General features: G+C 43.5%; 1 long non-coding RNA gene across 1 annotated transcript; it reads right to left on the bottom strand.

The window, feature by feature from the left end:
• Window positions 1-8,927: 8,927 nt before the first annotated feature.
• On the bottom strand, window positions 8,928-94,812 carry LOC139590657 (uncharacterized). The gene is made up of 3 exons (XR_011679386.1): window positions 94,701-94,812; window positions 89,323-89,482; window positions 8,928-9,587 (listed from the first exon to the last, which is right to left on the bottom strand). It is a non-coding gene; the product is annotated as an uncharacterized lncRNA (long non-coding RNA).
• Between the last annotated feature and the right edge of the window lie 24,244 nt (window positions 94,813-119,056).

The raw sequence follows: 119,056 nt of genomic DNA, 5'->3' as shown, positions 1-119,056 counted from the left end.
AACACTTATTTACCATCCTGTTTTCTCTGGAGCCTGGCGGATGTTCCCAGAGGGTCAGTTATTCCCACACTTCACACCAAAATTTACAGGGTATGCCGGCCCTGAACTGAAACCCGCCCCTCTCCTCCAAAGCCTTGATGCGATCTAAGTGCTCGCAGGTCATCCCATCCTGGACACCATCGGGTTTTGCAGGATGAGCACCTTGCTGTGAAAAGCACAGTCCCTTCTGCCTGCCTGCTTGTGTGCTGCTTTCCTGCTAAATGGAGGTTGTATGAGTGGTGTGGAAATGCAGGTACAAACACAGATGCGTGGATAACCTGCAATTCATCACTCCATGCATCTCCAGCTTTCCTTTTCAGGGTCAGCTTCCAGTACTGGCCATGCACCCAGCCCGTGGCAGAAGAATAAAAGCAGCTCCGTTAGACTCCCCTGGCTGTTTTCAAGTTATAAAATAGCTATCCCCTCTCCTTTTATTCATTATTTTTAAGCAAAACACTATTAGATTTGGCAATTTCCTGTTTTTTGTAGACTTTTGATCACAGTTATGCAGCATTAGGTTACATTACTCTGGGTGCTTTAATACTCCTAATAATTGTTTTCTAGGTTCGTGAGCGACAGAGCTCACAATTTGTGGTGGTGGTTATCTCTCTGATTTGTGATCACTTTCCATGCAGATGTGCCTGTATACAGCAATTTAGGGGCCATATAAATCAAAATATTTTGTCAATGTATTGGCTGCACTGAGAAAAATCTGAAATTTCTTGTATCTTTTTTCTTTTTTTGTCTTCCTCTGTACTTCCACTGCATCACTAAGAAAGTTTATTGTCTTGTCTTGTGGTAGTAAGAATTTCAGCAGTCTATCTAAAAGGAACAGATCCAGCAATTACAAAACTCACTAAGTAAATGAGGCAGCACTTACATTGCAGAATGCTTACCATCAGTTCTGATAACGCAAGTGGCAAAAAAAAAAAAAACGCTTGATGGGGCTGAAAAGTGTGGTTTTAAAAGTATGTTTGCAAAGCTATCATAAAAAATAGGCAAGGAAATGTATTTTATTAGCTGACTTCAAAAATATTTGTGTAACTCTGTTTGCATCACTGTATATGTCTACATATTTCTGGTTTTTTCAGAATGATCTCAAGGTCATTCAGAGCTCCTGGGAACTTAAGCTATATTTTTCTAGTAAGTTATTTCAGTCTTCCAAGTCCAATTTAAGTATAAACACAGTTTCCATGCACAGCAGGTTTACAGTATCTCTGTTTGCTTATGTTAAAAGTTACCGGCTACCCAGGTCGGTTCAGCCAGTGAGATTGCCCTCTTCAATAAACATTCTGACACCACTCTCAGGTTTTGAGTGTGTGTGTGTTTTGGGGAACGTGTCACCCTGTGTGATGGATTGCTTATTCCATTCCTAGGCTGAGGTGGGAAGCTTTTGGGGTTGTGATGTGTCACAGACCTGATCTCGTTAATGTACCTGGAGCAGTTGAGCACAGTGTCACAGGAAAATGCATTTTGGGATGCTCTGGTGTTGCAGTTGCAATGGAAAGCTGTGAATTCCTTTGCTGGAAAATCTTCTTTGTGAGTATGCCAGCTGAATTGAGGATTTAACAGGCTGAGATTAAGGAGTTGCCTTAATGTTCCTGTTTTACAGGTGAAATCTGAGCAAGAAAATAAATAGGAAAAATATGTTCTGACAGAGGGACTAATCATTCAGCACCTGGACCTGAATTTCATTACAGTTCTTTATTAAGACTTAGATACCCTCTGCAGCAAGTGGTTTTGCATTTGCTAGTCCAGGAACAATCCCAAGAAGGAAATTTCTCTCAGCTACCATTTATTCAAAGGGATAATAACAAAGGGGAACAACTTACTTTTATATGGGTGAGACACACTCCTGCTTTCCTGTTCCCTTTCACTGCTTTTCTGGCTGACAGGCACAGTGACACCAGCCTGGCTAAAGGTGCACTGGGTTCACTGCAAGGATTAGGAGATGATACAATGCAGAGAGGCTGCTCAGCCCCTCAGCTCAGGGGCCAGGAGAGCTCCTTTCCCACCTGGCTTCCAAAGGATGTGGCGAGTTTGCTCAGTAGACTGCCCCAACTACTTTGTTGTGTGTTCCTTGACATCCCTGTGTGTTTGATCCTTTTTAAAGCAGAAATACTAGCAGTGGTATGTGTCCAGAAACTTGGGAAAACAGACATCCATAATTCCAAAGGGTTTAAGGACTGTGTTCATGCCTATTACCCTCAAGGAGATATTTTCAATACTTAGTTTAACTGCTTGCAGAGTCTTTTGGGTTTGATTAGTATTATTCTAGTATCATTTACATTTCTACAGTCCTGTCCCTAGTTCATCACTTCCCAAACTTCTTACACCCTGGATTACTTTTGGCTGTCACAGTTTCTTAGCAGGGCACTGTCCAGATTAATCATTGCACTTGTAATCAAAACAGCTTCCTCTGATGTCCTTCCACAAACCAAGTGCCTTATGCCATCACATCTTCCTTGCCAAGTATGACTAGTAACTTGACTTCCAGAAAACCAAGAATGTGTCAGAATGACAGGTTGCCTTTCACTACATTAAAAACATTCCTTTTTCTCCCTTTTCTGGATTGTTTTCTTTTTATTAAAAAAAAAAAAAAAAAAAAAAAACACAATAAACCAGAAAACCCAGATACAAAGTTGTGAATACTGTCATGGGTAGTTTGCTTACGGGTTCTTCAGCCTCCTGGAGCTGCTGGTCTCCTGCTGTAAAATACTAAAATGTAGATGTTTGTCCCTAGGCTGTAACAGCTGAGAATGGTTTGTGTAAAAGTGTGATAAGCAGCCCAATGAAGAAAAGCAGAAAGTGTGAATAAAAATGTGTGTCTTTCCTGGAAAGGAGAGTATATCAGCTGGCCGAGAGGAAAAGAAGAGAAGTGTCCTGTCTGGTGTAAAGAGTCTTAAGGGAAGATTCACTGGCATTTCTTACAAAAAATGAAATGCCAACATTAGTGTTAAAAAGGAATTCTTTCTGCAGAGTAAACTTCTTTGTTTAACAGACTTCTCTTTCCTTCAAAGCAGTGTTTGCTCTGGGTTACTTCGTGAGTAACTTTTATTACCAGCAAAGTACCAAAACTTTTTTTTTTTTTGGCTGCTCTTTTAAAAAATCCCCTTGAGCTTGGAGTTTCTGCCGGCACAGTCCTTCCCTTCCCCTTGCAGCCCCGCGGTCCTTGGGCAGGCACTCTGCAGAGGGTCAGGTTGCATCCTCATTAGCAGTTTGTTTTATTGCTGTTTGCTTTGGGACACAAGCGGGAACGTTTCCGTCTGCTCGCCGTGGCCCCCGGAGCCAAGCACACCTCTCACCTCAGCCCAGGCTTACAGAGAGTGGACAGCCAGGAATATCCCTTGCAGTACTTCCCTCTTCCCACTGGAGCCTAGCAAGGTGCCTGAGCTGTTGGGTTCACTCATGCAGAGTTAGGCAGCACATTTTCCATAGTGACTTTTGTGTGTGTACGTGTCTGCGTGCACTTTTAATCTCTGTCAATCCCTGTCAGGCTCACTTTGTTCTTTGACATGCTATGGCTCATGAGCAAAAAATCATCAGGTCCTGAGCCTTTCATCTGCAGGGGACTCCTTAATATATTGCAGAGTATCATTACTTTTGATATTTGTGAGTACAGCTGTTACTAAGTTACTACAAGTATGAAAGCCTCAACAACTAGAGGTGTGCTGACTTTCAGTTCTCAAATTCCATTTTTAAAAAATATTTCTAACCCTCATGGTTGCAGGGAAAAATGGGAAATGTAAGTGATGGAAATGTAAATGATGGAAATGTAAATGATGGAAATGTAAGTGATGGAAATGTAAGTGATGGAAATGTAAATGATGGCAAACTTAATGCAGAGTAAACTTCTTTGTTTAACAGACTTCTCTTCAAAGCAGTGTTTGCTCGGGGTTACTTCATGAGTAACTTTTATTACCAGCAAAGTACCAAAACATTTTTTTTTTTTAATGAGCCATTAAGTGGAGGTGATGCCACATGTTTGCTAGAAGGGCTTTGCTGTTGGGGTGACAAATAACCCGGATCCCCAGCTCTGGGCAGAAGAATGCCAGCAGGGGCTGCTGAAGCCAAGAGGCACTGGATCCAGCTGTGTGCCCACATCAGCCCCATCCAGCTGTGATGCCATCAAAGCCATTTTCTTCTGCCTAGAAACTGTTCCCAGAACTTCTTCCTCTGCCTCAGCTCCCTGGGCCACATGCAGTTTTTGCTAAGGTCACATAGGGGTACTAGGAGAGTTGAACACCTTTGCTGTACTGGCTTAGTGAGAAGGATGGATGAAAGTGTCCCAAATGAAGTCTGTTTTGTAAATTCATGTTGGGAATCCTTATGGTTGACAGCATGAAATTGTATCCTCTTCATGTGGGCCGTCCTTGCATGGCCACAGAGATGTTAGTTTTGAGTGCCTTTCTGGGGATCAGATGCATGTTCTTTCTGTAATGAAGTGGCTGCTGTGAAGTTTGCCTTCTAAAGCTTACCCCTTAGGCTCCTGGGGAAAAGCAAGCCTGAAGCTGCCAATATCTAACTTTTAATTATTATTCAGTTCTGGGGCATAACCACCTGGTTACATTCATGAAAGTCAGGAATTGTGCTTATGCAATTCTTTTGGCATTGTAAATAGAGCCCTAGAGAAATTTGTTTTGATTTTAGTCGTAACTTTCCTGAGAGACAACTTTTTGTTTTAATAAATTATTTACATTTCAATTACAAAATACAAAATTAGAGGTGCATGCTGCAGTACAAAATATTATGTTCCAACAATTTTGTTCACCATCAATTGGTTCAGTGCTGCTTTAATGCATGAATAGCCTCAGTCTGAAGAACTTGGAGCAATTATTCCTGAATTTGGTTTGTAAGGACTAACAGCATGATCAAGACAGGCATGGTGTGTGGTATTGCTGATGCGCACCACAGCGAGTTAGAGGAGTATGTCAGTTTGTTTCCCTTAGATGTTTTGATTAGCTCCACCTTGTTTTCAGAAAAAGTGTATCTCTTTTAATAAGAACAACCATGTTGGTCTTTACTTTGCAAAGTCAAGAACTGTCTCCTGGCTGTAGTAGGAAACTCACCTGGGTCTAGTTAGAATAGTGTCATTTTCCAGAAGAAGCTAAAATTTATCCATCTGCCTTGTGAAATGAAGGTCTGATAAGTTGCTTTTTTTGTTTTCTGCCTTTCATCAGTAAAAGCCGTGAACTAAATATGGCAAAAAAAAAAAAAATTAAACATATTCAGTATAAATATAGATATGGATATCATGACATGTAAAATTGGTCTCTAAAAATAGTGAAGGAAAAAAGCTCTGCAACATAAATGTGTAACTAATATGTCAAATAGGTCTTAAGTTATTCACAATATAATATGACAAGTTGCAATATGGTATAAAGTAGAGGAGGGGAGGTGAGAACATGGGAAGCAAATTCTCATTCTTAGCTTTTCAGCTGGGGAAAGAACAAACATGCAGTCTGTGAAAAAAAAGAAACAATATGCATGCAAAATTTAGATACTTTTATATTATTAATTACTATCCAACAAATGTTGCCTACAGCTAACAGAGTGAAAATGATTAGAGAGACTGCTTTGATTTTTCAATAAACTTCTCTCTAAGGAGGGAATAAAGAAAATGATAACACCGTGTTGTTTGTGTTATATAACTATGTACAACCAATATCTGGATCTCATTATGCTGGGAACTGTTCAAATGCAGGTAGAAAAATGGTGTCTTTCACAAAAAAAGCAGCAAAATAATTTGCACAAAAGAACAAACAAAATGAATGTATGGTAATAAGGAACAGCTGAAGGAGAGCAAAAGATCATGAAGGATCTTCTTTTGTTTGCCACATATGTATGCAATAGAGCTGGAAGGAGAAAAGTATTTTGATTTGAACATCAGGGAACCTTGATGTTCCAACAGTTTGAAATTGCCTGTAAAGAAGGACTGGAGCTGGAGCTGTTGGATACTGGAGTGCTGGCCATGGCTGTAGCCATGAGCTGATATCTCTGGGCTCCCCAGTCACCACAGCACTGTGCTGTCCCTGGTGCTCTGCCCTGGGCTGGGGGCATTACAAGCCCAAGGGTCCTTAATCTTCAGGCAATTTGTCTAGCAAGATTTCTTGAAACTGTGGGAGCTGGAAGCCCTGGTCCTCAGGAGACTACCAGCTGGGCTGCTCACAAGCTGGGGCTGGCATGGCTCCAGTGGAAGCTTGCATGTTTTTCAAAGGAATTTAATTGAATACTTGTCTGGATGAAATGTTTCTGTTTGGTAAATTGAGACATTCCAAAATAAAAATATAGTCAGAGAGGCTTTTTTCGCCAGATGTAGGGAGCAGGTACATGTTTTCTAAATCAACATATTTAAATATAAATATATGTATATGTGTTTTCTGTGATAGAAAGGGAGAGAGACACAGCTGACCATTTTTCTGCCTCCTCTTCATTAGACATATTATATAATTTTCCTGTTTATTTCTATTGCACCAGTGATTAGGAACCCAGAGCTTTATTGTGATCATTGGTATCGAATCACAGAACAAAAAAGCCTAAATGTTCTTGTGAGATTCTTGTGGTTGGAAGTGAGTTGGAGAAGAGCTGAGAGGAAGGACAGGGTAAGCACTCCACAACTTAGTTCAAGGAGTTGTAACTTTTCTTCAAAAAACATGTGGTTGAAGGACAGCACAGACCATGGTTCTGGGAGTGCAGTGGCAGTGTGGGATGTGGGCTGGAGATACAGAGCAGCAGGATTTCATTATCAGAGGCTTGATGTCAGGAAGCAATACAAGGGTTGGACTGAGTCAGTTGAAATGATTTAGCAAGTAATCTGCAGGTAGTTGAGCTGATTTTTTGTTGAGGGCTCGCTGGAATTTTAGAATATGAGTCTTTAAAAGATTGGATCTGGAAGAGATTGGATCTCCATAAAAGTTAAAGTTCTGAAAAACAAAATCCTAGGCATTTTATACTGGACTCTCAAAACTGTTGGCACTGACCTTTCCTAACTTGGGAAAGTGCCTGACTTTGAAACCTTGACTTCTTTTTTTTTTTTTTTAAATAAATGTTTTGCATATTTTTCAATTCTTTAGTTGTAGTCCAGAAAAAAAAAAATAACCACAAAAACCAACCCATCCTCCTCTTTCCTATTTGTGATCTATCTTGCTGGAATTATTATTTTGCTCTGTGTTCTTGGAGGCTGCAGAGAAGTTTTCCAGAGCATTTCAATTGGAGATGTGGGCATTAGTATGCCCACAGTAAAACTGAGCCCGAGGATATCCAGCCCTAATCTCTGTCGATCTCCTGGAGCAGCCTGTTTTCATTTTACTTTTGCAGTGCTCCCTCTCTTAATGCCTCTTCCTTGCCTGCAGCCACTTCATTAGAAAGGCTGTGGAGCAGGAGAGGCGGATGTGTTTAGTGCTGACAGGTGTCAAGACCAAAGGAAAGGCAAAGGAAAACTCTTTGTTTGGCTCCCTGCTCCTGTGTGAGGAGTTTGCAGCTCAGCTGAACACGCTGAGCAAGGCATGGGGTGTTGGGGTATGAAGTTGGCTTATGCTGGGCAGGGGATATCAGTGCTTTTAAGCTGGTGGGGATCTATTCACTGCATTGCCTTTTTGCTGAGATTAGATTTGAGATTCTAACCTGTAGGAAGAAATTGCCCTCCTCCACCGAGATCAGGAATTAGATATTGTTTTAACCACAGTGCTCTCCAAAAACTACTACAGTTTTCTGCTTGTATTTTAAAGATATACAGTCCATGTATGCTAATATATCTGCATGAGAAATTGTGAGGACTTAGAGGCAATCTTTGGCAGAGACAATAGAACAGGCTCACAAACAGGTGGTTTTCATCACTGGGTGCATAATGCTGTGAGTATGCTTTAGCCCCTTGCCTGATGCTGCAGAGGAGGCAGTTCTCTCTGGGTGTAAATTGGGATGCATTTGCTGCAGAGGGTATCAAAGTGCTTCCTTCACTGAGGCATCCTGCCTGCTACCTGTACAAAGACCTCTAGGCAAGCAGGTAAACAAACAGCACATAATCTGTCATGGCTAAGGACAGCATTGCTGCTCTGTGTACACAAGGAAGGAAAATATGTTTAGAATGAATGTGGATATTCTGTTCTTCATTCATGTGTGACTGAATTCTAATCTCTTTTAGTGTGCTGTAAATCCAAAATAACATACTGAAGTCAGTGCAGTTCCTGGGGATTTTTGCTACTGTAAATGAGAACAGAATAAAGAATTTTTTTCTCCTTCTCTCTTGTAATGGTGAGAAGAAAAGCTGAATTGTCAGCCTGGCTATGCTTCTTTGCTTTGCTGACTTTGTCATAAAATGGACATCATTTAAACATTCTTTATTTTTTTATATTTAGAATATAGCAGAAGAAGAACCTTGATGGTTTTTTATTTTACAGAAATATAAACATTAAAGTCATTTTTCTTTTACACGTGACTTAGAAAGCATAATTTACATGAAAGGACCCTATTATATACTCTGTCCTGTGTTTGTTTATCTAATTGAATAGAAGAGCATTTACTGCAGTTTCAAAGTTAAGCCAATAAACATTTGTCTTTGTATTGCAGCAGTGATGTTTGACAGTTGGGTTGGGTAACACCCATTTTAACTTGGGTTTATTTTATAGTATTGACGAAGCAAAACTCCAAGTACATTTTCACCCCCTTGCTTGCACTGTTGCCATAAGGTAGATATTTGGCAAAAGATCCTGAAAGCTTTTCTTACAAGCTGCCTGTGTTATTTACATCATCCTTATTCCCTTCACCATATAGATAATCTCACAACTTTACATTTTATTTCACATATCCCTGGATGTCCTTGATGCCTGGTGTGTGAAACAAGATGTAGAGATATGAGCAGAGGGATTTTAAATGGACCTACCTTTATATATTTACAATTAAAATCAAGAGGAAAGCATCAAAAACAAAACTGAACCTATTTCTCTTATGTGCCATGCTCACACCAAAACATCTGTCCATCCACTCTACCTGCTTCAAATCCAGGAACACCATGGTTATAGGGGTGTTAAATGCTTATTTTCACTGTCAGTTAGAAGATGCCGTTGGGGTACTTAGACATAAAAATACCTAAAGACTGCTGTATTGTTTTATTTTTGCTCCATAAATGGCATTCTGGATTGTGCTGCCTGTATCAAATAGCCCCTAGAACATCCCTCCTAATCAGTTCCTTTTGGGAGCAGGATGGTCGGGCTCGTTCTGAAGCCGTGCCAGTGCCAGCAGTGCATGGGGACTACAGATGAGAGCTTTGTTACAGAAGCATGAGATCAATTCACCATTCCAGGCCATGTAGTAAATGCATTCCTGACTGGATGTTACATCGTTTTTATGTTCCTGGGACAGCATTGTACTGTGTCTCCTCACTGAAAGAGCCATGTTCATTAGATACAGGAAGCCCTGCTAATCATCCATAACGCAACATTAACAGCTGCTGGTAGATCTTTGTGTGCCCACTGATCAGGGGAGAGCTCGCAGGAGATTTGGTGCTTCTTTGCTGTGATTGTTTTCCTCAGCATGCTTCAGAATCTGAAGTTCTGTGGAGAGGAAAAAAAATTTAAAAAAAAAAAGGGCAGTTAATCCTTAAGGTTGTAAGGAAAACTTTTAAAACATGCACCAGATGGAAATCAATGCAGTAGTGTCTGCAGGCAGACACATGCACTGAGAAGCAATCTGAAGACTGGCACTATTTGGATTAAAGGCAAAAGAGCTGCAAAGCAATCACACAACTTAGATATCATCAATACAGTACAGGGGCTCTGCAATTCTGCACTGGGCCCTGTCTTGTTTCACATGGTTGATAGCTTTGTTTTTGCCAGTGGCTCAAGATAAACCCAATTTTCTCTCCCGTTGATTTGTGCTCCCTGTCTTTTGTATAGACAACTTCCATTACTTCCTTTAGCAGTGTACACAGATAGCTGACTCAGAAATGGAGCTGACCGGAAAAAAATGTATTTCCAGTCTATGGACAATAAATTTTTATTTCTCCACTTGTTTTCTGCCATTTTCTCACAACAAGAAAAAAAATAAAAAGAGAGAAAAGAGCATAACTGATAAATGGTGAGATGTTTGTTTTGAACTGTTTTGATCTATATGAAACCTTTATGCTGGAGCTGATTAGCCTAGTGGCTGTTTTGTGTATAGTGAAGTCTTCAGGAATCTCTGCAGGGTGCCAACAGTTATTCCTTAGCCCCAGCTTGTGATCTCTGACACCTCTTTGTGGGTGAGATATAGCAGGATTTCTACAGATTATTCTCCAGAACAATCCATTGTTCATGCAGGAGTCCTGCGTGTCTGGCTCCCATCCAGTTTATGGGACAGGCTCTTTGCTGACAGTGTTGCTGATATTGATAGAAAAAATATTAATCCAACATCCTCCTGGTAATACTAAAATAAATTATAAAATAAATTCCAAAGTGGTTTACAGTGTCTGGAAGGAAAATTACATAGCAAATCCCATCTTGTACCCTGGAAGCCAAGTGGTTCCTCAATGTCAGCAGCAACCAGGGGATGTGGCTTCAGAGAGCTGGGTATTCCATGTGACACAGAGGGGATATGGGCCAAAAGCACATGGAAGCCCCTTCATTCCTGATCCTTCCAACACAGGAAAATGCCCATAAACCATAAGAACCTGCTCAGGAGTGAAAGCTCTGCCAAATGAATAGTTCAGAGCTGGTAGCAGCTGCTGGCTGAGACAGGAAGACAGCTGGTGTCTGTGGATAGTGCCCATGGGGAGAACTGCCCTAGGAGGTGGCAAAGGTAAAGCAGAGCAATAATCAAAGAAATGCCCATCCTCTGGGTGGAGGTGTTTGCATGCAGCACCTTGCTGCACACCTAAGTGCCTGGCAGCTCGAGCTTGTTGATACTCTGCAAGACCATACATGGTACCATTTGCTTTAATAGTAGCAATTAGTGGGCCAGTAGAATAAACAATGATTTTATGAAAATGAGGACTGATCCATTCATGGATGGATCTGGGACAAAGATTGAATCCCATGCTTGTCATCAGTCAGTGCTTCCCTCAAGGTGTTCATTGTTCAGCCGGATTTCACTGCAAGATCCATAGAACAGACCATGCATTTTTGTAGTTTTTGCTGCATTGCACAGAACCCTGGGGCTCCAAAGCAGCTCTTTGGTGTCAGTAATGCCTGCTGTATGCCCTAGTGCAGGCAGGCAGAAGAGCAGGGCCCAGAATCTGTTCACAAAATTAAAAAAACCAAAAAACCAATATCATGGAGTGCCTCGGTTTTGCCCAATTCACCCTTGCAGGGACATGCTCTATGGCATTGCAATAGCCAGAATTTGCAATAAGAAGCTGCAGTAAGGCAAGTTTAAGTGAAAATTAAGAAGTGTGTTTCCAACAGTGGGCATCACTCACCAAGGGAGCACAAGCTCCAAGAGAAATCACCTCATGGCTGATAATTACTATGGTATTTTTTGGTAATTTATAGACAAGATGATAGATTGCACCAAGTTTCATCCGTTACAGACTGTGAGCAAAGCAAGTAGGGATTTATCTGGGGAGAAGTGCCTGGCAGAAAACACATTGGTTCCAGTCCTCCACCACCTCCTGCATCCTCTTTCTTGGTGTCCCACCTGTGTCCCCAGCAGGGAGCCTCAGGGGATCAAACTGCAGCGTGGCACCTTTTGTACCTGCAGCTCAGTGACAACAGAGCTGCTCCCTTGGTATTCAAGGTGATGTAGGTGAAAGAGGACTTAGGTTTCATGTTTCTGCATCTTCACCCTTCCTTTTGTCCCTCCTTCCCTTGAATTTAGGAGTTCAGCACTGCTGGGAGAAAAGGCTGGGAGATCTGGCTTTGAAGGAGATAAATTCTAGAACAGAACAGGAGTCTTCAGGCTGCAGTTATTTCTAGCTGGTCACAGAAAATAAGTTTCTTCTGTTACTGGATGATACATGCAGGCAGGACAAGATGCTTGAAGCCCTCAAATGTTATCTGCTGTCAGCCAACACCATAAAAAATGTAGCACTTGAGTTCCAAATCCTGGGAATTGGCCATGAGGATTCACAATAAATAAGCATTTCAATTTCCCTGCACTAGGAGTCTTTAATGATTTTGTGTTTTTCTCCACAAATGTGGAGGCTTGAAATGAATTATTTAGGTGAAAGATGGCTCTTTCTTATGATTATGATTTCTTGTCTTTGTCTACTTAGACAGCCAGTACTGTAGGTTAAAGAAACACATCAGATTTGCTTTGATATCCTTAAACCTGGAAACAATGGATTCATACCAGAGGATGAGACTGTTGTGAAACTGAAGTCTTGGCTTTAGCTGCAGAAGTAATTTTAACAGGCATCCACATGTGTTTAATAAAGTCAGATTTCCACCTTTCCAACTGGAGCTTTAGTCACAGCAGCCTATTTTGCAGTTCCCACTCAAGCCAAGCAGTATGTGATAGTAAGGACACTGTTGTTGGAGCAGGGAAAGTGGAATCAAACAGCATGGAATCCATCTCACACTTCCCAGCCAACAAACTGAGCAGGAAAGTGTTAAATCTCCTCCAGCAATGCTGTATGGGAGCCTGCCAGTCATCTTTGCCTTTATTTGCAACTCAAGCAAAGACGTAGATCCTCCAAATTAGGTCATCTGTTTGCTTCACTCTGAAAGTTTTTTATTAAAATTAAAAGTGTTTTCTGTTTCTTCTCCCAGAGAGAAAAGAAACATTGGCATCTAAAGTGGTGGAAGACAAACACTTGGTGCTGGGCAACTTGATTAAAGTGTATTCCTTGTAATGAGCGGTGCCTCCCTTATCCTGCCATTGTGTTCAGACAAGAAAAAAAAAGGAGGGCCTGCCCTTTCCCATTGTACAGTCACATTTTCCAAGTGCAGTGAAAATGGGTTTTATAAAAAGCTCTAAAAAGTAAAAAAAAAAAAAAAAAAAAGAAAAAAAAAAAAAGAAAGAAAGATGAACTCTGTCTTTTAGTAAACCAGTGAAGCAACTCTTCAATGAAGGCAACCTTGTGCACCTTGTGTGTAGGAAAACTGTTGGAGTTGGTGCTCTATCTAACCTACCAGAGAAGGAAGATAACAGTGATAAAAATGGTCTAGGATAAATGTTATCTGAGCTTTGCCTAAAAGTTTGCTACTAGAATCAAAGCTGATTTTCACTTGGGAAAGGTAATAAAGGAAAGAGTGATTTGCAGCAGAAGACTGTGTTTATACTGTTATATTTTTATCACTGCCATCACCAATACCAACATCAGCATTTATCTACCAGTGTACATTAACCAGCAGTCCACCAATACATTAACAGGCATTATTAGCTGTAATAGCCCAGTTCAGTCAGATGTAGTGAGAGAATCACAGAGTCTCTGCACCATGTTTGCCTTTATCCAAAGAGAATTGCTTGTGGGCATTCACCTGTGTGCAAACTGGGCAGAAAAAATGAAAACTGTGCATTGTATGCTTACATTTTGGAAACATTAAAAAGAAGCTGCAGTCAGGAGAAATACACACCTATCCTCAAAAATAAAAACCCCAACAAAGAAAATTTGAGACTCAGGCTAAGCCATGTCCTCAACTCTGTATTGTGGCACTTCTATTTGTTTTAAAGATTCAGCATGGATTTTCCTTGGTATCTTTGTGTGCTGAGTTTTACTGTACTGGTTCCACCACCAGCAGACTCAGTAAACAAGGATGTGCCCAGGGAAAAACAGACATGGTTAAAAAGATCTGTGTTGCCAGCCAAAATCTGATGAGGTTAGTTTGGGCTTCTAGCAGCCAAAATAAAACAGTTGTGCAGGGCCAAGAATTTTGAGATAGTGAGGGCTAGAGGAATTCTAAATATGCTACAGAAGTGGAAGCAACAGGACTTGGCAAAATCCTTGGTTGAGATAGAGAAACAACATTTCTCTCTAGCCAAACAACAGGGTGGTGTTGAAAGAGAGAGTGAGATGGCAAAGCTCTTGGGCAGAGAGAGGATATCCAGGAAGGAGTGTTTGAAACTTGTGCCCAGATGGAGATTAAAGGTTAGCTCTAATGAAACACCCATTTACTCAGATATTTGGTTCACTGTAAATATAAATTCTTGACCTAAAATTCTTCTTTAGTATGATCAAGGGATCTGAGCTGACCAAATGGTTCTGAGATCCAACAAAAACACAGCACTCTTGAAGTATATATAGATAAATATAATATATATACCTCCATCCATACTTACAAATATGTGTGTTAAATGGACATGGTTTTGACATAATAGTTGAAATAATAGAGAGAAATATTTCATACTAGAATAGTATTAAACAATTACAGTAAAGAATCTAATTTTCTTGTGCTTTAGTTCTGTATCGACACATTTGCTTTTAGGTTTTCTTCTTTTCCTTCCTAATTTTAGGGATAATTACATTCCCTGTAGCTGCTTCACTAATAGAAAGAAATTTACCTATGGAGCCTGCATCAGAGAAACTTAAGATATAAATACTGTACCTGTTTGGCAAGAGAATTAACAAAGTGATGCTAATTGACACTGAACACCTTGAGGGGGGATATTTTTATAGTCACCAATTACACACTAATGTGTATTGATTGAGAGGCAAGGAGTGCATACATCAATTCCTCAGCACAAAAAAAAAATGCAGTCAGCCAGCAGAGCATTTTTGCTGTGTGATTTTCTTTGTTTTTAGCACCAAGTCCAATATAAAAGGCAGGTACTTGCAGTTAATTAAAATTACATATTTTATCCAGGAACACATCAATAGATAGGCGTGTAAAAGGTAGAGATGTTATCTCACTCAAAGGGAACATGGGTTTGGTTCACTCTTACTCTTTGAATTTGTGTTTGTGGCTTATTACCATTGTAATCAACAAAATATAAATCTCCTTCCAAGCGCCTGCTTGAGCCTGACAGCTCCAAGGGAGCATTTTACAGCAGGACCCTTCCATCCAGACCCCTGGACTGCTCAGGGTCTCTTTTAATTCTTGTTCTGGAGCTGTCAGAGCTCACAGATGCAGTGTTGTGGTTAGTCAGCAAAAACCAGCCCCGTGCTGCTGTGCTGGGCTGCAGGAGCAGGAGGGATGCACGTGCCCCACAGGGCCTGGAGCCCACCGAGGGCGGAGACACAGCTCCTGCCAAAATATGCAAGGAATTGAAATGAAGGCTCTCCTAACCCTGTACAACATGCATTTTCAAAAAAATGCCTAGATCTCTCATCAAAGTAAAATGTAATTAGGGATATTATTGCATGCCTTCTTAATTGGAACAGCTTGTGACAGAGAAGTGTTTGGGAGAATAACAAAGTGCAGACGTTGTGTGCGCACGGCTCTGGTGGAAACTCAGCCCAGCACATCCATGTGCAGAGCAGAGGAATGGTGAGGGTCACTGGGACTGCCAAAGTGGTTCATGTGCTGAAAGGCTGGCTCAGAGTTTATGCTGTAATCACAGTAAGACTCTGTTAAGGTTCCTCTGGGCTAAGCAGGAATATGTCACTCCCCTGTGAGCAGTAGGGAGTACTTTAACAAGTCATGTGCAACTGTAAGTGCCACCTTTTCTCCAGAGTATGAAGGAATTATCAACCTTCCTTCTGCCCTGTCTGGAAGTTAATGTCCCAAATACAAAACTGGCCATGTCAACGAAAGGACAAACAACTGTGCAGCCAGTTCAGAAAACTATTCCTGTGAGACCCAGCCATGAGAGTGAGACAGCAGCAAATGGATGGGAAGAATTCCCACAGACAGGGTAGTGGAGAGAGACCAGAGATGGGATTTGGGCACAGTTAGGGAGGGGTTGACACTGGGAGGTGAAAGATGCCTTCATTCTTCTCATGTGGTTGGCTCTGCACTGCCATAGCCAGAGGAATAATACCCCAGGGGACTGCTCTCCCAGACAGTCTGGCCACGGGCCAGGTATTAATTTCTCTGGGTTCCTGTGTGGAAGCAGGGAAAGTGAAGAAAGGTGTTAGAAATGAAAATAAGATGAGAATATTAATGATGTTTGCCATGAGCTTCTTCTTAGGCAGTGTGCTGCTTGCACACCCCCAGAGTAAATGTAGAAACAAGTTTGTTATTTTCACATGACTAATAACATAATTTTTTTGTTTAATACATTTCTTGGTGGAAGGGAAGTGTAGCTGGAAAGATTTATTTTAATGTGGTGCATTGAGAAGAGCTGTTGCCTGATATTCAATAGTTAAGTTGAAGTATCGGACACTGGAGTAATAAAAACCTACTTGCTTTGATCTTGTAGTTAAAAAATGATTAAAGTATAGAATTGCATGTGCTGACATTAGACCTCCACCCACAGAGAGATTTAAAACTGTCAGGGGAAAAAGGAAAGTTGAAAGACAGCTTAAATATAATAATTCAGAAATTGAGCTGCTTTGTTATTTCAAAGATGGTCAGAGTAAAGGGGATTTTTCATACCCTATTTGTTACACTAGATTTAAGAACCTTATCCCAGGACATTTCCTCTTGCATACAACCAAAAAAGATGAAAATTGCTAAGAAGAGGTAGCATAGGAGAGACCTGCATTTCCATACTTTGTGCTGAACTGAACTCAGTGAATTTACAGCCTTGGGGATTCCCTCTTCCTCTCCTGGTACCTCCACCCTGTGCAGGGTGACCTCTGCGCTCCCTTCTGCATGCTGCAAATAGAAAAGATTGCAGAATTCAGTAATACAGTTTGCAGGGATGAAAAGCTTTCTTCTTTTAATTGTATGCATATTGTCATCTCCCAGGCACATGAAATTACCTTGTGGAATTGCAATTATGAACTTATTACTGGTTTATCTAATTGTTAAAGAATACAGAGTTGCATTTCTGGCCTCTGACATCTAAACTGCTCCAACAAAGGCACACCCTACACCCACACACAACCCTGATTTAAGTCAGTAGGAAGCCTCTGGTTTTGCATAAGCATTTTGCAGCCAGTATAGAGACTTACAAAAATGTATTGGCTGCTGCTTGCATGATTACATCTGCCCAGCCAGGTTTTTTAATTCTTTTGTAGCAACAGCTTTGCTTATGCAAAGTCAATATTTGATCTTGAAGTGTCCTTGATTATACAGATAATTTTGATTCTCTGGCAAATTACAGACCCTTAGCGTTTTGTCAAACATTCTTCAATAAAAGGACTCCTGTGATTAAAAAAAACCACGGTAGCACTCATTGCAAATGACCCTGGAGATCAGACAGAACATTAGATCACTGAGTTGGGTTTCACTAAGACTGCTTCATACCTATTAACATGATGATCCTGATCAGAAATTGCAGAGTGTCTGAGGTTAATGCTGCTGTTCTCTGAGAATAAAGACCCAGAAATCTCACCATGTCATCTCTGAGACATGAGATATGCTAGGACAAGGAGATTCCAGGACAGCTTTCTGGAATCAGCCTCATTTACACAGGGATGCAACATTTTTGCTTTTGAATTGCCTGCCATATTGGCAATGCCCTGCTGTTCTTCTGCTGTATTCTTTACCAGATGTTCATTGCTGAAGCACACACTTCAGGAAAGTTGTTGGTTTTTGGGATCAGTAGGATTCTTGCAACTCACTGGTTTGATATCAGAATTTAAATACTGTGTGTCCAGCTGCTGGGGTGGACAAGTTCATTTTGTTCTTCCAACCAGCAGGGATCCAATTGCCACTTGAAGAGGTCCAGGACTCCTGCAGGACAGATTCCTGAGGCACAAGAGTTCTCTTTTCAGAAAGCCATTCTCATCCTGCATGTGGACAAGGGAACCTTCCAAGCATGTAGAATTTCCTCTATGTTGTTTGCTGAAAGGATCATTCCTTTCCTGATCATCTGCAAAGCACACTGAAATCCACAATGAGAGCTGTCTTCAGGTGAGAAAAATAGTGTTGAACTCTCAGATTCTTCTGTCTGAAGTCTGTTTCCTGTTTTGATTTTAAATTTTCATTGCTTCATGAGATGGAAGGACAACAACCTGGCATGATGAGGCAGGGTTTGCCTCTTGGAAGTGCAGGTGTGTTCTCCAGCATCTCAGTTCCTTGAGGGCATTGAGAAACTGGTTTAGGATCTTACTTATCCTTCAGTTAGTCTTAACAACCATTGGAAGTCGAATTTTAAGATCATGATGTAATAGGGGATGTAGTAGCAGTACATAGCACATGGATTAGGTATAAATGGGGAAAAATAAGAAAGTTCCACAGAAAATCATAGCAAAGTACATCTCCATGTTTGGCCAACTTCATCTGCACTGACTCTGGCTATAAGGGAATATCCACTGGAAAATGGGCTCTCTGAGGCAGAGCTGTCAAAGAGAGGTACCCAGTCAGACTTGCAGAGAACTGAACATCATGTGCCTTTGAGCTCCTCTGAAAATTGAGAGAATGAGGTGTTTACAGATCATTTCAGACAACAAAGGTTTGTCTTGGGGTTCTACTACAGCAAGGCAGAAATGGACATATTTTAAATGTTCATATCCTCTATGCAAAAAAAATAACGCTTTCAAGTTAAAATAGCAAAGAACATCTTGAAGCTTATATCTGTGGAAATAAACCTTCCAAACTAATAGTAAATGACTATTTATAATTGCCTGTTGGGATGCCTGACATCAGATGGTTGTACTACTAACATGAGAACGGTATCTGACAGGTTGGGAAAAACACATGGCAGAAGATGGGAATATTGATTCGTAGGCAAAATTTGGAGGGAGGGGGAGGGAGACAACAGCCAAGAATGTGCTTTACTTTTTAAGAAAGTGACATTCATACCACCAAAACAAAAACCTGAGAAAGAAAGCACATTCCAAAATGATATCATCACATTCCTTCTATACGGACAAACACGCGGCACTGTAGCTGCTGTTTCCTGCGTTTGTGATTTCCCTCAAAGAGTGTTTCAGTGAGAGAGGTTTTCAAATAGGAAAAGAAATTCAGTTTCAATGTCCTTAAGAGCCTCTTAGCAAAGTCAGACTGTCTCTCTGAGGCCGAGACTGGCTTAAACAACAACATCTGGGTTGGCTAATACATCAACTTGTAAATTGGTATTGGAGGTAGGAAGCAGGTTTTCCAGTCTTCAGTGACACTTTTTAGAGAGTATCCAAATATTCTGGTAGATGTTTTAGGCTGAATAATAGACCCAACATGAGATTTTAATTTGTATTGTACGGAAACAGAATCTGCAAATTGTCTTGATTTCCAGGTTTGCAAGTAGATAGGAGGCCTGTGAGGCTTGAGAGGATTTGTGTTAAATTGACTCACTGAGTGTAGCAAACCACAACAACACCTGACCAGGGATGTGGTGATTCTCCATCATCAGGAGACTGGACCAAGCCATATTTTTTTAAACCACCAGCAACCACAAATTGAGACCACAGGGTTGAGCAGAAGCTTCTGCATGAATTTCTTCACCTTGTGTTGCTCCAGAGGTCAGACTGAATGATCATGAGATCATGAGCTGTGAGTGCATGGGCTGCCACAGCCTGAGATCAGCATGGGGCTTTGCCTGTGCTGTCCCATTCAAGGTGGGGAGAAAGGGATGAGGAGATTCAGGCTCCCATAATTTACAGGCTGTCAAATGTCTTGGAGCAGCAAAGGAGGCAGAGTCTCACTGCAATTGCCTGGCAGGGGACTTGCTGTTGGGCTGCTGTCTCCTGAGTTCCACTCTGGTGTAACTCAATGGCTTCCCACAAAGTAAACCCAGATGAAGGGAGAACAAATTCATGATCAATGGAGAAGATGAAGGTCTGAGATTCCTCTGCTTTTTGGACTACAGGCTGCAAAACCATGGCTCTATGTATGTTATTGTTCAGTGTGGAATTCTGAATTCTGTTACTGTGAGCAACACAGAGTGTTATTCAGAAACCCGTGAACAACCATGAACACCTGGGGGATTTCTGTAACTGTTTTCCCATAGTCCTACCTTCTATCATTAGCATCCTAAAATCAGCATTCAGGCACAGACACTGTCCTCTTGTGTGATTTATGACAACCTAGTCCTTCCCTTTCCATTTCTGTTATCTTTGCTATACAACATGTCTCTCACTGATTTCAAATGCAGGTTTTGAAGGGCAGAGTCTGCCTTTGTAAGTGTGAAGGGGTCTTGTTCTCACTCAAGGTTGCAGTACAAACCTGCAAAATTATTATAAATATTATTATAAGAAATAATATTTCTTTTTGAAAGGAAAAACATTTACCCAATCCTTGACTGAGGTCAGTAGCTCAATCCTTATACCAAATAGGTGCATTTTGCAGAAGTGGTGCCAAATTACCATGTCTCCACAAACACCAGGGTCATTGTAAAATCTCTCTTGGTTTCAAGATTACTTTTTGGGTGATGAACATCACAGCAGAAGCCTGATGGTCCAGCAAAGAGAATTGCCATGACAAAATTGTGCCCCTCACAGCCTTTTCCAAACCATTCCCCTGCTGATTGCAGTTTCTCTCCAAATGCTATTCTGCTTTTATAGAGTGTGTGAACCTCCTCCATCCTGCTGCCCCCAGACTGGCAGCTGCTCCTTCTGTCCTTGAAGCACTGAGGGAAGCTGTGACTGGCATGTAGCTCTTCCTCCCCTCCAAGAAAATGACAAGGTTGTATGGCAGATCCATGTTTCCTTTGTTATCTTCTTGTTTGAAGAAACAGGGGTTTAGCCTGAGCAGGTCTGCAGAGGCATTCAATTAAACAAAGACTTTTATTTTAGCCTCTGTTTAATGAAGAGGAAACCAATAGACAATCTTCTCTTCCTCTGGATGAGGAAGGCATTGACAAGTGCTATATTTAGTTGTGAAGTAGTGCAACCTGCAAAAGGATTTTATCCAACTTACCAGGAAATGAATCCCCCTTCATTTCTAACAACTTGAACTTCAGGGAATGTGAGCAGCTCACACTACACTGGAAACTCATGCTCCTAAATGCACTTGAGTTTTAAAACAAAACAATGAAAAATCCAAACCAAAAGTAGGTGAAAAAAGCAGCATTTTAATGCACGCAATTCTTCTATCTCAGCCATAATTTGGGATACACTTTCTGGCACTGGAAGGCAAGGTTAATTTTTGTTCTTGTTCCTCTCAGTGCTGATAGCCATGGGGAAAGGATGGCTGAACTGGACTGGGCTGGATGAGGAGCTGTGGGCATGGCCTGGGCACTGGAGCTCCATCTCCAGGGATAAGCACTGGCCTCGGTCATGCCAGACAACAGTCCTGAGCTACAGGACTTTGATGTATTTATTGCTGCTGCTGATGATTCATAAGACACTTGAGAAGACAACTAGTTCCTCATATCCCAAAACAAGTTTCCAAGTCTGGGTAGTGTAGCTATAAGCTGAGCTAATTAAAGATAATTTCTTGTATATGACAGGAAAATGCTGATAACATCAAACCCTAATGGAGGGAGATGGGAGAATTTCCCTGAGCTACGTGATTGCTGCTGAGAAAGTAGAGCTTGGCAGATGGAGGAAGATGGAACTGATTTCCAATTTAGCCTTCTATTAATGTTTTATGAATTTAAATTTAGCATAGTAATTCACTCTTCTGTAATCTTTGCAGGTCTCCTATTTCCTTTCCATGAACTGCTAAAATGAATTCTGTAAAAATATCTGTGTATACACATATCAGAAGTCTCTCCTGTCCAAAGGAGGAACAAGAGAATCTCAGTACAAATTCCACAGCAATTGCCCTTCCTACCTTATGAGGCTCAACATCCTCATTCTGTCAAAACTTCCTCTGAGCACTGTGGCTTAGGTCCAGGTTTGTCTGGGTCCAGCTTCTTGGGTATAGATGGGTAACAGTGAGCAGAGGACACGCATTGTTTTTATTCTCTTAATCTCTCTGAGCAATTAGGCTTTGGCAGAGAAAGGGTGAGAGATGCAGTGAGAGTCCTTTCCTCCCCACTCTGCGTGGGCTTGAGCTACAGGCGCTGTGATTTTATCCAGTGCATTCCTATGGCACTTGGGGAGTGCTCTGGCAGCAGGCCATCAAGGCATACTGATGGCATCCCAGGAAATCTCTTCAGAGAAATGCAGGAAAGTGAAATACATATCCACCCACCCTAGGCACTGGGGACTGTCTGAGAGATGGATGCTGATTCATTCTGCCAAAAAAAAAAGAAACCCCAGTAGATGGAATGCCCAGCATGAATTACCTTCTGCCTCTCTTTTCATTGATTATAATTTAATCATGTAGTGAGCTGGCTTGGACTCAGAAACCTGAGATTTAGGCAGATGAACTTGGACAAAAAGCACTCAGCTCCAAGATGTAAACACAAAGTTATTTCTCTCAGGGCATGTTTAATCCCCTGATTGATAAATGGGTCAGTGTCCCAGGCTGCATCCCTGGGAGCATCCCCATGGCTTCCACACTGCCAGGCCCTATACAGCCTGAGGGGCCAGTGGGTGAAGGATCAGCACATGCTGGCAAGTTAATTGGGATTTTGGTCATACTGGCATGAATCTAGAGCAGCTCTCCCAAAGCCAACAGCAGCTGCTCTCTGTCTGTGCCACTGACACTTGGAAACCAGAGAGAAAAACACTGAATTTGGGAGACTCAATTAGCAGTTCCAAAAATGATGGAATCCTATGAGGTAGTGCATCAGCTGAGAGCAAGCGGAAGGATTCCCAAAATATAAGCATGATTCTGTAGAAAATCAGTAAGAAAACCAGACTGGGGAGGGAATTTTGCCCAGCAGGGTGTCCCCAGCAGGAAGAGAATCTTTATTTGGAGAAACATGACTTTATTGTGTCGATTGTAGCACTTTTTCTTATCATGTGCTGTTGCACAAAGAGAAAAGAGGTGTCTGCAAGAATGCCTAATATGCTGATGCTGATCTAGGGGTGACTGGGTGTAAAAACACAGTTATTTCAGAGCTGGGGTAGCTGCTGCTGGCAATTTAGCACTGCATATCTCAGGGTCTGTCTGCTCCGACCGGCTTCCTGCCGCTATCCCCCATTATGTATCAGCAGGAAATTACACTTTTATGAGTGATTTACCTTTAAACAAACACTACTACACAAACAATATGGTATTGAATTTGGTGGTTTGCCTTTTAAGTATTACAGTGAAAGACTGTAACAGCTGTCTAAGCTGATAACTACTAGCTAGGGTAAGAATAATGTTGACTGAGTTATTGGTCAATTGTTTAACTAAATCTAGCTGCATCTCTCTCTTTTAACTGTGTGGCATTTACAGTTTCTTTAAACAATATAGTCCCTTGAAACATGTAAGCGATTCCTTGAGTGGGAACTTTATGGATAAAGAATTGTTTTGGAAGTCAGATCATATTTTTAATTTAAATTTTTGTATTTCTCTGTTTCTTCCTTTATTTTCCATAGCCAATGCCTGGAGGGAACAGTCTCCTAGAAGTGAATTTCCATGTGGCTTGCTAAATTTAGCAGATGAGTTAAAACCACAACTTGTGGCTAAAGGTGACTAGACTGCACAGCTGGATTTTGGCAGAGCTGGATTGAGACAATGTGATGAAACCACTGCACATCTCCTGCAGTGGCTTTTGTGGAAGGTTTACCCTAAGATGGGGGGGTCATTTTGCAAAGTGCTGAATGCCTGCAGCCTTCAAGAACACTCTCAAGCCATTGCAAAATAGGACACAGCATGTATGGAGGAGGTTGACCTAACAAAATTCTTATTCCCTTTTTGAACAATCAGGGTTAACTTCAAGCCCAGTTGAGACTTCCAGACTTTGAGGCTCCACAGTTTGGACCAGATCCAAGGTCCAGTTAAGTCACCTGGAGATTTTCCACTGACTTCACTATGCTTTGGACTAGGCACTTTGAAAGGCTATTCCCGTGAATTCAAATGCCTAAAGTCAAACATGGCTTTATACAATTGAAAATCACCTGCTTTGTATGTTTTCAAAGGCAGCTCCACCACTCAGCAGTAACAATGTAGAATTGGGTTGAAAGGGTGAAAAATAGAGGTGGATGTGAAGTGACTCTTCAAAAAGTCTGTGGCAATGGTCCAGCTCTGCCACACTGAAAATGAGAAGTTTTAATGCAGACTTTTTATGGTCATTCCTGAACCTGATTTAAAGGGGAAAAAATCTTGTTGCTATTGCAGAACAAGCACTCTCCTCGTGTTTTATAGATTTGAACAATCCTCTCTGCATTCTTTGAAAAGAGAAACACTTCAATGCTTCAAGGCATTCCTTTTGTTGTATCACTTCTACTACCATTTTAAAGCCAATTTTTTGATATGAGCTCTGGTGATACTCTGGAGTTGGTCTCTACCAACAGCCCATTTTCATCAAATCACACCTGGAGTCGTTTGCCCATTGCAGGAAGGATCAGTGCTATGCCTCAGAGACAAACTGTTCCCTGCAGCTTTGCACCTGGCAACAGCCTAGTTCCAAAGAGCCAGCTCACCCCTGAATTCATGTACAATCCACAAATAAAGGCAATCTCATGTCTTTTGTCCCACCATTAATTTTTCGAAAGTACAGTTCCCCTTTGCCTATAACTGCTTTTTGTAACAAAAATCCTGAATTTTTAAGTCGAGCTTATATCACTGTCTCTATGGTTTTCTTCTTTCAAACAAGGTCAGTTTTGAAAATTCTTGTACATGTGTGCAAATTCTTGTACAATTATGTGGGTTCTGATGTAAGTGCCCAAAAGTTTAGAGGACTAGGCTCTTTGTCTTATTGCATGGATGAAAAGGAAGAAAGGAAAGGTGACAGAGGATTTATAAAGCCTCATGATCTACTTGTATAGCTTATTTTCTGCCCATGTCTAAGTTTCTAAATGGTCTTTTCTTCATTAGAGGGCTAATTATTTTTTCTAGCGAGCCAAAGCATCGATGAATATTGGATTAACAGTGCCCACTAACTCTCCCTCAGCAGGTGGAAGGTTTGATTCTGATCTGCTTGGTGCTGGTGTAAAGGAAGAGTCATGACCTGGAACCAAATGAATATGGAAGGGCACAAAGGAGGATGAGATCAGAAGGAGTTTCTATTACTGTCTGGGCAGCTCCCTGCTGATGTAGCCATCCTGGAAAGAATAATAAACTCTTACAGTTGACTTTTCAGGTCCTCGTGTACTTCGGGGCACAAGAGCTATTGGTCACAGAGAAAATAAATTATCTATTTTCAAGCTATTTCCTCTTTTTTGTTGTTGTTTTGTTTGGTTTTGTGTCCATACCAAACTGGGAAGAACTGCAGGTGATGATGAGTATGAGGCTCTGAAATGCACAAAAATGGCAGAACAGCCTCATACACAAATAAAAAGGAGCACTTCTTTGTAATACAAGTTGTCAAAAGCACTGCCTCTTAATGCAGAACAAAAAAATAATCTTTTCAAACAGTTTAATGGCCAGGATGAATGAAAGAATCTGTGTATGCTTTACAAATGACCTGATTACTGCCAGCTCACATGCTTGCTCTGCAGTTGTAGTACATTAGAATTTGAAGTAGGATGTTGTTAGCAACTCTTTGCGTGGGGTGGAATTTGAATCAAAAGCTATAAATGACCTGTGACAGCAAAAATGAAAGTGCAATTGCTTTCTCACATGACCTGTTTCTTTTAGTGTCATTAAACTCAATCAATGATTAACCTTTGGTTTAACAGTGCTTGTCATTTCGTAGCAAATCAAGTAGAAAAAATGTTGTCTACCTGAATAATTCCCTAGAAAATGTCTCTGAGGCACATTAATAGTTTGAGAGGTGAGAGGCTGGCCTAAATTTGAAGTGCAAAATCACTGAGTGCAATTGAGGGAATGAGAAACATCTGACTATCCAAATCCTGCATGCAAACCCAGACCATAGGAAGACCTGATGTCTCCTTGCACGAACAGGACAGTGTTTGACTCACAAATAACACATAAGAAATAGCACTGAATGATTTCACAGAGCCTTCATCTCACTAAGATTGTTTTTTGCATAATAACTTTCTGTAGTAAATATATACAAACAGTGTGCTGTAATCCAAGATTCTCTGGATATGGTTGTGTTTTTTTGATCTTCACTGAGATCAAATGAGTTATGTTACTTTAGACTGAGTTAAGTTCTAGCTGGAATGAATTTCCTTTTGGCAACCAATTAGGATGTTTAAAGAATTTACTTTTATTTCTTGATCTCAAAAGTATTTGTGGACAGTTCACATGGACAATATATTTACTGTGCCTAACTGCCTGTATAATTATGTCATTTGCATATGCTAACAAGGTACATTATAGGTATGGTGTTTTCACATGCCTTTTATCCAATTAGCTCATTGTACCCAGCAGTCTTGTGTTCTGTCCCTCTGTCACCAAATTATTGAGTTGTGAATTGAAAATGGTTCCATTCATATGGTGTGTCTGTGCAGACAGACCTTGCTCAGAAGAAATGTGGTTTCTGCTGTTTGCAATCCTGATTTATTCATTACACATGAGGGGAGGGTGTGCAGGGCCCCCAGATAAGCTGGGGATCTTGATGTGGGAGATGAGAATTGATTGAGAATTTCACAATAAGTTGTGCTCTAAAAAATACAGAATTCCCAGGATGACTTCTTGTGCTCATCAAGCACCTTTCAACTGAAGGCACATGAAATAATTAACCTTTGCTTGCTTTCATTCATTTTGCGCTCAGAAGGAAAAGTTGCACACAGTGGGATCTCCTTCCTCTTTTTTCCTATATCCAAGTATTCCAATGCACTTTGTGTAGCATTTTTAGTTCAATCCCATTGAAGTGAGATTCTTTCAGGTGATTCAGCCATGCTCATGTGCCTTCATGTGCAGAATCATACCCAGCAGTGTTTCTTTTAAAAGAGGATTTGCATGTAGATTTGCACCAGGGGGGTAAAAATTTTCAGTAGATTTCCTTCCAAAAATTTTGGCACAAAATATGTATGGTGAAATCATCAGCCTGTTAATAGTGTTGCAACACGATAATACTGTCATCATGGTCAGTGAAGTCAGAGCAGTGTTGGGAAAGTATAAGGGACAAGAAGGTTAAGTTTATTATCTCCAGTGCTCTTTTCTATCTTATCCTTTTTTAAATTGTGAATATTCCCAAAGAAAACTCTAGAGTCAGTTTAGGAACATCTCTTATTTTACTGTCATGTGAGTAAAACCTCATTGATTCAATGACAGCCTAATTAAACTGGAAAAATGAAAAGGAGAGCAAAAATGAAAAGGAGAAAAAACAATTTACAATCAGTATGCAGGCAAGAAGGAAATGGGTTAAAAGAAGTGGGGAGAACATGGTTTTTAGTTACTCTGTTTTCTCCTTTTCCCTTCTTTCTATCCCATCCGTGCCACTCCTCGAAAAGCAGCTGGCATCTGTGGCCTGTTGTGCAGATGGGTTGAGAGGAGCACATATTCCACAATGTGTCTGGCACACTTCAAAAGTGGCTGGTGACTGATTGTGTATTTGCCAGCAGCCAGTGATTAGGGAGCCTTGCTGTAGCCATGGATGTCTGGCAGCACAGGGAGTCCAAGAGACTGAGGGCATAAGGAAACATCACATTAATGTCTCTCAAAACCCTGGCCACATATGCAGCCACTTGGTAGACACAGCCTGCAGGGTGAGCATGTCCCTTATCCAGACTTTTCAGTTTCACAGGAGTCCCAAGTTTTTGTTTTTATTCCTAGATGTATGGAATATGCCCTGGAATATGTTGTTGTGTGTGTACACCTTGTGAGAAATGATGCTTGGCCTGAACAGCTTGCAGCTTAAATAGGCAGGAGCAGCAAAGGGCTGGAGACAGAAGATTTCCCCATTCCAAGGGGAAAGAACTGAAGCACAGAAAGATAACATTGCTGGGTGACACATGGGCATTGTGACAGTGATGAGAGCTAAATTATTGCAAGCCTTTGTTGAGGGCTTTAGCTTCAAAATGATTTTTTGCCTGTATGTACAAGGCACACCTATGACTTGATGCCACTTGACTCTTTCCTCCAGCCAGGCAGGGCTCTGCTCACCTTGAGCACAGGTCAGATGCCAGCCTTGCCAGGGTTCTGTGCCTCTCCTCAGTTTCCACTGTGGCCTTGCTGTCATCACCACTCTGCAGCACTGCTGGGACACAGTTCTTGCTTTTTGGAGGAGGCACAGGAGCCACTAATCCCTTTCACTGTCTCCTCCCTGCCCACCCAGCCTGGTGTAGGACCAGGAGAGAAAACAGGGCACAGGCAGGCAGATGGCAAATGACACTGAGAGGATGCTGACATGGCTGGAGCAACATTCCTGCAAAGAGCCAGCTGCTGGCAGGCAGCTTTGCCACGGACTTTGCCATGCAGGCAGGACATGGCATTGCTCAGGAACTCTCTGGAGCCTCTCCCTTGTTTTTCTGGAATGGTACCAGCACAAAGCTGCAGCAACACGCTGGTGATTGAGGCCCAGCATGAATGGTGGGGCTGGACTGGTAATTTTGCTGCATGCCAAGAGGGACTCTGCCAGAAAATTCACCGCCAGCAGCATACTTGCACCACATTCAGCTTTACAGACACCTTTCCAAAACAAATATATCTGCTCAGGATGAAATTCAGCTCTTTGTGAAGTGGCGTCAGGTTCGGCTGATTGGGGGTGTTTATGGAAAGTCACCAGCTCTCCAGTGGTGAGTTCTGCAGCATCAAACCCAGTCTCTGCATTCCTCATTGCAAAATTAAGAGCCCTCTTCCAACCTACACTCAGGACTCAAACTTGTGATGATCTTCAGGAGAGGCCAAGGCAGGATATCTTCCTCCTTTTCCTCCATCATTGGGTGATCTTTCTTATTATGGCTTCTGCGCTTCCAGTGCTGTGCCCCTGGTGAGCTGGTCTGGTCATTGGTCACTAACCCACCTCCAGCCTCAGTTTCCCATCAGATAATCCCAGTGGCACCTCCTTCCCAACCATTTGGCTGTGATGGACCACCCATGGGCTCTAGCAGGACCTCAGCCAGCATCCAGTCAATCCAGTCACTGAAAACCAAAACAAAAAAAACCAAACCAGAAAAAACCCTTTATTCTGACTCTCACAGCTCTTCTGCATTGATGTTCTTCCAGATGGTCCAGAAACTGAAGGAGGACTGGGACACCACTGACAAATATGGTGGCTCCAGAACTGTCCAGGTGGCAAGGAATGGCTCTCTGCCTCTGCCCTGGGCACAGACAAGGACACTGCTGTGGCTGCACCTGAGCAAGACTCAGGACCAACCTCTTTTGCCAAAGGCTGCATGAGCAAAATACTTGCATGAACAGAAATAAAACAGGTGACAGAGAATTGGGAGGATCAGGATTGGAGATCAGTGTTGACCACTTTTCTCTGCAGTGGGAACACCTGTGCATCAGACATGGAACCTCAGTTTTTGGTCAGTCTTTATACATTATTCATGGTTATAAATTGCTATTGTATATCCTGATATGGTAACTTGTTGGCTGACACTGCCATGCCCAGTGATTTTCTCAGGTATAATGGCTACCACCAGCCTGAGCCCTAGCCCAGAAGCCTAGGAAAACCTGGATATTCACTAGGTGCTTTTAGGAGAGAAAGCTTCCCACAGACAAAGCTTGAGTTAGTGTATGAGGAAAGAAGAGGAAATGCAAAGCTGGCACAGCCTCAGCTCGGAAAAACTGACAGTCAGACAGCAGTCCCCAGGGAAAATATCCTAATTTGGGCGAGCAGGAGGAATGGCTGTGGCTTGTTTGGTGCAGGGTTGGGAATGCAGCCAGGCCAGTGCCAGGGCTATGGTGGGAGCAGCTGGGGAAGGACAGGCACTGCAGGGCAGGGGCTCCACGTGGACAGGGATGTGGCCTGTGGGGCTTGGCATCCTGGAGGAGCCTCTCTGGCTGATCCAAGCAGTAACACAGAGGGAAGCAGTGTGGGGGCTTTGCCTCACACTTGCTTTCTCCCTTGCAGGGGTAAACTATTCAACCCTCTGCACTCCAGCCCCTCCGGGGACTTGCCACCCAGCTCGAGAGCAGGCGCATTCATAAACCAACAATATCTGCGTCTGCATCTAGATCTAATCTGAGCTGCTCAGTGAGATTTGCTGCTTCCCACCCCCAGAAGCATCTTGTCAGTAGTTCTGGAGCTCAGTTCTCCACCTGCAGTTTGAACATCCCATAGAGTGGTGTTAATTTAGAGCCCATTCCTCCACTGTTCTGTGGACCAGTTTTAGGGAAGCCTGGGTGATGTCCATCCCTTCAGGAAAGTGTGTCCATCCCTTCAGGAAAGTGATGCCTTTCCTGCTTTCAGTGGTTAGATTCTTGCTTGCTGGATAGACAAGCCCTCACTGGATTTTGTCAGCTGAGGGGCAGCACTTACCTGCTTCACTTCCATTTATTTGGCATCAGTGTTTCCTCCTGAGGTTGCTGTCAAGGTTTTTGTCATGGTCTTGCAGTCTGATCTCTGTGGAATCCTCCAGAAAGATCTTGATGGCACACAGGGTCTCTGCTTCCCCAAGTTGCCTTCCTGCCACCTCCCTTCCTCTGTTTCATCTGAGCTGCAGCTTCACACAGCAGTGTTTAGTACCTTCAAATTCATTATTTAGCTACATTTTGGGCAAAACACTCTAAATATTAATGCAAACAAGGCCTGTTTCTTTTAACTGTTTCCCTCTGCTTGCTGATAGAAACAAGAGGAGAGCTAATCCCTGGGGACAGCCTGCCCATCTGGAGTATTCAGGCTTTTAGGGGCTGCTTTTCATCTTCTTCCCTGGCACTTGCTTCTTGCAGGGCTGGGCTGCACATTCACAGGTATATGACATTACTGCTAATACTGCAACAAGCTGGCATTCATCAAGCATCTGGGATGAAAGCTGTCTTTAAAAAGGCAGGTAGGGGCCTGTGCCATGGGAAAAATGACCAGGTTTTCTAATCACTCATATGGAGTTATCTGGACACATGGCTACCTTTCATCACTTAGGCTGACGCCAAAAAAAAGGGATTATAAAGCCAACATGCCTGTTGAAATGTCTGTGTGTACTAGCTGTCATGGACTTGTTTTGGGTCAAAATAACACGTGTACTTGATTTCTTTGTTTTTAATTTTTCCTTTCTTTTTTTTTTTTTTACTGTCCTAATTTTCTTGTAAGAATGTGAATAAGAAGACAAAATTTATCCACAGAAAATATAAGTAATAGTGCCATTAACCAGCATTATTTTTTGAAAGCCATGCATAACCCAAAGCATTATGTAATGGTAGAAGTAAATACAAATATCCAAGTAATTTTTCTCTTAAAAACTAAACACTTCAGTAAATGGGTTGAGCAAGCTGGTCTAGTGGGAGGTGTCCCTGCCCATGGCAGGGTGACTGGAATGAGATGATCCTTAAGGTCCTTTCCAACCCAAGACCATTCTCTGATTCCATGAGCTACAGCTTCCTTGTCACCAGTGTCTGTACACAAACATAAAACCAGGAGAGCAGCTGTATCAGGTCACATCAAGGTCCATCTTGCCTGGCATCCAGCTTTGGACTGAAATCATAAATAGATGTCTTAGGAAGAGGAAGGAAGCAGCAAACCTGTAAGAAACATTCCCCTTCCAGCATCAGCTGTTCTCAGGTCAGGGACTCCCTGAGCAAGGTGTGGTTTGTCTGTTCTGTAACCTCAGTGCATTTCTCTGCTGTGAACTTGTCCAGTCACTGGTTGAACCCTTATAAACTTTTATCATCCACAACATCCTTTGGCAAGCAATTCCACAGATCTACTATCTACTGCATGCAAAACTACCACTTCTTGTTTGGAAGAAGTTCATGCCCAACAAAAAACAACTGACAGTCCATCCCTATCCAACTTTTCTGTGATAATGCTAAGCAGCCATGCAAATTAACAGCAATGGCATTATTCAGACTTGGCTTTACATCATCCATGAAGTTATGCTGACATATTGCAGACTAGCAAATGCTCATCTTCTGCAGAACCTGCTTGGAAAGGGCACAAACCCCCTGATAGCTAATAAAAGAATGCATTCAAAAGATTCTCTGGCCTATACAAATAACTGAACAATTTGAACAATCTGTGGGGCTTGGTTTTCCATTGCATGGCAGTAATGGTGTAATACTTGGAGAAACTGTGTATAAAGCTCTCTGGGTTGGAAAGGAAGTAATTTCCATTAAAATCCCATGAAGAAAAAGAGGTGCAGCACTGGACAATGTGGTGCTCAAAAATATGCTGCAAGAGACAGAAAAAAAAGAATATATTAATTTTAAAAATGTCATTGTTCAAAGGTATAATGTTAATCCTTCCAGGTTTTCCTGATGGCAGTGAGTGATAGAGCTCTGCTTTGCTCCCCAGTGAGTCAGTGGTGTGCACCACCCCAGGACATTAATGGCTTTTCATTTATCATTGTGCAGCATTTTGTCCCCATTCTTGTGTGTTTTCCTCTGCTTCTGCCATTTGTGTCATTCCAATGAGGCAATTTTAACTGGGATGTCAGTAAGCAGCAGCAAAGCAGTGAGGCCCTCTGAGGAGGGAGCCAGCAGCTCCAGTGTCTCCAAGGAGAGATCTGCAAAGAATGGCAAGGAGGATGCCAAACCAGAGAGTGACTCCAAGCCAGAGCTGGTAGAGTCACTGTGGCAAGGGAGGAACAAGAAAGGGAGGAGAAGAGGAGGGAGCTTGCCACCTTTCCCTGCAGGACTCATGCAAAGTACTGATAATGTGTGTTTTATTCATTCCTTGCCTTTGTTCTCTAACCATCTCTTGAGAGACATTTCAAAGAAAGGGAGGTGAGGAATAGACTAAAAGTCGCCTTTTAGATTGAGGAATGCAGGCTCCACCCTTGCTCCCAGCTCCATCCTTTTTGTGCTGCTGCAGCTGGGGAGTCTCCCTTGAGGCTCTAACATAAACCTGGGCTTGGTCCTAAGCCAAATGGTCCAAGGATCAGGGGAGCCATTTTCTTCTCCAAGCTCAGGGCTGGCCTTTCATTACAGTGCTGGGAGGTCAAGAATCCCTTGGGAAAGGACTCCATGCCTTGCACCACAGGGGAGCTGGAAAGATGTAGGGGTGACAGTGAGCAACCAGGTGAATGTCATCCCCTTGTGTGATGCTGCTGTGCAGAATGTCCTGGACATGCCCAGGAGGAGCCACGACCTGGATTTATTTCTGTGCACAGCACCACGGGGCAGCCATGGGAACGCTCTGCCCCATTTTCAAGCCCACACTTCAAAGGAGATGTTGACAGGTTGGAAAGGCATCAGGGAAAGGTACATGAGCAGCCTGAGATCTGGAAAGCTTTATGGTAGGAGACTGAGAACTCAGTGGAATTCTTCTGTTTGAGGGAAGGCTGAGGGGTGACTTGCTTGTGGTCTACAAGTATGAGCATGGGGAAAATACAGCAGATGTTCCAAGCAGAAAATAAACCCATAATAAAATCTAGTGGTTGGTTGTTGATGCTAGATACATCCAGAACAGAAGGCAAGTAAAAAACTGACTGTAATTAGCCACTACTTACTAGAGTAAAGTTGGATTCTCAGTTTTTCTTTTAAATCTAGAGTGGATGACTTCCTGAAATCTCTTCTGCAACATCTAAAGATGGAGAAGAGCTCATGGGAGACGATTTTGTACCAGGGTTATACAGCAGTTCAGATGACCATCATGAAGGCTCCAATGGCAAAACTGAATGTACAGCAGAGTTGATGTTGCAGGCCAAGTGCCTTTAGTCCTTACTCTGACAACCCTTGTGTGACCCTGGGTGCACTGGGGAGTCCACATGGTCCATAGTCACGGTGTGTTTATGTACCCCAGAGAGATGAATGGGAGAAATGTTTCCATACTGGGTAATCAGGATTAAATCTCACTGAGATTACAGCATTCAATGTCAGCACCTCTGAAACTGAGATAAAGAACAAGAATAAGTAAAAAAAAAAATAGCCCCCTTTTATTTTCACACAATAGATCTGCTATCAACAGCAGCCGACCTGCTTTCAACAGCAGCCAATCTGCTAGCAGTGATATTAAAATGTATTGCTATGTTCAGAAAATGTACCATTTTGGGGTATAGTGGGTGCCCTCACCTAAAACCAGTGTGATCTGGCCAGGTGGGAGAAGTGAGTGTTGGAAAAATGTTGTGTATGGTCACTTGAGCTCAGGGAGATCCTCTGGGCTACCTGGAGGCTTTGGCACTGTTTGGATTCCGATCTCCACAAGACTCAATTTTGTTTTTTTTTAAATACCTGATGTGTGTGGATTATCATGTGCATGCCTGGGAATAGAGAATCTCGTTTTTATGTGTTTGGCTGGAAATGTGTCCCGGGTGAGCGTTCACACTCCCATTCTGCAGTGACCTCTGCTGGCAAGGGCAGCACAGGAGGGATCTCCCTCCCTCCCTTCCTCCCACTCGGCCGCGTTCGGGGCATCTGCAAACAGGGGGTTTTTTTTATTAGCATCTTTATCAGGAGGTGTTCAATTACCCTCCGTGTCAGTGCGGGGCAACACGGGTAAGGTAATGGAGCTGTCATACAAAAGCAAAAAAATGCCATGGGGCCTATGAAGGTGGTAGTTAAACAGAGATAGTAAAATCTGATTAACAGCAATGATAGAGGAGTGTCAACATATGCCAGTCTCGATGATTAAAAGAGAAAGTAGCTGGAAATTAGCAATTGTTATAGGTAGCTTAAGGATATTGTTATTTTTTTCACCTTTTGAAACTTCCCTTGGGGCATGTGTCTGCCAGTGAAATCACTGAGATGTTTTTCCAGGGCGTCAGGAGCTGCTGTCATGCAGCAACTCATCAGAGATGCCCCTTGCTCTTCTGGAGGGATCTGTGCTTTTAGTGGCAGAGTCTCTGTGGCTGTAAATCACATTAGTGCAATTTACTTCATTGCTTTCTTACCCTGACAGAGAATCTGGCTTCAAATCTTTACATTGCAGTTGTCCAAGAGCACCTACGAACACAGGGTTAGTTCTTGGCCCTTGGACAAGTCCCCAGTGTTCATTGTTGCAACTTGCCTTCTTATAGCTGACTTTTTTTTTTTTTTCCTATGTAACTTGTTTTTCTTTCTGTGATCACCATTTGTTTGCCACTTCAGGCCCATTGTGTTTGCACCCCTGTGATCACTAAAGCCCTATTTCCACACAGATTGCAGAGAGGAGCAGTGTTTCTAGGTGATATTCTCAACTCAGTGCAGGTGGAAATGTTGAAGTCCCGGCTGCCTGCCTGTCCTGACCGTCACTGTCTAAATATGCAGGGCCAGTTCTGACTGTGAGCAGCAGCTCAGAGCCAGAGCACGAACAGAGCCAAGAGGGCAAAATTAGCTTACAAATTAACATGCAATGTGTAACCTGAGTTTTGGCTGTGTGCTGGTGCTCTCAGAGAGCAGCCAGGGGCTGGTGTCTGAGGAAGAGGATAACAGCAGGGCAGCACAGAGCAGATAGCCCCAGCCTGCTCTGCCAGCCACCAGGGACTGATCTGACCCAGGTGCTGGTAATCTATAAGGGGTTGATGAAAAATTACCCATTTCCCATCAGCTGTGTCTATAATGCAAGTAGCTCCAGCTCTTGGGGACATCCTGGTCCAGGAGCAGGAGGCTACAAGAGTTTGTAGCCCCAAACCCCTTCAGAGGGCTTGGGGTTGCAGTGGCAAATGGAGCTGGGATGTATTCCCTCCTCTGCAGAGGAAGAGGCTCATGAATAATTGTGTTCCCTGAGGAAACTGCCCAGGGCCAACTGCTGGAAGGCAAAGGAAAAGGAGAGGGAAGCTTTATGACTCCAGCATGGCCAGAATGGTTCTAAGCACCAGCAGACAACTAAGTTCATGTCTGCTGAAATTCTTCTCATGGTGAAACCCTTCAGGCAAACTCAGTTTGCCACGTCCATGGCAGAACACCCTGCCACCTCCAAAGTGCTCCATGAGAAGAAGTGGCACATCAAAGCCTGAGCACCATGATTTCTTCTGCCAGGAAGAAGTGGCACATCAAAGCCTGAGCACCACAATTTCTTCATGTGCCCCCTGTTAGACAATTCCCTGGACATCCTGGTCAGGGCCAAACCACCACACCCCCTGTACTGGGAACAGACCACCAGCCCAAGCAGCCTTGCTTCCTTCTGCCCCTCCCAGCTGACCTCCAGTATTGTATCTGGATCACTGACAGTCCTGGTTAGATAATGTGGCTCTCCAGGGCCTTGCAGAAGACTCACAGCTCATCAGGTCTCTTCCTGTGAACTCCTGGGATTTGATGAACTTTGTTGCAGCCAAGGTGCAGGGGAATCTCATAAATCTTCTCCTTCCCTTTTGTATGCTGTTTAGTGCATCTTATCACATTCGACATCTCTAGTTATAGTAATCACTTTTAAAAATGTACTTCTGCCATGTCAGTAATTAATCAAATGCCTTTGTTTCATTAGCCATAATAATACCTTTGGTTTCATGTTCTTAGGTGTTCCTCTTTATAAACCCCTCCTGACAAGTCTCTCCTCCTTAGCACCCCGTCACTCCAGATGCTTTAACATTGCTGATAAGGTGTTTAATGGGAAGACTATGAAAATTTCTTTTCTCGTATCAGACTGGGATCTAAAAGGGTTGGGATCAGCATCAGGTCTGCTTTGCAGCTGCAAATGCTGGCTCTGCCCTTTGATCCCTGTAGCTCCTGACTGACTCCAGAGAACTTCCCCTGCAGCTCCCAGCCCAGCCCCTGGCCCTGGCCCACCCCTCCTGCAAGGTCCTGTGTTGGTTTGAGAAGAATAGGATCAGTCCCTAGGGGTAAGGTAAACTCCTGGCAGTCTGTAGAGGAAAAGGTTATGAGTGAGCAGACCATGTGGATTTTGGTAGAAGTGGAAGAAAATGAAAAGGATGTCCAAACCCAGCACTGTATCTGTACTGATAAGAGAGCAACAAAGGTGAAGTCATTGCATGTGTCCCCCTCTGAGAGCTGGTGTGTGGGGACCTCACCTGTCACAGCAAAGTGCACACTGAGCTGACTGGTGAAGCCTGGTTATTCAGTATCTCTAACTCTGAAATTTGTGCCTCTGCTGTACACTTCAGAGTTGTGCTGTACAACAAGAACTCCTCTTCTCTTCTCTTCTCTTCTCTTCTCTTCTCTTCTCTTCTCTTCTCTTCTCTTCTCTTCCCATTCCTTTTTTTTCTCTTTTACTTTTTAAATCAAGGAAAAAAAAATAATTCTGGCATACTTCTGGGAGTAAAATAATTGTATAAAGTCACTGGCAAACAATCTTTGCCCAAACACGCATGCAGAAGGTGAGTTCTCACAATTATGGTTAATGCAAAATGAAGTCAGATTATAGAGGCCTCCAGCATGATTTCTAGCATGATAATGATGAGAAGAGAAGATTAGGCTTATCACAGACAAAGCCTGTGTGCTGAGATTTTTAGTAATTCAAAAACAGCCGCCCTGTTTCGATGCACTTACACTGCTCAGCTGCTGCACGGTGTTCACAAACGCTGTAGCTTTGCAAAGTGAGGCAAAGGAGGGATTTTCTGCACTATTTTTCACCCCAAAACTGCAATAGTGCAGGCATCACCTCCATCTGCAGCACGTGGAGCAGCTCTGTGGGCTCAGCTGGGAAGCGCCGTGTGCCTTGAGGTGCACAGGTGCTGCTCATTACCTGGCTGCTCAAGCAGTTTGGTTTTTTGGTGGGTTTTTGTGTTTTGGCTTTTTGGTTTGTTTTTTTTTTTTTAAATTTTGGAGCGAGGCCTTATCTGAACCTCCTACAGCTCTGTGCATCTGCCATGGGAAGGCTGGGAAGTCTTGGAGAGCCCGGTGAGAGCCTGGAGCAAGGCTCGCCCCCTCTTTTGTTTAGTGAGGAACTCCAGAGCAAAACCCAGAGCAAAACCCAGAGCTGTTATACCCTGGTGGAACGTGAAGTCGGCAGAAACTGCCTAAGTGCTTGGCATGGCATGGATCCAAAATTCCTTACACGTCCATATTCCCACTCCATATGGCACTGGTTTGTGATGGGGACTGTCTCAGAAGAAATGAGTCTGAGTGTGGTTTCCTGCCTCCTGATGGGTCCTGCCAGAGTGCTGGTCAGGTCATGGCAGCTCTGTTTTAGCTATTTGTCATTGCTTTTCTTTTGCAGCTCCATCAGGACCCTTGACCTCATAGTACCAAGTTTCTCAGCTCTGATCCTTGTGTCTGAAAACTTGTGTCCCTTTGCCTTGATCCCAGTGAGGGTCTGTCTTGGCTAGCAGAGAAAACCCTGTGTTCTGGATAACCCAAATTACACAAGACAGCAGGACATGAAGAAATGCAGCCTCTGAGCAGCCATCATGTGAATGAGCCCAGCTGGAAGGGAGCCAGGCTGCAGGAAGGGCAGTGCTGAGTCAGGCCGAGGGGTCACCTAGGCTGCATCCTGTCTCTGACCAGCCTGCAGCCAGTGCTCAGCAAAAGAGCACAGGAGCAGGACAAGTACTGAGATATTTCCTCCATTTCATCCTTCCAGCTTCTGGCAGTCTGGAGTTTAGGGACTTCCTGATCCAGAGCTGTGTCTTCATCTCTACAGTCTAGGGGCCTTTTCTCTCAAGAATTTTCTAATTGTATTTGGAGCCCGTTTATACCTTTGGCCTCCACGACATCCTGTGGCAATGGGTGTCACAAAGTGCTTATGTGTTGGGTGTGTTTGCTTTAAACCTGGCACTTCATCATGCAAAGTCTCCCCAGTCCTCACATGATGGGAGACACATTTTTATCCCATTCTCCAGGCCATTCCTGATTTCACACACCTCTCTCATCTGCTGTCCCAGTGGTCTCTTCACCAGCTGAGCAGTCCCAGCCCATGTGTTGCTTCTTTATTTTGAAGACTTTCCATAGCTTTGATCATCCCTGTTGATCTCCTGTGAACATTTCTGGCCCTGCTCTGTTTTTCCTGGGCACAGTGATCAGCCCTGCCTGCAGGGATGCACACCATCAATGTACACAGCAGCACAGGGATGAGAACAGCTCTCTTTTTTTCTTCTTTGTTTCTTTCCTAGTAGTTCCTGATGCTCAGTTTTGCTTTCTGAGTGCTGCTAGACCCTGAATTATGTACTTACAAAGCATTATCCACACTGATTGCAGTGTCTTCCCTGAGAGGAAATAACTAATGTAAGGTCCATTACTGTACAGACATTATTAGGCTGTGGTTTTTGCCCTGTAAGAGTCAGTTTGCATTTGTTATCAAGAAACTTTTATTTGCTATTTCATCTTTTGCTAATGTTAGATCACAGTCACTAGTAGAGCAGGATTTTCTGTGACTCTCCACAACCAGCATTAGCTGTTTCACTTTTCAAAATCAGCCTTCAATTTTTAGCAACGGGGCAAGATTTGTACAGGGATAATACTTAGGGTCTCATCCTTAAGGGAAGTACTGGATAAAACCCACCAAACTCTGAGGTTTGTGCCTATAGGAAGCTCTTCACAGGACTAAAGGTGTGTTGGACATCTCAGAAGTAGAGACAACACCAACACCTCATTTCTTGAATTACAAACACCAATCCATGCCTCATCCTGCTCCAGGGATACAGAGTTGAGATGCCTGATTAGTGAGCTGGGTGTAATGCAGATGCTCTGGGGTTACTCCAGGCACTGGAATGAGTCCAGGCTGTGGGGTACAGCAATGGGCCCCAAGCTGTGCAGGTTGCAGATTGGATTCCATTTTAAGATTAGGTTTTTTGGTTGTTTTTTTGTTGTTGTTGTTTGTTTGTTTTGGGGTGGGTTTTTTTGTGTGTGGGTTTTTTTTTTTAAGTTATTTTTATTGATTAAGTTATTTTTATTGATTTTCTTTATGAAGCTTTAAATATCCCAGAATGCTTATGTTTCAAAGGCATGACTCTTCTGAGTCTGGTCTTTGACAGTGCCAAAAAATGTGTATTTGTGACCTTGAATCTCTCAGGTCATTTGTTGGTTGTCTCATTCCATGAACTGGGATCTTCTTCCCTCTGTACAATTTGACTCCATAAATCCTAGGGGTGCTGTGGAGGAGCCATCGATCTATTGCCTTGGGAAGCAGGGAAAGAGTGGAGCTGGGGATGATTTTTGAGGCTTACATTTGATCATAGTTGGCTGTTGCAGGGTGGGAAGAAGAAGCTGGCTTTCCCTGTGACAGATGCTGGGGAGGCAGAGCCAGGATAGGTCGTTTCCGATGGGAGCTCACGGTTTGAAATAAATAAGGGGAAAGTGAGAGTGAAAGACACATTGTATAAGATGTGCAACTGGCAAGGTGCCAGCATAAATATTCATTGAGTATGTTAATTAGCAACTATTGCTGTTACTCATTAACTAATTTATTCAACAAATAGCATTCAGGCCACTCTAGAACACTGCATACTGTTACTGCTAAAAGGGGTATCAGTTTCCCTGGCTGTCACCTGGAGACATTGATAGCCCCCCATCTTTGCAAGTACTTTGATGTGTGGAGATAAAAACTGCTGCAGGGTGTCACTTATGGAGCAGGAGAAGTCCAGTCTCATTCCCAGCAACCTGCTAAGAGATTTAAGTCATTAATTCAACCTCAACTGGAGAAGAATGGCAAGTCCATGACGAGATTTCTGTTTGGACAACAGCAATAGTGTGTAGGTAGGAGAGAGTCTGCAAAGAAATGGATGGGCTCCTCTGTGAATTGATTATTTTTTTAAAGAGTGGAATTAAAGGTGTCATAAAGAGTCAGCTTTGGTTGTTTCCACCAAATACTGTTAAGTCCTGCCTGTCAAAACTACTGCTGGCAGCAAAGAATTGCAGAAGAGGTTGATGTTGCTGAGTGGCTGGATGATAAAACAGAAATGGAATTTAGTGTTGGAAAGTGCAAAGTAATGCACTGCAGAGAAAAACAATCTGAATATTACATAGGTAATGAGGGCTTCTAATATACCAATTACCAATCAGGAAAGGGAAACTGGGGTCACTGGGGACAGTACTATGAGATTATCACACCACCAGTGAGTGCTCAGTAGTGATCAGAAAGGCAAATGGGATGTTGGTAATTACAGGAAAGAGAATACAGGAAAAAAAAAAGATATTATTAAGCCATTACTCCAATCCAAGTACATTCAAATAGCCTGGTCCCCCCATCTCAAAAGCTCAGAGCAGAACTATATTACATCTGTAACTGTGACAGAATATGGTGTGGTATTTATGGAGAAATAACTTCCATGCAAAGACTGAACAAGTAGAAAGGAATCTACCTTATGGGGAAGAAAGTGATGATGAAAGGCAACATCTGAGAAAAAATGTTTTCCATCCCAAATGGCACAGAAAAGGTAAATAAAGACAGCTGTTCTTACAATAGAAGAACTGAGACACATGCAAAGAAATGATCAAGCAGCAAACTCAAATAAGAAGAAATACTGCTTCATACCACATCTAATGGGTTGGTGGAACTCCTTGCCCAGGGTGTTATGGGGGCCAAGAATATAACTGGTTCCAGAAAAGGAGCAGAAACAATCATGATGAAAAATTCCTTTAGAGTCTACTAAAGCAGAAGTTGAGGGAGTTGTTGGTTGCCACAAGCTGTGAGGAGGCCATGCCCACAGGAGGATTTCTGCATCGTGCCCTGCTTTGGACTCTGCAAACCTGCTGCAGGTCAGTGTCAGAGAGAAGGTCCTGGGCTACCTGGACTCACGGGTGGCCTTGTGTAAGGGTTTATATGTCAATGCTCTGCACTGAGGACTGAGGTCCCTTTGAGCTCTCTTCCACATCATCTTCTCTAATTGGACTTTGGAGAAGAGGCAGAGGAAGAAGAATCCTGATCTATCAGTCTATCTAGCTATCTGCTACCTACCTCTGCACCCAGATAAAACATGTCACTTAGCAATGGCTTAAGCTTCATGGTGTATTTTACATCACCTAAGACAAATGCACCTTCACAAGCATTTGAGACACCAGTGGTGTGCTGCAATACCCTGCAGACGTGGATTGCACCACAAAACTACCACTCACTCAGATAAAGTGGTGAGCTGCTCCTTGTGGGCTGCTCCCACAGCAAGGGCTTTGCAGCAAGAGACTCAGGCAGCAGCGCTTGTAAATTCAGGTGCGGCAGTAGCAGCCCCAAGTACTGGGCTGGGCCTGTACTAGCAGAATTTTAGAGCATCCCAACATGAATTTCATAGAATCCTAGAACCCTAGAGTGTTTTGGGTTGGGAGGGATCTTAAAGATCATCTCATTCCAAGCCCTTTGCCATGGGCAGGGATACTTTCCACAGACCAGGTTGTTCAAAACCCCATCCAGCCTGGCCTTGAACACTCCCAGGAATGGGGCATCCACAACTTCTCAGGGCATTTGCCCATTCTAACTCTGTTCTCAGGCACAGCACTTAGACCAGTCCAGGGTCCATTTACAGTAAGTGGTTGCCATGTGAACAGCTTCAACCAGGCAGTCCAGGCACAAGCACTGCCTTTTCCAACTGGCTGCAGTGCCCAGGAGTGCTACTGCCCATGTTTAATTTAGTGTACATGTAGCTTCCGTGCCTGGATCCAATTACAGGATTAGGTCCACAAGGACAGGAGAGATGAATTTGTGAATCAAAGCAGTGCAAATTCATTTCCTGTGAAGGGCAACATTTTCATGTGAGGCCAAAGGTAGAGCAGCTCCTCAAAGAAAACCCCAGTGATTCTTATCTCAGCTGTAAGGAATGTGTGCATTTTGGAACTACACCATGAATGATAGTAGGATGCTGAGCTGGAAAGTAAAGAAGCTGGAACAGAGGTTTGAGGACTCTGAACCTCAAGAAGGAATGGCCTGGAGGAAAATCCTAACCAAAACTAAAAAAAAAGAAAGGAAATAAAGGAGCAAATGAAAACATAGCTGACATTTATGCAGTACCTGAGACAATGACCTCCTAGTAGAACTTCTTAGAACTGGTGTATTTTAAATGAAATGTAAAGTGAAGTAGCAATTAACTAAAAAGCCAATCCAAGTCCAGCCCCTACAACAAGTTGCAATACGTAGAGAAATATGTATGAAATTCTTTGATGGGGGTTTAAAGTGTGAGATAAAAGTGCTGTTGAGAAAACAGTATTCTCTTTCTCCTATCTGGTCCATCACCACCAGTGACTGTAGGTCGGTCGTGGTAACTGCACAGCATTTGGTACTGCTGCTTTTTAGGGTGGTTGAGACTGAAGGAAAAAAATGTAGATGCACACTGTTCCCAAAGTGTTGGATGCATTTTATTAAAGCACAAGAAATATCAGTGAGCTTGACATTACTCATGCTCAAGCTGACAAAAAGCACTGCAAAAAAAGTTAATAAAAAGCTGGCCCTCTCCCTTCAGTAGCAGCTTGTGATGACACAGACTTTGTGAGGAGTGTGGAGCTGTTCTTCCTAATCTGTGCTATGCTCTGACTTTGGAGCAGGGTAAATCCACACCAAGATTTATGCACAGAACCACCACGTTCCCTGGTGTGGGAGCAATGGGATGGATCTGGCACACCAGTTCACGTGGCAAAGGAGTCCCAGTGTGATGGGGAAGAGCCAGGAGATGTAGGAGGACTCTACAGCATGGGAGTAGGAGTGGAGGGGCAGGAGCTGGGCCAGCAATGCTCAGGCTTTGCCCTAAGAGATTCTTGTGGATCCACTTCAGGAAAACTCTCCCTTGCTTTCCTATTTTAATATGCTCAGAGTGTTTTTTCACATCATACAGGCTCTTTATTTTTATTATTATTATTGCCAATATTTTCCACGTTTATTTTTAATTTGGTGCAATGGCTCATACCCAGAAGGGCTCTTTTTAATAAAATGAGGAATTTTTTCTTTTTGGATAAAGTCTTCATGGAAAAAGAAGGTTTTAAAGTAGTCCAGGGAGGGAGGGGAAAAAAAAAGGCAATTGTTTTGTTTTGAGGAAAAGCAACATGTATCTACAAATCAAAAAGATTTCTGCAGCCTACACTTAAAGACCTGGAGAGTCCCTTGCAGGGAGGATATCACCCCAGGGAGAGTCCATCCTCTCTCCTTCCAACTCCCCCATGTGCTGGCTTTGGGTGCAAATGAAGTTTACCCTTGGGTTGGAATAGCTGCAAGCCCTGGCTCCAAACCCAGCCAACCTCTCTCCCCTCCCTTGGGAAGCTGGACAGAGCAGTGCACTCAGGCTGGACACCACATGCCTCCTTCTGCTCCCCACCAGACATGGAGATGTGCTGGGGCTCCAGTCTGTTCTAGATCAGCTCTGGGAGCCTGTCTGGGGACAGATCCCCTTGGCCCATCCAGCCTGACATCCCTCAGGAGCACCAACTGCAGGCAGTGTCTTAAGTCCAGAAGGAAAAAACTGAGCAGTGTGGGATCACAGTTACTGCTCCTCCCTTGGGAATTCAAGGCATTATTTTGGATGAACCCAGGCCAAAAAATTCCATAGCTGTGTTTGCAGCAGAGGTGAGGGAAGTGAACAGTCCTGAGGGAAATGTATTTCAAATACTGGCAAATACTGTCATTTCTAGGTGATGTCTAACTCTATTGCAAATCCTTCCTTTGTCTAGTCACTAAAATAAAGAGTATTCTTTAGGAGCTGGTTATAGAAAGCAGACCAAAAAAAAGCTGATTTTTCATTTGGAGCAAAGACAGTGCTTGTGGGTGTTTTGTCTAGTGCCATGCATAAAGATGTTTTAATGTCCCCCAAGGAACATCTCTTTAAAGCAGCCTGTCAGCTTTACACTTTAATCCATTAAGCTACAAAATACAGATAAATGAACAGAAAAATACCTATCTTTAAGCTACTGTTGCTTAATCTGCTTCAGTATTTACATATTTAGCAGCAGACAAATAATGGGCTTGCTTATTAGCAAGAATTTGTTTTGTGCCACTTTTATTTTCTTTGCAGCTTTGTTGGAACCTGATCACCCACCCAACAATGCACTGGGGGAGCTAATGTCATTTCATATGATTTAGCTGCAAGGCACATCTTGGATTTCCAAATGCTTGCATGCATTGTTCCATTCACAGTATATGTTGTCCCACTCCCTTTTGAATAAGGACAAATATTTTTACATATGCAGGTCATCAGCCAGCTCAGGCCCATTCTGTTTTGACTGGGTGCTGAAGGACTGCACTCAGAAACCAGTCACATGGATTCCCGCTCCTGCCTCATTGTCCACACTTCCCGACAATCAGTCAGTTGTCCTGCTTGGCTTTTTTTGCCTGGAGCAGCTGAGTAAAGCCACATGCTCTCTGGATAATCAAACAGCTGATCCTCGGGGCGTGCGTTGCCAATCGTGACTCAGTAGATATGGAGACAGTCGCTAGCTGCCCTTATGATTTGCTCCTCGTGGCTCCTGAATAGGCAGTAGCACAAAGGGATGAGGACAGACATTCAGGTCACATGCACAACCAAAACCATGGCATGGCAAAGCTTATCTTTGTTTGTAAGCCTCCAGTCAGGCCTTCATTTACTGCACCTGGATGTCACATCCTTGAATACAGTAGCTCTGCACCTACCCATTGCACCCACAGACCCAGCTCTTCCCCATCCTCCCTTTCAAATGCTCATCTTTTGCAGAGGAAACTTGCTGGGGATCCATTGCCCAGTCTAAGGACAGAACACATGCACAGAGACCCCATTCTTCCCTTTAATGAGATGCCATCTCCATTTAACTACTTTCTGGCAGAATTCTCAAGCGTTGCAGATCTCACATTCCAATTACATCAGTCGGTATTTTGCTCCTTGGCATAGGCCACTGCCTTCAGCAGCTTGCTGCATTCACCACCAGTAGCAGTGATTACCTCCAAAACAGGGCCACAGGCCTAAATAAGCAAGTTACACGCAAGGAGCCAGATCCTTGGCCCAGCTGGGGCTGCTTTGCCCAGCTCCAGCAGCACAAAGCTGTCACCAAGCCAGCCCAAACAGCTGTTGGAGGATTCCCTTGGCGCAAAAGAATTCCTGAATGGCAAAGAGCCACTAAAGCAACTCCTACACAATCTCACTCACTGGTCCCCAGAAATCCCTGACAGCTGGGACGGCACAATGGGGCCAGAAGCACCTGTTACCATTCAGAGCGGCCCAAAGGCTGCTCTATAGGGCAATGAATGGCAAAAGGAGCACCCAGGATCTTTGGGAGCCCTTTTGGGAGAGCACAGAGACAGGCCTTCATCACCTCACTGCCACAGCCGGAGGTGCAGCGTGGGAATGTTTGTTGGAGGCACTGGCAGAGTCAGGAACTCAAGGCACTCCGTGTGTGGCTGTGCTTTCTGACCTTTGTGTGTGTGGAGATGGGGAGAGAGGGAAGAAGGGAGCCTGGAGGCCTGCAGGGGGAAGGATCCTGGAAGCAGAGCCAGGTTTCTCAGCCCTCTCAGTGTGGGCCCACTGGACCCACCTCAGGTGTCAGCCTCCTTCTGGAAATTTGTAGCCATCTATTATTAAAGCAAATATTGCAGCTTGGCACCTTCTTTAATTTGGCATTTCAGGTCATTTCATTTCAGAGTTTTCTCTCAACCAAGAATACCAGAATCTTTTCCTTCATCCTGCCTGGTCTCACAGTCAGTTCACCCTTGTTAATTCCTGCTGTCACTGGCCCCCAGGTGTCATCGTGCCCCCAGCTCATCTCTTGGACAAATATAACCCTCTCTTATTTAGTGTTTATCTGCCACAATGTTTCTCCTGATCACAGATTCGTGGAATGGTTTGAGTTGGAAGATCATCTAGTGCCAGCCCCACTGCCATGGGCAGGGATGTTGTTTACTAGATTGTTACTCACTAGATCACTGATGCTCTTAGATATTCTGTTCTACTCGAGTTTTGGGTCTGATGTCTGAACTTCTACTCAATTTTTAGGTCTGATGTCTGAACTCATCCTTTGGCACATGGGAACTGATGAGTCCCTTAGAAACAGAGCTATCCCAGGAGAGGATGCTTCTTTCTGCAAATGACCATAAAATTCTGTGTTGTGTGTCCTGTGTTTCTAGAGAAGTTGTAAAGTAGAATGAAGCCTCAGATTATGCTCAGGTTCAGGGGCTAATGTTTAGGCCAATTTTTCTTTTTTTTTACCCAGGATCAATTTGTGTCTGAATTTCTAAAATCTATGTGGATGGTGAATAGCGAAAAACAAAAAAAGCAGTTGTTATTTTCATTTTATTATACACACACACACACACCCACACCAAATTCCAAATAAATAAATAAAATATATCCATCTCTGTTAATAATATTTTCCTAGTGCTTATCCTGGGATTCTTTCCAGTCTTAGACAGATTTCACTCAAGTGACAGTATCAGCATCAAGATTTCATGCAGCATCTGAATGGAGCATTGTCTTTGTGCTGTGCTCTTAACATGCTCTTGCTCTTATTAATTGGGTACTTAATAAGAATTTGTGAGGAATCCACCTTTCATATACTGCCAATGTGAAAGGGATTAATATAGAAGAGATCTAACAAAGGAAACAAAGACAAGCCCTGACCCAGAGACCTCCTAATCAAGGATTTAGACAGTACACAACAGGTGAATACCCTGGTAGGATAAATGGAGACAGGAAGGAGGAATGGAAGACAAGTGCATTTGCCTAAGCTAATAATCACAGTGATCTCAAGAGTCACAGGTGGTCACTAGCTGAACCCATGACTCAACAGCCAAAAAAGTTTAGTCCAAAAGCTCACAAGATGAATGTGCTCTATGTGAGCACAACTCAAAGCATTTAAAAGCCACTGGAAAGACTCCCATTAATGAGGCCTGAGGAGCTGAAATATTCACCTCCTGGCTTTAATCATTATTGGATGCAAAATTTGTGGATGCAATAAAGACAGTGGTTTTATGGCATGTTCTAATCCCTCAATAACTATTCTCAGCAGATACCTCTGTGTTCCTGAGGTGATAAATTACCTGCCTCTTTCCCTCTGAACCACACAGGCTAATGCTCTTCGGGACTCCACTTTTAGTAGCAGTCCCTCCTGACACCAGCAAGCCACAAGCACCAGCTACCTTTCATCTCAAGTGATATCTCTTCCTGCTCTATTAACAGATTTCAAAGCAACACTTTTCAACCTCTACCTGTTTTTGAAGATTGGAACTTTCTGACATTCAGTGGTGTCCTTAAAAACTTGCCTAACCCTTCCAAGCACAGTAGGTGGTCTAAGAAAAGCTATTCCTACTCCTGATAAATTTTGACATTCCTAGCTATTCACTGGAAAAGTGTAGATTTTTGCCTTTTCTGGAAAACTTGTTCCAAATGCAAAGCAAGATTAACCTTTTAGTTCATCAAGTCAATGATTTTCCATTGCAGCTCAGAATAATGCAGGTGAGATCAGGTAAGCATGCAATGAGTGAGAGATTAAAATTGCTGTAAGTTGATGATGAAAGACCACTCATTCAGACAAGGATACCTCACCAAGAATCTTTGTTTTGGACAGGTTATATATGCTCCCTCAATATATGCCAGAGGAGCATTTCTGCCACGGAGTCAAACTCTGAGAACAAAGTCCTCAGCTGTTTTGTGCAATACTGCACTAGATATGGCAAAAGTAACCCACAGAAACAGCCAAATTCAAAGCCAGTGGACACAGACTCCAGCTTGTCTGTGCTGCAGTAGCCACATCAGGCAGTGCATAGAGACACCCCTTCCTCAGGAAGGTTTTACAAACAAAACCCCTTGCTTTACTGTTCTGGGATAACACATGTGCTCCTGGGCTGGGGGTGAAGGTGAAACAAGTCACACTGCCAAAAGCACAGTTCCCCTGATAGGAGCTACATTCACATTTTGCTGGTGGAGAATACTGTTCAAGCTGTACTGGCAGAGTAGAGAGATGTGGACCTGATCCGAGAGAAGCTGGCAGGTTTGCATACTGTGTATTATTCCTTTCCAACCTTCTCTTCTGAATAAAAAATGGTGTGGAGTCTAATTTCCTCTCTGAATAAAACATGAATATAGATAAGACAAAGTAAGGACCCAAAGACCACAGCAGCATACTTTCTTGTTCTCCTTACTATTCAACATCATGGCAGCTCACATATAGAGCAGCTCTAGAAACCATCTGTCATTGAGCAGTTCTTTATTCAAATGAAATCAACTGTGAAGTAATCATGGTTCTCATTTTTATTATCTCTCCTTACAGTGAACTTGATTAAAATCCAGCGCACGGTATGCAAACAGGCTGTTGTAAATTTGTACTCTGACAAAAGGGGAAAGTAAGTGATCTGCCCACATGCCTAGAACTTTGTCATTATACATGGGGACAAAAAAAGGAAGGGGCATACTGGGTTGCATAAACAAGTTTGTCCGGACACAAACTGTCCTAGCCCTATACAAAGGCCACGTCTGCTGCATGACACCATCAGAGGGGCCGAGGAGAAGCTACTTTTACTAGCACATTTAAAAGGCTGGGGCATGTTCTGAATAAACCAGATAGCCTGGCTTCAGCAGCACGTGCTTTAAAGTCTTTTGCCCAGGAGGATGCTCTGAGCTTCTGAGGAATGAACTCAAAACAGACGTGATTCTCCTTTCACTTCTGGCGGTGTAAATGGGGAGTGATTCCATTGTATGGCTGGTATGAATGAGACTGGGAAAGAGTCCCAATCAGTCAATCATTCCCTGCTTTGTCTATTCATTAAACCCCTCTTCTCCTCTGCACAGATGGCCAATGTACTATTGTACTCTAAGAACTGGCCAAGTTAAAAAAAACAACACAAAGGAATATGCCTGACAAGTCAGCAATAAATGTTTGTTTTTCAAAAAAAATAAAAGGGGGCATATTAGCCTGTTGTACAGATAAGGCTTAACCTGTGCATGTACACATATGTGTAAGTTGATACAGATCCATATATATGTAGATATGCAGAACCTCTATAACACACTGTGAGTGCATGAGTATATATATACCTCGCCCCAACGCCCACAGATTTCCCAGCACAAGGCAAAAGGTGTGATTTTTTAAAATCACAGTAGCTGCTGCTGTGTTAACAAACCTTTCTTTGTGCTTTGGAAGCAGCACGGCCGGAGAATGAGACTGCAAGAGACAGTAATTCAGTACAGCAGCCTTTTGCAGCCCTGCAAAACAGGAGCATGTCCAGGAGTGCAGCCACGAAGCTGAGGCTGTGCCCCAGCTCCTGAGACTGCCAGCTGAGGCAGCAAGCACTGGGCTGGGAAGGCAGAGGATGGAGGAGAAGGATGAGGGCAAGGGCAGACAGGGGATGCCATGTCATCCCTGCCAGACTCCTGGGGGATAACCAGAGAAGAGATGGTGCCATTCAGCAGACCCCAGCACATCTTTAGAATCAGTGACTCAAGACTGGACATTTAGGTCAGCTCTCCTTAGCCCTACAGTGCTAAAGTATGAAATCTTTGTACCTTCTTCTAGCAAAATCCTGTAGAATGACTACCTGGGATTAATACTGACATGGGTCTCAGCTCCCCACAGGGTCTAAGGAATTATAGGATGCCTTTCCCACATACCCTTAAAAGACACTACAAAATTAAATCCCTACTAAAATCTTAAAGCTCTGGTTAGTCACAGGGACCCACAACAAATTTGGTGGCTGTAACATTCACACAGTGCACAGTTGTATTTGCCAGCATTTTATGGGGTTTCCAACATAACACACTGTTGAAAGGGTGATCCAAGTCATCCTGAGTGCTGTGGGCTGAGCAAATGCACCCATCACCTGCACCCAAGTGGCTTCTCATTAGCTGGCATGCAGAGATTAATCAGCAAACTTCTTGGACAGCTTGAGTCATGCCAATGGTGGCCACAAACCTGTGTGGGGATGGACTATACTGGCTGTGCAGGAGGCACTGGCTGTGCAGGAGGCACTGGCCACACTGCTTTAAAAAATCAGATGGATCTGTTTTTTTTTTTAAAGCACTGTCTGGGACACAACTTGCTTGTGATAAGAAATACCAGGGTTTGTTGCTCAAGTAAATCTCTCCAGTCGAAGGTGTTTTGTGTTGAACCTTATTCAAGTCAGCTTTGGCACCACCCAGGAACAGATTCTCTGTCTGTAATGCCCTCAACTAATTTAATTTGCCATTGCCAGGACTGAGGGTGTCTGTGTCTAGGACATGAACAATCTTCCTAGCCTGGGTGTTCCTTGCCTTGGCACCCAAGGACTGATAGTGACAAGCTAGGCACAAATCACATGTCAGTTGAGATGCTGCTTCTCATCCCATACTGAAGAGACCATGTTCCTAAAGATTTGGAGTCTGTGGAGGGGTTAAAAAGGTGTTCTCCATCAACTGTTTCTTTGCAGGAAATGTGCTGAAGCTGGTGCATCACTGGAACATGTAGTAGATGTACACAGGGAACAGGGTGGTTTGTGCTGCTGACTCTGCTCTCCTCAGGCAGGACACCTGGCACTGGTGTCACTGCCTAAATCATGAGTTGAGAGTTATAGGGAACTGTCTTCCCTCCCTACAGGGCCTTTGATACCCTGCAGACATAATTCACTGGGAATGGATTTCATAGCCTTATACTCAGAGAAATGTCAGGCCTGATAGGACAGCTTTGTGTAAACTAATGAGTTTTCAAGCCATTTTGGTCTGAAAATTGGAAGTATTCTTAGTGAAAGAATAAGCTTAGGGAGCATTGCATACATATAACAGGATGTTCAGGGTAGCCCTGGTATATGTCATTGTTTCCTGTGCAAAAAGTATGTTGCTATAGTTCTTCAGTGAAGGAAATTATGGCAATAAAGAGAAAAGAAGGGAAAATCTGAGAGAGCACAGGGCACTTCTGAGTATGCAGAGAACAGCTGCAAGAACAAAATGCCTGTTTTGTCTGTGATAGGTAGGAACTCAAATATGCAGCACCCAAGAAATAAAGGGTTTTACCCAGGCTATAAACAGAAGATGATTACTTTGGAGCTGCACATAAACGCTGAAATTCCTTGGCAATTATTTCATACCTTTTCCTAAGGCACACTCTGCTGGTACGTAAAACTGTATCTTCCCATGTCCCACAGGGATTTATGTTTTTGTTACTCACTCGAGGTGGGACTGTGGGCAGGGTCAAGCAATCCACCTAGAGGTGAAAATGCAGGAGCAGCCCTCCCTCCAGCTTCTTCTCTGGGGGTTTCATTTGCTGCGTTTTTAATAACGAAAACCAAACCAAAACAAGAACGCAGCATCTGAAGTGTTTAGAAAACACAGGGCCCCGCTGAGATGAAAGCAAGCTGTGCTCCCTCATCAGGTGTATGGAAGTCTGCACCCTCCTGTATTTATCTGCTCCCTGCTAACCTCAATTCACCTTCATGGCATCCAGGGAATCTTTGCTACAGGGCTCAGGTATCAAAGCCTTCAGTTTCTGAGTGTCTCATGCTTCATCAGATTAGGGCATTGCACATCCTTCCATTGATCCGCTGGGCTTTGGATGTGGGTCCTTTGTGCCTTCTCCAACCAGCACATCCCAACTTCTCTCAGAATGCCTGCCTTATTTTGGACATAGGTAGCCCACCCCTCATATAACCTTGGATTCTTTAAAAATACCAACACTTGGAAACAAGGCTCAAAAGGCCCCCCAGGAACCTGTTGGGATAACCTCACCCTCAGCTGATCCACACAGAATGAGAGCAGCAAAAGAGAGGTGCTGAGCTGCATAGAACAAGAGGAAAGAAAGCTTTGGGGTTCTCCTCAAACTCTAAACAAATAATTTATTCTGCTGCTGAATGGCAGGGACTTTTTCACAAATAATCTAGAGGGTAATCTAAGGGCAAAACTATGGGAGGTTTGGATCTGTCTGAACTGCAAACCTGCCCTGACTGGGTCAGACAGACCTCTGAATTCAGGATACACACAGCTGCCACACAGCACTGGGGAGATGTCTTCATGTTGAACAACTGAGGAAATAAGACCTCTTTAACAAAACAAGATTTAAAGCCTGTCTTCTTTCATTAAGTATATATAATCTGGGTACTTTTATTGCTTTTGTAAAAGAGTGACTCACAGGGCTGACATGAGGCAAGTGCATCTCTCGGGAGCTCTTTGAGGGCCATCATTGATAGCAAAGATGTTCTTAGTTCTGACTTGAAATGTCCTCTGCTGTCCCAGACAAGAGATTCTCTTCCCCAGACATCACCATTTCCAGTGAACTGAACTGCAGTTTTGTAGTCTGTGCAAACTGGAGTCTCCCAGGGAAATGAAAATTAAAAATACTTTTGAAAGTTAATTAAAAATTCAACTTGCAGAATTTCCCTTTACATTGTATTTTATTTCAAAACAAACTCAAATTTCCTTTTTTGTCAGTCTGTACATCTCCTTAATGCAATTTTAAAGCCTAATCTCAGATTCTTCATTTTCTGAAGTAATTATATGCATGGAGTCCCCATCTCTCCATAGTTTAGCACTAAAATAATTATGATTATTTACAAGATCAACCAAAGATGACCTGACATGAAAAAAAAGCAGACCTGAAAAGTCTTACATTCCCCCAACCTTATCTTTGTTTTCCCACTGTTATCAGCTGGATTAATAAAGCGATGCTATCTCACCTTCCAAACAACTGCCTTGTTTATGTCATTAGATCTTCATTACTTTAGCAACTCTCACATCTTGTCTTCACCCTTGGAAAGAGAGACATTGCTCGTGCTGCTGGCTACGGGTTCTGTGCTAAAGCATTGTCACTGCCTGGCTTCGTGTCACTCTGGCTGCACAGGGAGCTAATTTGAGCAGCTTCAGAGAGAATCACAGAACATCTTAGAGTGGCAGGGACCTCTCAGTGTCACCTGGTCACACGCCCACTCACAGCACAGCCAACTTCAAAGCCAAATGCAACTTCAAAGGCAGATCAGGTTGCTCAGGGTCATCCCTGGCTGCGACTGGAGTGCCTCCAAGGATGGAGACTCCACAACAGTCGCTCTCTGAAGCACTCGCTGCTCTCTTGATGCTGCGGGGTACCTGAGTGCATCCCTCCATGCAGCTATTCAGCACTGACCTAGTAGGAGTTTGTGTGCTGGGCAACACAGGGCTAGTCCTTGGTCCTTCAGAGGATTTGCATTCCTTCTTGTTCCTCATGAAAAAAACAGTTACCCTCAGTGCTGGAGTGACTAGTTAGGACAATGTGAATTGCTGCTACTTTCATCTTCATCTTTGTTCCTCTTGGTTTCAGAAAATATTTCCTGCCAGTTTGTCTGAGCATTTATACTATTTTGATATTCTTTTTAGCCAGGAAAAAGAAAAAAGAACTCCCCAAATTCCAATAAAACCTCAAACACTGGAGCTATAATTAAAAAAATAAAAACTTATAAACTTCAAAATGAACCTGAGGCAAAATCATAGAGCAAAAAACCCGTGTGCTTAATCCAAAATCTGTTTGCCTGCCTTTGCTTGCCTCCAATTTTACCTGATCTTCATTGACCTAAAAAAAGTTTTCAGTTATTTTGCTGCCTTGCTGCACAGTTGAATTTAGAGCATTATCTGTGGTCTTGTGTACTCAGCTTTTTGGACTCATCCACAGTGGCTTGGTTTTGGTTTGAGACATCACTGGGACATTCATAACCTCTGGACACTGTGGAATCAATGGAGTGGATGAGAAGCAGAAATAGTGGAAATGATCAGGAGACATTCTGCAGTCAGTTTTGGCCAGAAGGAGTTTAGGCATGATTTACAGGGGGAAAAGTGTGCAGGGTGTGTCCTGTTTTAGAAGACTATTAAAGCAAATCCGTATTTGTAAATGGAAGTAATCAGATACATATAAAAGAGCACAGTTTGCTCTTTCTAACATTAATGCCACTAATAGTAAAATGAAAGCATATGTGTTGTTGGTGCTTGCCAGTATTTCAGGGTATTGATTTAGGACTGTACAATATATTTCAGTGATAAGAAATCCAAAAAGTCTACATTGAGTCAGGTTAAGAAATCTTCTAACATTTCTGATAGATTGTTGATTTCACCTAAATTAATTTGTACTTTGCTGCAACAATTTCTCTGCTAAAACCTTCCAGGTTTTAAGACAGCAGCCCATATTTTCAAATGAAGCACTGACATTTTCCACTGAACATTGTGTTAAAAGCAATTTCTTTTCCACTATTGTCAAGCATCTCCAGCAATATATTGCCAGTTTTCTGCTGACTTTGCGAGAACCAAAGGCCATTTGAAGGGATTTGGATAAAAGTTTAATACACTTGCAATTGCTTTACTCCCTCTCAGCTGTCCTAATTCCTGTAGTCCAGATTTCTGGCCCTTCCTGATGAGTTGAATGTAACATGACTCATCTCCTTCTTGACCTACCCAGCTGTTCTTATTTCATTTCCCTTTGCTAGGTCAGAGACAATCAGATCATTTATGTCAACCTTTCCATGATGAAGGGAAAACATTTCAAAAGGACAACCTATGATGACCAACAACCCAATTTCATAGTCTCATTCACGTATTTGTTACCCTGGATTTTGAGTAGGACTTGGTTATTTGATGTTGATTGATAATATTTGTAGGTATTTGGATACCAGAATATCAGAGTAAACATGACATATCTTGCTGATTTGTAAGGTCAAGGAAAAATTCCTCTTTATAGCAATACACCAGAGCTCAGTGTAATACAGGGACTTTTCATCTTCCTTTGAAAGACTAATTAGCAGCCACATCTGAAAACAGGTAACTGGCCCTAGTGAGCCAAAGGTCTAGGTTTTTACTGCAGTCTCTGTATATATCACTACAGAAATATCAATATAGCTTAAGGCCAGCCATTCAGGTTTCTATCTGCCTGCAGATTCTTGTCATGTTCTCTTTTGCCAGGTCTCAGAGGAATTTGTTATGGTAGGATCAGCCTTGTCTTGGGTGAAACACCACGAAGAGAAGATAACAGGATGGGAGAGTTAAGCTGGGCAGGAAAGAAGGATTAATGAGGGGAATGGAAACAAACTGGAAACAGATTATTTCTTTCAATAGGTTGGCCAAGGCAGGCAACATTTTTTTTCTGTTTTTCTGTGGCTCGATGTCAAAAACTCCATTATCTATGAGCAAACAGGAGAAGAAACAATTTGCAAAACATGAACACCTCATCTTTATGTGTCATAGACCTTCCTGATTTTTTCCCCCATCTATGTTATTTTCCTCTACAATTATGAAAAAAACAACCTAATGAAAGAGAAGACCAGGACAGCAAGATCAGTGTGTTGTATCCACCACTCCTTCCTTTCAAAGTAGAAACTTCTGCTTACTTCTGGCACTCAAGAAAAACCTATAAAAAAGAAAAGACAGACCTTGCTCATATGTGAGGTCAAGTAGGAGGCCAGCTCTTGCTTGCCTTACTCTCATGAACGAGCTAGCTGAACTTGCATATTTGGTGTGAACTTAAAGTGAGTGAAGCTCTGGAATGTACTCCTGATTTGCAAAGGAAAGTCTATCCCCAAAAGAAATTTCACTTGGATCCAGGTGCCCCTCGTGTGTAAATACAGATGCAAAGTGGTGGTAAGCAAGTCTCTTCTATTGTGTAAATTAGCGAGTTCTAAGGTGGGGATTTAAGGGGAACTTTGTCCTGCAATGGATAAAAGTGAGGGAGCTCTTCAGTACAGAAAAGGAGCCAAGGGAAGAATGTGCAGCTAATCCAGACGAAAGACCTACAGGCAGTCTTTAAAAACATGTCAGTACAACTGCCTGGGAGGTTTCCAAATGGGTGCCACATCTTGAACATCTTTCACAGCTTTATATCTGCCTTCAGTATGGAAATGAGAGAAGGGAAATACTGATAGGAGGGCTGAGAGGAATAAGTGAGGTTATTTGAAATGCAGTTGTTGTTCTCTGGTGTTCATTCCCTCCTCCCCTTAAGCCCCCCACAACAGTTTCTCATTTTTACAGAGAGGAATCTGCCCTGCCAATTGTCTGGCCCCGAAGGGCTGGGCTGGGGACGGGTTTGCAGCCCCAGATCTCTTTTGAGACGGGAGTTCTCAGCATCAAGGTCAAAAGCAGAGGTCATGATCCCTCGCCTGCCTGTCTTTCACACTGCTCCTGGCTACATGTACTTCTTTTTAGACATGGCAGATGGTGAAATACTAAAAGTACAAAGGATTACCCAAACCTATTCAATAGCTGAACTATTTGTGTATTATTGTTATTTTGGAGCGGGGGCGGCCTCGGGACACCCTCACTGTGTCTTTCACTTTAAGCTGCCCTTAGACATGTGAGTTTGGAAGTTTAATGGGAAAAATAGTGTTCTTTGCACTGTTTCAAAAGACTGCAAAGCACTGCCCAAATGCCTTTTCTGCAAATTTTCACATAAAATCTATGACTGTTATCACAGTGGCAATATTACTGCTCATTTGAAATGAACTGTGGCTGTCCAGATCATTGCTAATAATTTAGCAACCTGTGTTTTCTTTAGGCCAAAACTCTGAAATCTGAATGAGGCCCTAAAACTTCACTTGAGAGTAAAATTTTAGTGGAGTTCTTCACAAACTAGAATTGTTCAGAATATTCTGTGCAGCTTTGGTGTTGTGCATCATGTGTGAGCAGAGGAGATTAGAAAGTGGAAAGAGAAGGCTGCCTGCCTCATTCTGTTAGAATGCTGATAATTTTTTTCTATATTTTAACATTTCTCAGTGATAGCCAAACATAGAATTTCTTGCTGAATTGTGATTCTGAGAACACAAGAGTTTTTTTTTAATCAAACCAGAAAATGCTTTACTAATTTAATGCATTTTCTAGAAGCCTATAACAATTACTGCAGGGGACAGACTGAGCTGCTGCTATGTTGATATCAGTTGTGATGGAGAATGGTTCTGGGACTTCTAAATCTTTCCAAACCACTCACAAGTGTCAACATACTCTCCATTTCCTTCAGAATTGCCAAAGCTGGGATGGAACTGTGTGCATGAGGACATGGCAGGAGAAGGCCACATTCATTCTATCATTAAAAGAAAAGGAAAAGATTTGGGGAAAGGATTTGGACTAAGATTTTATGGTGTTTCAGCCATGCTGCTCTTAGGCTGTCATGCCTTCAGGAGCCAAAGGACATGCTCTGGTGTCACTGTCACCAGAAAATAGAGAGCAGTGTCTCAGCAGCCACACGAGGAGAAAGCCACTGCTCACAGGTGTCTGGTGGAGGTCTCTGCCAGCATTGCTGGAGCTCAGCACACAGTTCTGTTGTCTGGCTGACAAAGACACACAGTTGGCAGCTGATGTAAAGGGAGGGAGCACTTGGAAAACCCAGAGCCAAACCTGTTTCTCACAGACATCAGGGCAGATCTGACATGGTTCCACTGCTGAGTGAAAGTTTGACAGTGTTGATAGCTCTTTGGGCCCTGTTAGCAATCACACAGAGCAAGAATGTACCTTGAGCAATATCCAGCACCTAAACACAAGCAAATCTGAGAGAATTGTGTTTCTGTTTTTCTGCCACACGAACAGAAAGCTTCTGACTAGCATGAAATGACAGTAACACCAGCAAAGTGAAAGGAAGTAATTTTGGGGGCAATGGAAGTGTCACTAGCAGTATATTGTTTTGTGGATAATTATTCCATGGTACAGACCACACAAAAGGCTCTGGGTACCTTCAGCTGTCAAATTATGTTTGCTGTTAGCAGAAAGCCACAGCAAATCTAAGACCATAATTTTGTGCTCATGTGGCATTGTGAAAGCTCTCACCTGAGCAATCAAAAATTTCCTCCTGAATACCCACAGCATTATGCAATGCAGGCAACTTTTAGCATGCAAAGCCAGGCATATTCAGCTGAATGCTGTGGTGTTCCACCTCAGGGGCATAAACAGGGCTTGTTCTGTCAATCTCAACAGAAGATACTGAACATACTCGTCCCATCCTACAACCTCTTGGGATTTTTGCCTCCATCATACAGAACATGACAGAACTGAATCCCCTTAGACCAGTGTTTTTCAAACCACAGTCTTATCCATGTGCACAGTCTAAGCTGCATTTACTGAATGCAAGTCATGTATCCACACACAATTTCTAGAACCACAATCAGGCCCAATGTATTTAAATAACCCTGGCTTTAACTTAAAGGTCAAAGGAAAAATGAGTAATGAACTAATTCTTAAACAATGCAAAATTGAGAAATGTTTCTGGTGTGCAATGTATGTGGCTGTTATCCTCCTTGTGCCACTAGAGTTCATAAATACAATGTAAAGGAAATGTCCTTTCATCTAATATTAACAATCAGAATCTGAAAAAAAGACCATTGACCTTAACATGAACAGAATTCAAATGAGTAATAATTTCCTCCAATTTTAAAAAAGCTTTCAATAAATTTATTGTTTTTAGTTTTCATAGGGCTTGGCTGGTGTGCTGGGAACACTGCTATTTGCTTATCAAGCTTCTGCCCATATATATTCCAAATTAATGAAAAGCTCTGTAGCCTGGTGCTGGCTGTGATAGGGCTGTGATCATACATGCTCTGTTAAAGGGTAGGTGGAATATTCTGTATTTTCTCATGCACTATATTTCATTGTGGATTTTTTCTGTGTGGGTGAGGGGGGAAGTGGGTTACAAAATTAGGACTTTATTTTAGTTGCAGAGTAATTGCTTCAGCCTCCTTTAGATGTTTTGAATAACTTGAGAAGTAACAATGCACAAAAGCACAGGAAGCAATATGAGAAGTAAGCCTTTACCCAGCCCAGTTAAAACACTCTGGCCACAGTTTAGAGTTGGGTACACAACATTAAGCACCAAGACTTGCACTTGGTTCCCAAGAGATGCTCCCTCCACACCCACAGGCCCCACTGCCTTGGTTCTGGCATCAGATTCTTTCGGCATGGCCGAAACACCATAAAATCTTAGCCCAAATCCTTTCCCCCCATCTTTTCCTTTTCTTTTAATGATAGGATGAATGTGGACTTCTCTTGCCACGTCCTCATGCACACACTTCCATCCCAGGTTTGGCAATTCTGAAGGAAATGGAGAGTATGCTGACACTTGTGAGTGGTTTGGGAAGATTTAGAAGAGCACTGAACTCATAGAAAGAAGTGTTCCAGGGGGTTGGTTTCTGCCACACCTGTCTGGCATGTGCTCATGGACTGATGTGTCTGGGTCTGGCCACTGCTGCTGCCCAGGTGTCCCCTGGCAACACCTACACTCTGGACTGGTCCTACAGGTGAGCAGGAGATGCCCACATAAAAAATTCCAACCTAGCTCCTGGCCTGCCTCAGGCAAAACATCAGAGCTTCCCCCATCGGGAGAGGGAAGCAGGACCTCTAATTTATCCTTTTCCTTCAAGGAAATGATTTCAAGGGCAGAAATTGTATATCCATGGGCACAAAACAAATCTCCCTCTTGTTCTTTCCGGGCCTGTGGGCAAGTCACTGCCTATCCCAGGGACAGGGTTTTGTTCTGGTTTAACCTCACTAATTGGTGTGCTGTGGAAAGGCTCTGCATAACTGATGAATTTGGGTTATTTTAATGAAATTGCTGCATTACTGAATATTATGTTTGAGCTTGTTGCAGCCTGGAAGTACCCTTTAGATATTTCCACTCTTCCCATCCATATCATGGCAAAATGCTCTGCAGCAAGGAAAAGAGGCTCTGCTTGAATGCCAGAGATTCAGAGAGTGAATCTGGCCTGGGATCTGAAACTCTGCAGTCTGAAGAGAAAGGAATACTCAGATGGGGAAAAAAAGAAACCAGGATGTTCTCACTTTAAGAAATTGTAAAGGGGGAAACGAAACTGGGGCAGAAGAGAGAAACAGGAGGGTAAGCTTTTATAGCAAAGGAGCTGTTCCCACGGCAGAGGATCAGAGAAACTGGCTGCAAAGGATGGAGAAACTGATCCATGATCCATGGGAAAAGCCAGCAGCTGCAGTGAGGGCCATCTTGGGACACTGACCAAAACCTACAGAAGTCTCAAGAGTGGTGAACTTCAGCTTGGAGCTCCATCCTGCTCTTCTACGACTTCACCTCAATCTTCATAGCTCTTGCACTGGTGAGGATGAAGGATCACTGCTTTTAGCACACTTTGTAAAATCTGGAGCAATTTTGTCAGTAATTTTTCCTTCCCTGAAGGAATGAGTTGAAACCCACAGCACCTGCAAGGATGGAGGTAGGGAAGTGTTTGATCAAGCCCCACATCTGGGAGGCTGCCCACACAAGGGACAGGACAGCTGAACTGCACTGCCCCATTTCTAGGATGGAGTTAATTACCAAAAAAACATGGGCTAAAGGAATAGCTTGGAAATGATCAGGTCACTTGAATTGAACAGTTTGTGGAATAAATACAAATAAAAACAAAAAAACCCCTCCTAATCCAGCAGCCTCTTTCACAGGGAGCCGCGAGAGTTTTATGACTCTTGCTCGGTGTAATTGTGATGGACTCGGTGCTTTTTTTTCTGGTGATTCTGACATGCAGGGCAGCCTGAGCAAGGGCTGGGCTCCACCCGTGAGAACGCCAGGCTGAGCCCTGCTGTGTTTATTTGGGCTGTAGCGGCACCTAAAGGCAGCCGAGGGCCTGAGCCAGCCTGTGGCAGGCACCAGCATCTGCCCAAAGATAAAATCCCTTGCCTCCAGATGAAGTAGATGAAGGATAAAATGCTGTTGTGGGGATAAGTGGTGGCTGAGCTGAGCAAGCTGGGCCCTGGAAGTGGAAATCTATGTTTATTTACTTACTTCAGTAATTAGGGATTTTCCTGCCTTGCACCTTTTGCACTCGTACTCTTTCCAAAGCTGGCCATGGGTACCAGGCTCCTTTGGTTTGTTTTGCACACTATGAACCAGATACTACTTGGGAACTGACACGGAAAATAATAATTTTCCTGTGGTGAAATGATTAATTGGGTGACCCAACCTTCCAGAGGATGCACAAGGCCAGCATCTCCTCTGGGTGATTCAAAAATGCCAAAAACCCAACAGATATGCCAAAAAACAGATACTGCATATTGCAATGAGTTTGGAAACTGAGCTCATTTCTGACCTATGAGAAACACCCAGCTGGACAATAAAATGTTTCCCCAGCACTTTTTGTTGCTGTCGCCCGTTCTTTCCACGAGACACATGTGAGCTGGGACTGATCTACTCACTGCAGTTCCCCAAAGCCCAAAGAATGGCTCTGATTAGCACCAGCCAAATATCTGGGCCACAGACTTTCAGGGGAGCCTTCTTGTCTCAGAGCTATTGTTAATGTTTCCTGTTTATTGCAGTTCAGCACAAAGCCTTGCAGCCTGTCCACAGAGCAAAACAGCCAGAGGAGCTGAAACACTCTTTAGTAAAGGTCTCCTGCCAGTTTTTGAATGTTTCTCATATCAAAGACAAGAACTGAACCCTCTGCATTGTGCCCAGTGCCAGTGTCCCCTTCTTCCAGGTATTTAAGTATTGGTTTGAGTGCTTCACAGAGGGATTTTGGAGTAACCATATCTCTCTGGACAGGCTTTTTCACCATGCAGAAGATGAGATGTGGGGACTTTAAAATTTCACTTGCTAAAGGCAGATCTAGGATAATGAGTTGGTAATTTTTCAATACATTATACAAAGAAATCCAGAGGGCCTGAGGTTTCCCAAAGGACAGAACCACAGCCAGGAGCAGAGTCAGGCACAAACCTGGAGAAGAGAAGGAACAGGTAAAGCTGGAGGAGTGAGAAGGACAGGGCTCTGATAGACAGGCAGACTTAATCATACTTGAATTAGTGATGTGTCAGGCCCCACAGGGAGCACTTCCTTCCTCCCCCATGCTGCTATTAGTGAGACATTTCCAAAGGTACACCTGGTGTCCATGATTACTCAGCAGGAACTACCATTAAAATTGCTTTTTAATGGCACCAAATGTCATTTTGGCCTGACCACAAACACAGTCTAAGACCTGGCTCCAGTTTGTGGTGAGAATTGGTCTTGTGGTGAGAATTGCTCTTGCTCATGGGCCGAAATCAAACTGAACTGGTGCTCAAGGCAGAAAATGGAGAGGAAAAAGCCATTATTAGGGCAAAACAGTGCAGTGGTGCTGGCAGCAATGGGTTTATAAGCCATGTCATGAACTGCACCACAGTTCCCCTCAGTCTCTTGGCACAGCTGATTTTTGATTTTTGATATCCTGATTTTTGAGCTGTAGGAATTGAGCAAGGTGCACAGAGATGTGAATTACCTGGCCAGGGTGTATCTCCAGCCCTAATACTGTGATGTGGACATGGGCAGAAAGTACACAGACTGAACAAAATGCAACACAAATCTCTTAGATGGGGAACTACACAAAGAAGGGGAGCAGACCCTGCCCGTTCAGTCTTCTAATCCAGGAGCTAGGCATGGCTTATGAAGATGGCAGGGAAAGTCTCTGAACAAATGAAAAGGGGCACACTACAGATGGGGTAGGTGAGCTGTAGAACTTCTTGGTGTGGAGTGTCGTTGATGGAAAAGCCTTAAAAGGAGGCAAGAGGAAGCTGCACAAGGCCATGCAAGAAAAATCTGTTGAAGGTTACTGAATAGAAAAGGACTACTCCAATTTAGAATATCCCTGGAGCAGGAATGGCTGAGGGCTGCAATTACTCAGGGTATCTCATAGTTCCTTGACATGTTCCTATAGTCCTCCTTAGGCATTCACTGTTGGTTGCTGTTAGAAATGGTATGTTGGACAATATGGGTAATTAATCTAATCCAGTATGGCCATTCTTACAGTTAAGTGCAATTAAAAATGAAACTGTGCAACAAAGATCAGTGTCTCTAGTGTGATACTAAAAAGTTGTGACCTCTCTGAGCACCTCCAAACTCCAGGCAGCATCAGCAAGGACAAACTGAGGGGAGATGGAGGTAATTAATTTTGTCATTCTGATGAATTAATACTCAGGCGTGTCACAGATCTTTCTCTTAGCATTTGACTGAAAAGTACCTGGGATATATGGGAATTGTCATGTTTTGACATATTTGATTTGCTTTGGTTTTGAGCTCTATTCTTTGGACATTTTACCTACAGTGGATGCATGCAGAGGAGAGCTGGATTTGGATATGAACCCACTTTGCAAAAAGAAAGAAGCAGGACTAAAAGATCATGCCACACAGAGACACACAGACCCAAAACCTGCTGCAATGGCTTGAAACAGAGCCATCTACTGACTCACACTGATACTGCCTGTCTCTGCTCCTGGGAAGGGTCCTCAGGACCAGGCTGCATCCTGCCTGTGCTCAGTGGGGATAATGATTCACTGGAGAGAGCAGGCTTTTCATAGCAAAGTGCCTGAGAGTAACACAGCCATGGGAATGGAAGCAGAGATGATTCCTTGGCCTGGAACAGCAGGCTGCCTGTTGTGGAGACCAGATAGTGTGATAGCTCTGAACTCTAGCTGAAGAGCACAGCCATGAGAATGGTGTTATTTGATGAGAGCTTGGAGCAGATGGGCAGTGTGGTTAATTAAAGGGCTAGGGATAATGTTTCCTAATTAAAAAAAAAAAAAAAAAGTAAGTAGTTGGAAAGCATTTTGAGAAACCACAGTCTGCATGCACAGAATGTCTCAGAAGGGAAAAATTGAGATAGTGGAAATCTATAAAATAAAATTTTTAAATTATTGGAATATTCTCACAAATGAGATAAGTGCTCTTAAAACAGATTGTGTTGGTGATTGGACAGCAAGGTTAGCAGCAATGGCAGGGGAGTGGAATAAGTAACCCGGGAGGTTTGATTATTCCTACGTGCCTAATCTCCATTAATGTGAAGAAAGCTGATCCACACAACACCACTACAGATCTGGTCTGGGGAATTTGCTATCTGAGAGATCTGAAGAGAGTATTGAAGATCTATGCAGACTCTGAAAAGGGCAAGAGAGCACATCTGATCTGGAATTTTTGCTGCTGAGCATTCACACTGCGGTGGTCCCCGGGGGTTGTGGTGCTTCAGAGGTGCTCAGGGTTGTTATTATCAGCTCTCCTGCTTGTTCCTGCTGCTGCAGCTTAATTTGCTCCCCAGTCAGATAAAGGTGCAAGCAGAGGTGGGGAGAATGTTTGTTAATGGAGCTTCTTTGATGCCATATTTTTATAGGTATAACTTATGATTCAGATAACCCATATCTATCCTTTTCAAAGTGCCATATCTTAAAGCTTCATTTTCCCTCAGATACTTCTAGGCTGACTCACTCTCCCCTTCATGGGCTGGTTGCATAGCCCACAAATTGCCCAGGCCATGGTGGAAACTACCTGCTGAGGGAGTCTGGGGTGGGGAGCAGGTCAGGCATGGGTAATGCTGGGATAACAGGAGAGAAATTCATGTGAAAAGCGGAGGCTGGTGGGATGTCAGGGAAGAAATCTCTAGGTTAAATTTCCTCTTGTAGTATTCACTACTTAACCCTCACTGGTCCTGAAATAATTATGGTTTTGGAAGCTAAACTCCAGATTGTACGTGTGACAACATTGAGGATGAAAGCAAAGCAAAGCAGACAAAAAGAAATACCAGAGATTTAGATTTTCAATGTGTAAGATGAAGATAATATCTATCCAACTATGAAAAGAGCTAAAAATTAATATTGTCCAAAGACTTTTCAGTAGTAGTTAGGGTAAACTGAATTATACTGATGTAAGGCTGCCTTTGAACAAAAGCATTGCAAAGAGTGTTTAAGAGATCTTAAGACTAACAATAGATTAATAGAGTTGCTAGAAGAAGTGGAAAAGAAATTAAAGTATGAGTAATGCAAACAAATTTCTATGAAATGACCATTCCTATTGCTCCCTTTGGCAGTTAACATGGCAATTATGCTTTCTATGTGGACAGCCAAAATTCTTTTAAATTAGTATAGAAGGTATTTTATAAGCAAAATTTCATTTGATCAGAAGTTTTAGGCTGGTAAAAATAGCTTTCACGTACTGTAGGTTTGGCCTGTGGTCCTTACTGTACCAGACGTCCTTGAATCAGGAACTTGGCACAATTAGGGCAATTAGTCATGTTTGAGTAAAAGAGCAGCCCAGGTTATATAAGGCACTTAGACTGGACCATAAATAAATGAAAAAAGTTGTGGTTAAAATGAGAGTTTTGTATAAGGATCAACATGTCAGAGGTTTTAACTGGAATTTTGGCTCTGTTGACAGTGATTGGGGTTTTGCATTTCACTCGTGGCCCATGTGCCTAATTAGACTCCATCCAAGGCCTCCTATTGGCCTAAAATTTGAGAGTTAAAACTGTGCACATGGCATTATTTATGTGATCTTTTAAATTTTCATTTTAACAGGTCTTGGAAGAATAATCTGTGATAATTTCTGAACTATAATGATGGTTAATTTAAAATTTGATAAGTCTGACTTTGCCCATTGGGAAGTGCTTTATACCTTTCTAATTCATGGGAATGATATGACATTTCTCTGTCTCATTAAACCACAAATTTAATTGTACTTTGTTGAGCTCTTGGAGAAAAATTAACTTATGTACCCCAGAAGAAATCACTTCTTACTATGCCAGCTGCAGCTGCAGTAGATATCAAAGGATATAAATATCTTGCATTCTTCCTTAGTCTTTAGGGCAAACACAAAGAAATGGTGTAGCTATGGAGAAAAACTAAATTGCAAAGAGGGTAAAGAGCCTTTCCAGCAGAAACAGAAGTCAGGAGATCCCAAAAAGCTTCTGCAATGAACTCTGTCACACAAAGTGAATACACAACATATTAAAATCTGGGTTTATGTATTTTTTTGTTTTCCCTGAAATGAGAAAATAGGAAAGTAAAAGAGAAGATGTTTAGTTTTAAGCACAAAGACCAATTGGGAAAGGAGATTTTTAGTAACTCTTTATTCTCATGTGTTGTGAGTTTACCAGCTTCTACAAGTTTATAAAACTTTGTTTGGAGCAACTGGCTTCTCATCCCATAACCCAGTGCAAGAAACTTGAATGAAGTCATAGGAGATCTATCACTGCTTGACTCCTCCTGATATAAACATGAAACAAATATCAGATTCCCCAGCAGTCCTTATTTTGGCTGCTGCCCAGAAGGTGTTGTTCTTTCTGGAATTTATGAAAGATGATAGGCTGACCCATGGAGGCAAATCCTACACTCTGTAGTAAAATCATGAAGTGTACTTTGTGTGCAGAAGTGGAGATGGGTCAAGTGGTCTCCTGTAATGTGAGCACTGGCAATCTCAGCCTGGGGCAAGAATGGGAATAATGTGTCTTACAGCACTTCACGTCATTCATTTCAGCAGGGAGATCAAGTGTGCAGCCAACAGAGGCTTCTCCCTGCTCAAAATACTTATCTGCATAAACACACACCAGCTGCAGCTGTGTGAACACTGGCACCTATATTAATGCATAAAAAATCCTCATTTTACAAGGACCAGTTCAGCATATTCTTACAGAGCTCAAGAAGGGGGCTTACTTAATTATAGGAGTGACAGAACACTATGAAAAGCACCCATGAAGACTTCTCCCAGGCTTGAGACCCATTTAACTAAAAGAAACATAGTACTGCAAACATTAAAAAAAAAAAAGGTAATCCCTAAAGACTCCTGTCACTATCAGCCAAAGCAGCCTCAGTGGCAGCAACTATGAACAGTAACTGAGCATTAACTAGGGTTCTAATTCATACAGCATCCTTTGCAAGGATGAAGAAGAGAAAAACATCTCAAAACATTCTTCCCCGTGGAACTGCATAATCACCTCACTTTCTTTGCTTCTGGCTCAGTGAAAGCCACATCCAACAAGTCACACAAATATTTGTTTATCTTGAAGTGAGTAAGTGCTACAAATGAAGTGAATGGGATTACTCACATGCTGAGAGATAAATATATGCTTTGCTGGATCAGAGCCACAGATCTCAGCACCTTGGGCTGAGCTCTAAACATGGGCTGCAGAAAGATCCCAATTCTTTGACCAGATATTGCACTACTGGATTCCTTCTGTAGTAAACGTGTCTGGCTGCCAATTTCTGCATATTTCACCTTGCAATTCACAGAATCACAGAATCACAGAATAACGAGGTTGGAAGAGACCTCTAAGATCATCGAGTCCAACCTATAATTGAGAATTTTGCTCTGTTATCTGTGGCAGGTAAGACACAACTATCTCCTAATGTGCATAACGTGACACACCCTTAGAAAAATAATAATAAAAATCCTTTTAAAGAGTATTTCTCTCTATTTTAACCTCTTTGCCTGCTCTCTCACAGCCTTGGCAAATAAGTGACTGTCCCTGGCAGTGAGTCCTATCACAAAGAAGCCACTTGTGGCTCAGGGACTTCCTGAGCCATCACAAACAAGAGGGGGTAGGAGAGTGTCCAGGGGAGGATTTCTGTTTGCTGTCATTCAGATCAGCCAGGAGTATTGTAAAGAATGGTTGTTCAAGCTTAGGCAGAGAAACTAAACTTGAGGAAATTACCTGTGGAACATCTCCAGCTTCCTGTTTCCTGACCCATTCTGAGCATAATTCAAGGTTCACACACTGTGTTCGTGGCTGTCATGACCTGAAGTGTCATGAAGGAAGAGGTGAGGGAACAGACAGCAGATTTACAGGCAAAGAAGAGCTGGAAGACAGGATGGGGCTGCTGTGAAGGGATCAACAGGAATGCTTGGTAGGGTGGAGGGGATGGTTAGGTGTAAAAGGTGAGTAACAGATGGAGAAAAAGATTTAAGGTGTGTGGATCATCTGAATTTGTCTCATTTCTGGTTTTGCTGGGGTGTAAAAACCCTCTTATGTGGGACTCATGTGGGTTGGTGAGTGGTTTCTTATACCTTCAACACTATGAACAAATGAGTGGAGCACTTTCCCCATGGTCTTGGCACACATGCTGGGAAGGGGTGGCCCTCACCCTCCACCCCCACCAAAGGTGGTTCTGTTTGAATGCTTTGGAGAAAGCTCTGTGACTGAAAATATCTCACTCCAACACTGGTGGCTCCAGCCAGAGTCCTGCTGGCAAATCCTTGCCTTCTTTCCAGGGCTGATGTCCCAGCCCGAGCCCAGGGCCCCCATGGGAGATGATTTGACACCATCAGTCCCCACATGCCCCAGCAGCCCTGGGGAAAGAGGAGGGTGTGCAGAGTGGGGCCTGTCAGGGTGCACTGCCATGGTGCCCCTCAGCACCCAACCAGGGCTGCATCCCCTGACAGAAATGAGGCCCTTGGAGCTAACAAAGGCACTGGAGTCATTACTGCTCCTTTGCATAAGCATGTGAAATTAAGGGCAATTATCTGTGGCACACAGCACAGGAGGCAGTGTTTAATTAATGTCTAAGGGAGGCACGTGCTGCTTCTGGAGACAAGCAGCCCTCCCTCCTGTCAGGTCACCAGGGCTCTTCTCCTGGAGACATCCAGGCCTTCCTCCCCTCAGTCACCAGGGCTGTTCATCTGGGGACATCCATGCCTTCCTCCCCTCAGTCACCAGGGCTGTTCATCTGGAGACATCCATGCCTTCCTCCCCTTAGTCACCAGGGCTGTTCATCTGGAGACATCCATGCCTTCCTCCCCTTAGTCACCAGGGCTGTTCATCTGGGGACATCCAGCCCTTCCTCCCCTCAGTCACCAGGGCTGTTCATCTGGAGACATCCAGGCCTTCCTCCTCTCAGTCACCAGGGCTCTTCTCCTGGAGACATCCAGGCCTTCCTCCCCTCAGTCACCAGGGCTGTTCATCTGGAGACATCCAGGCCTTCCTCCTCTCAGTCACCAGGGCTCTTCTCCTGGAGACATCCAGGCCTTCCTCCTCTCAGTCACCAGGGCTGTTCATCTGGGGACATCCAGCCCTTCCTCCCCTCAGATCATCTGGGCTGTTCATCTGGGGACATCCAGCCCTTCCTCCCCTCAGTCACCAGGGCTGTTCATGTGGGGACATCCAGGCCTTCCTCCCCTCAGATCATCTGGGCTGTTCATCTGGGGACATCCAGCCCTTCCTCCCCTTAGTCACCAGGGCTCTTCATCTGGAGACATCCAGCCCTTCCGCCCCTCAGTCACCAGGGCTGTTCATCTGGGGACATCCAGCCCTTCCTCCCCTCAGTCACCAGGGCTGTTCATCTGGGGACATCCAGCCCTTCCTCCCCTCAGTCACCAGGGCTGTTCATCTGGAGACACCCAGCCCTTCCTCCCCTCAGTCACCAGGGCTGTTCATCTGGGGACATCCAGCCCTTCCTCCCCTTAGTCACCAGGACTCTTCATCTGGGGACATCCAGGCCTTCCTCCCCTCAGTCACCAGGGCTGTTCATCTGGAGACATCCAGGCCTACCTCCTGTCAGGTCACTAGGGCTCTTCTCCTGGAGACATCCAGGCCTTCCTCCCCTCAGGGCTGTTCTCCCTCACCTGTCCATGCAGAGATGGGCCTGGTGCCATGGGATGGTCCTGCAGAGATGGGGGTTTGGTATCAAGAATGCCAGGCTAAGGTGACACACTGAATGATCTGGGTGTCCTCTCACACTCAGGGAGTTTAGTGCTGTCAGCAGGAGGTGGCCACTTCATGGGGTCTTTGGTTTTGTGGTTTGTTTGTTTTTTTTCAAATGGCTCTTTTGACATGAGGACCAGCACTCTGCCCAAGAGCCTGTGCAGTGTTTGTCCCACAGGGCAGAGGGGCTGCAGAGGTCAGGAGAAGCAGCATCAGGGATGGTGGGCAGGCAGGAGTGGAGGCCCTGGCCGTGCTCAGAGGGAGACAGAAGCTCCCAACACCACTCCTGGCCATGAGTGCAGAGCAAAAGCTGAGAAATGCTTTCCCTCCTCTCCTGCAGACTTGCTGGACAGCACTTCTGCTCTGAAGAACAGCACTGGCTCACCAGCTGCACTGAGGGCTGGGCACTCAAGGTCTCAAAAGCATCCTGCCATGGCTCCTGCCAGCTGACTGCTCACTACAGGACAGCCTTACACATCAGTCTTTTTTGCTTGGTCCTGCATGCTGTTGTGAGCTTTTTTTGCATTCCAGGCTTCCAATGAATTTTGTGAGGAGGGACATATTCATTCCCTCACTCCCCCACCTCATCCTTTCCAGGGCTGTCAGTGCTGCATGCAGCTGACAGGTCCTGGGCTCTCAGGGGTTTGATTTCCTTGCCTGACAAACCCCAGAAAGCTCTTCCTGGGATGGGCACTCCTGTCACACCAACTCAGTCACAGTGCTAAGATCTATCACATACAGGTTTGCTTTCAGAAATGTGGTACTGAGGGACAGTTCTCTTTATTCTTAATGCTTTTCTTCACCAAATGGTTGATGGATGTTTAACAGAGGAATAGCAGGGCACTTTAAAAGAAGAATATATTGTAAATATATGCAAAGGATGTTGAAAATGGATGCTTTGATAGCAGAGATTTTTAGGCTCTGGTGTAATATGACAATGTTGAGCAATTGGCAATTGGCCTGTTAATAAGCTGCTGGCAGCATTGCTGCAGATGCTGGCAGGCCCTAACATCAACCTACATTGAAAAACATTTGCAAATGTGAAACAGAGACAGTTGGTTTCAAGTTGTGTTACAGCTACACTTAGCAGCTAAAAAATGGACCTTCCATCCTCTCCTGAGGTGTGTGGTTAGGGGGAGATGTATCAGCACTGCATCCTTGGCAGCTCCTCTCAATTTGGAACAATTAACATGGAAAAAAACATGACAGAAAATCAATACTGTTGAGGATTAATGAGCCAAAGCATGTACTTGAAGTGAAAATGTTTGCAGTTTTTCTTTAACACAGAGTCCTGTGTAAGATAACAACCAAAGGGATGAGTGGCAGGAAGACACTTGTTCTGTGCTGTCCCCACTATCAGAGCAAAAGGTGGCACAGTCTGGTGTGTGAGGGTCTGCAGCAAATCAGTGAGCTCAGACACTGCATGGTGAAGTTGATCTTAGAGATAGGAACTGAGTTGGGCTTATTCACTGCATCCTTTCCTTTCCTTTCCTTTCCTTTCCTTTCCTTTCCTTTCCTTTCCTTTCCTTTCCTTTCCTTTCCTTTCCTTTCCTTTCCTTTCCTTTCCTTTCCTTTCCTTTCCTTTCCTTTCCTTTCCTTTCCTTTCCTTTCCTTTCCCCTTTTCCTTTCCCCCTTTTCCTTTCCCCCTTTTCCTTTCCCCCTTTTCCTTTTGCCTTTTCCTTTCCCCCTTTTCCTTTCCCCCTTTTCCTTTTGCCTTTTCCTTTCACCTTTCCCCTTTCCTTTCCCCCTTCCTTTTCTTTTTTCCTTGCAGAAGTTGTGAGTATTTTGCCATTATTTCTCTCTGCTGATTTCATCCAGACCATGGTGCAGATTCTTCCAGCTGTTAGCAGAGGCCAGCTGGAAGAGTCCCTCTTGCGTTGTCCTTCTTGCGTTGTCCCTCTGTCCCCTCTGCGCGTCCTCCTGGCACAGCTGCACATCCAGCTGCGCTCCCAGGTGAGAGTGAGGACCTGCAGCCCTGCTCGGGTCCAGAACACAGCACACACGGATTCTTTCCTGACGAGATCGCTGCGATGCTCTGAAGGGACAGAGGATGGCACTGCAGCATCGCCTGTCCCCTCCTGCTGCATCTGCGGCGCCGCTCCTTCCCAGAGCTCTGACCCCTGACTTCAGCTTCACTTTACTGCGGGTTTTGCACCCGCTCCCTCTTGGAACAGCACTGGGAGAGGACATAAATAGATCCTGTCCGTCGCTGGCACGGGTTATGTACAGATAGAGCCGCGTTCCCGTCATTGCACCTGGCTGTGCGAGGGAGATGCTGGAGCCTCCCCTTGGAGCGCACTTTCCTCCCCCGCGATCGCTGCCTCTTTCCCAGCGCGGTTCATCTGTCTTCATCAGGGTCTGTCGCATACCACGGGGGTGACGTTTTACTGTCAGTTTGTACAACAGGCAGTGCCTCTCCTGACACCGCTTAAGACCACGTTTTCTTTTTACACAGCAACATCACATTGGCAGCATGTAATCATCCCATAATAACCTCATATGCACAGGTCTTTATCTGCTTCACTCAATTCTAGCAGATGAGTTCACAGCTTATAGAAAAGGTTTTGTCATCATCTCCTCATTGCAAGACCCTGAACACTGTGCTGTGAATTATGTACTGTGAATTTCATAGTATTTTTATTCATACTCCAGTTCCTTAAACTCACTCAGTTTTTCTCATATTACATCCCTAATTCTTTTTTCTCCATGGATGATGGCTCATACCTTTCTGTCATCAAAAGATGCCATTAATAATGCCCATAATATTTATTTCAGCTCACTAATGCAAATATTACTCATTATCACTCTGATGATCTCCACTAACAGCTGTTCTCTGATATATTTCTTACCTTAACATCAGCCACTGCCACATCCCCTTAGCCAACTCCTTCTCCACCATACCCTTTCCATAACAGTACTTAGAGTTTCTCCTGGCTTGCTCCCAAGTGAAATTAAACCCAAACAGAGGTGACTTTTCACCCTGCTTTTGAACAGGGCAATGTCAGGTGAATTGGGCACAACACAGCAAATCCAGCTTTCATGTCTGTTCGTTATCCATTTTGTTGCACAGAGCAGAACTCTGAAGGCTTTGCCAGGGAAGTGGTGGTGGAGTGATCAGACTTTCCTTGCAGCTCCCTCCTGCTCTCCAGAGAGCCAGGGAATGCTGCAACCAGTAACTCCTGTGTGCTGGCTCCTGTGCTGCCCTTGCTGGCAGAGAAACCTCTTTGCTCTTAGAGCAGCCAGCTCACAGACAGAGCCCTAGGAGTGATCATGGAACTGTGCTCAACCAACAGCCTACAAACCCTGCTTTGGCCACAGGGAAGGGCAAAGCAAGGTGGGGTGACTTGCTTGAGGTCACTGAGCAAAGCTGAAGCCAATGCTCCCCACAGGAAGGGTGGGAATGGCACACTTCCTTCTTCTTCACCTTCCCACTGCAACATGAGGCCACCCAAGGGCTGCTGCTGGCTGCTGCCTGGGCTGGTTGCAGCTGAGAGCAGGGCTCTGATGCACACAGACATCCTCATGGGTTGCAGACACACACAGAAAGGGCTTGGCTTACATTTTAAACTGTTGCTGCTATTTTAGACCAGTGTGCTTGAATCAAACTGGCAGGCTCCACTGAGAGCTTTTCCAGACAGTAGGGAGCACACTTCCTTTATTTTTCAGCAGCTCAGCTGGAGTCACCCAAAAAAATCCTCTGCATTTCAAAAGAGGCTATAAATGAAATGCTTATGATGTGGCTGCACCAGCTAGACAGGGAGCTCACTATGTGAAAGAAACTTTATAGCTGCACTGCTGATGGGGACTGGCTTGTGTGGGTTTGTGGCAAACCCTGCTCCATGGCCCACGGACATGATTCTGCTCTGCTCACTCTGGGGCCACCACTTAATTAAATATTGCACAGCTTAAAATCTTTATAGGATTTCATTTTTAGAATATGTAGAAATTTCTAGCCTAATGTACTTATGATTCAAATATATGCAGTTAATTGATGTTTCCTGTGGCTTCCAGATGGTCTAAAAGGAACATTTTATATTGCCCTGATTACTAGCACAAGAAAGAGATTTTAGGAAGGAAATGGAGCACTTCAACCTGAGACAAGTATTTGCAGTACAGCAGAGAGGGAGGTCACAGAGAAAAGGAAAGGACTCTCTGGATGTTCTCCTCTGTCATCAGGATGTCATTCTTGCTTTGGTCTCATTCTTGAATGATTTTCAGTATGAGGAAATATAACTAATTTTATGTATTCTTACCTGATAGAAGAGGAAAACAATTGCTGCAATGACTGAACTGCCTACATGGAACTTATGGGCAACTTGGGCATCCATTTCTCCATGAAGAGAAGGAATGAGTTGGGTGTGGCATTGTTCCTGCTGGTGTCTCTCCCAGAGATGAGTCTGGTCCATGCATCTTGAATACAGTGTGATCAGGAGGAAGTGCAGAACCTTCCTTCTTGCTACTGTTCTCTGGAAGTACCTGCTGTATTAAAACCAAGCACTGTTGGGTTTGACACTAAGACTTCAGAGGTGCTTTAAGCTCATTCTTATGGCATATTCAGAGGCACCTCAGCCTTAACAAGACTGGTCAGATTGCTGTCTATCCCTTACCTGGGCCTTCTGCTTTTAAACTGAAGTCATAACAGTTAAAGTTCACTGATACATCGACTTAGTGATCAAATAATCACTGACTTTTTAAGCAATGAAATGACTGAGTTTAGCTCTGAGTGAATGCAGCAGATTTGGTGCAAGCTCTGCCTGTCAGAGAAGAAGTACAGTCAACCCAGTTTGAAATAACTTCTGAAGACACAACAAAGGGAAACATTTTCATATTCTCAGAAAATTATTTGAGAATTCATTCACATGAATGAATGCTCTAGATGTTGCCCAGAGAAGCTGTGGCTGCTCCATCCCTAGGAGTGTTCAAAGCCAGGCTGGATGGGGCTTTGAGCTAAGTGGTCTCATGGAAGGTGACCCTGCCCATGGCAGGGGGTGCAATGAGATGACCTTAAAGGCCCCTTCCAACTCAAACCATTCTATGGTTCCATTAGTCCATGTACTTCATGTCCTAGAAGTACTTGACTGCATAGCTGAGGAACAGAAATAGCTCTACCTGACCTATCTTCCCTTTTAAGCACTTCAGTTTAAAGGTTGGGGTGTTAGGCAGTGTCACTGTACACACTCTTCTAAAAGGTAAAAATGTGTTTGGGAAATAGGGTCATGAAGCATAATTCAACCCTGGGAAATGCCATCTAGATCAGAGGCTTTCTGTCTTAGCTGCCCTAAGACAGAAAAAGGCCCAGTTCTCCCCCAGCCAAACAGTTTGCTGTGATTATTTCACACTGAGCTGTGTACAATGAATCACACAGCTCCTACACTCATCTGCACCCTGGGTCACTCAGTGGGGATTCCTCTGCTGCTGCCATTCAAGGCAAGATGCTATAATAAACCTTACTAATAATACTGCAACTTTGTCTGCAAGCACTGTGCAGAGTACAAGGAAGCCATTTGTCTGGAAAAGGGTGAAAAAAGTTTGGACAAGACAGTTTCCTCAGCTCTTGCTTGCCTTTGCTTGCTATCAAACCACCTTAAGCTGTTTAGTGTTTGTTTTGTTCTATTGGTTTGTTTTTGTTGTGTGTTTTTTTTTTTGTTGTTGTTTTTTTTTAATATTAAGGCCTAATTATATCTTTTGGGAAACACACAAGAATATATTCAAAAGGCAAAAATAACCCATTTCTCCAAGGCATCCTCATATTGACTGGAGTATTTCTATAGGGCTTTAAACAGGGAAAAGCATACACTCTCCAAAGCTGGCAAACATGTATGTATTTCTCTGCTGATGCACACAGGGGCAGGAGAAGTTAGCATCTAAAAGCAGGAGTGTTTTTGCTGCTTTATCCATCAGGACTCTGATCACCTCCTGATATTCCAATTAGTTCTGTTATTAAGGACAGAGTAGAATTGGGGTTAGAAGGGTGCCAGGTCAGAGCAAAGGTTTGCCATCTCTCCAGATGAGTTATTAAACCTGACCTCTTTTTTTTTTGTATTTATTTCTTGCTTTTGCTTGGACGTCTCAGGGGACCAGGGTGAAGACCCCGGACTTGTAATGTGGCAGCAAGTCCTGCATGTCCTTTAGTCCAGCCTGGCTGAGTGGGAGCTATGAAATGACTCTCCATTAAGTGTTTCTGATTGAATTGGTCTGTAAGAGGAAGGCAACTCCTTTGCTGAAGCATTTGCCTCAGTCCCATTTGCTCCTTCCCCTCCATTCCCCAGCTCCCTGATCTGGAAGAGAGGCAGAGCACAGGGTCAAGAGCTGCCCACACAGTCCCTGCCCTGCTGCCCTGCACTCCCCCATCCCTGCAGCTCCTGACAGGCACAGCCTCCTTCTCCTCCAGCTCACAGCTCCAGAGAGGGGGATGCTGGCAGAGCAGCTAAAGAGGACAAGAGAGGGGGCTGTTTTCTCCAGTGATGGTCACACATTGCTCAACTTGCTGCATCAGCCCAGCTGGGCAGATCTGTGGGGAGCCAAGGGCTTTGCCCCCAAATTACTGGATCTTGCTTGGCATGGGATTTCTTTTCATAGAGATGCTCAGATTAAATTGTCTTGTGGAGCACCTTGTAGTGCTTCCCCTTTGTTTTTTACCCAGAAGCATCTCATGCCAGTATGAATCTGGAGCCAGTTCATTGGCTTCAAAGGAACAACAGGTTTGCCTGAGAGCAGAACCAGGCCTCACCACAGACCATGAAAAATTTGGGATGTGTGAGGTTCCTGCACATTTAAAAGTTGCATCACACAGGCTGGGCCAGATTATCTGTCCTTTCCTTCCAGCTCCAGAGGAAATAGGGAACAGCTTGATCCTTTAGGGCTGACAAACCCCCTCAGCATAAGGCTGACCACAGAGACTGAGGAGTGGGTAAAGCCAACTATTATGGCAGGCCCCAAAATAACATCTGAGAGGAGGACATGTGGCCAGGCACTGCTGAGCACTGCCTGGGCTGGGCTGGGCTGGGCTGGGAGGGCAGCAGCCTCTTGCTTTGGCCCAGAATAGAGCAAACACTCTGGGGCTGCTTGGGAAGGAGAAATGCTTTTCTTCCTTCCCTTACCAGAGAAAGGGGCACACTGTGGGAACAGCTTTGTGTTTACAGAAAGGATCACAAAGCTCAGAGTGTCCAACAGAGATTAACCAGCCAAAAGCTGTAAAACTGGACACAACAGGGTCCCCTCCTATTGGAAAGGAAGCTGTATTGTTTTCATTGTTATAATGAAGCATTAATTTCACTAGGTACCAGCCTGTCATCCCTCCCAGCACCAAACTGGGAACATTACTGAGCAGCTGGAAGCCACATGGCCGGCCCTGTGTGGTTTTTTTAGCAAAACACTTTAATATCTTACCTCTGGATCCTTCCTAGGCAGGTGGTATCAGTGATGAGGGGTGAGTCAGCTGCACCATGCCTCATTTGCCTCCTTCAATGAATAGCACTTTCCTTCCTCTTCAGTGGGTTTTGGTTTTGTCCCTAAACTACTTGCTCCAGGAAACAGCACACCCTGTGTTTTCTTAAAGAAGCCTATCAGCCCTTCCCCTGGCTCTGCCCTGTCTTTGTACTTAGCCCTTTTTCAAGTAAGGTCACTTTGTCTGTGAGGCTGCATTTGTGCTTAGACTAATGCAATATTATTGTTATCACACTAATTTTTCTTCCTTTGTAACAGTGCAGTGTGGTGTGGTGCAGATCTCTGATCTTCTCTGCACACCCCATTTTTAAAATCAAATTAGAATGGCCTTCCCCAGCAGCACATGTACCACTGAGGTGAACTGCTTCAACAAACAATCCTGGTGCTGGGCAGCTTTTCCAGAGAAGTTCTGTCTGGCTTGAAACAGATGTGCAGTTGAACTTGGTCCAATCAAGGCAGTCACAGCCCTGTGGGTTCAGCTGCCTTCTCCTGCTTGACTTGTACAAGCAGATCCCAGCTGGAATTTGGGTCCTTGCATAACACAGCAGCAGCTGCTGCTGGTCTGCAGCACCTCATCCCACTGCTTGCCATGGAGGCTGTGTTCCCATGGCAAACCTTCTGCACAAGGTCAGGCATGGTCTCTCTGCTGGGTTGTTGGAACAGGGAAGAGCAGGGATTGTTATTGCCTTGTCTCTGGGCTCTGGAACTGGGAGCTGCTGGTACATGGTGAGACAAAGGTCTGGAGAGAAAACACAAGAATGGTTTGGGATGAAATCCATCTCTTTCTGTGAACTGGATGGGATTCTCACTCCTGTTACTGAGTATCAGCAAATGGCATTCATTTCTTCAGCAATATATGCTAATTGGAGCTTTTAAGTCATTAGCAGCTCAGTTTTATTACAGCTAGACATGGTGGGCACCGAACTGACTGTCTGACTCTGCAAGTCAGTCCCAGCCATGACAAGTCTGCATATCAAGCATTAAAACATGGCTGCAGCTGAAAGCTCTTTGGTGGTTTTACTTTTTTTCTTTTCTTTTATTTTTTTCAGTCAGTTTAAATGAGTTAGGGCTGAGGCAACAGCATTTTTATTTAGTTGTGGTTATTAGACTCTAAAGTTTTCTTTAATTAAAGCCAGATCCTGATGCTGTTACTTCTGTTGAATCCACCCAAGCTCAGAGGGGTGACACAGGGAGTTAACAATGACACAGCTTGAATCTGGCCTGTGGAGATTATGAATTCCTTGGATGTTGAGATTCTCATATCATTTGCCTGTGAAGTGCCGTGGAGCTGCGTAAACAATAAATAAATAAATATAATTTTTTTATCATCCCTTTTAATGTTTATTGTCTTACAGACTTGGATAAAGCAGCATTTCCCTGTGTTGTAAGAGCAGCAATGTCCTGGACTCTCAAGGAGTTACACAGGCAATATTATGCACCTGACTTAGTTAATTAACAAAGGAGAAGCCACATTGTGAATGCTGCGTTTGCTTCCCACTGGCTTCTTCCATGCTGTGCCTATCAAAAGAGAACAGCAAACATGTGTAGAGAAATGAAAGAAGCCTCTTTGATTGTGTGGACTTCCTAATAAGTGGCACTTTGCATTTTGTAGATCAAGGTCTGGAAATAACACTGGCAGTAATTATGCACATATGGCATGTCACCTTGATGCACTGGTGTGGAATTGAAGGGGAGAACAAATTTACATAACTAATCACTGACAAACAAGATAAAGTGATTGCTATTAGCAAGTTAACTTTTCTCTACAATTACCACCCTGTGCTATGTGAGATACCCCACCTAGTTATCTCTGTGAAGAACAAGGAGGGCCTGCTGTGCTTCAGATATCAGCACACTGCCTTTTTTGTGGCAAATCATAGAATATCCTGTTAATTTACTTTTCATCCTTGGCTGTGAAACTTAGAATCATCCCCTGGGAAGAAGCAGAGAGAACAAGGCTCTTTCCCTCTGGCATATATAAATAAATTGAGATTATGTATAAATATAAGTTGCAAAACTCATTTAAAACTGGGCTCATTCAGAACACAACATATGGGGGGGCCCATACAATAGGTTTTACATGGGGTTTGAAACTGGATTATTTAATTATTTTCAGGTTTTGAGAGGACACATTTCCATGCTTCTATTTTCAGCTACAAAGGCTGGAAACACTGTCTTTAGCGGTGAGATTTTTCAGTCAGTGACTGGGATCCCAGATGTTGAGGTGTTGGCATTAAATACTTTGGATCTCATAATTAAAACAGGGACTCCTTGAAGGATGTGGTTCTCTTTGTCACCTATATGATTCCTGTCTCTGGCAAACACACATTTCTCTTTGCAAAGAAGGTGACATATGTTTCTGTGTCTGCATGTGGATGTGTGCAGCTCCTTAGATCATGGATAGGATTGCTGAGATGTTGTTCTGTCAACACTGACCTTCCTTTCCCCTTCCACATGCTTCTTTGTGTCCCTGACTTTTCAGTTACACTGTGAAGGGAAATGCTTTCCACCTGCCAACCAGCTTCTCCACTTAATGCATCCTGCTTATCCCTTCCTGTTGTTCCCCTCCCTGGTTTTGCATGTAGGACCCAGATGTGGATATTCAGCAGACCAAGAGCTTGGAGAAGTTTCTTTTCAGGTCAGTGGCACCCTCATCTTTGGGTCACTGAATGATCAATGATGTTGTTTGTGGAGTGAATGGAGCTGGAATGAGTGCAAGGTGCTGCCCAAGTGGCTTGGCTCAATGGAGAGGTGCCTCTAATTCAGGGCTCATAAGGGTTAGAGGAGAAGTGGGTGTAAAGATATGCTAAAGATCTTCATGGAGTCTTGGAACATCATGAAGTCTTTCTGAGTCTTTTTTATTGTTCTTGTTTTTCTGGTTTTATTTTTAGCTCTGCTTAGAGAAATAGAACTTTCAGTCCCATTCTTTGAGAATAAAGAGAGTCGGGCCAAAAATATTTCATTAACTACACCATCATCTTTCTTCCTTCTATCTGGAATGGCCCTCAAAGAAAGGGAAACCAAACCAACCAATTAGCACAGACTATGCCAGATAATTGAAAAAAAAAATGGAGCAAAAGAATAAATAACAGAGATGAAGAAAAGGAACTTCTTGCTCCATAAGGAACAAAGAAAAACCAGAGGATAAGGCTAAGATAGCACATGGTAACCTTGTAGTTCCTTTTTTTCTGCTGATTTCAGAGATGGGAGAGCTCTGGAGAGTTAAGGAAAGATCATTAACTTTTGATGAGTTTTGATGATCATTGCTGTGGGAAAAGCTTTATTTGTCTGTGGTAAGAAAAGAATGACTTGGGTTTATATCAAGTTTATGTCAGGAGACATTTTGTCTTTATTGCACATGGAGGAAAAGAAATGGGGTCTACATGGAGGACATACACTGGCAGTGATTTAAGTGATTGTCTCTGGAAATCACCCCACCCCCAGACTCTTGAACGAGCCACTTCCCAAAGCAGAAAAGAAGGCAGCAAAGAGATAAGAGAATAGAAAGTCAGTGTGACATCTGTCTTGCGTGCATGCTTATGTTTCACTTGCTGATCTGTGAGTTTTTCAGGCACAAAATGACTAAATTTCAACAAGTTCAAATCATGCCTCAGATCATCCTATACAACGAGTTGTTTACCCACTCTACTACAGGCAAGTAATTTCAATATTGACAGATTGGCTAAAGCCCAAATTTGATATGCTGCTATTAGCATATTTTTACTGTTTCTGTGCTTACAAAGGAACCAGAATGTTCCCTGGCAGTCAAGGCTAATAAGTATGCAAATCATGATCTGTGCTTATAGGCACGCTCTTTTTTTGGTACTGAATCATTATGCCAATTTGGCACTCCCCTTTCTGATCAGAGATAAACAGAGCTGCAGGGATTAGGGTGACAGATAATTTCTCCCAAAAACCGTCTGGGTTTTAAAAGATGCAGAACTGTGTTTAATCCTACTCGCTCTGCACAGTGGATTTGCTTGAGGAGAAGCTACTGACTGAAGGGCCAGGACATGGGTCTCTGTGCCAGGATCTGTGAACCCATGAGGCTTTCTACTTTGTTCTGGTCACTTTGGAGTTTATATCTTCGACAGCTAAGAAGCAGCTTTATGTCTAATGATTTTAGGGTCTGAAAGGAGGTTTGCAGTAATAAGGGATCTGTATGAACCAAGAGCATGTGAAACATGATCTTAACCATGTGTAGCATGCATATATTTCTCAAGTTTGCATATTCCATATGTGTGCTCTCCATTCATCACCCTCTCACTGTGGTGATCAGACTTTCTTGGTAAATCCTACCTCCTGAGTACCCCTACAAACCACTCTTCCTTTTATTGCCAGGCTCTGTCACACGAACCTGTATGACTTGAGCATCTCCGTGTCTTCCAAGGGAAATGGCATCACCTTTCCTGTTTATTTCCAGTGCTGCTTTTTAACTGTGGGGCTCCTCCTCCCCTCCTTCAAAGCAGCACTTTGAGAGTGGACCTCTGAAAACCAGCCAGCCTTGCAGACATTGCAGCAGTGGAAGTCGCTGGAGTACATAAACAGACAAAATTATACTGAAGGTTACTAAGGAAGATCAGAAGGAAAACTTAAGTCTCTTTTCATGTCGCAGGTATTTCTTTCTCTCAGCCTCAACCAGTCCATCCTCTCTTCATCCCTTTGTTATCTGCCTCGGGCTGCTCTCTACTTATAGTAATAGCTGCTGTTTAAGTCCCACAGTAGAACTCTTTTATCTCAACTAACACTCCTTTGAGAGCATCAGCAGAAGGGCTGCTAAGTGTCATCCCTGTTGAATCTAAATGGGAGTCTCTCCTGTGTTTGAATATCAATGTCTTTGATCTGGAGTCAGACCACGTAGCTGATGGTTTGGGAGCTTCTCAGTGTGTGCTGTTGCTGATAATTCCTTTTATAATTCTAGTCATTGTCTTCTCACTTGGAGAGCTTGAACATGCACTTTGCTTTTCTGTTGCCTATTTTTGCATAAAGAAATAAAACGGCCTTATTTCATTATTTTGATTTTTTCCCCCTGGTATAAAATGGCTTTATTTTATTCTTTTGGGGCCAGATGCAAGCCTTTTTTGCCAGCTTTGGAAGCCCTGTGAACTCATGGTGTAAAGCAACCTGGACTGCAATACATGAAGAAAGGCAAAAATAACCAGGAAGCCCTGAAATGCCTGCACCCCTGGGGAATGCCAGCTCAGAAAATGCATCTTTAAAACCCCAAGATATGTCTCCAGCTGCAAGATTCTTGCTGAACATCTGGCAAGGCCATGTGCCATACCAGGACTACGTGGGACCTTAATTGTCTGGTGTGGTTTGTTCAAGTGGTGAGGGCTTAGTCTTGGATTTAGAAGCCCTGATCTCATTTTTCTGCTGTGTGACAGATGTACTAATAATTTAATCTCTGTGGGCTCCATTTCTCTTCTTCAAAAGGGGTGAATTTTGTACTTGCTGTGAGAATAGGTAAAGAAATTAAAGCACTCAGAGATTACTTAAGGCAAAAAAATGTATTTTATGCCGGAAAATGTTTAAGCAAAAAATTGAAACCTGGGAGAAATGGGAAATTTGAGTTGTTAGAGAAGATACAGAAGAGCTCATTGAGATAAATAAAGAAAAAAATGAAGAGTTTTTGGAAGAGCAAAATATGTAAAAGGGCCCCCACTCTCCAGGAAAAAAAAAAGGAAGAATGGATTCCATACTTCCTGAAGATTCCTAACCTACAAAACAGAGAGCACTCATGAGGCCATTGGTTTTCCAAGTGATAATTCCAATCCTGAGGTAAGTGCCAAGGCTTCTTATGAAAACTTGTATTTGATACTTAGGTGTTAAGCACATGGTGAGTACCTTTCTGTCAAAGTGGAGCTTCTATTTCTGCCAAAGATCCACCTGTAGAGAGCAACACATGAGCTCCATACCCATAACAAAGTGACCCCTCTCAAGCTGAAGGCTGAATGAGAAGACCACCCTCTATTGCCCTGGTTTTACATAGTATTTGAAATGTCAGCAGCAAACATCTGAGACTCCTGTGCAGAAAACCACAGTGTAATGGAGATGCTTTCAATTTTCCTGTGGGATCTTGCAGAATCTTCCCAAGGAGAGCAGCTAATGGAGTAGGAGGCATTACTTTATGTCACACATGGAGAGGGAGCAGAGCTGATCATAAGAAGGCATTTTTTTATAAAGGTGTGCCTGACACAGCAGTGCAGCTAAGATACTCTAATTTCATGGGGATGTGGTAAGGTCACTAAGCTTTGAACAAAACCCACCCTAGATCTTCCACTTGCCCACATTCCTGATGGAGAAAACATGAGAGCTGCATTTTTTGTAGCCATAGAAACCATTTTGATGATCTAAGTTGACCACCTTCCCAAGAGAGATGAAAGAACCAATCTCATAATCCCTCTCTTGGAAGTTCATCACTGTTATTTGTGTTACATGTTTGAAAGACATGCACTTTAGCCTTCAATACATGAATACATGAAGATCTGTGATATCCCTAGATATGTTATTTAAGCAGTTAATTAGCCTTGTGTCTTATTAGAAGAGTGACCTGGTCCAGCTTCATTTTCTAAGAACTGGCTACCAACATGAGCTCCCAAAGGCTGTCTGACACTTCCCTGGGCAGATCTTTGCAAAGGATGATCAAGAAAACTTTTAACTTCAGACAGAGGTTAATTAAATATATCTTGAGGCTCTTGGATGAGTGAGATGTATTATACTGAGAGATAGTTCTAAATTTTAAGTAATCCTGAAGATCTTTTCTGCCCCTTTTAAATTTTTCAACTTTGTGAAATGTAGAAAAGAGGATGGACTTAACCATTCCAAAAAGGTCCTTGTGAGACCCATTTGCAGAACTGAAGCTGTCTCCTTCCTCTTCTAGCATGTGCTATTGCTTATCCCTACCACAGATCTACTTAAATGGCTGCAGCATTGCACTTGGAGCCCCTTAAGTGTTTGCCACTGCTCCTAAATTGGTGCAAGGCAACCTACATATGACCTGCAGCCAGCAGAGTGAGTTGGAAGGCAGGCAGAGATATCACATCAGCTTGATGGCAGTAGTTCCTATTTTCATGTTATTACCAGGTAGCACATGTTGCTTTGTAGGTGGTTGTTGTTTGTAAAGATGTTATTTTATTTTATTGGACAAACAAATGGCACAATCCTTTTCAACCCTTGTCAAGGGAAAGGTTCTTCTCCCTTGAACTGAATCTTTCTGAGAATCACCATTCACTCCATTTTTGCTTTGATCTCAACCCTCATAAGGATTTTTTTGGTTGCTCTGCACTCTTAGTCTGGACAAGACTGACATCCTCAGCATCACAAGCTTTGTTTTCAGCCATTCTAGGAACTAGGAAGGACTGGTAAGGTATCATTGCAATTCAGCTTCCATGCTGACTTTTGTCATGGCAACTTATAGTTGTGAGAAATGTAGGAACTACATTAAAGAAGGAGCTTTTTGCCCCAAAATAAAAGGTCAGCTTTTTGCAGTTTTCCCATAGGAGCATCCAGGAGTGTTCCCCACCCAAGCCTTCTGTCTGTACAGAGACTGTGGTATATTACTGTGCAAATAATTCCTCATTCAGCAAAATGTTCCTACATGCTCAACTTCACACATGTTTGAGGAAGTATTTGCTGTAGCAACAGAAAAATATTTGTTAATTGAAGAAACTGTTAGCAAAGTCAGGATAAAAGAGGACAAGATGTGTGAAAAGACAAAGCAAAATCAAGTAAAAATAAATATTGCTTTGCTTGAATGGCAGCAGGCTTCTGTGGATGATGTATAGATACTGGATTGGGCACCTGCTCCAGAGGATCCAAGTGATGAGAAGCAATAAGTAACAGATCTGAGACCTTTTGTGACAAACTCCTAAATTTACATACAGAAAATGCCTGTTAGTAGCAGCATATGGTCCCCTGAGGCTCTATTGCTCCTCACAGTTGCAGCTAGTGCTGGTTGAACAGCACTAGGCAAAGAAAGGGAAAACATTCCTTAGAAATGTCACTTCCAAGTGGCTATTGCTTTTTAGAGGTGTTTCTGTTAGTCCTACTGAAAGCATGCTTCAGAAAAGCTTTTAGAAGGCATTTTTGCAAACCAAAGAATATCTCTGTAAAAGCATGCAGTGCAAATTTAAATCTCAGCCAAGGCTGGCAACAATGCAGAAATATACACAACATATTAAAAATGCAGGGAAAATAGATCTTTTGGTAACATTCTTCTCTAGTTTGCCAGAAAAAGGATCTTCTTCCTTGTCTGTGATATGAGCAGCTGCTACCATTTCATCTTAAGGCTTCTCAAATCCTCAGTCCTGGAACGTATTTTGTCATACATCCTTAATGACCCACAGCTTAGACAGAAATAAACAGAGCTGCCTCCAGCCCACTGGCCATGAAATCATTCTGTAGTGATTCCAATCTCTTATGGCCTTGTTAAATTGCCCAGGCCAAATAATTTGTCAGAGTTACCCAGGAATAAAATCATTTTATGCTCTTGTCAAGTGTCACCCAATTCTGATAATGACATTTAGTGATCTGTTTTTCTCCAAACCCAAATTGGAAAACAAAGCCACCATCACCTTTAAAGATGGGAAATTACTGCAGTGAATTTTACAAGGGCTAAAATTCATACGGCTCATTGGTTCAGTTTAGTGTTTCCTTTCAGTGTGCTCTGGATCCAGATGTCCAGATCAAGAACATTTCATGTATTTTGAATAGGGCTCCACTGCAGAAGTTGGACTTTACCTTTTCCTATTTACATCTGCATTTTACTGTAAAAGATTTGAGGCTGTGCCACTGCTATTTCTTTTTTTCTTTATTTCCTCCTCTTTCCCACTTGGAAAGAGTGTAAATAAATGGGAAAACAACCTACATGCCAGAGCACATTTCCTCCCTAGTTAAAGCACTGAAAATCAGCATGAGCTTTAGGCATGAGAGCAGTTGGATTTGAGGTAGAGAACCCCTGCCTTAAATGGTGTCAGTGCTTGTTGAGCAATGAAGCTGCTCTGCTGCCACTGCTCCTCCAGAAGCAGCCTCCAGTTGCTCATACCAGACCTAGCAATGATCAGGGAACACAGGAGACCCAGATAATTTCACATCTAATATTTCATCTGGAAGCCTGTTTCCCATTAAGTGGTTAAGGGGAACCTTCAGAGATTATCTTTAAACAAGGCTCATCTAATGAAAAGGTAAAGTGGATAAAGTGAAATGTCCATGTTCCTTCCCAAGATGAAATTACAGCCTTGCCACAGTCAGTCTCCCACTGACTCTGATGAACTTGGAATAGCAGCTGGGAGTGTTCAGCCACAGGTTTCAAAATCAGGTATTTGCTTTCTCCAAAGACCTTTTGCCTGTAAAAGAGTCAATGGTAGAAGTAAAACCCAAATATCAGTGCAACCACACACATCTGCAGCACATCTGTATTACCCAGCAGCCAGGGCAGGTGCATGACAGCCTCTCTCCATATGCCACGTTCCAAAACCACTGCAATTTTCATTTACAGCTCTCTAAAAAAAGAACAAGAAGCACCCATGAGCTGAACACAAACAAGCTGAAAGCACCACTCTTTGCCTGCTGTTGTCACATGTTCCTGCCTTCACATAGTTCTGCCCTGTATTTAGGAAGTGTCTCATAACTGGTTATCTTCCATCAACTTGAAAACACTCATGAATTCAGGACTGTAAAACTCTCTTGGTGCAGTTAAGTATAATTACTTCTTTGCTGTCTTTTTCTCTTTCTTCTCCAACTAGAGAAACAAAGGAGACAAATTAATCACCAAGTTCTGCCACCTTTATTTAAGCTGAACAGCTCTTTTGTCCCTGAATAGTCATCTTGATTCCTCCTGGCTGAAAATACTGCTTAATTTGAGAAGAGGAACAGATGCAGGTGTGAAATGCTTTGTATCAAGACTTGATAAAGGAAACAGAAACAAAACCTTCTTGCCCTCAATTTGCTAGTCTGAAATTATTAAGAGTATGTAATTCATCCAATAGGATTTTTTGGCTGGGCATTGTCAGTAGTAAGATGTGTTTTAAATTATCTTTCACAAATCCACCATGCCAATCCAATGCAGAGCAAATTTGGCCTTTTTGTTGTTTTTTTTTGGACAGGTTTGTATCTCCTTTCTAAACTCATGATGATGAAAATAAGTTTAATATAGCTTAAGGAAAGGAAAGAACTGGAACTGTTGAATTCTCTGTAGTTTATCACCATTTCCAAAGCAGGGGCTGGCTTTCTCCCAGTGCCATCTCCACCTTCCTAATCACTGCTGAAAATAGTGCAAAGGAAAGCCAGGCTTCTCCCTGTAGCGTTGGCATAGAAGCTGATGGCAGTTTTGGTGGTTTACATGGATTTTGTTGTCCTCAAATCTGGAAGAACTTTTTAACATTTCCACAACAATTACCTAACCTACAGGTAACATTTTTCTACTAAAAGTGTACCTCTGGAAGAACTATGCCTTCCCACAGATTTCCATGGGTTACGCATTCACCTTGATCAACTTCCCTGTTCCTCCCTCAAAACGCATTACGAAAAAAAAGGGAAAAAAAATGTTCCCAGATAATTTGTAGGAGCGCATTATGCTTGCTCAGTGCTGCCTAATAATTAGTGTCACTTGGCATGTTACTGTCTTTTTCCTTCTAGAAGCAAATTCAATAGCTGTTTCAACAGAACGGGGGTGGTTTTGGCAGCTCTGTGACCCAGATACAAGCCTCAGTTTGAATGTATTTTCAGCCTTGCTATCTTGGCTTATCTCGAGTTGGGAATCTGAAGCTCTCTGTGAGCATCCAGCTGCAGTGGAGTCAGGCAGCTGGAGTCCTGGCTGCTTGCTTAGGGCAAAACGTTAAGGGCCAAGCTGCATTGCAAATGCCCTTGGCAGCTGCTCAAGGGAGGGAGGGGAGGAGAGGAGGCAGCAGTATTTGGTTAAAGAGATCCTGGAAATGAGGAACAAAAGAAGGCTTTGCTGCACCTGTGATGGGGGGATGTTTGTTTTTATGCAGGCAGGTCATCTAAATAAAAGGTTTTGGGTTTGGTTTGCTTTGAGGTCCCTCTTAGCTCAGCAGAGTGCAGGGTGAACAGGCACACCACAAATCTGCGAAACCTCGAATGGATCCAGGGGGCTGTAAACAGGGGGATTCACACCATCCTGCTTTCATCACCTGTTAGTCTGGGCAACAGCAGTGTCCTGTCAGAAAGTGATTTAGAGCTGCCCTGGATGTCTGCACTCTGCTGTGTCCACAAAGGGATCCACAGGGACACCAGCCAGCAAGTCAAGTGCCTCTAATGGGACAATGTATTCATTTTCCTGCCTCCAACTGCTGCTGCTGCTGCCAAGGATGTGCCAGCGTGCCACACAGCCAGCCTCATCCTCTCCCTGGCTCTCTCATTATACTGAATTTTATAGGCTGGAAGAAAGGTGCCTGTGCCAGCTTGTTGTCACCTAAGAAAGCTCCTGTTGTTGTGGGGAGTTTCTGACAGCTTCATTTGGGCAGCTTTGTTTGTTCTCTGTGCCTTATTAGCAGCACAAATGGGTGGAAACCAGACCAGCTATCCAACCTCCAGCATATGATCTGGGATAAGCCAGTTCTGGTAACATTTCCCCTGCATTTTGTGACCACCTCAGGAGGTGGGGGTTGGCATGGCTCAGCATCACCTGCTTGCTCCTCACTGTGCTGTGGATGGGGTCCAGCAAAGCTGGGGAGGAAGCTTAGCAGGTAACAACAATGCAAACAGATTGAGGGGATGACTGTGGAGCTGGAAAACATGCCAGTTATCCAAATCCAAATGTCTGCCCCCAGACATAGCAGTCACAATAAATGGACCAAGAAAGCCCATGGAGGTTCTCAAACCAGGTGGAGCTGGGTCCAACCTGTTAAAACTTTCTTCACCTTGATTATTGCAGTGCAGAGAGGTGAGGAATTAGCCAGTTAAAAGAACTGCATATCATGCAAACCATAAACAACATTTGTGCCTAGTCATATCTCCTACCTGATGTCTTCAAATGACAGAATGAATAAATGGAGTTTCCAAAACCTTTAAGCAGAAATTTTCTGTGTTTATCTTCTTCTTGTTTAAGCAAATGGGGAGAAATAAACCAATGAAGTGTCCAGTTCTGATGCACAGAATTGTTTCATCCCAGAAATGAAGGCTGTTGTAAAGAGAAAATGGTCCAGTCAGTTTAAACAAAACATTAATTATGCATATGGTTGATACAGATAAAACCTATGCATATATATGCATACCTTTCCAGCTACAGGTTGCTATCACAAGCAACCTAAGCCTGTGACACCAACTACCATGCCCTCCCTTTTTCTGACTGTGTCAAGCACATGACTGGATTCATTCATTTAAAGTGAAGAAGGATTAAGATGCTCAAAGTGAAGCATGTCCTTCAGGGGTTTGCTGGACAAAGGCCAGAGATGTGAAATGTTCCTCCTGTCTTATCACATACATGAGACATCCACTAATAAACAAATGAAACAAGCTCTGTCATGTGCTAATGGCATTCCTCCCCCCGCTCCAGTTTGCCAACCTACATATTATCCAGTGCAGATCTTTTTTGGATGTCAATGAGGAGAAAACTTCATTAAAGGGGTCAACATTTTGGTATTCATTTCATTTCAAAATTACAACTTTAAGATTGATTTTCCCTTGAATCTTGGTTTTGTGTGTGTCTTGGCACTTACAATGACACCATTTGTAGAGCCCTGAGAGGAGCAGAAGTGCTGACACACAGAGCTTCACTCCAGCTATGGGAAAGTGCCATTATAATTAACTCCAGGGATTCTCTTCATTGCTGGTAAAATTATGTGTTTTCCCCCACAATCTGAAAAATAACTCTGGGGTTGAATTTTTGCTCCAACCCTCACTTTTCACTTCACATGAAGTAAAAAAAAATGTTTAAAAATATATTTTTAACTGTGATCCTCTGCGAAACTTGTACAAACAGCAGTTAACAAAATAATATGTTTCTCCTAATTTATGCAAAGAATGGAAAAGCACTTGCACTAACACTACAGATGGCTGTGCCCTGTCTGTAGCAGCCATGTAAACACTTTGGTGGAGATGTGAAGCTTCTGTGGTCTTAAACACAGCTACAGCATCTACCAGCTCTAATGGTCTGAAAACAATGGCCCTGCCACTGGGAGGGAGCCTGATGGACAAACTATTCCTGTTATGTTGTTACTGTTATGTTTCTGTTATATTTTCCAGAGCACTTGAGAAATCAATGATGCATGAGCCTGGCTAATGCTGAGAAAAGCTGCTGAAAAATCTATATGGGCTTTGTGTTGAACAGCCCTGTTTTGCCAGCATGTAAGGCACATCCTGCACCACAAAATATCACTAATATCAGCTGCTACCTCTGGTTAAAAAATAATCAGCTGTGAAGATGGACAAGAGGTTGTGTCTACATTGAGTGTGAGGGAAGGCAGTGCGATCAACAAAGAGGGATCTTTCCCCTGGGTCAACAAGCTTTGGATAAAATTTTCAGTTCTCAGGAGCTGCCTGTGTCCATCAATCCCACCCCCAAAGGCTGTCCTGGTGGAGAGCACAGTGGACCAGAAAACCAGGGTTGAACAGGGTTGCAGGTAACATGAGAGCCAAAATACAGAAGCAATCCAAAACACATGGGGCTGACCAGGTTAGCCAGGTCATCTGTGAAATGGCTCTTCATGTTATTTATTCCTCTTAGGTGGCAATTCAGACAGCCTTCTTCTGGTGCTTAAACAGAAATGTAAGAAAAAGATCCACTGAAAATAATCACCACAGTCCCAAAGAGCTGAAAAGACCCCATTATCCTGCAGTATTTGAACAAACACCTTCCCACCTCTAAAATATTTGGTTGCATTGAGTGTCACAGCATCTTGGGTGTGTGCATGTATCTCTGGCAGGCTCAGCATCTAAGCAGTGTCCCTAGTGAGCTGATACCTTCTGCTCACTTGAACATATTTCACTGGATAGGAAAGATCAGTGTCATATAAAACATCTGCAGAGTGGGTGAGTCACTGGTGAACCCTCTTTCAGCCCCCTCCTCCTGATGTTTGGAGCATACACTGCATATTCTGTAAATAAGGAGCCTACTTATGCACAGAGAAGAAGGCAAAGTGGTATAAATTGTAGAAAGGTAACCCTTGAAGCTGCACTGGAATCTTTTCTCCTGTAAATAATGTGGCTTTTAACCTGAGGATGAACATCCAAGTCTTGTGCTGAAGCATGTCACAGTGAACTCCTTGCTGTGTTACCTTGGTGGACTTCTCACAGCAGAGGCAATTCAGGGTGTGCAATGGCTGGAAATGCTGAACTGAAACACTGAAGAGTTCCCCTCTGTTGAAAATTGCTCTTCAGAAAAGAGCCAAAAAATCTTGGACTAAAACAGAGACCCTGTGGTACTTTCTGCCCTGGGCCAGCTGTTTGTCTGAGTTTGTGACAACAGCCTGGGTGCATGAACTGTCCAGATCTCACGCCCTCCCAAGCCCTTTCCCCCACTGTTTATTAATCTTTTTTGTGAGAATCCTCCCAGTTACAAGCTCCAGCTCTGGCTTCCCATTAATTCCACTTAAGAACTGGACTGGTGCTTTGGACAATTAATAGCCCAGTAAGTGAAGGAGCCTTTCACCTCTGGGTTGGAAGTTCAGACCCAAGGCACAGCAATAGTCTGGGGAAGTCGTTAGCAGCAGATGGCTCATCTGCAGCCAGCTGACATGTGCTGGGTACCCCCTCACTCCCCTTCTTGCTGCACAAGGCATCCAGCTCCCACACCCTCTGAGCTCCCATGGTTACAGGGATAGACTGATCCAGGCAGGGGAAAGGCTCCTCACCCCTCCCAGGGTCCATAGCACAGTGTCCCAGTGCTGGGGGTGACACCAGCTTGTTTCAGTCCTGTGCTTGAGACAAACCCTGTGAGTTCAGTGAGAATCTGCAGGCCAGACAGACTGACCAGGGTTCATGTCCAGCAGACTCTGCTCGAGGTGGATGGACAGTCAAGATATCAGCTTGCCCAGCCCACCTTGGACAAATTATTTTCACTCATATTCAGACTGAAGCCTTATTTCTTATGTAGCTTAAGTTACATTTAACCCTGAAATTATTTATTCTCAGTGACCCAAATTAATGTCTGTCTGTCTTAGCTATGTCAGGCTGAATGCAGAGAGAATTCAGTGCTGCAGGAAGTTGTTGGATTCACAGTACTGGAAAAAGAAGACCCCCTGCCCCACACACAGCTGCCTGAAGGACCATGCAGAGTGATGCACCCCCTGTGGGCCCCTAGCCAGGGCTGGGGACCCTGCTCATGCCACCCCCATGAGCCTGTTCATGTATGCACTGTCTGCAGATGCTGCTAACAACATCTTGCCTACAATGCTGCACACATGGGGATGCAATAAAAATTCAATCATCATCTCAAAGTCCAATTCACATTCAAAATGCATTTCCATTCTGTCCTCTGCCCTCCACACAGATGACTCCAGGTGGATGCAGGAAGCTTACACCTGTATTTCATGGGGACTTGCTCCCCTCAGTACTCTGCAGACTGCAGAGATGCAAAAAAAACGCCCAGAAAGCTCCTGGTAAATCCCACCTTTTTGTTTTTATTGGCTACTCTGTGCAGGTGGGAGGCAAACCCACATAATCCCAAGTGCCCTCTGCACCCCATGCCTGAGTCAGAGACCTTGCAGCAGAAACAATTCAGGTTTTCCTCAACTGGCAGAGCAGCTCTTTAGAGCAAAGCTGTCATCACCAGTGTCCTGAGCTGATAGTGGGGATGGTGACAAGCATGAGGAGGTTAAGATGAGGACATCCATTTCATTCTATTTCTGGTACAAGGACAATAACCACTGGTCAAAGGGGAGGGCAGGCATGGTGGCATCTCTAAATGCTGCAGCTAAATCTGACTGGGCTCATGAGTCAGATGTCCTTCTAGCATGGCATCAGACAAATATCTGAACTGCAGCCTACAAAGAGTCCTTTCTTTCTATTTTAAGAGCTGTGTGAACAGAACTAGAATACTGCAGCTATTTTCCATTATGATTTATCTCTCTTAGACACTTAGAGTCCCTTCTGACCATGCAGCAAAATCCCAGGCTTGGACAGATCCTCTTCACATGATCAGTGACTTCTGGTGAGAAATCCCAAAGCAGGGAAAAGGATGAAAAGAGGACAGAATTTGGTGGTGAGGACAGAGAGGAAGGAAAAGGGAAGGTAGAGAAATAAATGCAGGAGATGATATGTCCAAACTCATCATTGGAAAGGAAAGAAGGTATCAAAGTGCAATCACAGATGTGAAAAGAAAGCCAGAGGCTATTTGAGCCATCTGAAAGCATATAGTGTGTCATACAGCTCTATAAATGAGATTTTGGAAACAAATGACAATGTGACTTCCAAAAAAGCTCACGGTGCTCTTTAGATCAGCTGGATGTGACAAATCCAGCCTCAATAGCAGGGTGCCTCTGGCCACTAAAACAAAGAAGCTTCAGGTCAGACCCAGAAGTCTCTTTGGTGAAACCTTCCTTCTGGGGCAGTGCCTCTGCTCCCCTCAGTGTTAAATCTCTCCTGGCTCTACCAGAAATTGCCCCAGCCTGCAAGGAAGGTCTCCTCCAACCTCAGTCTTACTCCAGAACTTTTCTGATTCTGTTACAAAAAGAAGCTTTTTTACCTCAAGCCAGGCTGAAAACCAACAGGTCTTTCTTTTCCTAACCTCCAAGTTTTATGAAGTCACTTAAGAAGTTCAGAGTCTCTAATGCTGTTTCCTGAGGCAGGGTATTTAATTCTGCAGTACAATAGTCTTTTGAAGAAGATACTGTCTGCTGAAAAATGACCCATTCTGCTTTAAAAGCAGGAAATAAAGCTTCAGGTGTCAAATCATGGTACTTTCATTCATTGAAACAAGACAGCACATTTCAAAAGATTCACAATAAAGCCCAGCAAATGACTTTTTCTCAGAATTTGCCCATAATTGACTGAATTCTAGCAGAGAAAAGAGATAATGAGAGGCTGCTCATCTCTTGACCCAGGCTAGCAGCACTGCTGTAGGGCTGTATCTAGAGAGCAAATTGCACCAGCCCTGTCCCTCCAGAGCAGGGTTTTAAGTGTTAAACCCTTGCAGCTGTCCCACTGCTGGAGCATGGGGCCCATGAGGTCTTGCTCCAAATTTCTCAGCCTGCCACTTGCCCCTGAGAGAACATTTCTTGTTTATGTTTCCAATAAAAAGTTACCTTTTTTACCCCCCTCCCAATGAATTCACCAACACAAACATCCTCAGTGCAGGATTTCTAACACTGACAGTACTGCACATCTTTCTCTCTCTGGGGTATTGTTCTCTTCTTTGCAATAAACCAGGTCTGCCACAGTGGGAAAATTCTTAGCCTTACCTTATACACAGCAGCTCTCATTTTGCTTGAGAAGCAATAGAGAAATGCACTGGAAACTGTTCCCATTCTCTGTACTTATTTTATTATTCAGACAAATGTGAATCACTAATCAGCATCTAGCTTAAATCACCACAAACTTCCTGACTAGCCTGCTTTGTCTTTTCTCTAGGCAGCCAGCCCAGCTGGTTCCCATAGGTACTAGCAAAATAAAACCCTGAGAGACAGAGATCTAACATTTGATTTTTGCAAGCAGAAGCTTCTGGTATTGCAGCCCAATAAAGCATCAATCAGCACCCAGCAATGTTTCTTTCTTCTGCTGCATCAGCCCAACCCCTCCCTGACCTGCAATCCCACCAGAGGGTAAGAACCTCATCGAAATATTGACCAAAATAAAGCCCATTCCCATCAATACACACTGTTACTGTGAGTTATAATTTGCTTCATTCATTATTATGCACAGTGACAGCCAAAGCCCAGTGTGAATAAAGGGCTGTGGTGGCAGTCTTCAAGGCTATCCCTTCTCTCTTATCCCCATCTCTTTGTGCTCAGGCAGCAGGGAAAGAGAGGACCACATCAGCTGGGAGAGCTCCACTGGCAGTAATGGCACTCCCTCAAGCTCCTCATTCCTTGTGCTCCAAGAGATGTTGTTGGCATCTGTATTGCACATTTAGGGCTTTCTTTGCTTCTTTTTTAGGTCACATTTTGAGAAAATGTTGGTTCCTAATCCAGAAATGGTGCACAACTCTCTGAAATGCATTCACCTGGCTTGCCCCAGGGATGCAGCATTGCTCTAAGGGGCAGAATGTGACTGGTGTCATGGAGCCCATCACCATCACCTCAGTTTGTATGTGACAGAGAATAAATCTGGCCTGGGATGGTACTTTCTGGTAGAACCAAGTATTTAAGGTATTATTTGTTGATCTCAGGGACCAAACCACCTCTGAGAGAGGAGACTGACCATGGCCCAGATTACAACCATCTCTTCCTGCTTGTCCCAATTTTCCTACCAAGCCAGCCTGAAAGCAATGCCCAAAAAGTGATGGCTACCAAGCCTGGATGGGAACCAGAAAAAAAGGGATCCAGAATAGCCTGCTGCCACATGTGACATGCAGACAGTGCAGCTATGCCTTAGTGAAACAGCAACCCTTCAGCTGTGTCCCTTGACAAGAGATGAGTATCCAGAAATACAAGCACAAGCAGCAGCCTCCAGGGCTTTTGCATGCAGCCTGACAAGCTGCATAGTGCCACTTTGGGTCTCCTTTTGGCCTTTGCCAGACAGGAGGAACTAAGCATGTTTAGACACCAAAGAAAGGCTCAATGTGGTACAAGCTGTTGTTGGAGCTTGACTGGACCTGGATCCAGGAGAGGAGGTTGCAGTGGAGAGGTGAGTTGCTCCAGGACTGCTGTGGGCTTTCTTTATCTGAGCAAAATTGCCAGGAAGCTGCAGACTGAGTCACCCTGTGCATAGCAAATCTATAAAATAAAGTTGGAGATTATTGCTACTGGGAATCTTCTGTATAAACACCACAGAGGAAAGAAAGTATGAGCAGGGATACAACTCTGTGTGCAGCAAACACAGACAAGCAGAGCTGAATGATCCAGAGGGGCCCTGCAGGCTCCTGCACTATAGCTGAAGCTCCACAGGACCAGGAAACCAGAACAATGCAGCTCAGGTGGTGTGATAAAAGATGCTGATGCCTGCTGGGAGAGATTTGCAATGCTGGCAGGAGTGGCCTCCTGGCAGGTTTAGCTGACCACAGAGACACATTGCTCTACTGTGGCTCCAACCTGTGCAAAAGTTCCACCTTCAAACCAAGAACAAGTGAGAAACCTGACCCATCTGGCTCCCATCCTACTTTCTTATACTTCTGTGTTGACAACATTAATGTCCTGAATGTTCTGGATGTGTTCCACAGCCTTTGTTTGGCCAGACTGTTCCATTAGTTACCTTTGCTGCCATCTTAATGAAATGGGTTCTTGCCATTCATTTTAAAGTGTTAAGGACAAATGCAGGGAGAAAGAAATACAAATGGAAGAAATAAAAGGGCAATCATATGCTTATGAATAGGAGTTCTGATGTTCTTTTTAAAAAGAGACATGTATAATGCAATTTATTTCACTGAATACAAATAGCTATGCTTTTGGGTACAAAACAAAGCCAGGCTTTGGATGGAGCACTGGGCTGGCAGTCAGACTTGTCTTTCCCCTGCAGGGTGCTGCTGACTTTCTGCATGAGCTCAGGCATGTCTCTCACAGCCCAGGGCTGCAGCAGAGCTTGAGCATTGCTGTGCTGAGCCCTGCAATGCCAAAATGTTACCATGTTCTTGCACAGCAGTCCTGATGGCTTCAGCAGGGGCAGATCCCCTCACTCTCAGCATCTGCCTCCCTCCTCTGCCAGGGCTCTGTGTCTCAGGCAGGGGTGATGGAGAGTGATGCAGCCCCAAACAGAGGATCCACAGCCCAGCCTAACAGAGGATCCACAGCCCAACCTCCCACCCAGCTTTGGGCCAGCTTAGCCAGCAGCTGGGGGAAGCAAGTGGCAGAAGCTGGCAATAACTCAGGTGGCTGCAACTTCATTTGCTAAAGCTCATCTTTAAAAAACATAAGCAGGGACATCAAAAGTGGCAGAGCCAAGACTTCATCCCTCAGCAGGGATCCTGCAGGGTGCAGGCCCTTGAGGATCAGGGTTTGAAGAACATTTAAGACTCTTAGAAATTAATGTAGTGACTTCCAAAGTGTATTTCACAAAAAGGCCCCAAAACCAGATGAAGCTGTAAATTATATAAAATTTAAGCATCATGAGGTGTTGCAACACCTCAACAGCTTTCAAAAGGTGACATCTGTTCATTCACCTTTGCTGTGTGTGCTCTCAGAATCAGTGATGTGATGCCACAAGCACAGCCCACCCTGAGGGTATCCTGGTCCCGTTTGTGCAGTGCTGTAATGGCAAGTTCTATAGAACTGCCTTGAGAGTCCAGGTTTCCACCTTCCCAGCCCTTCTCCCATCCCCAAAATCTTATCAAGAACTTTTATCAAGGAGCACACAGAGGTCTTTTGGTGCAGGATACTGGGAAAACTTTAAGTCTTTTCAAGATGCACCACAAACAAATATTTTTGCTCTCACAGTGATCAAGCCATTTGAGAAAACACTTTGCCACTCACCTTCTGGAATGCAGATGTCTGATCATCTGTTTAATTTACAAGCCTATTTATCATAAACTTACAAAAGATTTTTTCAACAAGCAAAGGAGCAAAATCATTAGATGTTTCAATAATCACTTCATGAGAGAAAAAACAAGTGTGGCACAAAGGCTTTCTCTGTGATTGAAGAAGAAAGATGCAAAAAAAATGTGTTAGTAGTTCTTGAAGAGTTGAGGCAATCTCTGGGAGTCTAATTAGCTGAAAATAAGCCCTTTCTTTGACTTCTAAGTCAGAAGAAATGCAAAAGGAAGAGCTATCTATTCAAGATCACAAATGGGACAGAAGTAATGCTGTGTATCTATTCCTTGGAGCATTCTGGATTATGCACAGTTCTTCAAGACCTAACCAAATCTGCATTTTTTTGGCCTTTAGCAAGATAAATTATGAGATGGTGAATACTGTACATTCTATCCTGAAGGAAAATATCTCTGTGTCTTAAGAGTGTCTTATTTTCACAGCTAAAATGAAGATTCAGGTCCAATCAGCACAGATAGATTTTTCAGCTGGAGCCAGTGCTAAAAGAATGTTTACATTCTTCATCTGCTTGTAGAAAACACCTAGAAAAGCTGCTCTTTGGTAACAGTGTCAGGTTTCAGCACAAACCATGACACAGCAATAAAAATCCCTCTTCATTAGTCCTTATTTTTTTTTCTGCCAGACAGCACACAATGAGCACTTTATAACCCCAAGCTGTGCAGAATTAACATGACACTAAAAGCTCTATTTGTTCAAGGAAGAGGCACAGGACCGAGGGCCCAGAATTGGCAAATTTGACTTCCGTGGTTAATTGTTTTTCCACTGTGTGTTATCCCAGCGATTGAAAGCACTGGCTAATTGGTTCCTACAATGGGGCTGTTACCCTGATAAACACAGCCTTCCCCATCATCAGCTTCAGCACCCAGGCTGCACACCTGTGCCTGGCTGCTTCCATCCAAGCTCTGACTGCCTCTGAAAGAGCAGTTCCCCATCCATCCCTGCTCCCAGCTGTTCTCCCGGGTGGTTGTGAAGGTCGGTGCAGCTGCTCGGTGGGCGCTGAGCCAGGGAAGCCTCTGCTCCCCATCCCTGCGCTCCTCCCTGCGGCTCCTGAGAGTGGGGCCAGGACACCCCCAAACCTGTGTGAGCCCACAGCAAACCTTGCAAGGGTTTGCTCCCAAGGTCAGGGGAGACTTCAGGCTCTGGAAGGAGCCCAGGAGCAGGCTTGGCATGGGCACTGGGGGTTTTGTGCCTCCTGAGCTCCCTGGTAGCCCGCAGAGCGCGCACCGCGCAGCTCCAGCAGCGGGCAGGGCTGGCTTCAGCAGGAGCGGGAACAAAACGGAAATTACTCTGGGATAAATTATTCAAACAATTGTTCTATTTAAAGGGATTTTATGGACTTCTCAGTTAAATAAAATATGAAAGTGGCATGATGAAACATGTAAGCCCCCTCACCCAAGCTGGGTGGGAGCAGGGGAGCAGGGCTCAGTTTAACATCCTCCCTTTGCTGACAGTTATGGGCCAGACACCAAAATCTGAAGTCTTGCTCCAGGCAAAATGCTATGTTTTATCTTTTTTTTCCTTTATAAAGGCAGCATAATGAGGATCTGTTGAGGAATATCAGGAGCCTCCTGCTGGCTGTTGATTTGGGGTTTAGTCTGTTGTAAGATGTTCCAAATACTGATAAAGGAACTGTGTGCACCAGGATGACAGTGACGGGGTGCTTCAAACAACCTGTTCTCACTTGGTTCCTGGCATGGTCCAGCCTGCCCCAGAGAGCCTCTCCCAGCCTTGCCCAGCCACAATTTGGGTTTCCAAACTAAGAGACATCCCACAGAATCACAGAAAATCCCGAGCTGGAAAGGACCCACAAGGATCAACGAAGTCCAGCTCCTGGCCTCGCACAGGACACCCAAAGAATCACACCATGTGTCTGAGAACATTGTCCAAACACGCCCTGAGCTCTGTCAGGGTTCACGCTGTGCTAACTGGAACTATATTTTGGAGAGAAAAGTAATTAAAAGCATAGGCCTGAGCTGTATTATTTTCTGAAATCCAGAGAAGAGGCTTCAACCTATTTAAAGAAACAGCCATCACCTCTTCACCCATTGACTCTTCACACGTAAAAGGGAAATAAGAATGTATTTCCTTTCCATCTGCACTTGTAAGTAGGAAGGCCACCTTATCTGATGTCTTACCGTGTGAAGATCCAGCATCTTGTACACCACCCAGTCTCTCTTGCAGCTGGTAGACATTTCTGCAGTTTTATCAGCACTATGTCTAATTCCACATGGCCCAGTTTTCACAAATGTGTCTGGCTTGGCTCTGGTTCATTCTTTGTACACAAGCATTAGCTGAACTGCTGGTGGTTTTCTTTCAAATCCTATTTATACTTCCCTCTCACTAACTCTCTAAGCAGAATGGCTTTTTTTTGGTTGTGGCTTTTTTTTTTTAATAGGGCAATTTATATCAACACCCCACCCTCCCATAAATATTGTTGTTATCTGTGATTAAGAGCATATGTCTCAGTCTGGTACATCCACTGCTATTGCAGAGTTATTTCCTAATTGTTCTTTTGCAGCAGAGCGGAGAATTGGATTTTAAATACGAGCTTTGTTTTGTAGGTCATGGGGTGAAATTGGTTAGCAAACCTCAGTAAACAAAATCAGTTGGTTTTTGTTATTGTGTTGGATTAGACAGATTTATTTCTTTATCTCTTATTGGGCAAATCTTTTATCTCCCAGCATGGCTACTTGGTTCAAGTTGTAGATCACCTCTTTCACATATCTAAAGCTGTACCCTTGTTCCTCTGACAACCTAAAAATTGCAAATATTCTGATGTGGCCTTGTGTTGCAGCTTTATGTTCCTCAACCCTTCCCCATTCGAGCATTTATAAAAGCTGAAGGTTAGGTCTCAATATTACTGCTAAAAATTGAAACTGACAATTTTCTAATAAAAATGCAGTGGATGTTAAATCTCTTCCTTGCAGATAAGGTACAAAATCAGAGTCTGTGGCATCAGGAATTCATAGAGAAAGAGCTGCAAAGGTTTGAGAGCCATCCCCTGACTTAGTTAGGACAGCCAGGGAGCAGGATAGCATCTCCTGGGGTCAGAGACCTGTCCCTGCCTATGAGTATAGCAATTTCTGTCCCATTTTCCATTCAGGGGCACTCTATGAGACATTTCTAAAGGATCCACAAATTCCAAAAACCAAATTTTTTGGCTGTACCCTAATTAACATCTCCTTAGCCATCAAATTCCTTCATCTGTAATTGGCTGTGCTCCTCTTGGGTAATGAATTTGCCCTACAACCAAATTTACCCACTGCTGTGGACTGTTTTGTGTTGTCTCACCCACTGGCTTTGTGCAGAAAGGGCAGAACCAACCCTAGATGTGAAACTACAGTGTTTGCTCCCCTTTTTGGATGCTTCTCCTCTGCTCTTGGCACAAATTTGAATTTTAATTCAGAGTGCCTCAGTCTGGAGGCCTAAATCCCTACATCCAGTTGATGGAGATGGGCATTTTTTGCTGGAAGTTGTGCCAGGGCCCCAACAATTGCTCTAAGCTGTGCATGTCTCCCACAAGTCTGCTGCACATCTCAGCTCTCCAAATGGAGACAGCAGCCAGGAGCAGAGCTGTATTCCTGAACAACTAAAGGCTCTAAGATCATTGTAAAAAGTCTCATGTTTTCTGCAGCAACAGGGTCAAAGCACTTCCTAGGAGCCAGAGGGATTCAGCTGAGTGCAAGCCTGGAAGGAGGGATGCAGTGGGCAGACAGAGAGATGGGGCTATAAATCCTTTTTCTTTCTGCTCTGCCTTGCTGAGTGTCTGTGCCATTTCTCTATTTCAGAAACCAAGCATTTAGCTAACATTCAGTAAAGCCTGGCTCTCCAGGGCTGAAAGGCCTGATCCTGATCCCCCACAGGAAGGGAAGGCCTGGGCCTGTTTGCCATGAGGCCCTGGCCACCCCAGCATTCACTCTGCACGATCCATGGTGGCTTTGGGGTCTGAAAAGTTCATCTGAAGCCAGATGAGCATCACCTGAAAAGTTCCTGGAGGCAGACAGTCACACTGGCAGCTGGCATGTCCCTCCCAAGGAAAAACACAGGGAGAACTGGCAGCTGCCATGAGACGTGTGCAGGAAGACAAGCAGGAGCTGCAAGCTCTCCAGCCACACTGAGGGGTAGAGCCACCCTCCCTCTCCTCACAGGTAGCTGAAAAAAAATTGGAGAAATCTACTCTTTCAGAAAATCCAGGGAGAGGGGAGAAATACCCCAGCTGTGCTGTGTCTGAAGGCAGCAGTAGAGCTGCTTGTGCTCTTCATGATGTAAGGGAGAGGGACAATGGAGGGAAGGAACATGGCAATATCTTCCATGATTTATCTCTCATGTGTGACTTATTGGCTAGAATATATGTTCAGGTGACAAGGAAAAGGAATAATGTAATTACTCCTGCCTCAGCTGCAAGCACAATGAATCTACCTGTTGTTCTCACTGGGGACATCTAATTAAGCAAGGCAAGGACTGGGGAAGGAAGGAAGGAAGAAGGTAGCATGAAATATACACATCCAAAACCTGCATATAATGTTGAGGAGTTTATCACATGGGTTATTAAACTCTTACCTCTCTACTCCTTCCCAAAGTCCATGTGGATCCCTGTCCCCACAGCAACAATCACCCCAGGCTCTCCAAGTGTCTCAGGTTGAAAGATGTTAGTGGGGGTGAGTATTCTATTTGCCTTCTGTTAGAGGTGGAGCAGTTATCTTCTCTTAATTGGGCAGTTTTCTTTATCTCTTCCACAACCAATCCTCCCTCCTGGAAATATCTGCTGTTAATGGGCCAGTGAGTGTCACTGTCACTGATAAAATTCCATCATCCCACTGGGACATGCTCTGCCCCGGGGAGGAGCCAAGCATTCCTACCTGGATAGAATCTGACATTTGGAATACCACTTTTCCCACTTTTCAGCAGCCTTTTCCCAGTATATTCCCAGAGGAGCAGCTTTCTTCTCCACTGGATTCCCAGAGGCATACCAGGCCCATCTATACCCACCCTGGACCTTCAGAGGAAAACTCCATCCTTCTACAGGATCCCTGCTCCAACAGACCCACACCTGGCACTGTAGGAGGCTGCAGCCACCATTTAATGGGACTGCTACCAACAACCTGACCCACAGGGTGTCAGGTTGTATTCTGACTCTGGTTTTCTGTTATTGCATTTTTATTTTAATTTTCCTACTAAAGAACTGTTATTCCTGTTCCCATATCCTTGCCTGAGAGCCCCTTAATTTCAAAATTATGATAATTTGGAGAGAGTGGGTTTATATTTTCCATTTCAAGGAAGGCTCCTGCCTTCCTTAACAGTCACCTGTCTTTTCAAACCAAGACACCAAGGAAATGGGTGAGCACCACTTGATTGCAGCCTGGTGCTGGTTCAGCCCACTCTGCCCCAACCACACCCTGCAGAAAGAGGCTGTGTCAAATCAGAGAGGGAAAAGCAAGCCAAGGTGCTGCAAATGGATTTGGCAGCATCCATCAGCTCCAATTTGAAGTGCTTGTTTCCTTCTCTCTTCTGTTCAAAGCCCTTCTGAAGGCTGCCAGCTGTGCCTCCTGCAAGCAGTGTTTTACTGTTAACCAGGGCCATGCATGCTATGAACAAAGGGCTTTGCATCAGGAGCTTCAAAAACTACAGAAATCCCCAAAACTCACAGACTAAGTGTTGCAGCACCTGGCCTTGGGAAAAAAAACTTCACCCCATTGTCTCTGAGCTGTTGTCACTGCAAAGGGTTATACATGTCTGTCTTAATTTATTTTCAGGCACTCATAACTCAGTAGTGGGACCTTATTTTTATTGCCCAAGCAGGGTGTCAAGCTTGTTTCATTGCATTTTTGGGAACCAGAATGTGTAAATAAATGAAAAGAAAAAAATGCCACTGGGCTATTTGGCCTTTTGGGTTTTAAATGAATGTTAGAGTTTTCTGCTGAGAACATCCAGCATTATTTTCACCAGGACCCCTAAGAGTTCTTGCTCTATCCAGTTTTTTCAGGCAGGGAGGGTTTACCAGATATATTCCAGAAAACCTGAATGAGAAAAAAGAGAGAAAAGAAGGGAAATCCACAATGGCTACTCTGGATAATTTTCCTCTTGTTTCTTGTCAGCAAATTACAGAATTTTTACCAGCTCATTTAATGTATTAAAAAGGCCTTTTGAAACTTTAAAGTAGCCAAGATACTGTAATAATACTAGAAAACCTCACACAATAGTGGACAGAAAAATGGATAAGAGCTTTTATTATGGAATCATAGGAATCCAATGGACTGTGCACAAAAAGGCATTTCAGCATGAAGGCACTCTGTCCATCACTGGGGCATCAGCCCTCTGGCTATTTGCTCTGATAACAGCTCCAGTGAAACTGGGGCTTTCTCGGAGTGTGTGATTTTTGTCATTGACTCAAGCAGAGCCATGATTTGGCTGCTGAAGGTCTGAGGCAAATGGGACTGAGAGGTGAGCAGGGGGAGTGGGAAGGTGTCAGTCAGCTGGGTAAATTAAAGCAGCCAGGAGGAGGAGGGCAAAGCATCTCTCTGCCAGCACTGAACAATATGGGGTGGCAGAAGCAGAGGATTGTCTGGGTGGGGCAGGGTGTGGGACTGACTCGTGCCAAGGGAGCCAAGATAAAAGGAGAAGCAGAGAGCTGGTTTTGGCTCTGACCCAGCATCTGTCCTGCAGGAGGAAGGAACAGGCTTCGTTTCCTGCCCTACTAATTAATAGGGTCCAGCCCATTTTGGGCAAATCCATCCCAAACTAGATGGCATCCAAATGCTCTGCCAACACACAACAATGAACTTAAACTTGCATGATAATTCCTCAGGTGTGGCTGTTCCCACCTGCCTCATTCTGCAGGGACTTCTGCATCTTTAGTGGGATTAAACATAAGCAGAAATTCTTTGCCTGAAGATACATGGCTTTACTAGCAGTGTGAGGTTTGTGTGGAGATTTGAAAAGACCAGAATGTCCCCTTGCAGGTTCAGACATGGCTCAATTTTATTCATCCCATATTATCCTTTATGTCACGTGAGCAGCTTGTTCTCATTTGAGCCCTATGAACTCATCACAGGCAAGCATATGGCTGGAAAAGAAGGATTTTGGGTTGAGTGACAAAAAATGGTGAGTTCACAGGAGATTTTTGGTCATAAGGTGCATTTAGTCAATCAAAAGCTGGACTTTGAAAGGCTTGTGGGAAAGAAATGTTGATAAAAATGGGAAGGAGGCAGTGGTAGTGCAAGAGGGGAGGAAAGAAATGATTTATGATGAAGCCAATGCAGCTGATCTGAAAGAGATAATTATTCTTCTATAACTGGCCAGGGAATGGGGGAGCCATTATGTGGATGAATGAAGACAGCAGAAGCAATTTGTCAGCCTGACCTGTTTGAGTGAGTAACTTCAATTTCTCCTTGTCTTCTTCTAAGTGATTTTTCTTTCATTGTCACATAGGAATGTGTTTTACATTTCAAGCTTTCCTGATGCTTGCCTGAGTGAGGGAAGAGAAAAAGGAGGACTTTTGCATGAATACCGGCCATGTTTTTTTGCAGCAGTGCCCACTGACACTACAGAAACTACATGCACATTGTGCCAGTTGTTCCCAGTTTTGGGGGGTTTCAGCCTTGGCTGTAAAAGATGCCTTCCCAAAGAAAATTTGGAATTCAAAAGGCAGAATATTTCTGTCCAGAAGTCCAGAGGCAGGATATTTCATTGTTCTTCTACAGTGGATGTAATTTATTTTCTTTTTTGATTGAACAAAAGCTGTTTCTAAAGCTTTCACTTTACAAACCTAAAACCACATGGCATGTGAATATTGAGCATTACACTCCAAAATGGTTGGGTTTATTTCTTCTTATTTATTTGTGGCAACAGCTCCTACATATGTTACAGTGCTAAATTCTTCCTCTTTCTTTAAGGAGTGAGTCACCTCCAGGATTGGGAGTGAAAGCCAGATATGGGGCTGGAAAGCCAGACATAGGGGTGGAGATAAAGCACAGAAAGAACTCCTGTGGCTCTGCACCCAAACATGTCTGGCTCCCTGCAGTACCCCTGCTGGCAGCCCACCCCAGAGGTGTCCCTCTTGTAGAATTTAAACTGGCTAAATGCCATGAAAAGGGTCCTTCAGGAAAGATGTTGCCAGAGCTCATCACCATGGTGTCTCTTGCATGCCAAAGGCCCATGTGGATTCAAACCCATTTTTTGCCTCAGACCCCCTCAGGGCAGGGGAACACTTGCTGGGCAGACCTGGCACACGTGGCCATCCTGAGCTCCCAATGTTGTCTGCTCCCTTCCTGGTGTAGGCCAGTGGTTAATCCACTCTCTAGGTGAGGGATCTCCACTTAATTCCTCCTTCTGCCCAAGCAGGTACACACCAACATCCCTGACTTACAAAAGAGTGTCTCAGCTGACAGCCAACACTTCCTCACATCCAGGTTCTGAGTTTTTGTGAAGTGGAAAAGAGGGGCTTGGTTCACCTCAGGTAAAAAGCAGAATTTTTCCTGATTCTCCTGCTTTGGAGGTCCATCCTTTTAGACTATTAGATAAAAGTCTAGACAGAGATTAAAGGAAAAAGCATTTTTCTTGGTTGTGTTTTATAAGAAAAGAGTGAAATCTGTGCTTTGAATGGAAGAAGCCCTTAGGTGGACACCTGATTTTTCACTGATTTGGTCTTTAAGTGACCCTAGGGATTAGTGAGAATTTTAAGAGCACCCAAAGTTATGACAGCTTTTGGAAAATGCTCCCTCTGGCATAAGCCTGGCTTTAACCACAGGGAGAGCCTGTCCTGCTCCAGGGACTGCACACTGTCATTTTGCAGCTTTCCAGTGACCCCAAAGGGGAGCTGTAAATGCACCCTTCCAACTACTTTCTGTGCCTACTCCTTGTTACCTGCTACACTAAACTTTGACTTCAGTGGTTACTCAAAGAGTAATTATTGCATACCCTCATCAGCCTTGGCAAGGAAATTCAAGATTTGGTGTCCTTTTGGTTTCCTTTTGAGGCTCTGGCCAAGCTCACAAGCAGCATCTTCTGCCCCCAGATGCACTTGCCTGTCCCCTTTAGAGATCTCCTCCTCACTCTCCTGTAGTGTGGCCACAGCTCCCTGGAGGAAACAGACACTCCCAGGGACAGAGCTTCAGCTGGCCTGTTCTGGGCACCTTCCTTTCAATGAGATAAACTGTGTGCCAAAAATGCCACTTGCTCTCCACTGGCTGTAAAAGGTGAGAATCTGAGATGGAACCAGGTTAACTGGGCACACCTGATGTAACTTCCCTTTGAGATCTTTGTTGCAGCAGTTTGGGAAGAAATAGCAGAAAATGTGATGCAAGAATGTAATCTTCTTTCTCTTAAGTACAGTACCAAGGAAGCAGGGAAAAGGAAGAGCAAAGGAGCAGTAATGGGGGTTGTGTGATTTACTTGATCCCTTGGCTGCTTTTGGTGTTTAGATAAGTCACGTTTCTTATATCTTTTGCCTGGATGAGCTCATAAGTGCAAATATGTGCAGCTTCAAATGTGTCCATTCATTATTGAACAGGAAAGGGTAGTGGAGCACTTCTGTCAGAGGCTGGAAATCATAAAAGACATAAGTGATGGTAGTAAAAACCAAGCTGTTATCAGAGGAAGAAGGGAGGTGGGAGGGAGGAAGGCAACCCTTCTGCATTTATTCCTCTGAGACACAATTAAAACCCTGAACGAAGGTTTTCAGAAAGGACCATGTTATTGCCTCTGCTTCATGTGCCACACTTAAAATGAATTATGAATTTGCAACAGAAGGAAAGTCTTTCATCCCAGCTTTAGCTATTTGACTCAAAGTTTAAAACTAATGAACCCGTGGGGCCCTGTTCTGCACTGGTGTTGGAATGGTGCAAAGCCTGGGTGAGGGGAGGGAGAGCATCACCTCAGTGAGGGGCATAGATGTGCAAATTCAGACTTGAGGTGGTTCAGAGTGAGACCAACCACCTGGGATTAGTTCAGAGTTGTTGCTACACAGCCAGAGGGAATGCCCTCTCTTTCCAAGGCAGCTAATTAATTTTTCATGATGGTTTGGACTTGGCCTTCTTCTTCTCCCCACCCTTGAAACTCTCAAATTTGTGATGGAACACAGCTATTAGAGGTGATGCATGATTTATAAATAATAAGCATCTGTCTCAGGTTGGAATATGAAATAGGATATTTGGAAATTAAAAGCCAGCTTTACATAGCAGATATTTTCCATTCCTCTCCCTCAAAAGTAAAAAAGTAAAAATGTAGGCCCAAAGTTTGTAAAGATTCAGATTACCCATGAAAAATGGACAGTGCCTTTCTTCAGCTGAAAGAGTTACCTTCTGTCAACCTAAATGCACTTTTATTTAATGTATTTAACCAGATCTGCACCCTGGGCAGCTTAAAAATTAAACACCAACCACAGAGCTTATGCCTGGAAGCCCTAAGACATCTTTCTCTCTGTTTGATATGACTGACACATCCCATCCTTGGCATAATATAATCATCATTATGTTTCTAAACAGTCAAGTATTGTAGAATTTAAAATTCCCTGGCTAGAGATGAAGTTTTGTGTTCATTGTAGGAGTTAATGCTTTTTTATTAGGGAAGTTAATGTAATATTGATTTTGTGCAGGGGAAAAATATGTTGCCATGTTGTGATAGATGCAAAAGGTGAAAGGGCTTCACAAAAAGAGATTAATATTTTTTTATTCATTTAAAAAACATTCCCAGCAAATGTGCAATTGCCCAACATGTGAAGATTTTTCTATGAGGTTAAACATTTTACCCTGTTCTTGCAGCTACAACTCTTTTTTTTCCCTTTCCAAAGACACACATAAGAGAAATGTTATTCCTCGCTATGAAGTGTTAAAGTTAGGTAGCAGCTGTGATGGTATCAGCCAATATGTTGCTTTTAATGATCTCACTCATACATTATGAATGAGGAAATTGCAAGGCAGGAAAACATAGTGAACATAATCTTTAACTGTTCAGCCACTAAAGAGCTTTCTACCTGAAAGTTACAGTCCCTCTGACTTTCCTGTTTGCAACAACAGCTTGACATCATGCTTGGCTTTACACCAGCATAAACCAGGGATGTGGTCAAACCACAAGCCATGTTAATAGGTTTTCATGAGTTAAAAAAACTCATGAAAAATCCAGCCTTTAGATGCAGTCCACTTTGAAATTAGTGGATTCATTTTATTGGGGTGTAACAAAGCAGCATGTTTGCCCACCAGACCTCAGCCTGGCAGGAGATGTGCCATGAGTTTTGATGCCTGCATTTATCAAATCTTGGTTCTTTAGGGTGAGCTGTTTAATTTGCCTCTCCTGTTTGATGTGGCACCAGTAAAGAGAGCGCTGAGGTCTCCTCTGTCAGCCACTATAGCTCCTCCTTACTCAGGGCTGGCCAAGGATGTTGAAACAGCCAGCCTGAGCAGCAGTGCCAGCCAGGCAGCAGTGGATGGGCCCCATTCCCACCATGACAGGCTCACAGGGGCTCCCTGGCCCCACATCCCTGCTCAGCTGGGTGCCACTTGCCTTGACAGGCACTGCCTCTTCTCTGCTCAGGGTTTTGCCTTCACTCTTTTTCCTCTCCACTTCTTTCCTCTCCCTGGAGAACCAGGAGCTGGCTGTAAAGGCATCCCATAAAACACTCCAGACAATTGCATCATTTGTTCTTTCTTCTGATATTTTAGCCCTGAACTCCCAGAGATGACAATCAGCTGCAGAATCCTCTAAGGCTGCAGGAAACTGCTGTGCCTTACGCCCTGTCCTTCCTGTCTTATCACTGCAGGATGTGAGGAACAGATTATTGCCTCCTGCCTCAAAACAGCCTTTTGGGTCCCTGAAAACTCTGACATCCACACCCCTCCAGCCAGGTTTCTGGCCCTTGGGCTCCTGGAATGGCTGCTACTGGCTGGCCAATGCCATGACCCATTACCCCATCCCTGCAGTGTTCAAAGCCAGGTTGGATAAGGCCTTGAGCAGCCTGGTTTAGGGAGAGGTGTCCCTGCCCATGGCAGGGGGGTTTTGGATTAGATGCACTTCAAGGTCAGTTCCAAGCCTCAACATTCTTTGATTCTGTGTCCCACCACAGCTGCACCTGTGCAGGAGCCCACCATGAGCCCTGAGAGCTGTCAGTAAATCACAGCCCCCTGACTCCTTTTCCTGCTTCCAGGCTGTTTTGCTACAGCATAAAGGACATTCTCAATTCTCTTTATAGAAATAGTCTCTTTCCATCCTTCCAATTTAATAGTTTGCTAAATACATTGGGAATAGTTTTCTAAATACATGGATCCCCTTTCCTTCACATAGGATTGCAACACTCTCCTTGCTCAAGAAAGGGTTTGGAAGAGTTTTGCTTATTTGTATTAATTGCACAACAAAGGCATTTCCATGTCCTCCAGTTTGGGGGCTGTTGGGGTCAGAGAACAGGGAACACAGAGCCTCTTCCTGTGCTTCTCTCCTGCTTTTCAGCCAAGAGCAGTGGAGGAGAACACAGCAGAGGAAGAAGAAAGGGATAAAAACACTCCACCAAGCAAGTAAATGCTTGGAAGAAACTTCTGCAACCTTCAGGCCTGAATTTTCTTTGTGTGAAATCATAAAGCAGGAATCACAGTGAGAAATGCTGCAGCTACTGCTTTGCAGGAAATTAAATTAGATCATAATTTCTCTTACTAATTTTAGGAAACCATGGCTCTAGATGCCTTTCTGGATTATATTTATATGCAAATATTTTAATATGGATGATGTACTGGAAGACTGGTATTCATTGCCCTATTGAAAAAAAAAAAAAAGAACATTTACTTCTGCTTCAGGAGACAATTTGTGTATGGAGGGTAGCCAGAAGGAGAATGTCAGAAATTTTGATTTTATCCCTTGTAGGCAGGTATGCTGAACCACTCCTCTCTTCACAGCACGGCACACACTCAAGAAGACAGAGAAAAACGTAATGCAATCACCTCCCAGCAGGGTTCCCTTGTTTCTGACATAAGGATTAGTGAAGACAAGATGGGAAACACAACATGCAAAGGAAGAAGATGGGCAGAAAAGCAGCTCACTGTTCCTTCTGGAGCTGCACATGCCTGCAGAACATCCTCATACACCATGTGAGCACCAAATAATACCATGGCATGGCTGGATGCATGCAAACATCTGGGGCAGCCACCAAATCCACTCCTGTGTCCTCTCAGACATGGTCCCTGCTGAGAACACCTTGTGTCAGACCACGTCCTCCCTCCCCACTGCCCATGCAGGCAGGCAGAGACCCTGCAGGGATGTCCTCTGCAGGGCTTTATCCCTTGGGACACCCCACCTGCCCAGCCAGGATCAGGTGAGCACAGTGGTCCTGAGCTCCTGCAGGAGCCCAGGGGAGCTCAGAGAGGGGCACCTGAGCTGGGCTGGATTAGAGGAGGAGCTCCAGGTGGTGCTGGGCCCCCAGCATGGGCAGGCTCTGGGAGCTCGGGGAGGTCCCTGCCTCAGGAGGGTTCAGTCCTTCCTTGAGGCTGAAGGGCAAATGGAAATTGCGACAGGGGGAGCATCTGCCATCCAAACTTTGTGTTGAGGTCACCTCTGAAAGTCAGAAGATGCAAGTTTAGGATTATGCCTTAAAGAAATCCACTCTTGGCCACAACAGCCGCTCCCTCCTGCTGCTGCTTCCTTGCAGACCCGTTGCCTCACAGCCAGTGGCACTGATCCAAGGCTGGATGTGATAAAGTGTGACCTTCCTTCCTATTCCTCGTCACTCTTCCTTTTTTCATTAAATCCCTCTGCCTCCCACTTGCCACTTGGAGTGAGACAATGACTCATTTGTTTATAAATTCATCTGCTTAGACTTTGCTTTCCCATTTTCTGCTTCTGTATATTTTATGTCTCTACAACTTCCATGACTAAAATCATCTTTAATTAAGAGGCTTTATCTAATGTGGACTTTTGACACCTTAATCTGCTTTTTTTTTCACCCTTCATTGTTATAGTTAGATGCCTTCAGAAGAGATAGTTGCCTGCTTTTAGTCACTATGCTAATATTTACAGATTGGAAAAATGAGTGTTTAATTAGTGTAATTGGAGAAATAGTGTTTAATTTCTCTTGAGGAAAAAAATAGTGAAAGATCTTTAAATAAAAGACAGAGGATCTGTAAAGAGGACTTTGTGTACCACTCCACACCTGTGATGGATGCACAGCCCTTAACCAGCTTTGGTACAGTCTCCAGGGGGGATAAAGGCCTGAGCCACAGATGGGTCAAGAACTCCTCCAGGAAACATGCAAAGGAATAGAGTGACCCCTGAGCATCAATGCATATTCCCAATGAGCTGGGAATACCAAGCATGCAATTAACAGATTAATACAGGGTGGTTTTTCCAAGACTCATCTATCAAGGAACAAAGAAATTTGTGGGTACAAGGAGTTTCATGCATACTTTTCCCATTGTATGCAATCTGACTGCAGGCCAAGCACTTTATTCCATGAATATGACAGCCTAAGTGAGCCTTCTCCTTGCCAGGCAGTGTGGCTGCATGGTGGGGATCTGCCTGGAGCTGGGACACCTCTCAAGGTTGCTCCTTGAGGCTGTGACCTTCTACTAATAACAGATCTTGGCACTAATCCAATCCAAGCTCTTTCTAAATGGCAGCAGCACTGCAGGCCAGGTGAGTCTCCCCTTGAGCAGGGTTTGATGTTCCTGTCCTGAGACTGAGATCCTTCCTGGCTGTGACCCCTAACTCACAACAGGTCCTTGGGGAGTGACTGACAGCAAGTTGAATTCACACCAGAGAAATCCATAGAGCCAATTCCATTAGAAATAAACCATGCCCAAGCCTGAGAATGAGATGGGCTCAAGATGTACCTAAGCTCTGTCAGGAGTTCAAAAAGCACAAGATTTCTCTCTGAACCTTGTGACTCAACAGGAAAGTCTCACCCTTTTGTGTCTTCAGCTTCTGTTTAATAATAATTCTAGCTTGATTCTAACTTTTCCTGTGTGTGTTATTTCCATGTAGTAAATAATAACGTGAATCTTGCCATTGAACTTTGTTAGTTGTGCTTTCACAAATTCATAATAAACCACTTTTGTTAATAATACCTTTGGTGGTAATCCCTGAAAGGATTTAAATCATTCATCCATGACAATACCATCCTAACTATTGCCCTCTGTGCAGTGCAGACCTCTTGGCCCTGCTGTGGAAAGTCCTTGTACTGTAATGACATAGTAACTCAAGCAAGGAAAACAAAAATTAGAAAAAAAATAAAATCTACTGAAGGTTTCTCATCACCAATCTTTGGAGTCTTTTGGTGGCTGCAGCACATTGCAGTTCTGCATTCTCTCTGCCACTTGCTCACGTTTGCGTCTCCTTCGCAGGAAAAATAAAATATTTTCTCAGGCTGACAGACAAGGATTCATGTTCTGCTCTTTCAGTAATTTGGAAAATGAAAATATACTGCTCACAGCTTTTTGTTATTTTTAACAGAACTATATTTTATCCTTTCATGTCAGAAGCAAGACAGATTAATGGCTTCTGGAATTTATTTCCAAGGCTGATTTTATTTCCAAAGTTTTGAGAGCAATGAGACAGATCTGCAGTCCTCTCTCCAGTGGGAAAGGGAGGTGGCATCTGTTCCTGCTTTGTCCTCAGAGTTGCCAGCAAGAGTGTCTGGACCAACCATCCATTCTCCGCCAGTGCATGCAGTCAGCCAGAGGGCCCTTTTCTGCTGATGTAAATGAGAATTGGCCTGAAAGTGCTCTAATGTGTGATAAGGAGCCAATAACCCCTCAGCTTTCTGAGACAACAAGAGAGTTTTAAATCATCTTTACTTTGCATGTCCTTTAAAACTTGTGCTAAGCAAAGCTTAGCTGGACTTAAAGCCCTTGGCTGAGTGCTCTGGCCAAACCCTGGTTTCTGTTGTGCTGGCCACTCACATGTAGAGATTCTCAGCAGGAATGCTCAGCTTGTGGCTCTCTGTCCTAAGGGGATTGCTATGCTAAGCTTGACACGTGGCCATTCTTCCTTACCAGTGAGCTGCTGCCTCTGCCTGGTCCTGCTGCCAAATCCATGCCATGATTGCTCAATCCTTGTACCAACATTTTGGTCAGACATGGGTCTCTGGATGGCCTTTTACAAGGCTTTTGGGAGACTGCCAATCCAGAACCATGATTTTCCAGACAGCAAAAAACCAAAGGCAGCCAGTGATATCCAGGGTATGTCCAGGCAGCTTTCCCAGTGCCCACAGCCAGGAGAGACCAGAGCACAAGTCTGCACAGAGGGATGAAGGCAGGAGCAAAGGCTGGTGCTGCCTGGATTGGAGATGTTGTTTCCCTCTCATCTCCCTGCTCATTACAATTTGCCACAGAAGTCAGATCAGATCACAGATCACAGAGTGTTTGCTCCTATGCTGTTTTCTGTGTGAACTGGAGCAGGAAGAAGAGAATACCTGAGCTCCAGCAGAAACTGTTTTCACTGATTTTCTGACAGATACCAAAGCCACCTTCACTCCTACAGCAATTTCTGCATTTCCAAAGTTTTTAGCTGAGCTGGAGCATATTTTGCAATCCAGACTTGATTTAGGTTCTTTAGGTGATGGTGAATTCACAACCTCATGAACTAAATTGTTCTAATAATCTCAATGGTCAAAAATTTCTGCCTTATCCTTTACCTGAATTTATCTGTCTTCAGCATCCAGCTACAAAATCTCATTATGCTATTGTCAGTGAGATTAAGGTGTTCCCTCCACACAGGTACACAGGGCAGCATTAATCTGCCCAGGTTTAGACATCTGCAGTGCACACCTACATATGCATCAGTCATCAGTGATGCTTATATGGTCAGAGGAGAGAAATGAAGACTAGCATGATGTGAATCACCTCCCTTAAAATAGATGTCTGGCACACATCAGATGAACTACCCTGCAGCAGTGCCTCTTTCTTTCAGACTGGATGGCCAGCTCAATCAAAACTTAAGGGAAGTGCATCTTCACAGACGAGGAGTAGCTACCACTTAACCTAGCAAAGTTATTTGGAGCAAGTTATAGTCTAACCTATAGAAGAAAAAAAAAGCCCACTGTGAGAGACTGATAGAGATGCAGGCCATCAAGTGTACTTCCTAGGATGATTCAAGCCTGTTCTTCACTCTGTATCTGCAAATGGTGGTTGATGGCTGGAAATTACTTTCATCTCACTGCAGAGAGTCAGTGCCATGTCCATTTGTCACTTTGGTCCCAGATGAGCCTTCAGGTTTAAGCATCTGCAAATTATTCCTGTTTCCAGCTCCTGGTGTTGCAGGGTCTCCTGGAATTTATCTTGGTTCACCTCAAGTAGATTAAATAGAAGAAAAGTTGTTGAGTTTTAAAACTGAGGAAACTAATAGGCTAATATTTCCTTTATTTTATCTGATCAGATTTAGAAATTGCTTCTACCTCAGCTGTGGAATAAAGTATCGGGGTTATATCCAAAGAGACTTCAAAGTCTGGTTTATCACTGTATGGAGAAATGGGTAAAAATCAATAAGATTCAACTTTAATTGATTTCCTATAGGGAAGAGCCTGCTCTATAGTATCTGAAAGCCATTAGTCAATGTGTCTTTGAAGTATTAAATTTATTATGAAAACCCTGAAGATATTCTATTTTAAATACATGGAACCTTACGTGTTTACTGGATTATAGGCATGTATTAAATACAACACTCACCCTCCAATGGAGCACAGCACTGTTTTCACACTATCATTATTCTGAATCTCATCTTGCTCCAGCAAGTTCACAGAAAAGGTACCTATAAAATGCCTATCTGGCATTGTGCCCACTTAATTATCATCTCAGGGATTATTATAATGGGCACATGGGAATCTCCTTTGAGAGTGCAAGACCCATAAAATAGCATCTTTTTTATGCTTTGATGTTTAGGACCTTTTTTCAAATGCCTCAGGTGTCTGAAAAAGGGTCCTGGGCTTGGGGTGGTATTAGTGGGTGGTTTTGCACTTGTCTGTGTTTGTGTCTAGTTTATATTTACTGTGCCTCACACAACCAATCTTTTGGCAGCTCATTTTCTCAGAGATGAAGTTACTTTCTAAGGAAAAAAATTCACTCACTACACCCAGACCTTTACAGGTCCAGCAGTGCAGGACTTTGTCATACCCTGCCCCACGTTGAAGCTGCTAGAAAAACACAAGCGAGCCCAAAGTGTGATTCAGTGAATGTCCCTCACCTGGGCTCAGATATTACCTCATTTCATTATGTCTTCAGGCAGGGTTTCTCCTGAAAGTAGAAACTTTTATAGTAAATTAAACCACTGCACTTCAAAAACTCCTATGGGGTAAATTCACAAATATTTCTTCTACTGATGATGAAACATGCCCAGGTCCATTAACAGAGAAAACAATTTATTCCCAAGAAATAAAACTACTGAATGATGACATATTAATTTAAATCACATGCATTATGTCAAATAGATTGCTTTTCTGTTTATGAACTAGAAACAATGGGCTTTTCTATTTATCCTTTTAAAACTTCTTTAGCAGTGTTATGAATAGTTCAAGATGTAGCATTGACAGTTCTAATTCATGAGCTGGGGCGCTAGTTATTAATTCCTTTTCTTGCCTTAAAATCTTTAATAAATCAGAGATTTGTCTCCTTTCTTATTTATTTTCAGGGTGGGGAATGATGCTGTAGGGAATGTTCATGTCTAGACAACAGTCTCCATGTAGAATGAGCAGGGCACACTCATGCACACAAACAGGGAATTAATTTACTTTATTTCAAATTTCCTTGTCATTTTTGCCCTGTGATAATTTGAGCTGGAAGATTTTGCATCAAAGTGTTACAAATAAAAGGCTGATGCTACTCCCACACCTGGAAAGGCAATGGAGCTGGATTAAGAGCATAAATCTGAAGAGGGGTGTTTCCACAGGATAAGACTAAAAACTTCATTTCCCAGGACCAGCTATGGAAAAATAAATCCTGGTGAGGGGATGCACCATTTCACTGGTGTCCCAGAGAACCAAGCTGCTTGATATGGAAAAAATGTTCATAGCTGTTTCTCCCATCCCCAAGGACTCTTCAGATTGGTTTTGTTCATGTACCTCATATCTATTCTCAATGAACAGAGAGCTGAAATGGCTGTTCAGGAGCAAAACCTGCCCCCAAGAGAGCCCAAAAACACTGCACACTTCTGTAGAAACCATTTCAGGCATTTCTGAGCTCTCAACTGCAGTGTGGGAGAATACTGGTCCTGTGGGGGAAGAGGAGGGGAGGGATGAGAATGAATTTCACCCAGACAGGATGGGTTTGCTGTTCATTACTTGGTCTCATTTCAGACACTGCAGTTGTCCTAGCAGCACCCCTGAGAAGTGTCTGCAGCAATCACTTCCTGATGAAAAGTGCCTAAAAATTATAAAAGTAAAACTGTGAACTAGTTCTAAAGACACACATAAGATAATTTGATTGATACAAGAAATATTTTTAATGATACAATATCTGCCTGAAAAAAAATTCTCTAGTGCTTAAATAGAAGCTTTTAATAGCAAGCAGAATATAAGGCAATTCCCTACAGCCTAAATAATTTTACATATGGGTACAGACAGTGGTTGACTAGGGCAAGCAACTAATATTAACTTATTCTTTAATTCCTTGGGAAAGAGAAACATCTTAAGACTTTTGAAACAAGTCATATGTTGAACTTGACAGGTTTCATCCCATTATGTAGGGTGATTTGAAAAGTGATTTGACTAAGCAAATGTTTCTCCTTCTTTACAAACTGAACCAGAGTATTTTCCATAACTGTTTGGATTATGCAAAAGTTTCCCAAACATTATTAAGGTTTCTGACCTTACTGTTTGTGAAGGCTTTGATGGCTATGGAAAAGTCTGGGAATGACAAGACCTGGTGCTTGCAATGGAAGCAGAGGAATAGAGAAAAGAGGAGCGTGATGTTGCATTAAAGTCTCTTTCATGAGAAAAATCATCTTTCTCCTGCTTGGATGTCATGGCAAGAGGGCATATATGAATATAAGGCAAGAAAATAATGTATTGATTTTGCTGTTAGATGTTATAATACATTCTTTGTTGTTCCAGGAAAGGTTAACCGTGTTGCCCAAAAGAGAAACAGGCTATTATGTTCTGAACTATTCCTGAAGGCAATGAAAGTACATTTAAAAGGCATTACCCTAAGCTACAACAGAGTGTAGGAGAGGCTAATGTTTAACTTAGCATACAACATGATGAGAAACAAACTTCAGTGCTTATTTGGAGAGCCAGACTTTCCCAAATGGGGTTTAAAAGAAAGTTTATTTGTTAATGTGCCAAAGGCACCAACCCCCTCACTTGTCATCTACCTCTAGTTTCCAGAATACCAATAAGTTTCCTTAATTTCTCCCCTTCCTCAGAGTGGTGGTAGCAGTTAATGTGACTGAAGCAGGGACTTCCAAGTAGTCAAGAAGAATTTTGCAGTTCATGTTGCCCTGGTGAGTCACTGCTGTTGAGTCAGATGTTGTCCCTCTGTGCACTCAGTTAGGTGCACCCCATGTCTGGCTGGTGCCACTGCCCTGTGGTCACCACTGCCCCAGGCATCGAGTCAGAGGAATCCCCTGCTTGCACCTGATGGAGGGAATCAGGCACTTGCAGGAAGGGATTTACCTCAGCTCAGATTCCTGGTTTAGGATGTGATGATTGACCCCCTGGCAAAACCTCCTCCTCTTCTCTGCAGTCTCAGGAGTTTCAGACAAGTAGCTCATTTTCAGACAGCTAAAAGTAGATGGTTTAGCTTGAGGTTAAAATACCTGTAAATGGAGGTGTTTACATAGGAACTACCTGCCTACAACAAGTACCACAACAAGTGGGTCAATGCCATCAGCAGAGCCAAGGGAGATGAGCATGCACTGTGTCTACTAGGGCTGTGTTGGTTCCTTCTCCAAGCTTCTCTGATCATAAAGATTAGGGTTGCAAGGAAAAACTCATCAATTCATGCATTTTAAACCAAAATTAAGATTTAGTTAAGCGGTAATGTTTATTAGTTTGTTAAAAACCTATTTAACCAGCAATCCATGAACCATATATTCAGGGTTAGTATTAGCAATACGACAACAACAAAACAAAACAAAACAAAACAAAAAACCACAGTAGGAGATGTTTATACAAGGTTAATATAACACAATGGAATTCTAAATACTCCTCTATAATC

Source organism: Agelaius tricolor, unplaced genomic scaffold (genome assembly GCF_023055355.1).
Source record: "Agelaius tricolor isolate 1412-34295 unplaced genomic scaffold, bAgeTri1.0.p SCAF_5, whole genome shotgun sequence".
Lineage (NCBI taxonomy): Eukaryota > Metazoa > Chordata > Aves > Passeriformes > Icteridae > Agelaius > Agelaius tricolor.
This window is presented reverse-complemented; position numbering and strand designations above follow the sequence as displayed.